General features: G+C 39.8%; 2 protein-coding genes, 1 long non-coding RNA gene and 1 pseudogene across 16 annotated transcripts in view; 1 reads left to right on the top strand and 3 right to left on the bottom strand.

Moving 5' to 3' along the window:
* Positions 1-25,941, bottom strand: part of TRAF5 (TNF receptor associated factor 5) — a 47,297-nt gene extending 21,356 nt beyond the window's left edge. For 2 of the 5 annotated variants that reach the window (XM_082400126.1, XM_082400130.1), the window contains exon 1: positions 11,047-11,165. In XM_082400126.1, coding sequence (XP_082256252.1) covers positions 11,047-11,054 — 8 coding nt within the window. In that variant the 5' untranslated portion in view covers positions 11,055-11,165. Of the gene's footprint in view, positions 1-9,803; positions 9,947-11,046; positions 11,166-25,516; positions 25,737-25,799 lie in introns of those variants that run through there. The other 3 variants (XM_082400128.1, XM_082400127.1, XM_082400129.1) reach the window with 3 other exon arrangements.
* An 11,716-nt stretch (positions 25,942-37,657) lies between these two features.
* Positions 37,658-87,974, bottom strand: RCOR3 (REST corepressor 3). Of its 8 annotated transcripts, none has more exons than XM_082400167.1 (12): positions 87,504-87,965; positions 87,054-87,110; positions 79,188-79,265; positions 76,500-76,552; positions 74,684-74,845; positions 73,572-73,696; positions 72,731-72,809; positions 62,727-62,945; positions 57,476-57,553; positions 49,490-49,547; positions 40,693-40,934; positions 37,658-40,233 (listed from the first exon to the last, which is right to left on the bottom strand). In XM_082400167.1, the coding sequence occupies exons 1-12, from the start codon at positions 87,670-87,672 to the stop codon at positions 39,889-39,891; spliced, it is 1,665 nt and encodes a 554-aa protein (XP_082256293.1). In that variant the 5' UTR covers positions 87,673-87,965; the 3' UTR covers positions 37,658-39,888. The 8 variants fall into 8 exon arrangements, 7 of the variants coding, with proteins under 7 accessions (XP_082256293.1, XP_082256294.1, XP_082256295.1 ...); XM_082400168.1 differs by having other exon boundaries at positions 87,507-87,963; XR_014246935.1 differs by lacking the exon at positions 37,658-40,233 and adding an exon at positions 41,167-41,299 and having other exon boundaries at positions 40,797-40,934; positions 87,504-87,971.
* LOC309632942 lies at positions 87,568-111,323 on the top strand. Of its 2 annotated transcripts, XR_014247161.1 has the most exons (4): positions 87,568-87,695; positions 97,254-97,434; positions 104,847-105,139; positions 105,580-111,323. It is a non-coding gene; the product is annotated as an uncharacterized lncRNA (long non-coding RNA). The 2 variants fall into 2 exon arrangements; XR_014247162.1 differs by lacking the exons at positions 104,847-105,139; positions 105,580-111,323 and adding an exon at positions 99,199-101,727.
* LOC309632821 (small ribosomal subunit protein uS7m pseudogene) lies at positions 97,718-99,205 on the bottom strand (annotated as a pseudogene). The gene has a single exon. The product of its transcript is annotated as a small ribosomal subunit protein uS7m pseudogene (transcript).
* Positions 111,324-144,179: the final 32,856 nt, after the last annotated feature.

The raw sequence follows: 144,179 nt of genomic DNA, 5'->3' as shown, positions 1-144,179 counted from the left end.
GAAAACTTCCCTAAGATGGGAAAGGAACTAGTCAATCAAGTCCAGGAAGCACAGAGAGTACATAAAGGATACACCCAAAGAGAAACATGCCGAGACATATTAACCAAACTATCAAAAATTAAATACAAAGAAAAAAATATTAAAAGTAGCAAGGGAAAAGCAACAAATAACATACAAGGGAATTCCCATAAGGTTAACAGCTGATCGTTCAGCAGAAACTGTGCAAGCCAGAAGGGAGTGGCAGGAAATATTTCAAGTAATGAAAGGGAAAAACCTACAACCAAGATTATGCTACCTAGCAAGGACCTCATTCAGATTTGATGGAGAAATTAAAATCTTTACAGACAAGCAAAAGTTAAGAGAATTCAGCACCACCAAACCAGCTTTACAACAAATGCTAAAGGAACTTCTCTAGGCAGGAAACACAAGAGAAGGAAAAGACCTACAAAAACAAAGCCAAAACAATTAAGAAAATGGTAGTAGGAACATACATATCTATAATCACCTTAAATGTAAATGGATTAAACACTCCAACCAAAAGACACAGACTGGCTGAATGGATACAAAAACAAGACCCATATATATGCTGTCTACAAGAGACCCACTTCAGACCTAGGGACACATACAGACTGAAAGTGAGGGCATGGAAAAAGATATTCCATGCAAAAGGAAAATCAAAAGAAAGCTGGAGTAGCATTTCTCATATCAGACAAAATAGACTTTAAAATAAAGACTATTACAGGAGACAAAGAAGGACAATACATAACGATCAAGGGATCAATCCAAGAAGAAGATATAACAATCGTAAATATTTATGCACCCAACATAGGAGCACCTCCATACGTAAGGCAAATGCTAACAGCCATAAAAGGGAAATCGACAGTAACACAATCATAGTAGGGGACTTTAACACCCCACTTTCACCAATGGACAGATCATCCAAAATGAAAATAAATAAGGAAACACAAGCTTTAAATGACACATTAAACAAGGTGGACTTAATTGATATTTATAGGCCATTCCATCCAAAAACAACAGAATACACTTTCTCCTCAAGTGCTCATGGAACATTCTCCAGGATAGACCATATCTTGGGTCACAAATCAAACCTTGGTAAATTTTTAAAAATTGAAATCGTATCAAGTATCATTTCCGACCACAATGCTATGAGACTAGGTATCAATTACAGGAAAAAAAAAACTGTAAAAAATACAAATACATGGAGGCTAAACAATACACTACTAAATAACCGAGAGATCACTGAAGAAATCAAAGAGGAAATCAAAAAATACCTAGAAACAAATGACTATGAATACAGAACAGCACAAAACCTATGGAAGGCAGCAAAAGCAGTTCTAAGAGGGAAGTTTATAGCAATACACTCCTACCTCAAGAAACAAGAAAAATCTCAAGTAAACAACCTAACCTTACACCTAAAGCAATTAAAGAAAGAAGAACAAAAAAACCCCAAAGTTAGCAGAAGGAAAGAAATCATAAAGATCAGATCAGAAATAAATGAAAAAGAAATGAAGGAAACAATAGCAAGGACCAATAAAACTAAAAGCTGGTTCTTTGAGAAGATAAACAAAATTGATAAACCATTAGCCAGACTCATCAAGAAAAAAAGGGAGAAGACTCAAACCAACAGAAGTAGAAATGAAAAAGGAGAAGTAACAACTGACACTGCAGAAATTCAAAGGATCATGAGAGATTACTACAAGCAACTATATGCCAATAAAATGGGCAACCTGGAAGAAATGGACAAATTCTTAGAAATGCACAACCTTCCGAGGCTGACCCAGGAAGAAAGAGAAAATATAAACAGACCAATCACAAGCACTGAAGTTGAAACTGTGATTAAAAATCTTCCAACAAACAGAAGTCCAGGACCAGATGGCTTCACAGGCAATTCTATCAAACATTTAGAGAAGAGCTAACACCTATCCTTCTCAAACTCTTCCAAAATATAGCAGAGGGAGGAACACTCCCAAACTCATTCTAGGAGGCCACCATCACCTGGATACCAAAACCAGACAAAGATGTCACAAAAAAAGAAAACTACCGGCCAGTATCACTGATGAACATAGATGCAAAAATCCTCAACAAAATACTAGCAAACAGAATCCAACAGCACACCAAAAGGATCAAACACCATGATCAAGTGGGGTTTATCCCAGGAATGCAAGGATTCTTCAATATACGCAAATCAATCAATGTGATACACCATATTAACAAACTGAAGGATAAAAACCATATGATAATCTCAATAGATGCAGAAAAAGCTTTCGACAAAATTCAACACCCACTTATGATAAAAACTCTGCAGAAAGTAGGCACAGAGGGAACTTACGTCAACATAATAAAGGCCATATATGACAAACCCACAGCCAACATCATTCTCAATGGTGGAAAACTGAAACCATTTGCTCTAAGATCAGGAACAAGACAAGGTTGCCCACTCTCACCACTATTATTCAGCATAGTTTTGGAAGTTTTAGCCACAGCAATCAGAGAAGAAAATGAAATAAAAGGAATCCAAACTGGAAAAGAAGAAATAAAGCTGTCACTGTTTGCAGATGACATGATACACTACATAGAGAATCCTAAAGATGCTACCAGAAAACTACTAGAGCTAATCAATGAATTTGGTAAGGTAGCAGGATACGAAATTAATGCACAGAAATCTGTTGCATTCCTATACACTAATGATGAAAAAATCTGAAAGAGAAATTAAAGAAACACTCCCATTTACCACTGCAACAAAAAGAATAAAATACCTAGGAATAAACCTACCTAAGGAGACAAAACGCCTGCATGCAGAAAACTATAGGACACTGATGAAAGAAATTAAAGATGATACAAAGAGAGGGAGAGATATACCATGCTCTTGGATTGGAAGAATCAACATTGTGAAAATGACTATACTACCCAAAGCAATCTACAGATTCAGTGCAATCCCTCTCAAACTACCAATGGCATTTTCCACAGAACTAGAACAAAAAATTTCACAATTTGTATGGAAACACAAAAGACCCCGAATAGCCAAAGCAATCTTGAGAAAGAAAAATGGAGCTGGAGGAATCAGGCTCCCTGACTTCAAACTATACTACAAAGCTACAGTAATCAAGACAGTATGGTACTGACACAAAAACAGAAATATAGATCAATGGAACAGGATAGAAAGCCCAGAGATAAACCCATGCACATATGGTCACCTTATTTTTGATAAAGGAGGCAAGAATATACAGTGGAGAAAAGACAGCCTCTTCAATAAGTGGTGGTGGGAAAACTGGACAGCTACATGTAAAACAATGAAATTAGAACACTCCCTAACACCATACACAAAAATAAACTCAAAATGGATTAAAGACCTAAATGTACGGTCAGACACTACAAAACTCTTAGAGGAAAATATAGGCAGAACACTCTATGACATAAATCACAGCAAGATCCCTTTTGACTCACCTCCTAGAGAAATGGAAATAAAAACAAAAATAAACAAATGGGAGCTAATGAAACTTAAAAGTTTTTGCACAGCAATGGAAACCATAAACAAGACGAAAAGACAACCCTCAGAATGGGAGAAAATATTGGCAAATGAAGCAACTGACAAAGGATTAATCTCCAAAATTTACAAGCAGCTCAGGCAGCTCAATATCAAAACAACAAACAACCCAATCCAGAAATGGGCAGAAAATCTAAATAGACATTTCTCCAAAGAAGATATACAAATTGCCAACAAACACACGAAAGGATGCTCAACATCACTAATCATTAGAGAAATGCAAATTGAAACTACAATGAGGTATCACCTCACACCAGTCAGAATGGCCATCATCAAAAAATCTACAAACAATAAATGTTGGAGAGGGTGTGGAGAAAAGGGAACCCTCTTGCACTGTTGGTGGGAATGTAAATTGATACAGCCACTATGGAGAATAGTATGGAGGTTCCTTAAAAGTCTAAAAACAGAACGACCATATGACCCAGCAATCCCACTACTGGGCATATACCCTGAGAAAACCATAATTCAAAAAGACACATGCACCCCAATGTTCATTGCAGCACTATTTACAATAACCATGATGTGGAAGCAACCTAAGTGTCCATCGACAGATGAATGGATAAAGAAGATGTGGCACATACATACAACGGAATCTTACTCAGCCATAAAAAGAAACGGAATTGAGTTATTTGTAGTGAGGTGGATGGACCTAGAGTCTGTCATACAGAGTGAAGTAAGTCAGAAAGAGAAAAACAAATACCGTATGCTAACACATACATATGGAATCTAAAAATAAACAAACAAACAAAAAAAAACGGTTCTGGAGAACCTAGGGGCAGGACAGGAAAAAAGATGCAGACGTAGACAATGGACTTGACGACACAGGGATGGGGAAGGGTAAGCTGGGACGAAGTGAGAGAGTAACACTGACGTATATACACTACCAAATGTAAAACAGATAGCTAGTGGGAAGCAGCTGCATAGCACAGGGAGATCAGCTCGGTGCTTTGCGACCACTTAGAGGGGTGGGATAAGGAGGGTGGGAGGGAGATGCAAGAGGGAGGGGATATGGGGATATACATATGCATATGGCTGATTCACTTTGTTATACAGCAGAAACTAACACAACATTGTAAAGCAATTATACTCCTATAAAAATGTTAAAAAAAAAATTTGAGGACTCCCAAAGAGTTTTTGCTTATGTCGGTTATATTTATTAATATTTACCATATTTGAGAGTAAAATTGAGGAATTAAAGAAAATATTTGTTTATTAATTCACTTTAAGATAATAATGAGCCAATTATATGTTAACATAAATAATATTTTTATGAAAAATAATCATTTTCCAAAAGAAAAAAGATTAGTGAGAAGAGTGGCTTTTTTTTTTTTTTTTTTTACATTTTTGCACATCTCTGTTTGGGCTTAAGAGAAGATAGCTGGATTCTCTTATCTACACTGCATTCAGTCTGTTGCATTATCACATGTCATGTAGCTTCTGGAAAACACCACTGTATACTCATTAAAGGAGAGTAAAGGTGGAAAATGACATCTTAGTATTCTTATGCCGATAGTTTTGCCCGTGCAGATCCCCTGAAAGGGTCTCAGGGAGCCCCAGGCAGTGGTGTGGTGGTAAATGCTTAACAGTCTGCTCTCCTTGGGGAAAAATTCCAAGTCAAAGTTGTCAATTCTGTGCCTGAACATACCTGAATGATGCAAGAGCCCATTAGCTGTAGGAAGCCCATGTCCCAGTAAGAGCTGCTCCAGCACCCCGGGGCCCCTGAAGCCCACTTTTGGGACCATTGGTCTATCAGGCTGCCCGGTGGCCTGCTCCTTGTCAGTCTTTGTACTGGCAGGCCCAGCATGTGACCCTCACAGATAGTCTCCTTGCTCCTGCTGGATGGCCAGTGGAGGACAGGACACCCCGGCCACACTCTCCCTACCACTGTGTGTCTTACCCGGCCCTGGTCAGCAGGCCTAAGTCATCCGCTGACCTTGTTCACTCTCCAGTGTTGTCTTGTCCAATATTTGTTTTTTATGCAATCGAGTTTTTAATCTCACTAGATACAAAAAAATAAGCACTTGGGCTTTGCTCTACAATATGGACTTGAGATGTTTCAGGGCGATGTTCTTATACAGAAACCGAGCAGGGAAGTTTCCCAGGGCAGGGTCTGTCTCCATCTTCTGAAGCTCCTTCAGGCCTGTGACTCAGCTCCAAAAATGGAATCAATGCACTGTGCTGGCTGACATTAGAGAGCCCCAATAATACAACTATAAAGGCTGACGTTTCTTTGTCTAACAAATATATTTCTCTAACCAATTCAACATTTCCAGCTGGTACTCTGTCATTCCCAGGCTGCTATTTAGTGGAAATAAGAGCTCCATTTTATTAAAATCTTTCCCCTCTGGGTTTAATAGCTTATGTAACAGGAACAGCAAAAGATTTCGGTTCTTATAAATAAGAAAAAAAAATCATCAAAATTACTATTAGAGCGTATATATCTCCTTACTGCAGTAAACTGTGTCTATTCCTGCCATTGATGGAATCATAATGGTCCTCTTGCTGAAGAGTTATTAACTCAAACCAAGAAAGACAAGAGAAGATCATATCCCATCTGCTACCTAAGAACTCTTATTGAGTTTCTTTTAAATGCCATTTTTAAGCTTCGTAAGTTGATGCATCTTTTCCCTGAGAATTTTCTAGAAATTCCAAAGAAAGGCTAGGATGTCACGATTTAAAATATTCCCTCCCTCCCTCCCTCCCTTCCTCCCTTCCCTCCTTCCTTCCTTCCTTTCCTCCTTTCTTCCTTTTTTTGAGAAGCTTTGTCATGTACTTTAATATCTGGTATATCTAGGCACTCAACCTGACCCCACTCTTCCCCTTTACTTAGATATTTCTTCTGACTCATTTTTGGGGAACACATAATACATAATCTAACATTCTGAAGCAGCATGAGTTTGGCTTTTCCTTACAATAAAAAGGACACACGTCTAGCAGAATTCAGTCTCGGGTTTAACCCAAAAAGAAGGAAGGTCCTTGTCTGTCTGTCCACACTACTTCCACAGTCTCCCAGCATCTTGTATAGATTAATGAAGGTTTGGAAAACTCAGGAATGCTTTTATGTATTATATTTCACCTCATAGCACATAAGCCCAGGAACTGTCTTCAGGGTTTTCAAGTTCTGATTCTTGAAAGTTCAAGATCAAATCCCAGAGTGAAAAGGGTACAGGGCCAGAGACCTGGGCTCAACTCCTGCTCTGCCCACCAGCTGTGACCCCGTGGGAAGACACTCCCACAGATCCCTTGTTTGTACATCCCTGCACACACTCAGCATGTACTTGTCCTGGGTTGGGTCCTGAGAATGCGGAGACCTGTGACAACACATCTGCCCTTGAGGGTCTCCAAGCAGAGCAGAGGAAATCAGACCCAGGAATAATATATGGCAATACCCTCCTGGCTAGTCCCCCCAAGAGAGATTTAAACAAGCTGCTGGAGCCCAGATGAGGGGTAGCTAATGCTTTCTGAGGTGTCTGTGCTGATTCCAGAGAGGAGAAAACATCTCCACTGGTCTTGAAGAAGGAGGAAGCATTTTCTAAATGAAGGAGATAAAACAATTTCCCAGAGGGTATCACAAAGTTCAGGAACAGTTAATGATCAACTGTAGCTGAAGTGGAATTAGGGGAACACGCCAGTCATCCGCCTGTTTGCTCTCAGATCCATCCTCTGCCCTGCCTCTGCCCTGGTCTGCATCATCAAGGGGGTTGGCCCCCCAAAACTGTGTTTCCAGGGTCCCCTGGCTTCTGGCTCCGTTCAGCCAATGAGAGACACTGGCAGAAGGCTGCAGGGTAGGAGGAAGGGAGGAGTAGACCATTCCTCCTTCATCCCTCAGTGTTAGGCAGCATCTCAACAGTGACCGGGCTCCTCCACGGCTTTAATCCCCACCAACGGCCCCTCTGTCTGTGGACTAGCTCCACCAGGCAGGTCCCTGGCTCCCAAGCTCTGGAAACACCATCTCCTCTCTTCGTCCCTTCCGCTCCAGGGAGGGTGGGCAGCTTCCCGCTATGAGTCATCTTGGAGTTGCCTCACTCCGAGTGTCCTGTTTGGCTTCCCGGTTTTGCCATCCCCTGTGCAACTAAATTCCCAGCTGGGAACACCTAGAAAGGTCTCTGTGAGATGTGTGTGTGGAAAGAGGGGAAGAGCACATTGTGAAGAGCCCTGAGTGTATGCTGGTCAGGAAGTCCAGTTTTCACTCCATGGTTTTCATCTCTTTAGGGATGACAGACATAAAGGACAGGCCGAGGTGGGGATTTGAGGGGAAGAAGCAACTAAAACAGACCAAAGGAGGAATGACGACGGCCCGATCTAAGGCAGGGGCAAAGAGAAGCTATGTTCGTGAGGCATTCTTGAGAGAAAATGCATAGATTCAGAAATGGGTTTGATGGAAGGGCCGAGTGAGAGGACATGGAGAATGACTCCCAGGTTCCAGTTTGGAGGGCTGAGTAAATGATGGCACCAATGGGAGAGGATGAAGGAGAGAAGAAAGTGCAGGATGCCGGTAGGAGACATATCCAGGCTGGAGTGCCTTAGGGACAGTCTTAGAGAAATGGGGGTGACTCAGACCAGCTGACATCTAACATCTCTTCCAGAATAAATTATATGATTCTGAGGAATGGCCACGTTTTCTTTGTGGTATCAATAATTGTTTTAACACTGCCCAAGGCGCTAATTTTTTTTTTTTTTTTTTTTTTTACTTTGCAAGTAATTTGGTTGTCATTTTAGTGATGACATTTGACATAACAGGTTTAGATCTATGTCAGGAACGTAAGGTCTAGAGAGATAAGGCATCCCAGAGAGACAGCAGCACATGAACTCCTGGAAGCTAGTACTGGGGTCTGCTGTCTGGTCCTTCCCCATCACACCCACTGCTACAGCACAGTCTCGTGTTTCTCCCTATTTGGGATTTAATCAGTGCTGCTTACCCCAAAGTAACTCCCATTCAGCCTGTGTGACCTTCCACCCACTACTAGGTCTGAGATCCCTACTGCTAATGACTGGATTTGACAGCAGTTCTTAGGGTCCAGGGGGTGTTGTTAAATGTACCTTGGTGCCTGGATGGGGGAGTCTGAGGACTGTGGGAGGGGCCTGCAGCCCTTCCCGAGGCCCCTTTGTAAGAAAGGGTACTGACAGTCAAGAGAGATTGCTTCCTTTGGGAGGTGAGACTTCCAGGGCCCGGGTGATAAGATGGGGGCACAAAGGCTGGCCAGGTGCCCCAGGGTGGTCCTTGAGCCAAGGGCAACAGATGGGTAACAACACACCAGCCCATGAAGCTGCCAGTTATAGGGTGGGCTGCCAGAAGGCAAACAGCCCATTTCTCAGTTCTGTTCAGGCCTCGCCAGGACCTTAAGAAGCCGACTCCCCGAGGCTCACATTTGGCAACAGGGGACAGGTGCAAATATGTTATTCCCCAAACCCACCCGAGACCCAGTGACAGGTCCTGGGCTTAAGTTAAAGGAGGGGAGATGGTGGTTAGTGATGAGGAAAAGTTGAAATGTGAAATCCCAAGATGCGGTGACTCAGGGAGATGCCCGAACCTGTGCCCTGGGCAGTGATCTAATAGAGAACAGCCTTGGCTTGTATGGCCAGATGCCCACCTGTTGAAGGACAGGCAGTTCCCTTTCTCAAAGTCACATCTGTTCCTTGAATTCTGAGATGCTGCTCTTCCAGGAAGAATGGTTACTACCAGAAAAATGAAAAACAAAACAACAACAACAAAAAAAAAGAAGAAGAAGAAGAAGAGGAGGAGGAGGAGGCAGTAAAAGAGGAAGAAGAAAAAGAAAAGCCCTTTATCTAGCACGTTGCCTCCACTGGCACAGAGAACGGAGATGCACCCGAAGTTGTTGCCAAAGCCTCTGTCTGCAATGGCCCAGAAAGCTCCTGAAGGTGAAACCCCTCAAGACGACTGCTGGCCTCTGCTCTCGCTCAACCTTCTCTTCCTCTCTGCTGTTCCCACAGCCTAACACAACAACACAACCACTGTGTGACCTCCAGGACAGGCTGCTTTTATTTTCATCAACCTTTAAGCATGCAGGTTAGACAAAGAGGAAGGGCCTTGGAGAAATGCAGGTGTAACGAGGTCACTTTCCATCAGGTCTAACGTGACGGGGAGACCATGCAGGAAGCAGGTGATCCCACCACAGCCAGATGTGACAACAGCCCCCCAAACCCAACTGTCCCATCCACACGATGGCTGGCTTTGGTGTCTGAGAGGCAGAAGGAGGGTGTCTTTTCTTTTCCTTACACTTTTGCAGAAGAGGGTTTTCTTGGACACGGGATGGAGAATGATGTGGGTATGGTTTTAATTCCTTTGAAGAGAAGTGTGATTTCTCGCCAAGTTGTCAGGAGACCTCTGGTTCCTCATTTTCCCGGGAGTGCAGCAAAGCACTGCTGGTGGAGAGAAGGGAGGGTCAGGGGCTGAAGGGCATTCCTGAGGCCCTCCTGACTCTGTGGCCGCTGCTGCTGTAACGTCAGTCTCGCTCAGGGAAGCCTTGAGGGGAACTCTCTCTCCTGCTTAGAACCATCCAGAGTCCGCCTGGCTCCAGGTGATGTTGCAGAAGACCTCCGAGATTTGCTCTCAGAAGTTAGAGCAGGAGGGAAATAATAAAGACTGCTGATCTTCCCATGCAAGAGCTTCCTCTATAAGAAGCTGTGACTCAAGTCAAAGCTGTGACCCTCCGCCTCAGCTCCACGCCCATGACAGTCCCCACTGCTGTCCGGGTTCGGCTCAGCAAGCTGCCCGAGCGTGGGGCTGTCCTCATTAGTCTTCAGACCTTCAGAGCCAGCCGAGGCCCGGCACAGAGCACTCCATCAACATTTGGTACAGAAGAAGGGAAATGTGGGATGAATGTAAGGCCTCAGTGGAAAAGGGCCGTTGGAAGGAGGGCCATGAAGACAACCTAGGACAAATCAGAATGAGGCAGACGGACGGCAAGGGGGCGATATGAAAAGATGTGAATGGAACCTAAGGGCTGGAACTGGATATGGGTCGCGATTACACTTACTGAGGCGACGTCCAGGCTCAGAGCCAGCGAGTTTATATGCACTGTCTCATTTTCATCCTGACAGCAACCCTACGATGTACACATTATTATTATCATCATCCCCAGTTTCTGAATGAAACATCTCCCAAGTTCACCTGTACTCTGCCCTTGAACAAGCTGGAGGCCCAAATCTTCTGGGTGTTGGGATAGGAGGTGAGGCCCCATGAAGGTAGTTTGGAAAAGCACAGTTACATTCATTTGATGATCTAAACTGTAACCACATAATCAGATTTGACAATTAGTCTCTCCTAAACTGTTGCCCTCTGGCCCTTTACGTGGCATTTGACACTTCCTTCTCAAAAGTCCCTGGGAGGACACGGTACGTTTTGGTTCTCCCGAGGCCCAGACCACACCTCCAGGCGGCTCCCCCCACAGGGCTCCCCTGAGGCTGGGTCAGCTCTCTTGCCACAGCTCCCACCCCCCTCATTTGAAAGGCTCCCTCACCGCTTCATCGAGGCACGGGGCTACCATCTCAGACTCCGTTCTCCCTCCCGTCTCCCTTCCTGATGGGCCTTTTCCTCCCACAGACAGGCTCTCAGAAAGTGATGGACATTCCAGCGACCCTGCAAGCGGAGTGACATGGGAGCTGGGATACACAGCCAACGGACAACAGTTCAGATTTAGCTTGGCACTCAGAATTATTTTTAAGCAAGGACTAAGTCAGGCCCCACCCTGCATGGCCTAAGGGTGCTCTAAGGAAAGGGAAGAGGCCGGAGACCATCCTAGGCAGGCTACAGAACAGATGTGCTAAGGAGGATCCCGAAACCTTGGCTTGACCTTTTGGTGACTTTTAGCTACCAAAGGCCAACATCATTGGAGCTGCGCCTCATCTTCCCACACGGCTCACACACACCTCCCATGGCGTTAGGTTCGTATCTCCAAAGCTGACCACAGATGTGTGACATACTGTCAACTGCCAACGGCCCCCAGAGCTCTGGGAGACTCTGTGGCTGGGGCATGAGTCGATGTCCTGGGAAAGGCAGATGGGCAATCCCCTCCTGACCAGCGGTGAGGCCAGCTCTGGCCCAGGCCTGGGGAGGAAGCACACGGGACCGAAGGCGACCCTCTCACCCCAGCCCTGGGGGGAGAAGCTTCCCGAGGTCCGTTACCCCAGGCACACCCCAGAGGGCCAGCCCACACATGGGCAGGCAGCCTAGAGTCCCCTCAGTTCAACTGCTGACGTCGGGCTACTGGGACTGATGGGCTTGATGAGGACGACAGAAGAGGGAAAGCAGGTGGGGAACCCAGGAAGGGGACCCAAGAGAAGCAGACAGAAGCTGAGGAGTGGCTTCCCCCAACAACTGAGCCAGTCAGCTGTGGAAGGACTTAAGGGATCAGCTAGCCAGAAGTTTCACAGTTTTTTTAAGAACAGTGAAACTTATCAAACCAAATCTCACGAAAAACCAAATCAATAAATAAAGGATTGTACAGAGAACCTGTCTGGTTAAGCAAGGCCTGTTGGGTTGCCTACAATCTACACCCCTCTGGCAGCTCTTTTGGGTAATTGTAGGGGTTCTACAGTTTGGTTTTTTCAAGTTAATAATATACGTACCAGTGCTTTGCGATTTGTACTTTCACATACAGCATCACACCCAGTCCTCACACTAACCCCATAGGAATATCGTGGTCATATTTCTGATGAAGTACTTGAGGCCCCAAGTTGTGAAGTACGTATGTCCCAAATTATACAGCTAACATGTGATGGAGCAGGAACTTGAATCTAGGCTTTCTGACTACAAATCCAGTACTCTTTACTCTGTGTCATGGCCAGAAGAAAAGGCACCGCAACCCAACTGGTACCAAAAGGGAGGTCTTGATGAGAGGCAGTACAGCCTGCTGGTTAGAGACCAGCTCTGGAACCACACCACTGGGGTTCAATCTTTTCTGTCATTCACTTACCTGTGTCACCTTTCTTCATCTGGAAAATAGGACAATAATAGCACCTGCCTCTAAGGCTCAGTTAATATTAAACGTATTAATCTACATAAATTACCAGCACACAGTGGCACAAAAATAAGTGCTTAATACTCATGCTTGTCCATTCTTCACTCCTGGCCAGCATTTATCCAGTGCCTGCTGCATGTAGAGGTCTGAACCTCATTCTATTGTGCGAAGGGGTGCAGTGGGACAGGACCCCAAGTTCCTGTTCCCAAGATGTTTTCAGTACAGTGGGGAGCATGTCTAGGCACAAAGCACAGCAACAGTTTCCGGAGTGCTTGGGTCCCTGGACGCTCTGCTAAGAATGTGCCCTGGAACATGATAAAAATGCTGGCTTGGACACCTCACCCCAGAGAAACAGACCTCTGCTTTGGGGTACTATTTGTTACAATAGTTTAGCGCGGCCTAATTAACGTTTCAGAATCAGGATCTCTCAGTGGTAGCTAGAAGTCTGCTTTTTTAATAAGTTCTCAGGTTCGATTCTGCAGCCCGTTACAGTGTGAGACGTGCCGAGCTAGACCACCGTGCCAGCTTTCGGGTCACCTTCTCCTTGCTGGCCGCTCCTCACTGCCCCACCTCTCGGGCACCTAGGCTGGTGCTGGACCTCTTCTCTCTTCCATCTACACTTGTGATCTTGGTGAGCCCATCTCGGCTCCTGCCTTGGATGCCATCTAAGGCTGACAATGCCCTGGTTCCTATCTGCAGCCTGGACCCCCATCCTGAACTCGAGTCATCCCGACTGCCTAGTCCGTGGCTCCATGTTTGTTCACTGAGCATCTCAAACTTAAGACATCCAGCCCCACCCAGCCTGCTCCTCCTACCGCCTTCCCCCACCTCAGTAAACCAGTGCCGCCAATCACCCTGGTGCTTGGACCAAGAATTCTGGAGTCATCCTTGGCCCCTCTCACTCTCCATCCCACAACACCAAATCCTATTGGCTCTTCCTCCACGCATATCTACCTACTTCTCTCTACTGTCAGCATAACCATCCCAGTCTAAGCCACCGTCATCTCCCCACTGGATAAAGCCCTCGTCTCATAGCTGGTCTCCTCCTCTGCCCCTGTCCCTTTACAGTCTATTCACAACCCAGCAGTCAGAGTGATCCTTTTACAAACAGAAGTCAGGTATGTCACTCCTCTGCTCCAAGGGCCCCATCTCACTCAGGGTAAAAGCCAGTGTCCTCAGAGTCCTGTGATCTGGCCTCCATCCTCTGTCCCCATTTCCCAGCGCTTTCCTCTGTTCACACACTCCAGTGACACCAGCCTCGCTTCTTCTTGACTAGTAGAAGAGCTTTCTGCGTGCTGCCCCCCTGCCTGGAATGCTCTTCTGCCTGACACCGGAATAGCTTCTTCCTCACTTCCGGTACCTGCTCAGGTGTCACCTCACAAGTGAGGGCTTCACCGACCCACGTGGAATAGCAACATCCCCGGCAGCCCCGCATCACCTGCTGCATTTTTCTCCAAAGCGCTTATCACCGTGTAGCTTGGTATATGCTTGCTTCTTTACTATCTTCCTGCCAGAATATAAGCTCCATGAGGGCAAGAACGTTTCTTCTGTTTCCTGAGGGAGCAGTACTTAGAACAGGGCATATGATAGGCACGCAGTAAGTACTCGTGGGAAGACTGAACAGCAGCCTTACAGTTTCTGCAGAAAGCAGGACAGGCTCTCTCCCACGGAGTGTGCTTCCCAGGGCCTAACACTTCATCTCAACCGATTCGGAGTCCTGAAATTCTACCGGTCACAGCTAGAGAAGGCAAAGCTGGCTAATGATGGCTGACTTGGGGGGGAGGGAGGCTAGTCAGTTTAAGGAGGGGGAGGGTCTAGCTATCCGGGGCTGGAAGAGTGGAGCCTGAACAGTGCTCCTTACTGCCACCCATGTGAACTAGCCCCTGGGTGAGGTGTCCCAGTGGGCAGCCAGGTGCCTGCGAAAGAGGGAAAATGCTGAGAAGGACTTTTTTCTTCTTTTGCCACAAAAACTTTTACTTAGAAAACAATCATGGAAGAAGTGTTCAAATAATTCAATCTAAGAAGGTGTGATAAGAGAGATGGAAAATGAAAATCATTAAACAATTGTCTAAAGGACTAAGGACAATAAAAAAGAATATCATAGAACTAAATCTACAATTATCATAGAACTAAAATCCTAGACAATATCAACATGGCGAGGCGTGGGGAAAGACCAAAGGGACAGAGCAGCACAAAGTATTTGTCTGATTAGAAAGAAAATAAAGATCTTGAGCCCCTCATTCTTGAGAAGGATTTTTTATTCAAAAAACAGGTACGGGGCCCTCAGCGAGGTGCCTCACAAGGTGCTAGAGATCTAAAATCACATTTGCTGGATTCCTTTTCCAGAGACTTCATCAGGTAACAGAGTTCTGGGCCAGTTTCCCTTTCAGCTCACTCTCTTGTTTTCAACATCTGTTTCACACCTTTCTCTTCTGCACAGACCTTGACCACACTCCCCGTCTCCCCGGGAAACCTCACTTCCTATTGCACAGAAAATAGAAGTTTTCAGACCAGAGATACCTCCACTTCCTGCCACCAGGACTGCATATCCGGCCCCCTGCGCAGGGGGCCCCCGCTCTGCCCTTCTTCCGCCCCCCCCCCGGGGCCCCCGCAGAGGTGGCCTCTGCACCAGGCCAAGCTCTCCACCTGTCCCAGCCTCCTGCCTCCTCAGGGGTTTTCTGACGGGAAGAGGCTGCTTATCCGTCAGCCTCCCCCTTTCAGCTGGCTCCTTCCATCAGCACTCACACAATCACGAATCTCTCCTGAGATGCAAGCAATCCCCCAAATTCTCGCTCTCGTATTTCTCTGAAGTTCGAGCTCTGCTTCCTCTCACAGCCAAACCTCCTGACTCATCCTTCCCCTCACACAGCGGAGTGACTATCTCCACCGGCCTCTCTTCAATCCAACGCTCAGCCCACTCCGGCCTGGCTCACACCCCACCAAGCCCCCTGCTCTCACCCAGGACCCAGGGGCTCCTGGGTCACTTAAGCCAATGGTCAATTCTCCATCTTCATCTTAAGTGCCTTCCCAGCAACATCTGATGTTAGAGACCCCGACCCCCATCCCGAACCCAAACACACACTTTAAAATATTTTTTCCCCTTTAGCTTCCCTGAAACCACACTGTCCTGGCATCAAAGACCATGTACGAACTAACGACCCCCAAGGTCTCTCTCCACTGCGTCTAGACCCACACATGTTACTGCCTTCCTAGTGTTTCCTTTTCAATGTCTCACAGGCACTCCAAAGCCACCACACCCAAAACGGAACCAACTTTCCCTCTCTCCAATGCTCCCTCTCGGTGAAGGGCCACTTTTTATCTTGCTGTTGCCACCAGACAACTGGTATCATTGCTGGTAGTACCCTCTCTCCTCCCTCACAACCAACCCCCGATTCAGGCCACATCCCCTCTCCCCTGGGCCTCTGCACCAGCCTCCTATTACTCGTCTCCCCTCCTATAGCTGGCCTCCCCTCACCTCCCCTCCTGTGGCTGGCCTCCCCTCACGTCCCCTCCTGTGGCTGGTCTCCCCTCACCTCCCCTCCTGTGGCTGGTCTCCCCTCACCTCCCCTCCTGTGGCTGGCCTCCCCGCCCCTCCCCTCCTGTGGCTGGCCTCCCCGCCCCTCCCCTCCTGTGGCTGGCCTCCCCTCACGTCCCCTCCTGTGGCTGGTCTCCCCGCCCCTCCCCTCCTGTGGTTGGTCTCCCCTCACCTCCCCTCCTGTGGCTGGTCTCCCCTCACCTCCCCTCCTGTGGCTGGCCTCCCCTCACCTCCCCTCCTGTGGCTGGCCTCCCCTCACCTCCCCTCCTGTGGCTGGTCTCCCCTCCCCTCCCCTCCTGTGGCTGGTCTCCCCTCACCTCCCCTCCTGTGGCTGGTCTCCCCTCACGTCCCCTCCTGTGGCTGGTCTCCCCTCACGTCCCCTCCTGTGGCTGGTCTCCCCTCACCTCCCCTCTTGTGGCTGGTCTCCCCGCCCCTCCCCTCCTGTGGCTGGTCTCCCCTCACCTCCCCTCCTGTGGCTGGCCTCCCCGCCCCTCCCCTCCTGTGGCTGGTCTCCCCTCACCTCCCCTCCTGTGGCTGGTCTCCCCTCACGTCCCCTCCTGTGGCTGGTCTCCCCTCACGTCCCCTCCTGTGGCTGGTCTCCCCTCACGTCCCCTCCTGTGGCTGGTCTCCCCTCACCTCCCCTCCTGTGGCTGGTCTCCCCTCACCTCCCCTCCTGTGGCTGGTCTCCCCTCACCTCCCCTCCTGTGGCTGGCCTCCCCTCCCCTCCCCTCCTGTGGCTGGTCTCCCCTCCCCTCCCCTCCTGTGGCTGGTCTCCCCTCACGTCCCCTCCTGTGGCTGGTCTCCCCTCACGTCCCCTCCTGTGGCTGGTCTCCCCTCACCTCCCCTCCTGTGGCTGGTCTCCCCTCACCTCCCCTCCTGTGGCTGGCCTCCCCGCCCCTCCCCTCCTGTGGCTGGCCTCCCCGCCCCTCCCCTCCTGTGGCTGGCCTCCCCGCCCCTCCCCTCCTGTGGCTGGTCTCCCCTCACGTCCCCTCTTGTGGCTGGTCTCCCCGCCCCTCCCCTCCTGTGGTTGGTCTCCCCTCACCTCCCCTCCTGTGGCTGGTCTCCCCTCACCTCCCCTCCTGTGGCTGGTCTCCCCTCACCTCCCCTCCTGTGGCTGGCCTCCCCTCACCTCCCCTCCTGTGGCTGGTCTCCCCTCACCTCCCCTCCTGTGGCTGGTCTCCCCTCACCTCCCCTCCTGTGGCTGGCCTCCCCTCACCTCCCCTCCTGTGGCTGGCCTCCCCTCACGTCCCCTCCTGTGGCTGGCCTCCCCTCACGTCCCCTCCTGTGGCTGGCCTCCCCTCCCCTCCCCTCCTGTGGCTGGTCTCCCCTCACCTCCCCTCCTGTGGCTGGTCTCCCCTCACCTCCCCTCCTGTGGCTGGTCTCCCCTCACGTCCCCTCCTGTGGCTGGTCTCCCCTCACCTCCCCTCTTGTGGCTGGTCTCCCCGCCCCTCCCCTCCTGTGGCTGGTCTCCCCTCACCTCCCCTCCTGTGGCTGGCCTCCCCGCCCCTCCCCTCCTGTGGCTGGTCTCCCCTCACCTCCCCTCCTGTGGCTGGTCTCCCCTCACGTCCCCTCCTGTGGCTGATCTCCCCTCACGTCCCCTCCTGTGGCTGGTCTCCCCTCACGTCCCCTCCTGTGGCTGGTCTCCCCTCACCTCCCCTCCTGTGGCTGGTCTCCCCTCACCTCCCCTCTTGTGGCTGGTCTCCCCTCACCTCCCCTCCTGTGGCTGGTCTCCCCTCACCCACTCACTCCCCCGAAGCATCCCTTACACAGCAGCCTGATTAGCCTCTGAAAAAGCCAAGGTGTTCTCACTCACACAGATTTTCCACAGCCTCCCGTTACTCTCACAGTTCCAAACCCTTAACTGAGCTACCATGGTCCCACCCACTTCTCCAGGTTATCTCCCTCCCCACCCCTTATTCTCCAGCCTCTCTGGCCTTTTTGCCATTCCTCACAGGAGAGGAGAACCTTCCTTCCTTCCAGGCTTCGCCCTAAGGCTGGTCTCCCTTTGCTCAAGCTGCTGTCTCTGCTGGAAACATCCTCTCCTCCCTCCCCCCACTTCTCAGGAAACTAAACTCGTCCAAGCCCAGCTTAAGCATCACTATTCAGCTAAGCTTTCACAGGCCTCCTCAGCCAGCTCAGCCCCTTCTTCCTCAGTACACACCCTATTATCACTCTGTACTTCTCCTTCATAGCACGTATGATTACATTCATTTTTAATGTAATTATCTGTCCAGTATTAGTCTGCATGAGCAAATAGAAAGCTGGGCTGGGACTGTGTCTTTTTCAAGGTGCTGGCACAGAGCCGCCACTCAAATATCTGAGTAAATGAATAGCTGCCACTTTGGGTGCCTACAGTGTGCTAGATACTGTGGCTAGATGCTTTCTACGGGTTGTTCCACTTACTCTGTACAGCAACCCAGTGAGGGATGGGTACTAGTTTCATTACTCATGTTCGTATTTTACAGATCGGGTCCTGAAGCTGAGGGAGATTGAAGAACGTGTTCACGGTGACGTAGCTGGCAATCGCTTGGTTGGGATTCAACCTCGGGCTTGTCTCCTATCAAAGCCACTTCACCACGCTTCCCTCCGTACTCCCCATGCTCACTCATGGCCCTAGACACAGTAGGTGATCCACCAAGGGGGACGGATGCCCACTACGCCATCTCACTTGATCCTCACAGTCACCCTTGAACTCTACAAACAAGAATTACAACTCTCCTTTTCCAAATGAGGAAAATAGAGTTTGAGGGATCCAAAGTGTCACCCGGCAGTAGGTGGCCATGTTGGGCTGGAACCCAGGTCTTCTGGCCCCTTATCTAGGGTGGTTCTCTCTATAGCATAACTATAGTTAGGCACTGAGGTGGGATTATGCAGGGAAGCTGTGCAGAAAAGGGTTAACATAGCAGGCCTGCATCTGCTACCCCTAGAAAGGTCTGCTTACAAGGATGGGCCTTGGCTGATGTCTGGGAAGGTGGATTTGGGGTGGGCTCTCACCACCCTGAGTTGCTCATTGTGCCTGAACTGTGCAAACAATGTGATTTAGGCTGAACATCTGTTTTGTTTTGTTTTGTTTTCTTCTGGAAGTCTGAGATTTCGGTGTATGCTAGGCAGAGGGTGTCTACATGAGCAGTCCTCAATAAAAATACTCGGCACTGAGTCTCTAATGAGCTTCCCCGATAGACAACATTTCACACGTGTCGTCACAGTTCAGTGCTGGACGAGTTAAGCACGTCCTATGTGAATTCACTGGGGGAGGACACTTGGAAGCTGGTGCCTGGTTTCCTCTGGACTTTGTCCCACGTGCCTTTTCCCTTTGCTGATTTTGCTTTGTATCCTTTCACCGTGATAAATCTTAGCCCTATGACTATATGCTGAATCCCGTGAGTCCTCCTAGCAAATCACTGAACCTGGGCATGGTCTTGGAGACCAGCCTTCCTAACGAGAAACAAATTTTGAGTTTTCTTTGAAAAGAGTGAGAGGGGCATGGATTAGTAGATTAAAACAGGAGGCATTCCAGGAAGGAGAAACGACGTGAAGAAAGTTAGGAATAGATGAGTCAGGTGTAGAAGGCCCTGCCGCTGTTCAACATGGCCTAAAAAGAGCTGACACTGAGAAAACTCAGCATTACAGTTATGAGGTGGAAGAGACAGGGGTTACAGAAGTCACACTTGTTAGAAAGACCTAGTGTCAGTGAACCACTGAAGTCATATATATGGAATTGTTAGCATCACGGAAAGATTGAAAGAATTTAGTGTCTGCCCGTCCAAAGCAAATACATGGCACCGGGCATTTTTGAGGAAGTCTATGGGAGTGCTATGGAGAGGTTGAAGCAACATCCCAAATTATTAGTTTTTTTTCATATAAACCACCCCAACGTCAATCTGCTCTAGAATAATCTACTTCCCATACATGAAGAACAACTGTTCATTCCTTCCTTTATCGCTTAGAAATGCCTTTGCGCATGGTTCCCTCCTCTCCCTCCGGGCTGCCCACCTTCCTCACTCCTCAGGAGGGCTTCCTGGAATGATCCCACCCAGTTGCTTAATCACTTCTTTTATTTATTCTGCATCTACTTAACACTCAAGCCTTCACTTCATAGTACATTAGTTTGCCTTGAACCCAGGGAAGCATGGGAAATTTTCCTAGGTTGTACCACAGATATCTGCCCAGCCTCTTCCTCAGAATTCCAACATCCTGAAGGCAGATGAGGGACTTCTGTGACCTGCTCAGCTTAACCCCACCCCCTGCCTCCATCCTCCGGCATCAAGGACTCCTCTAACGGAGGCTCAGAACATAGCCTGGCTGTTCCAAGCTATCCCCCTTCGGAAGGGAGCACAGAGAGGGCTCTGGCTGGCAGCTTTGCCCCAAGTCAACCTCACTCCTCATTCTGCTCTGACTTCACAGCTGGATCCCACTGAAGTAATGGCTCTGCTCCTGGTGACCAAGCCAGTGTCTGTATTTTGCTTCCTAAATCCATTTTATTTCTTCTGTGGGTCCCTGTGTTGCCTCCCTGCCAAGCACTATGATTCCTCCAAGGCTGCACTGCTCTGCCCACAAGTCCTTCTAAACGACTGGAAACCTGCCCCTGAAACCCACCCCCTGGGGCTGGGCCTCCTTTGCCTGATGCTGCCAGCCCCCTTCTCTGCCCTCTGCCTGCCAAGGGCTCGGCCCAACTTATCCCCACCATGCCCTGCCCCATCCCAGTTCACCAACTCTGGCCCCTGAGGTTGGCCTGGTCTAGAGATTGCAAAGGGACAGCAATAGGCTAGTTTAAATGATGGTCTACCCTGGTATGCGGCAGTTCTTGAGCTTGTCTGTTTTTAATTTAAATTTGAATGCCTTTAGGCTAGACACATATTTTCCACCTCCCCAGAGACCCCACAACTCCCTATGCTGTCAAACATCCGGAAGAAGAAAACCAGCTTTATTGAACCCGCCAGACACTAGGCTCTGTGTATATTTTGCCTTATTTAATCCTTCCAGCAACCCCAAGTGGGTGACATTACTATCTCTGTTTACTGGTGGGAATACAGAAGCTCATGGAAGTTGGGCGACTTGCCCAAATCATACAACTACAACCAGCAAGCCATAAATCCAGATTTGAACCCAAGCTTGCCAGATTCTGAAATCCATACTATTCCCACTACACCATTAGTGGAAGCAGTAGGTCTTGATTAGACTATGCATTAAGGAGTCCCCTCTGCAACAGTGTGGAAGAGAAAACAGAAGGGAAGGAAAGCGAGCGAATGGACAGTTCAGGTAGTACAGGAAAAAGTGGGGGGCAGACGGGAACTCAGGTAGCAGCCCTGGGAACAGACAGTAGATCGGGACCGGCTGGGGAGAGACAGGACAGAGGTGGCTAAGGGACAGCAATGATCTCTGCAAGGGTTAGGGAGAACGTGGAGGAAGAGGCGGCTTGGGACGAGTATCTAAGGGGCCCCTAAAACATCACGGTAAGGATTTTGTGTATCACAAATCAAACTGGCCAAGAAGAGAGCTGGGTGAGAGGTGGAGACTTGATCAGCCTTTCCTTAAGAGCGCTGGTTAACCTCGGGTGCGCAGGAGGGTTCCAGGGAGAGGAGCGTAGGAATGGCAAGCCAGCCCGAGGACACAGTGTTGGCCCCATTCTGGCACTTACAGGGCAGGAGGAGGACGAGAAGCTCGAGGTCAAGGAAGGAAACGTCAGTGGGGACGGTGTGGCCCCCTCCAAGGAGCTGAGCAACAGCTGCAGAGCAGGCTGGCGACTAAGGATTACCAAGCCCTGGAAGCCTGCAAAGGGTCATGTAAGCAGCAGGGCAGGTGCACGGTGCCGAGCGAGGAAGAGAGCACCGAGTGCAAGGGCCAGTGCTGGCTGCTCTTTCTAGGAGCTGGTCAGTGAAAGGGAGAGGAAACGTGGGGTCTTCTTGTTGAAGAGACTGAGCATGTGGTGGAGGGGAAGGAGTCAGTGGCCAGGGAGTTATGAAGGGAATCGTCTCCATCTCCATCTCCGAGGGAGGAGAGAGCTGCATCAGGGGTGTAGGTGGAGAAGGTGTCCTCCCGTTGGTCAGGAGAGCACCTTTTCCTTGAGAGAAAAAAAAGCTATAGGGGAAATTCCAGGGATGTTCTGAACTGGCAAGGAGGGAAGCTGATGGAGTGTGCGTCAAGAAACGAGGCATGAAGATCTGCTGGAAGTGAGATGGGTACCCCCTCCCACAAGCACCTATCTCCCCATGCCCGGGGGGGCGCTCAATGGGCTCCATCAGTAACCCCAGCGCCACAGAACCTGCACGGACACTTGGGTGCACACTGCTCTTGCTACAGCGCCGTCTAAGCCTGTACCACCGCTTGCCTCCAGGTAACAAGATGCAGAAAGCGCTCATCACTGTCACTGCAAATGGACTGTGAATTTTTCTATGAGGACCACTGAGTATTTTCACTTTTATTTCCCCTGGCCCTCCAGCCCACTTCCTCACAAGACAGGGCCTGCCGGGGACTCTAGGGGAAAAAAACCGCTGTGTGACCCTCCAAAAAGCTTTGCTCTGGGCAAAACAACAAACTCACTGGGGCTCGACCGTGGCCGCAGCAGCCCTGGGGATGACTTCTGCCCTGCAGCTTGCTCCCCTCTAACCCTGACACACACACACACACACACACACACACACACACACACACAGAGACCCACCCACCTACTACACTCTGCTGGGGTGATAGCTCCTGCCCCAGAGGAACGTCAGAAAAAGCCACCACCTGGACAGGAAAAGCTGTTCAGAGGCAGAGTCGACCACTGATCCCCTTCCCCTGGTCTGTTAGCTCTTATTAAAGATCCCAGATCAGTGACAGAGGCGTCAGGCAGCCTTTGATGCATGCCTTTCTGGTTCCCTCGCCCTCCTGCCCAGAATCCTGGCTTCCTCTAGCTAAAAAACTGTGAGAAGAGCACACGGATTGGAGTCTGAAGACTTGGGCTGGAGTCCTGGCCGGTCCCTACGTGCTGTGAGATCTTTCAAGTCACTTCTGAGGTCCGGCTGGCAGCCAAGTAAAGTGGAAGGAACAGCACCCATCTCTCCCTGCTCTCAGGGAGGCAGTGAGAAGTGCATCAGGTGAGACAGGCTATCTGTCAACTGGACGGTGCTATTCTGACTTCGGGGATTTAAGCAAGTCCTGCTGGCAGCTCAACCTGTCTCTCCAGAGCCTCACCCAGCACACGTTCCCCAGCCATCAGGCCCTGGCAGCTCAGAGCCCAAGGGAGACACGGCTCAAATGAATTCAAGGCCAACATTTGTTTAGGCCTCCTCTGTGCCAGATGCCAGAATACAAACAAGACCAGACACAGGTCTCGCCCTGAGTTGACTAACCGTGGGTGTCTGTTCATGCCGTGGCCAGGGCAGAGTCTGGAGGAGAACTTGCTCTGTGTTGCCGGGAACAGACCATACATGCATTATTAGAGTATGGGAGCCCTTGTTAACCCTCCTTGAGGGGGAGCTGGGCAGATGTAGCTCTCTGAGAAACCAGGGTGAAGGGCCTGGAGCAGAGGAACCGGAGTCCTTGGAGACGCAGGCCTGGCCCAGCAGTGGAGCCCAAAGGGTTATTTCACCCTCAGTGCTTCACCCACACCAACTGGGCCATGTGGAGGATAATCCTGCTTTGGCTTGAATCACAAGGGTATCGTGGAGAACAAAATGACAAGAGCAATGACAAAATGCTTTGAAAAGGAAAGAGCTTTATAAACAAGGCACTATTAGTTTTTCCTCAGGGTCCTCTCCAGTAAAGCTGAGATAATCACAGGAGGTCTGTTTGTCTAAATACTGACGAGCCTTTCCCGTGGCTAGCCTAATGGCACTGACTCAGAGGCACCCAGCTCCCTCACTCTGCAGTCATCTCCACTGAAATATCTCAGTCCCCACAGTTAGGACTTCCAGCGGACGGGACTCCATCTCCTTTCCATATTGTTTCCGCTACTCTGCCGCCCACAGCCAGCGGGTACTCAGGTGATGCTTGTGGACTGATGGAAACACTGCCCGTCTTTCTCCTTACCCCAGCCACAGACCTCTGCCCCGAGGACCTGAGAAAGTCACCACCTCCATCACCGCCCCTCTGGCAGGACTTCCAGAGTTTGGCTCAGATGGGAGGCTTTCTCCTGCCTATGTCTAGGACCCAGGGAGAGAGGTTCCAGCATCTGAGCACCAACCCATTCCACTGAGCTCAAAGCAAGAACAAAAACAAAACAAAAGCACCTTGATAAAGCTAGACATTTTCTACTTCCACCTCACATTCATCTTTTCTACAGCAATTTCTGTCTCTCCAGTTCAAATTAGAGTTGGAGGTGGGAGTGTTTAGATGATAAGGTTTTCACCCAAACCATCAACTGTGCTAACGCCCCTGTCTTCAGCTGTCTGTGTGTAAAGCAGAGCAGGCAGCTGCACTCTGGATTTGAGAGGTTCTAGCCCAGCCTTTCCCTGCCTAAAGTTATCTCACACACCCCCAGAACTGCTCTACTTCCAGAAGCACTTCAACCAATTTCTTTGTATTTTGTGTCTTCCTTTTAAAATGTAAATATCTCTGAAAGGAGGAATGCATTCCACTGACCCGACCACAGTTCTCACCCAGCACCTGTGTCCAATAAATATTTACTTAATCCCATTGGTTACTAGAGGCCTGTCCTCAAGGGACTCGGGTCAGAGCCCGGCGCTGTGGAAGGTTGGGTGCGCAGGGGGCAGTCTGGGTGGGAGCCGCGCCTCATTTCACCAACCCCACCGCGAGCCCAGAGCAACCCTGCCTGCCCCAGCGAGGTAACTGAGTTCTGATGAAAGTAAATCTGAAATAGCCAAATATGGAAACTCTGCAGGAGGGGGCAGAACCAGCCGAGAGAGTCGGAGGAGACGCCCAGTGGGGTTAGTGGCAACAGCGTGGCCCCAGTATTCACTGAAAATTCTCAGAACTGCCAAAACCCTGCAGAGCAGTAACGAGGGGGAGGCAATCTGGTTTCCACCAATTCTTTGTGTGTCCCTGGGTAACTCATTTCAACCTCTGTGAGTCTTGGTTTCCTGCAAGACCCCTCTGAGCTCCCCTTGGCTGGGGGTGAGGGTGGTTCTAAATGAGCACGCTCAATCGAACAGTTCTTGGAGGTTTCCATTCATGCCAACATTAAAGTTTCACTCTAGAATACTTTGGCTGGAAAGTCATGCAAACGTGGAAAGAGGGGGGACCTAAGGACATGGAGGGGGAGCCAGGGGTTTGCAGTGCGGGTATGCGAGGCACGCCTTAAGGTCCTCCCCCGCCTGCGCAGCCCGACCTGAACCTGGCCCCCCCAGTTCACACTCACGCCCTGGAGCCGCTCCCCGGCTCGGGACCCCCAGTCTCCGTCCTCGCCACACCCCTCCTCTGCTAAGAAAACCCGCTCCGGGCCCCGGAACCCAGGTGCCCCCCACGCCGCACCCACTCGCCCGCATCAAGGACCACCTGCTCCGCCGGCTTCCCGCGACCCCGGGTCCGGGCCCCGCCGCCTCCTTCCGCCCACCGCCCGCGCCCTCCCGGCGGCCGTCGGGGACTCGCCGGGCTCGAGTGGTACGGGCAGCCGGGCGCGGGGAGCCGGCTGGGGGGCTCCTGCCGCCGCGGCGCTTTCGTTTTCAAAGTAAATGGGACGAGCCGAAAAGCGCTCCTCGGTCCCCTCACTCCAGTCCTACAGCGTGGGGCTCAATCCCCGCGGCGCAGCCGCCCCGGGCGGCGACCGGGCGGGACTCACGTGTGGGTCGGCGGGCGGGGGTTCGGCCGGCTCCCGGCTGCAGGCGGGCGAGGACTCCAGGGCTGCGGCGGCGAGGCGGGGGCTCGGCTCTCAGCCCCGGAGCCCGACGCGCGGAGCCCCACCCCCGAGGAAGGAGGGCGGGCCTGGGGCGCTGCAGGGGCGGGGCCACGGGAGCTTGGGCGGTGAGGGGCGCAGGCCCCCGGGTCGGGAGGACGCGCAGGGAAGTGTTGGGCAGGACGGTGAGAGGCAGTTACCCAGCCCGTTAGAAACCTAACCTACCCTCACTAGAATCATGAGTACCTACAAATAAAAATCATCTCTGGTTTCCCTCAGGGACTTTTGAACTGTACACATCTTACCCTTCAGTCAGGGATAACCAGGCTCAGCCAATCCTTTCATATTTTGACCCATTAGCCAAGGTCTGAGACCTGGCTCAGGTCGGTCCCTCCCGACCTTCCTTCACAGCAGCACAAGTTTGCCAGCCCTCCTCCTTGCTGCTGGCCCAGCAATCCCTTAGAGTTGTAGAGCTTGCCGTTCCAAGGACTCCCCAGACATCTCCTTCGAGCTTCAAAACCTTGTGAAGTAGGCCTGGCCATCCCCATTTTACAGATGAGCCACCTGAGGTCCAGAGAAGTGACATGAAGTGATGACACCCAGCAAGTGCCATAGCTTCACCTTGCGTCCCGGTCTCCCTACTCCCCAGTACAGGGCTCTTTCTTACCCTACTGCTCTCCATGCGTATATGTTCTAAATGATATTTGTATTCTACATAAATCTCCTCTGTGAAGATTGATGGATCATAAGGATCATGGACTTTAGAATGAAAGGGACCAGAATTCCAATTCTAGCTCCTTCACTTTCAGCTAGGCAACCGTGGGAAAGTTACTTAACTGCCCGGGCTTCGATTACTCATCCGTAAAAGGGAAGAATAATAACAGGCACCACTCAGATAGGCACAGGAGCCAGGCAGGAAACACACAGGAGAGAGGTGAAAGTTGTCGTCTTGGGGACGGGGAGGGACACCGGCACACTAAAGACCACGTGTGGGGGTCTGGAGCCGCAGCCAGGCTCCGTGCCAGCCTGTCTTTATCTGGTCTCTTATTTTTCAGCGAGAGCCAGAAATCCAGATTCAAACCTTTTGGTTGGTAAGCAGATTAACCACCCCATGGGGAGATGGAGCCCGTGGGCACCTTCTCACATGGTTGCCTGCACTCACCTCCTTTCTCATTATCTACCGCCCATCCCCACGCTGCCCAGCATGCTGCAAATACAGCCCAACACTAAACAGCATGTTTTGTAGAGTTGTATTTCCTCTCACTGGCTAGAAACACAATGTCTTGTATGCATATATGCGGGTATGCTCGGGGCCCTGGTACTGTCATTGACTGTGCTTCAGTTGTCTCTCCCCATCCCTCTTCCCCGTCAACTGAATAAAGCAGCCAGTTTGTCCCAAGAGTGATATCCAAACTTAAAATATGATGAAATCAGATGCTGCTATAGACAGTGAATCTTTCAGTAGTGGGAAGTGGAGGCTGCACAACTCCAGGGCTAGGAGGCTAAGTGGGAAGGTAGAGGAATTTTAGATGGGTGATAGTTGGAACTCAAGGACATGTTGCTAGTTCCCCTTGTTGGTCACAGAATCCTCTGCAGGGTGTCTGGGAGAATAGAGAAAACAAACCCTGGGACCTAGCCCAGTCTGTTGAAGGAGACATTATCTCTTTCCTCAAGGACCTTGAAGATGGATGGGAAGGACAGGACATAAATATACATTAAATAATGTAAACAAACATTAAAATACTTGCAGATGATAGCTAACATTAAGTTTTATTATACACCAGGTACTGTGCTCAGTGCTTTACCCATATTTACCCATTTGATCATCAGCCCTATTTTATAGTCTGGAAAATTCATCTCTTGAACACTTTGCCCCAAATTGCAAAATTCTTAGTTTTGGAGAGGGGGGATTTGAACCTGGGGAGTCTGGTTCTTGCAGGCTCTTAGTCACTACGCCACCTTGCTCCTCAAAGAAATGGTTGGTGTGACTTCAAACAAAACAACTTTGAGAAGGAGATGAATTTTAGCAGTTTTAGTGTTCTCGAAATACTTGCAATGTTATAAACAATCCAGTTTTCAAGCTAAATTCCTCTAGAAAAATAAGGGCAGGATTGGACTATACACCAAATTTTTGCACAGAAGAAAAGGGCTAAACTTTTAATCTGTTTCTTCTAAACACCCTAAGATTACCCCCAGACTTCAGACATGGCTTTCAGCTGTTTAATTTGCTGGATAAATTGATAAGAATAAAAGATGGCAGCCTTGGCTGTCAATGGAATGATGGTGTTGACGGAGTGGGGAGGACGCCACCTACTGGAATAATAGATGGATGCATTGTCTTCGTTGGGCTGCCCTTTTGTGCAAAGACTGATCAATATTGTGGGTTAGTTAGAGCAGGATAAAAGGTCATATCTTCTATCACGGAGAGATCAGTGAGATCATATAAGGAGGAAAAATCCTCTCCTTGGGCCTTACATTGCACCTCTAAATTCAGTTGCAAGTTAAAATGGAAAGTCCTTGTCTGTAATGGAACGACACATGGAAAGTGTGATAACAGCAGCATACCCCTCCCAGGCAAAAAGCGAAACCTCAGGGTCCTGAGCACATAGAATGAGCACTTGCTCATTAAGTAGGTCCTGCCTTGAGACAATAAATGAATGAATGCCTGTGGATTTTCTGTATTTAACTTCTTGATCCAGTGGTACGTGGCTCCTTTGCTTTCATCAAATAACCTTTACCCCGCTCTGCTTGTCAGTGTGCTGACCACCACAGGAAGAGAGGCAGGGAGTGCTGGGGGAAAGCAGGCTTCTCCAAGGACTGATGTAATTTGTTTTAAAAAAACTCCTTTTCCGGACTTCCCTGGTGGCGCAGTGGTTAAGAATCCACCTGCCAATGCAGGGAACACGGGTTCGAGCCCTGGTCCCTTGTCCGGGAAGATCCCACATGCCCCGGAGCATGCGCCACATGCCCCGTGCGCCAAAACTACTGAGCCTGAGCTCTAGAGCCCGCGAGCCACAACTACTGAGGCTGCGTGCCGCAACTACTGAAGCCTGTGTGCCTAGAGCCTGTGCTCTACAACAAGAGAAGCCACCGCAATGAGAAGCCCGCGCACCACAACGAAGAGTAACCCCTGCTAGCCGCATCTAGAGAAAGCCCGCGCGCAGCAAAGAAGACCCAATGCAGCCAAAAATAAATAGATTTATTTTTTTTAAAAACTCCTTTTCCAAAGTCTTTTTCCAAAGGTACATCCGTTGTCTGGATGTCTCACAGTTTGTTTATTCATACACTTACAGAAGGACATCTTGGTTTTTTCCAGGTTTTGGCAATTATGAAGAAAACTGTTATAAAAATTTGTGTGCAGGTTTTGGCATGTACACACATCTAATATGTACATGCATCCAGCAGAAGCACTTTTAGCTTAGTAGCTCAAAAAAGACCCATGTTTCTTTTGTTCTACTTGATTCACTCTATTCTCATCTAGGCTCAGTGCCTATTTGAAGAAAACAGACTTATGCTGTACCTGTATTTTCTGTATTTGTTCCAGGGGGTCCCCCACTCAGTACACACACTCACCCATCCCGTTCTCTGTTCATGGTCTGATTATCTGATAGTCACTCTTTTTGTAGGAGAAATGAGATTTTTATTATTTTAAAATTAGGCCTGCTGTCTTCATTGTATGCTTGGCGAAATGTGGATTCTGTCCATTTTGACAGTTCCTTTAATAAGATTCACACATGCAAATTCCCATCAGTGCTTGGAAAGACATTTTAACATTAATTCTGCCTAGTCACTGTAAGACATTAAACTATAGATTTTAAGGTTGTTATTTAACCTTAGGAACCATGAAGTAAGATCAAGGGTTTGATGGGCATGATTTGGCTTTGTTAAACTTTGTAATAAGTTGATAACAAGGAAGACCTTTCTTTTTTTTCTTTTGGTATTTCTTCTTTTTGAGAATGGTGGCTAATCCATATGAAGAGATTTTAAACAACGCTCTTATACCTTGGTTAACCACATCTTCTGTTTCACAGAAAACAAGACAGAAGAATTAAGAAGGAAAGGCAGAAGCTCAGGAAGGGGTTAACATGGGGAAAATTGACAAAGTTCAAATGTCTTTGCTTCCAGCCACACCTCAGTATTCCATGACCTTGCCCCTCTGTCCTGAGAAATCCCATGTGATCTTCTGTGGGCACAATGGGGGCCTCTCATTATGGAAACACTGGGGTCCCTATTGCACATACTTTTGTTTCATACTTTTTCCTTTTTTAAACAACTTTACTGTTATACTTTCAATATCATTCACCCAATCAATGAATTTTAGTAAATGTATACAGTTTTTCAACCATAGCCATAATGAAATTTTAGAACAAATCCATCACCCCTTGTCCTTTTGCGGTCAATCCCCACTCCCAGCCCTGGACTCAGGCAAGAGCAGATCTGCTTCCTGTTTCTATAGTTTTGCATTTTCTGGAAAATTTATGTAAATAAACATGTACCACTTTGTGTCAACTGGCATAATGTTTCTGAGGTTGAACCATTTTGTTGCATATATCAGTAGTTTCCTCCTTTTAATTGCTGCATTGTATGCCATTGTATAGATACACTACATTTTGTTTATCCATTCACCAGCTGGTAGATATTTGGATTATTTCCAGCTTTGGGCTATTATAAATAATGCTGCTATGAATAAAAGAAAAATAAAGAATGCTGCTGTGAATATTTGAATACAAGTTTTTGTGTGGACATACATTTTCTTTCTCTTTAGGTAGACCTAGGAATAAAATAAATTCCTTTTATTTATAAAATAAATAAATTTATTCCAGGAAAATAAATTCCTTTTATTTATAAAATAAATAAAATTTATTCCAGGAATAAAATTACTGGGTTGTGTTGTACATGTACATTTAATCTGTTGGAGATTGCCAAACAGCTTTTCAAAGTGGCTTATCACTGTAGCATATTACGTTTCTACCGGCTATATGAGAGGGTTCTGGTTTCTTCACATCCTTGACAACGGTTGATATCATCAGTCTTTTTAATATTAGCCATTCTAGTGGGTGTTATACACACCTTGCTGTGGCTTTACTTTGCATTTCCCTTATGATTAATGATGTGACATCTTTCCATGTGCTCATTTGCCATTTGCATATCTTCTTTGACAAATGTCTTCAAATCTTCTGCCTATTTTTTTTTGTTCTCTTTTTATTGACTTGTAAGAGTTATTACTATTTAGTTCTAAGAGTTCATATACATTCTGGATACAAATCTTTTATCAGTTTTATGTTTTATAAATATTTTCTCTTGGTCAGTGACTTGCCTTTTTATTTTCTTAGTTGCATCCTTTGAAAAGATCTTTTAAAATCTTGATGAAATCTAATTTATTTTTTTCTATTATAGATCATGCTATTGGTTACATTGTTTCTCCTATATTTTCTTCTAAAACTTTATAGTTTTAGGTCATACATCTTGGTCTATAATCCATTACAAGTTAATTTTTGTGGGCGGTGTGAATTTTTTTTTTGACATCTTTACTGGAGTATAATTGCTTTACAATGTTGTATTAGTTTCTGCTTTATAACAAAGTGAATCAGCTATACATTTACATATATCCCCATATCTCCTCCCTCTTGCGTCTCCCTCCCACCCTCCCTATCCCAGCCCTCTAGGTGGTCACAAAACACTGAGCTGATCTCCCTGTGCTATGCAGCTGCTTCCCACTAGCTATGTATGTTACATTTGGTAGTGTATATATGTCCATGTGGGGGGTGTGAATTAAAGATCATCCTTTTTTTTTTTTTTTTTTCCCCATACAGATATTCTATCCTTTCTGCCATTGAATTACCCTGGCACTGTCATGGAAAATCAATTGACCATATATTTGTGAGTGTATTTCTGGACTCTATTCTGTTCCACTGATCTATGTGTCCATCCTTACACTGATATCACACTGTCTTCATTACTGCAACTTTATAACAAGTATGGAAATCACTTAGTGTAAGTCACTCAATTTTGTTCTTCTTTTTCAAAATTGTTTTGGTTAGTCTAAGTTCCGGGTTGGCACTTGTTTTTGTAAATAAAGTTTTATTGACATATAACCATGCCTGTTCATTATGTATTTTCTATGACTGTTTTTGAACTACATTGGTAGCGATGAATAGTTGCACAGGGACTGTGGAGACTGCAAAGCCTAAAATACTTACTGTCTTGGCCATTTAGAGAAACAATTTCCTGGCTCCTGGCCTAGGTCCTTGCAATACCATATAACTTGTGGAATTAGCTTGTCAATTTGTACAAAACAAGGCTAAGATTTTGATAGGGATTGGGTTTAACATATAAAGCAATTTGAGGGGAATTGCCATCTTAACAATATTGTCTTCCAATTCATGAATATTGTATGTCCCCTCATTTATTTAGGTCTTCTTTAATTTGTCTCAGCAGTATTTTATGTATTTCAGTGAACAGCTCTGTCACATTTTTGTTAAAATATATTGTTAAATATTTTATTCTTTTTGATACTACTGTGAGTAAAATTGTTTTCTTGATTCTATTTTCAGACCATTCATTGCTAGTATATAAAAATACAACTGATTTTATATTGATGTTGTATCCTGTGACCTTCTTGAACTCATTATTCTATAAGTGTTTGGAGGTTTAGTAGTATTTTTTACATGCAAGATCATGTCATCTACAAATAAAGACAATTTTTGTTCTGCCTTTCCCATGTGTAAGCCTTTATTTTTCTTGCCTTATTGAATTGGCTAGAACAACCAGTAAAATGTTGACTAGAAGTGATGAGAACAGGTATCCTTAGCTTGGTTCCAATCCTAGGGGAAAGCACTCAGTTAAGTGTAATATTACTTATAGGTTTCTTTTATCAGGTTGAGAAAGTTCCCTTATATTTCTAGTTTTCTGAGAGTTTTTATCAGGAATAGGTGTTGGATTCTGTCAAATGTCTTTTCTGTGTCTATTGTTATGATCATTTTCCTTTTCCCTTTATTTTATTAATATGATGTATTACAATGATTCTCAACTGAGGGGTTTGCTCCCTGAGGGACATTTGGTAATGGCTGGAGATATTTTTGATAAACTGGAGGTGGGGGAGAGGATGCTACTGGCATCTGGTGGATAAAGGCTGAGGATTCAGCTATACATCTTAAATGCACAACAAAGAATTATCTAGCCAAAAATGTCAATAGTGCTGAGGTTGTGAAGCTCTGGTATATTACATTAATTGATTTCTTTTGTTAAACCAAACTTGCATTCCTGGGATAAACACCACTGGGTTATGTTCTGCAGTCCTTTTACTGCTGAATTTTATTTGCTGATATCTGTTAAGGATTTTTGCATCTCTGTTCATTAGTCTGAAGTTTCTCTTTTTTTTTCCTCTTTTTTTGTCTTTATCTGGCTTCAAATCAGAGTAATAATGCTCTTATAGAATGAATAGGGAAGTGTTCCTTCCTCCTGTATTTTCTGAGTTCGTGTAGGCTTGGCGTTATTTCTTAAAGTGTTTGATAGAATTCACCAATAAAGCTATGTGGGCCAAGACTTTTTTATGTGTGAAGACATTTTTTTAAAATTTTATTTATTTAATTTATTTATTTTTGGCTGTGCTGGGTCTTCATTGCTGCACACGGGCTTTCTCTAGTTGTGGCGAGCAGGGGCTACTCTTTGTTGCAGTGCGTGGGCTTCTCATTGCGGTGGCTTCTCTGGTCGTGGAGCACGGCCTTTAGGCAAGCGGGCTTCAGTAGTTGTGGCTCACGGGATTAGTTGCTCCGCGGCACATGGGATCTTCCTGGACCAGGGCTCAAACCTATGTAGCCTGCATTGGCAGGTGGATTCTTAACCACTGCACCACGAGGGAAGCCCCTATGTGTGAAGACTTTTAATCACAAATTCAATTTCTTTACTTGATTCAGATTTTCTATTCTTTTTGAGACAGTTGTGGTAAGAATTTGTCCATTTTAAAAACATTTACAAATTTGTTGACGTAAAGTGTTCATAAGGTTCCTTTACAAATACTTTTAATTTCTGTAGGTTATGTAGTGATGATCCATCTTCCAGTCTAGATTTTGATAATTTGCACAATTTTTTTCTTGATCTAACAAATTTTCTAACTAACGAATTTTCTATTTTGTTGATCTTTTCAAGAAGCAACTACTGGTTTTGGGGATTTTTCTCTGTTGTTTTCCTGGTATCTATTTCATTTATTTTAATTATGATTTTATTTCCTCTCTTGTGTTTACTTTAAGTTATATTTACTCTTTTCTTTCTAGTTTTTTTTGTTTTTTTGTTTGTTTGTTTTTTAAAGGGTTATTTATTTATTTATTTATTTAGGGCTGTGTTGGGTCTTCGTTTATGTGTGAGGGCTTTCTCTAGTTGTGGCAGGCGGGGGCCACTCTTCATCGCGGTGCGCGGGCCTCTCACTATCGCGGCCTCTCTTGTTGCAGAGCACAGGCCCCAGACGCGCAGGCTCAGTAATTGTGGCTCACGGGCCCAGTTGCTCCGCGGCATGTGGGATCTTCCCAGACCAGGGCTCGAACCTGCGTCCCCTGCATTGACAGGCAGACTCTCAACCACTGCGCCACCAGGGAAGCCCCTAGTTTTTAAAGAAGAAAGTTTAGATGATTGATTTTATCTTCCTATATAATATAAACGTTTATAACTATCAACTTCCTTCTAGGCACAACTTTGCTACAGCCATTGGTTTTTTATATACTGTTTTTACTTATATTCAGTTCAAGATATTTTCTAATTTCTCTTGTGACTTATTTTCTGACCCATAACTTATTTAGAAATGAGTTGTTTAATTTCCAAATATTTGAGAATTTTCCATATTTCTGTTGCTGATTTCTAGTTCCATTGTACTTAGAGAACATATTCTGGGTAACTTGAACACTTTTCCATTTATTAAAACTTGTTTATGGCACAGAATATGGTCTATTCTTGGAAATATTTCATGTGCACATGAAATGAATGTTTACTCTGCTGTTGTTGGGTGGAATGATCTATAAATTTCAATTAGGTAAAAGTGGTTGATAGTGTTGTTCAGATCTTCTATATTCTTACTCATTTTGGGTTTTCATGTTCTATCAACTATTAAGAGATGGGTATTTAAGTCACTGACTTTAATGGAAGATTTGCCTATTTCTTCTTGCAGTTCTATCAGGGATCCTCTTGATGAATTGGCACCTTTATCATTATGCAGTGAACATCTCTATCTTTGACAATATTCCTTGCTTTGAAATCTTCGTCTGACATTAATACGGTCACTCCAACTTTCTTTTAATTGTGAAGATGGTATATATTTGTTCATTGTATTTGTTTCTATTGCTGCATAACAAATTACCTCAAAACTTAGCAGCTCAAAACAACTCTTTAATTCACAGTTTCTGTGGTGTTAAGAAATCTGGGCACAGCTTAGCTGAGTTCTCTGTCTCAAGGTCTCTCATAGTCTGCAATCAAGGTGTTGGCTGAGCTCTAGTCATCTCAAGGCCCAACTGGGGAAGGATCCACTTCCAAGCATACGTGGTTGTTGGCAGGATTCAGGTCCTGGCAGGTTGTTATTCGGAGTGCCTAAGTTTTCTGCTGGCTGTTGGCAGCGTGCTTGCCTCAGATCCTTGCCACATGGGCCTCTCCAACATGGCAGCTTGCTTCATCAAAGCATGCAAGCAGAGAAATCTACTAACAAGACAGAAGTCCCAGTCTTTTAGCCTAACCACAGAAATGACATTCCATCACCTTTGCTGTATTCTATTGGTCAGAAGCAAGTCCCTAAGTCCAGCCCACACACAATGGCATGAACACCAGGAAGCAGGAATCCTTGGAGGCTGCTCCGTATCTGCCTCGAATTTGAGGTTATTATGGGACCCTTTTGAGAATGTCAGTGTTTTCCTGCTCTTTTGCCTTCGCGGAGTTGGAGCTTCTTTAATTCTATGAGGTTTTTGTCATAAATCTGTCTCTATCTGCTGGAGGCACCTTCTCTGGCTTTCCAGCACTGCTAAGCATTATTTTTGTTTTTCTATTTCTTGTCATTTCACCAAACTTTGGGGTAGGAAGAAAAATAAATAAACTGAGGCACAGGGAGGTGAAGTAACTTTTCAGTGGAGTTGGAAGAGTCACCATGGTAGAGGGAGAACTTTTTATATATAAGTCAAGTGACAAGCCCCTCAACAATTCTGATTGTTTTCAAATTCTCTTTTGGAAAGGGCACAGCATGTGAACAAAAATGGTCTTGGGAATACAGGCCTTTTGAAGCCAAATCCTGCCAATTATGAAAGCTGCTCTGGGCAGTAAGCTAGATAGATACCTCAAGAGATAGATACCTTGTGTTGTGGTATTATTCAGGATCTTCTTAGTTATCGGTAATTGTACCTTATATATTTAAATAAAGTTAAATTATATAGAATAAAAATTTAACCTTTCTTAAAATAATCCAGAAAAAAAGATAATTCTATAAAGCATTCTGGAAGATTACCCTTCATGCCATTTACAGTGTGAAGACTGCTCCTAGATCTCTCCACTTCACTTTCCCAGCATCTTTTTCTGAGACTGCTCACCCAAATTCCAGCTTTACGATTGTAAAGTTTAAGTCACCACAATGCAAAGAAAGATCCGTTCCTTATCATTAGCCTACTTTAAATCTGGTAAAGACAATTTGCAAACATCTCAATCCAACATTAATTTCTGGTCTTCACCGTTTCTCCCTTAGGTGTTCTTCTGATAACAGAAGAAGGGAAGATAACACCACATGGCCTTTTAGACACAGTCACACATTTAGGAACATTCATCTTAATGTTTTACTCCCAAACTCCATTGTTATTAAAATTTATTGTTGCAGAACATTCCTTCACTAAGGCAGTTAAGCAAGACCTAAGTTGGGAGGAGTTACATGTGACCTATTTTTTTTTTCCTAAGAGAGGGCAGATAAGGTACCCCCACAAATGCATCAAAAAGTGAGGTACTTTCTTGTAGACATTTTATAATATAGCATGGTTTCTCAAACTTGATTCTTGGATTCTTTCTGTGTTCACTTACTCTGTAATCTTATGAATGATGTATCTATAATGAATGTCCAAATTAAAAAACTAATACGCATTTTCTTGTTTCCTATCATCAGAATGTATTCATAATTTATTTCAGGAAACCACAAAAAGAGAGATCCTTCTTTGAGTTCTAAGTCAGATTATTATTTTTGAGGAGACCCTGACACCCCAGTGTTAAGTGATCAGCAGTTATTAATATCCATGGATAATATTCTTTTGATAGCAGAAAGAAACATTAAAATACAACATATTTAATAACTAAACTTAGTACTTTAACCAACGTATTCGCAACATTCTTAGTATAGTTGAAAAACCTGACTGTCAGGTTTTTTTGTTCTCTACATCTATTCCTAAAAAGAATGTAGGCCTATATTAAGACAGAATTTGACGTTCTTTCACCTTTATTTTACATTATATTTTACTCACTTTATTATAAGATTATTAAGAAAAACTTTTGATCATAACCTACTTTTACCTCCATCGTATTACACTGGAATTAAATCATATAGAAAAAAATGTTTATCAATATCACCAGATGTATCAACAGCGTGATTTATTTTTAGTTACGTAATGAAAAAAATACTTGGGTGTAGATTTTTTTTTAAACTGATAAACTTGAAATTAATGAAATGGTCATTAAAAGATTTTCAGGTTTTGCTTTTTTTTTTTTTTTTTTATAAAAATCAGTATTTAGAATTTCACAGTGAAGAGGTCCTAAATTTCTCATACAACATGAAATTATATAAAAATAGAAGACATACACATCTTTAACTCTTTAATCCTTTGATTAAGCAGCAAGCATATCACTCTTCCAGGCCAAACACTGCTTCAACAAAAAAGAAAAATAATGACGTGCAAAATATTTACAAAATATGCAAAGCACACAATAAAGACATCTCACTATATACATGTGTCATATTACTAATGAAGCTAAGATTTTTCTACTGTGTGCTCTAGTGTACGTAGATCAAATTACAGCACATCCCTCAGATACAGCACCTTTGCCCATGGTTGGGATAGAACGGATTTTAAATGAATCACAATATACTTAACAGCTGGACAGATGCTGGTGCTGACCAACTTGACTCACATATCCCACACACTGTATACTGAAGGTCTACTGACAAGAGACAAGACAATAGAAGCTGTATAGTATGCACATATGCAAGACAATCTAAATACTTTAAAAAAATGCTTTAGATATTTTCCTTTAAGATATATAACTGTCCCCATGGCTATTAAAGTAAAAATAAGTATAAATTCTTGAATATTAGGAATTTTAAATCATGATGATCCAATGAGAGAGAAAGAACACATCCTGGAAAAAGTTTTAGATTATGCCAGAACTTAAGGTCCTTATGGAAAGAAGTGGTCTAAACTTCAAAATTAAAACTAATCAATGGATTTAAGTCAATAGCTCTTTAACACTTTAGAGCCAAAGGTAGGGACTACCCAATATTTGGGGAATATATGACATCTCGAAATATAAACTAGGGCCTTTGATGTTGACCATTTCGTGAAATAGTTCTAAATGTGAGAATGTGAATGTGCAAACATTTAGCTTAAGTTCCACTAGTATAGCAATCTAAGCGATCTGTCCCTTTGCACAGGTCATGATTCCAATATGAAATCATTGTTATCAAAAATATTAGTAATACAATCACTTGTAAAATATTCTTTGTAGGTGCTTAATGATTATGTGTTGAATTAAGAAGACTTGAAATTTTTTGTTTCTTTATAAAAGGGGTCTCAGCATTTTAAGTTAACAGCATAATTGTGACAATATACTGATATATCTTTGGATAACACAGAACAAATTCTTAAATATATTTTATGAAATAATGTTGATGATTTAACCCTAAACCAAACCCAGAAGTACAGGTCAGCTGCAAGGAATACACAAATGTATCCAAATAGCACAATAGAGATTTACCAAGAAAACATCCTTTATATTAAATACAGACCATATTAATAAGTCTGACGGCAATTTAAAGTTCAGAACCTAAACACAAAAAGGGTACTGTAAATAAATGCTTCCATAACCACTATCTCCACATAACTGACAAAATATAATTCTCTTCTAAAGTCCCCAATGTAGGCAACTACTAGTTAAAAGCAGATAGCACTTAGAAAGATTAAAAAAAAAAAACCAAAATTAACTCCATTTTCAAGGAATTAAAGACACTGTACTTGAACAGATTAAATCCTCATTTATATGTAAAATTATTACTCCGATCCTCTTACTACTGCAAGATGGCGAGTCAATGACCTTTAAGCAAGGACTTTGCGCTAGGACCCTAAACTGTGTGTTAAAGAGTTAGCAGGTTCAGTACATTCTTTGTGGGTTCATATAATTGCTTTGCAATTGATTAAATTGCTTTCTTTTAAAGGAATATATTTAAATTCCTTTAGGAAAAAAAGCAAGAGTTTTTGAAAAAAGGGATATGCAGCTATAATTTCTTAAATATGCATTAAATGAACATATGTCAAAATCTGAAACGCAGGCTATCTATTCTTGCACTCCTAACATAGGAAAATGTTAAAAATTAAATTAAAGAAAAAAGAGAAAAAGTCGAACATCCTTAACTTATGAAACTTAAGGAGTTTTCACAATTCCTAAGTCAGTATTCCTGTACTAAGAGCCTTGACTATGAAGAGGCAGGAATATAAAGATTCTCAATAAAATAAATACAGTAAAAACAAAACAAAAACCCTCGGTATATAGAATACTTAATCTCTTTTCCTTTAATGAGATCATGTCGCTGAATGTATACTCTAGAAAGGAGGCTAACTGTAGACTTTCTGTTGTATAACATTTCAGTTGCGTGAACTAAAAAATTTCTTAGGCATCTACTTATGCTAGCCCACTGCCACAGAACTAGTTCCCAGCCTCAGTATCTAGGAAGGATTATTCTTTCTTCTTTTGCATCAGTCAGATGAGCACTGGTATAATGATGGGGTGAAAAGTTACTGCAGCTCTGTCCAATTTAATCTTAGTGCAGTGAGGACTGTGAATCTGTCTGAATTCCGATAAGTGATGGTGGCTGTTGACCACCAACTGTGGACAACACTGGTCTTGGGTTTAGACGGGGTGGCATAGAATTAGCAGGGCGAATGAGAGGTGGTGGAGGCTGATTTAAAGTTGGCCGGGGCTGGATGAACCGAGCCTGCTGCTGGAGTGGAGGAGGCTGCCGGTGGAGAGCAGGGGCAGCAGGCAGTGTTGGACGAAGAAGTGGTGGAGGCTGGTTCAGAGTGGCAATGGGGGCTGTTGGTGTTGGAGTGGATGATGGGGCAGGAGGTGATGGACCCAGAGTCCGAGGAGCCTGTGGGGTCTGTGCCTAGAGGTGAAGAAACAGAAATACACGTATGAGATGACAATTCCTAATGAACTTAATACAATATAGTTTGGGCTGTCACAGGAAAAACAAAACAAAACAAAAACATAACACCAGTGTTTTTTGGAAGCACAAGCTTCTTTTATTTTAAACAAAACAAAACAAAAAACCAAAAACCGAAAAAGCAATGAAGCTACCAAACAGGCATCTTTATTAGTAAACAGCTTAACACTGGAAATAAAAATAAGACTATGAAAGAACAATACACTCTCCATTCTTCTAGGATCAGAACTTAGCATGTCATTATGACTTAAGAGTCACGAGAGATGCACCACTGAGTAAGTGTATTGTCAACCTTTCATGCTCATTTAGCTAGTCCTCTGACAAATTAACCTTACAGAACACCACACAAAATGGTGATTCCTCAACTCATATTAGCTCAAATTCCATACACAAACACACCTCCTCTTCTTCATCAGTGCTCTTCCCTGATGGCACATTAGAAGCACTTTTTGTCTCCTCCCCTAAAGTAGAAGCATCACCATTAGAAGCCTGGGTTCCTTGTTCTGCTTCCCACTCCTGCAATACCTCCTCTAAGTTAAACCGACGCCTGTAGTTTACAAAGAAGTTCTTCACTTGGCCAACAGTCTTGTTGCCAATTACATCTGCAATAGCTTGAAAATCTTTACCATATTTGCGGACACCTGGAAGGCAAAGTAAATAATACACCTGTGAAGGATCAGTAAGGAGAGCTGTGTGTACTATACATCATGCACACACACAAGATACCAGCAATGAAAATCCTTTCTGATAAACTCTGCTCATTTCTCAATTCTGAGATAGAGGCTAAGATATCAGGGTCACAGATGAAAACTATCAATTATGTCATTTCATCGAGCCAGCCACTTGCCTTCAACTGAACAATCAGAGACTTACCATTTTTTACATACTCAGTTATTTTCTCCAATCCTCTCTTGAACTCTCAAATACAGTCCATTTATTGTAAAGCATTGAATTCTTTGTTCCATCCTCAATTCCACATTCATTTATTTCCCTAGTAGCCAGTCACCTAAATTTGAGCAACACCGTTTGTAAACAAAACTGGATGGGAATGAACCATCTCTTTTATCCCCTCAATGGACTGAGTGAGTAGTCTTAGGGTTCCCCCATTAAGAAAAGCATTGTAATTTTGGTCTTAACACCAACTTCAACATAATTAATTGCCTATCTTACCAGGTACCAATGAATAGAAATGAGATAAGAATTTAAACATAAAAAGCAGGAGAATCATCACAATCTGATGGACAAAAAAAGGGGAAGCTATTTTTCAGAGTTTGTTGGATTTTAACTCATCTAACAGTTCTAAGGACTGTATATATGAAGGATTCCGAGATATGCTCTGTAGCCTAAAGAATCAGGGCATAATAGTGACTACTTGTAGATACTTGTGCTTATCATCACTACCTTAAATTTAAGAAGGATTGTACATTCAGTTATTAAAAAACCTAACTTCCATAAAATTATGGAAATTTTATTAAATGAAGGATAATATTTGATTTATGAACTTGAGATAGTCAATTATGCCACAGAGTTTAAAGTGAGTTTATATAATCAGATGGACAATAATTTGCTCTTAAGGGAATTCTAAAAGAAATTCACTGACTCATTCTAGGAAGAGATGCACTTAGCTCAAAGTATAAAAGCTGTCAAAATTTTTAGCTTACAATTTGATAACTGCTTTTTAAAATACCAGAAAACAGTAACTCATTAATTAGAGATGAGAAAGGAGGAAAAAAATATTGATGTCTATGATATTAAAGTCTGTAGTTTAACCTAAGTAGCCAGAAATACAAGGATTTAGATAAACTTAACATGTATACAATCACACATAAGAGAATAATGTAAGGACATTTTAATACCCCAGCAGAAATGCTAGACATATTCTTACTGATAGCTATTTGGGTGATACACCTATTACCTAAAGCACCAGCATGATATAACTCCTGTTTTTAAATTCTGTGCTTATTTTTTATTGAAAACTTGGGAATAAGTATCTCTTGCTACATTCAACTTGCTAGGCTTGACTCTATGGGGAGTTCCTTTCTCTTAGAGCATTTTGGGTAGGAGGCCTGACATTATTAAGCTATAACCATATCCCATTGTTAATACAGAATTTTGGGTTTATAAACTATGCTCATTTGCTCTGTTCTCAAAAGGAAAGACATATGCATGACAACAAAGTTATAATGATACTTAAACATTGCTTACAATATTTTATTTTATATTCATTTACAATATAAATGAATTTATATTCTCTTAAATACATGAGCTGATTTCCACTTTGAACTTCATAATTGAGTATAAATTCTAATGGTGACTAGGTTCTACCAAGGGTTTATCTGGCAATAAGAACCCAAGGTCATTTCATATGAAGAATTACTACTGCATACTCAAGTACTTCTCTACTACTTGTACTTTGGAAAACAGCAACTCAACTTGAGATGACTGCACTGAAAAACAAATACTAATTGGAAATCACACACAGTGTTCTACCAGTGTACTAATTTTCATAATGGATATTTAATTTACATTCTAGAAATGACCAATGCTACTGAATACGTGAGCTTAGAAATGAAAACCTTAAATAAATCTAGGATTAGATCTGCTATATTCTTAGCAAGAAGTCACATTAAGAGTAACTCTGACTCCAAGTCTGACAATAATTACAACCCTCCGAACACCCATTTGTTTAGCAAAATATACTCTAAAACCTACCACTAAGCTGTCCCCAAGTCTAACTCCACTATATAACTGTCCCCTCTTCTTCTGACTCTATTTTTTTTGGTCTTCCACTTTATTTTCTCTTGCTCGATGGACTTCGCCTTGTCACTAATATTGTTGCATTTCCAGAATTGCATGCCCCCAAACCAAAACTACTTCCTATAGGAACTTTAGTTTACCCAGACACTTTGGATTTTCTTCAGGTCACCTAGGTTCTGAGTCACCTAGGTAAGTTTATCATTAACTTGTGTATGCTAGTCTCGTATCAACTACTTTGCAAAGTCTTAAGGCTCAGACCACACTGTAGACTTCTGTAGTCTGGCTAAGGAGCTCAATCACGTCCTGAGGGTAAGTGGGTCCAGATATTAATGTCTTTAACCTGCAGGGTGGCTGGGCCGGGTCTGGAAGAGCTCGAGCTCCTGGGCAGTCTCCTCTGGACAGACAACAGCCTCATCTGCCTGCCTCAGTGTGCTATGAAAATTTTCATAGTTTTCTCTGTGTGCCATGATGTGAAAAAGGTTGGAAAGTACTATGGAATACAAAGTACCACCAGCATTACTACAACGCAGAGTACAGAGGAAGTGCTCAGGAAATACGATTGATTTTTCTTCTCCATAGGGCTTCATTCTCTTATTCTTCCCAAGCTACAAGTCACATATGGCTGACTTCTTTATCACTTTCACATTCCCAGTGACATTGCACATTTTGGCTAGAAGGTGGAATTCTTAAGCTCTGTACTATGGCTGATAACTAGTCAAACTCTAGTGAAACACCAACTGAAGACTTAATGGGACTGACTCCTTCCGATGAATCCCCAGGTAGGCTTCTGTAGGTCAGCCTAGCAAGGTAGCGGTGCTGAGCAACCATCTTTAACAACCTATGATATCAGAGTTACTTTGTTACAACTCGTAGCTGGGGAAAGGGTCCATTCTTTTCCCACAGTTTATAAAAAACGAGGTCCATCATATCTCATATTATATCCCTCATAAGAGTTGGTGCTAGAATGACTTAGGAAGTTCTTACTACAAAACTTGAAATTTCTCCTTCATTTTCATCATTAAATACTGCAGGTATGAGAATTTTGCTATGCTTTAAAATATGTTCACCTTGACAAAAATTCTAGGCACACACAAACACATAAAATGGGAATGCTAATATTAATGACCTTGAAAACCCTAATCTGTATTCTAATGAAGGATCAACTTCTCATGAATTTCTTCAATAAACAGATTTTTATGGTCTGAATTATATCCCATATCACAGGCTGAATCAATAAAGTAATACTGTGAGACAATAAGATAGCACAACTATTCCTAACTAGTAACTCTATTTCCTTATGTGAAATACTATCTCTATCACTTTTGATTGACAATTCACTAAAGGTATCAAAAAGTAAACAAGTTAAATCATCTAATCACTCATTATCTCATTATGAAATAACAAATAAATGTAGAACACTTTTTAAATCTCTCTAAAACAAAACAAAAAAAAGATTAAATCTCTCTCACTCCTCCTGAAGATATAAAAGGCTTAGGTCCATCTGAACCACGGTTTTAAATTAAACTTGTGACCTTTAGGGCAAGAGGTCAGTTTTCAAAGGTGAGTGGGAAAAAACTTGAGAGAACCCCAGAAGAGGGAAATTAAATATTTCCCAGGGAGAGGAAAAAATTGTTTTCAGTAAAATTGCTAAATTTCATTTCAAAGTTACAGTGAAACAACATGGCTTCTACACTAGCAGATGAAACCGTATAATCTTTATAATATATACTTTTAAAGTTTTGTTTGGGAATTAACATAAAAATATTACTCATTAGGATATTGTGTTATCATTATTTTATTTTCCAACCAGTGTTCTATATTACCCAACCAAAAAACAATTCGTATTTTTAGAGCTTTGGGTAGTAAAATAGTAAGTTCAGGAGCATTTGTAATATGGTGTTTCCCAACTCTGAACGTGGTATTTAGACTTTTTTTTACTTTGACAGAAAGGATATCATAAATCTGCTTTTGGTATGTTTAAAAAGTTATTTTTAAAATCTTATTTTGGACTATAAAAAAAACCCACAAAGCCAACATTACAGTGACAAGCTACTTCTAGATATAGGTAATGAAAATTTGGGGGATATTTTTTTCCCTGCTTCTTGCACAAATGTCTTAAAGTGAGCATGTACTTGGTATAATTGGAAAATATTAATTTTCAAAAATCTATTTTTGAAGTAAGAACACAGTGACATCTAGAAACTCCAGGGATATGGTTCTTTCCTATCAATAAGAGGTTAATTTTAAACTCAAACCATTCAGGAACATGCATTTCTTTTCACCTCCTGTAAATCTTGTCAAGAATTCCTAGTAAAGAAGGTAAAAAAGATATCAACAGCAGTGGGACAATGATTGGTGCATCTGGGCGACGGCTAAAAGTCAAAATCATATATTGTCTTTCCAATGTCTAGCCTTTCTCTTCTGAAGCTTCCCATCTTCTTGCTACAAGTTAAATTCCATCCCCAAAATGCTGGGAATTTTGAATCATTAATTATCTGAAGCAAGTGCATCAGAGGGTTGACAATTATACTTTTGGGTCTCCATTCTTGTGATATCAGTTATAACAGAAAAAACTCTCTAATGCAAACAGATAACTTTTAGATGGAAAAGTATGAATCTATCTCCACCTCCTTTTGATCATTCATGTACTGAGGATCATGTAAGGATCGTTACAATCCTTATGCCTTAATCAACAGCCAAATCTCTTTTCCCCCCCTACTTTAGGGACCATTCTAGCTTTTTTTAAAGTAGGAGATAAAATTAGAAAGAAGACAATTTCTAGACTTGCAACTTCATTGCTCCTAAAAAGGAATGAATGTATAAACTATAGGGAGAGAAGGTAAAATTCAACTGTAAGCATAACTCACTTGAACATAGTTCTGTTATTTCCTGTTTTATACGAGAAGGCAAGTAATATAAAAAAAAAAAAAAACTAAAAATTAAAGTTGATGCCTTGATAAAATTAGAAAAATTTTTTGTTGTTTACCCTAATATAGCACAAATATTGTAGTTGGGAAGCATATTTTTTTGTTTGTTTTTGTTTTTTAGTTTTTTACCACTAATGACTATGAAATGAATACATTTAAGAGGAGACATAAAATAAAAATGTCAAACATTGTATACCATGCTTCTGCTCCTATACACTTTAAAGAGCAGATGTTTTGCGCTATCATTTAAATGTATTGTTACTTTTTGAAAACAGATAATAATTGTTCCATTTTACATGAAAAAAAATACACCTAGAATCTAATTCTTTTCTTAATTCTTGCTTAATAAGGAATGTTTATCATATGAATATCAAGATTGATTTTAGGATAATTTCTAAAAGCACCATAGATTAGAAAAAAAAATTTATATATATGACATAAGCTACAAACAGGGGTATTTCACCATTAACACAAATATGTGAAGACTATAACTGGCCTTACTGTTAACTAATTTGTTATAATAGAAATTTTAGATACTCAAAGCTGAAACAGATTACAGAAATTGTAGAAATACCATTCTTGGTAAGTATTTTAAGAGGATTAAATTAAATTAAAGCAGCATTTATAATATCCCACTTGGGGACTCTCAAAGAATGCTATTGAAGTTATAACATAGTTAGAAGTAAAATCAACATAATAAAGTGATAGATTATATAAGTAAAAGCAGACATTCCTATCTGGTCTGAGCATGATTTTCCCCCCTTCCAAATAAGGGAGAAAGAAGGGGAAATGGCTTATTTATTTATTTAAATATTTGTTGTTAAAATAATATTTATTTACAATTTAAATGGCTAGTACTTAGTTAACAACAATATGAGCAGATGGAAGTGGGAAATATATATTTAAGCCCTAGGAAATGATCTTAATATACTTATTTGGTTTTCAGAATTACAACAAAAAGTTTATTTAATAGTAGAGTTAAAAAAAAAAAATAGAGTTATAAATCTCACTAGTGACACTAGAGTCAACATTTCTCTTTCTAGGTCACTGTAATGGTCAACTACGAGCAAGATAAAATAAAGCATTTAACAAATGAATGTCAAATCAGAATCTCTATGTAAAATGTCTTGAATAGAAAGTTCTATATAAATTAAAACATGTTAATATCAAAACATAAATGATTTGAAACTGAAGTGACCAGAAGAATAATATCATATAAAGGCTTATCATAAATAAAGATTAAAAAGAAGAAGAAAAAACCAAAAACAATTGCCTGCTAAGATAAGTACTTCTGGATTACACATGTTAAAATAAAAAGTTCAATTATGTACCTTAACCACACTGAGACTCAGGTACAGGTGACATTACTATACGATTATACTGTTTATAAGACACACTTTTGAGTATTATATAAATACATGGGCACATGAAGCAAAGATGGCACTTTTTAATTCTCCCTAAAATAACTATTTTGGACACAAATAGCTTAGCTTTGTTTTATTGTAAATAACAAAAACAAAAACAAACAAAAAAACCCCAAAACAAAACCAAAAAAACCTAAAAACTCAAAGTGAAAATAAAAATTTCACACACAGAGTCAAAATAAATATTTAAATAAAAACGAAGACATTAACATACTAAGAGAGTGCTTTCAAAATCCTAAGAACATGAATCTTTCCATACAAATTGCTCCATTAGTGTAATTTATTTAAGGATTACTTTTCAAACGTGCATAAAAATATGACACTGAATATCCCTCAGGAGAGAGGAAATGTTTGATTATTTCTATAAATACTCCATTCTTGTAATATTTATAAGCTGAAATAGTGTCCACATATATAGCTCAACTCCATATGTAAATCTTTCCATTGTCCTTCTCTTGAACGCAGCTTTTCATAATACCCAACCCAGCCATAAGATTCAGTGGACCCTACCACTTAAAGGAGTACTGTAGAACAATATCAAATCCTGATTCTGTACATATAGAGAAAGATTAACCCAGACTTCCTAGCCTATTCTCTTAAGAAAACCCTTTCACTGGGATAATTTCTTATATGAAGAGTACAGGATTAGTATACTAACCTTTAAGCAATGAAATACTGGAAGACGGGGTTAAATTCTATAGGCTACTCTGATGAAGGGAAACAGGCTTTACATCAGTCAAACCAATGCCTACTCAAATAACTATGTTAGAGCCATAAGACATAATTCTAAATAAATATGAGACAGCCATTGAAAATACTAATTTTTTAATCAAAAATTTAAATTGTCAGTTTTTAGTTTTAAAACAGCTATTATTGAACATTATAAACTAATTAAACTTTGTTCTGACTCATTCAGAAACTTAATTCTACAATTACAGATGTGCTCAATGCACATCCAGCACCCTGCCTCCATCGAATCAAGTATTTCTATTTATGAAATGACTGTATACCAAAGGGAAGGCTGACATTATCCTGCTGGCACCCTCCTGTGACATTTTCAAATCACACTGGGTGAGTAATTCTTACTCTAATTCTAACTGCAGAGTCATCTATTAATCAATCTTTAACTACATTATTCTCATATCCGAATGATACTTGCACAACATTTTTGAGTTAAATATTTTCTCTATGTTTGAATACTTGGAACTATTTTTAAAGATATATGTTTCACTGGGGCCCAACTCTCTTATAGTAGTTAACCTAGACAAAAAGCTATTAGTACTCAATACAGAGGGCTCAGCCAGGAAGAAACAAATTGTAAACCAAACTTAAATCACACAATCAGTCCTGCAGATAGTTCATCTTGAAAGGGAAAAAAATCTACAACACTGAATTAAAACATACAATATGCCCTTCTTTAAGTAATTCAAATACAAGAAAATCCAAGTTTATAGTGCTTCCAATTTGCCCATGGGTATTCATATTACAAAAAGTTTTCTGCCATACAATTCAACAAAGCATTCTTATAAATAGTGCATTTAAAATTGTATGTGTATATATATATATATCTTAAGCCTCTCTTTTGTATAAATAGATATATTTAAAGTCAGGTTTTGAAGCATTCAGTGGCATATCTCTTAAGTAAATTATGGTACACTGAAAGTAAAGCATATCATTAATATTTTCAGTACCTGACATTTATCAAATACAGAGTAATCAGGGAAACCAGAAACATAAATTAGTCTATGCTTTAAATAATGAGTTATTGACTGATACAGTAAGAATGAACCCAACTGCAGGAATACTGAAGCAGAGGCACGGAGAGACCAAGACTTGTTCAAGCTTGTCATCACCATCATTTATTTAGTGCTGAGAATGCATTACATGCTGTTCAGGACCCAAAATGCACACAGGCTCAGTATGTCACATCCACAAGTACAAAACAGAATTCATGGTCACCAGGACTTTGTGGTGAACACAAGACCCCTTTCTTGATCCATTTCTAAAGGAAGGGAAGAACTATGGTAGTCACCTTTCACGACAAGTTAAATAATTATTAACAACAGTAACTGCTTATCTTTAATATACCTTGCACTGCTAGAAGCTGCTCCTCTGTGGTCCAACGGGCATTAATTTTCTGATTTGACTACAAAATTAAAGAGAAGTTTCCTAATGAGGATATGAAGACAGACATTTTTCCAAAGTGCTTATTTTTTTTAAACTTTTCACCAAATCACAGACAAGAGATTACTAAAACTCTGATTTATGAGGATTTCATTTTTATAAGAATTAAAAAATATATTCTGAATTACCTTTTACCAACACTAAAAGATAATGAAAGGGAAATGTACCATTTTGGGAGAATGAACAAGATTCGCACTTATACGCTAGGCAGAGATATCAAAACTGAGAAAATCTATTAATCGCCCATTTTCCAACTACAATGGTCCTATCATACGTTGCAGATGTTAATTTTAGCCTAGTTTTAAACATTTAAGAGACTTCGTTTTCTTCAGAGAAGGATCTGTGACTCTAAAGTTTCTTCTCTTCATATTTAGACTATACCTATCCTTACTCCATCAAAAACAGTGTTACATAAATTAACATAAAACTGTAGATCAGGCCTATGCCCTAAAATACTTCTTTAAATTTCTAAAGCAGAGAGTGACCCACTATAAGAATAGATTTTCCCCCCAAGACCTCCTACATTCTTTCCAGTATTTTTGTTTAAAAAATTTCTAAGTTTAAGATTTTTACTATGGCAGCATTACAATATCAATTAAACACCTAACCAAATTTCACTAGTGTATACCCACTGCTGAGTAATCAAGAACCTCTGGCAGTAGATGGAGGGACAGAAATAAGTATGCCAGCCTACAGAGGTTTGCAGTAGAAACTGCCCAGATAAAGTGACCAATGTAATACACGCACATGCTGGACAAAACAGTAAGAAAGGCTTCCTCTGAGAAGGGGTGTTTAGGTCTTATCTCACTTGTAGTCTTAGAAATAAGTGTTTCCACAGTACACAGCGGTTCTGGGTAACACCAACTTTCTCACCATGAGTGAAGAGGTACAAGCAAGCATTTGGAAGAAAGAATGAAACAAAGATTCAAAAAAAAAATTAGGAGAGAAGAAAGAAAAAAGTAAAAAAAAAAACACCTATAGTAAAGGAGGAAAAAACCTAAAACACAAAGCACTGAATTCCAGATGATGAGATTATAAAGGGATAGCAAGGCAGGCCAGGCAAAGCCTGGATAAGCCTCCAGATTAGGATACTGGTGATAAGGTAAAGGAATAACAGTAAACAGGCAAAGAGAAAGAGGGGAAATAGGACATACAGAAGCAGTAGTAAGGGTGAACCAAGGCTTAAAAAGTGAAAAGAAAAAGGAGATGACAGAGGAAAAACTAGCAATTAATCCCCCAAGAGGAGTAACAAGAATGAAGTAGGAGCTAATATTTGAGTTAATACCCAGGCAATCTGTTGCTACCGTGGCTGTGACAGGTAGACAGAAGAGGCCCTTGGTACCCAAGGATAACTGGTACTGGAACCTATTTAAAACAGGTCCAAATATTTCAGAGTAAATGGTTAAAAAATAAAGGGTTGATTGTAACTTGATCTGAAATATGAAACTAAAACTTAGGAAAATTAGTTCATTAAAAAATAGTCACTGATTCCACTTACATGCTTTAATTTTATTTTTTGGCATACGTCTTCTGACTATACAATGGTATAACATTCTCTAGCTTTGCAATTTACAACATGAGCGTAGCATATAGGCCATTTTTGTTTTGAAGACTTCAACAAATTTCTCTTAATTCTTTGTAACCCCTCTTAATTATTTGTTACTCAAATTATTCTTTTTTAAAGTGCTTGTCTCAGTCACCATCCTCTTTTTTTCCACTGTTAATTCTGCTAGATACCCGTTTGTCAACAATTTTGCAAGCAATTAAAGTCATTCTCGTGTACTTTCATAGACTTCATGAAGTTTCACAACTTTTGCAAGGCTTACAATTTCATTTTGTATTTGCATTGTATTAGCAAGAGAGTAACAGAGAAGGATGTTGCTGTGATGGATGGGAAGGATAACAGCTAGAGTTAATTAGGGAGAATTGGTGAGTAGAGCCTCATTTTATAGGTGCTCAATTCATTAGTGAATATTTTCTTATTTGGCAACTTTTGCTTCTCCATGTATCCCTTAGATTAACGAACATTTGGATACTGAGGATCTCTTGTAATACTACATTGCAAGTTGTTCTTAGGATTAAAGTTAGGATATATGTAGAACATCTAGCACAGTGCCTTAGCAGCAGAAATTGATCAATCGATGTTTGTTAAACCTGAAAGGCATAAACTGGAGGAAAAGGTGTCATTAGTGAAAAGGGAACAAAAGGTGAAAGAGAAATAACAAGCACTATGAAGACTTATTTTCAGTTTACAAGCATATCAGGAGATGGGATGAAGATGAATAACTATTATTAAAATTAAAAAGTACAGAGTATACTGGGGATTCAAAGATGAGAGGGAAAAGTCAAAATGATTAGAATAGGGAAAAAGGGAAGTTGAAGGGACTGGAGTCTGAGATGGGTTTAAGAATAGGAGAAGTTTCTGAAAGGCAAAAATGAGGAGAAGGCATACCATGACAGGGAACAAGAGGATTTTTGCCAGGAAGAAGTGATAAATAAGCCTGGAAGGTTGGTGATACTTAACTAAACCAAAATACGGTAAGGACCACTTTTGGAAGTGCCATAAAAACCAAGGTTGATGAGTTCATACTAGATTTAATAAGCAACTGTGCTGGGCGGGGGGGTGGGGGGGTTAAGGAGCAAGGGGAGAAAGGTAGGATTTTGAGCAGAATAAGACTTTGAGCCTAGAAAGCTGGGAGAAGGGTGATGATGTTAAGGATTTAGGATTTGGGAGATGTGGGAAGGCAAGGCTAAGATGAGGAATTTAACTTGGGATACACTGAAAAAAGGTATTAGGCAGGAGGCTAAAATAGAGTCATCGATTCAAACTTTTTTTTTAAGTGTCTGGAAAATGTTTATGAGGGAAAACAATGGAGTCATCTTACTAAAACCAGCCTGTGAATTGTTTTAAGTTTTTTTTTTTTTTCCTCCTAAAATTACTCTTGAAATGTTCTTACAAAGGTAGCCACGGAGATAGGCACAGTCTCTCAAAAAGTCCACATAGCCAATTATTCCTCCAGCATTGGAATGTGCCACTAGTTTCTCAGTTAAATCCCAGATGAAGCCTGTGGCTCAAATTTAGGATAGTACTGAATGAAAAATATAAATACTTATTTAAATACTAGAATATCGTTCAGTTCAAGGAAATGTTCAGGAGGCATATGGAAGCTAAACTGACTGAAGGAATGGTGGATTCACAGTTTCCAGCTCATAACTGCTCACTCTGGGGCATATACTCAATAAATGGAGTTTAGGCAGAATTGCCAGTACTAGTGCATTTGCTATTACTAAACGTATTCTCTCTTTTTTATCTGGCTGATAGCTATGGTTGAATTTATGTCATTTAAAGGTACATATGATATGACTTTAATATAGCAAAGTGATGAGACTGTATATTTCCAAACAGAAGAGAAATGCATTCTGAGGATACAAATTTGGAGAATGTCTTTATTTATGTAGAGAAAGAAAAATTACAGCTGAGAAGGGAAAATAATAGTTATAAAAGAGAACATAACCTCTCAAAAGTTAGAGGAAGAAGGAGGTCATCACTATGTGAAGGGCTCAGAAAAAGGTAAGGGAAATGAGTTAGAGCTGTGGAATTTGGTCATTAGCACAAATATTAATCTTTAAGAAGATGCGTCAGTGGAAAAATGCAGAGAGGGAGTTGAAACTGTATGGAATTTAAAAGTCTGTATGTTACAAAATGGAAACAGTGGAAGAAAGGGAACACTATAGGAGAAAGAGAATCAACATTTAAAAAATACATAAGATTCCTTTAAGTTACTGATTTTTATATTTTAGACCCAAGAAACTTTGGTAGAGATTTGTTTAACTTAAGGAAAGGACAACTAGACTATATCTAGGAATCTAAAACTGTGTGGTAGTTATGGTGAGCTGTGAGGTACCACTGAGAATATTCTTTTGCAGCAAACCCCAGTCTGAAATATTGTTGTTTTAAAAATAATAAAATATTAATATAAAACAATCCAGTATATAATAGTAACGATAATAATGTAGAAGGCCCCAAAGAGCCTTCTAGAACAATCTATGACATCCTTAGTGAATTCAGCATCTTTACTACATCCTTCCCCTGCTAAACTGTCTTCACATCTTTCCCATTTTTGTCAGGAGTAGATTCATACTACCTCTGACTTGGAAGAGTTAGAAAAGGTCACCGCTACTCAATGTTGAAAATTCCATCCAACATCCATAATGAAAGGATGTCACACACCTATCCATGAAAATACCCACAGACTGGGAAACTTCTAGCTTCAAAAGGCACTCCTTTTTCAGTTTCTTCCTTCCTAGATTCATTAATCTCCTTGCTCCCCACTCACCTCCTCCCACAACAAATCAAAGCATAACCAAACATAACACCACTCCCCACAACACTCTCACATACTTTCCAGGAGATACAGTATCCTCTACTTTGCAATGTTCTCTAGATTTATCACTTGCTGTCCATTCCTACAACTAATACCTGACACTACCCAGTACCCATTTACCATTTACTTTATCACTCACATGCTTGGTATTTTAGCAGCTCTAAAGTTTCTAGTGTATCTTGTAAAACACTGCCAGGATACCTTTCCCAAAATAAAAAGTTTGCATTACATCCTTCCTAAATTGAAGAAGCTATAGGGCCTTTCCATTTGACTTAATTTAAAAGGAAAACTTCTCTTCCTAGCTTTCACAAAGACTTTTTGTTTTCACAGTGGTCTTGCCCACTGACCTCTATCACAAAGAAGTCCCTGTTAAACTCAACCTTATTAACATCTCTCATACACCCTGTGCATTCATCCTCTGCAACCAAGTTTGCCTTCCCAAGTAGACAATATGCTTCTTGAGAAAACATTGTTTTATACTTCCACTGAATTCTCAATAGTAATTAGCACAATAATGAGCACATAATAAGTGCTCAGGGAATATCCAGTGCTTTTATTTTTCCCCACTGTATTTATATTTTGAATGCACTGCTCAACACCAAACCATTGTTCACGTTATTCCCTTCACCTGCCCTTTTTGTACGTGCAAAACTCCTACTCATCCTTCAAACTTCAGCTGAAACTTCCCCCTCTAGGAAGTCCTCTCTGATTACCCTAGCTGGAATGAATAATAGCCACTTGTTTTCCTAAGATCTTTACTGATAAATCTATAACTTTAATCAGTTTGTCTTATAATATCTAGACTATAAATTCTTCTTCTAAAAAGTAGATGGAAAAAGTCTATCCTTCCTTCTTTTTAGGTGTCGCCTCTTCCCCCCACACACAGTGCCTAATGCAGTGCCTTACATGAAACAGGTGATCATAAATACTTAGGGAAGTGAATGGACTTTCTTCACCAATATTTTCCCTAAATGAGTGAAAATAACAAATACAACCAAATGAATAAGTAAAGCATCTTAGTAACTGTTTATTTCCAGTTGAGTTACATAATTTAGTAGCCTATGGTTTAAAAGGTTAATAAAATTCTTTTATTAGGTATTAGGGAGAAATTTTTTAGGTTAGGTACCAGCTAACCTAAAGGTAAGGGGATAGATTACATGATTTTTCAAGGTCTTTACTATGACTGTTAATCTATGTTTTGAAATATATCTATTCAGGTTGCTCTCCCCTGTAAAGCAATAGGAACAATATGATAAATATAAATATATCCTAGGCATTTTCTAGATGATAAAACATATATACATTTTTCAAGTCATGTGAGTTCAAAATCAACCTCAAAGTAATATACAAACTTCAGTGTATGGATTGTAGTGTGTTAAGATTTTGATTGTTTCATTTTGATCATTATTTTTACAATAAACCAAGAGATGTAATAAATGATAACTTCTAAACCAGTAACTGCATTTATTTTTTTTTTTAATATTTTTTAAGATTTTTTTTTTTATGTGGACCATTTTTAAAGTCTTTATTGCATTTGTTACAATATTGCTTCTGTTTTATGTTTTTTGGCCACGAGGCATGTGGGATCTTAGCTCCCCGACCAGGGATCGAACTTGCACTCCCTGCATTGGAAGGTGAAGTCTTAACCACTGGACCGCCAGGGAAGTCCCCCAATAACTGCATTTAAATGTGAGAATCTAATATACACTTTTACTATTATATGAAAACTTCCAAAAGTAAGAGGCAGCATTAATCTAGGACAGCATGGCATTAAACTGGACTCTAAGGATCTGAAATATAGCCAGAGTTTCACTATTTACTAGATGTGTGATCTTGATCATGTCAGTTAATCTCTCTGAGGCCCAACTTCCTCATGTAAAATAACAGCATTTACTTCATCTACTTCTTTGGACTTATGTGATCATCAAAAGAAGCAGCATATAGGAAAGTTATAAATGCTATTGTACTTTCACATCTTGCTTTATATAATGTTAATGAATGAGACTATTCTGCAATTTTCTGGAAAATTTGAGATTAGAATTTTATTTCCTTGAAAATTTGGTAGACTTTTTCTGTAAAGTTGTCTTGGCCTGCTGTTTTCTTCTGAGAAAAAATGTTAATTGTTCCTTCAATTATTTAATGGTTATAAATTATTCAGTTTTCTTTCTTTTTAAGACACTTTTGGTAAGCCATATTTTCCTAGGAATTTCTAAGTTTTGTTTAAGTTTTCAAACTTATTGGCATAAAGTTCTTCAAGATATTCCCATAATGTTTTCAACATCTGCTATACTTTTTAATTTAATTTTTAAATTATAAACTCATAGGCATTTTAAGTTTTTTGCTTTTATGCATTTTATAATGCATAATTAAATATTAAATTAATTCCATAACAAAATTTAATTTTTTGTCGCAATAATATAACATAAAATAGAGCAGTATTCTTTGTATTACACTATCTTTATTTAAATATCACTAGAATATTTGTCAGTTTACCTGGGGGTTTGGAATGAGATATTAGTCTATGTATATTTCATTCTTTTCCACTGCCTGACCTTCTTGAAAGAGACTATTCAAAACAAACAAAAACAACTTCCTTCATAATGATTCTTCCTTTCTGAAAGATTCTAATGAGTAAGATGGCATATGAAGTACTACTCTTCTGCCTCCCCCCATCCCCTCATACATATTTCCTTTGTAGATATTTCAGTCAACCTGTGATTTGGGGGAAAAAAACATCCCATTAAGACCAAGTAGGATTATTTGATTATTACATACATAGAAAAGCAAGTCCAGGATATGAAGCATAACACAGGAGTCTTAAAAAAGAGAGAGAAAAGAGAAAAGACTTTATAATAGAAGCTTCTGTAAAAATATTTGATTGGATTTTATGAGCATTTAAGTACACCCTTAGTCATCACAAATATAAAAAACATATTAAATTTTAGCTGAAGTACAAGTAAGACTTGAGAAAATGGTCAATCTATATCTTGTTTTTAGATTTCATATTTTCCGGGATATAAGTACAAGAATGTAAATCCACCTACTAAAATCCTAATTGGAAACCTGAGCCAAAATCCAAATACACGAAATTAAAGAAAAATTTTGTTAAAACGAGCTCCTTTTCTTGTGATCTTTTCTTCCTGTTACCAATTTACACAGGTAGGAAAGGGCTTTGAACAAACACTGCTCTAGACCTAAAAATGCCCTGGCTTGTTCATTAATGACCTTCTAGTTTCACATGCACTGGGCCTATTAGTATCACTATTTTCCCTAATTACTTTGCTTGATAGGAAGTGCTAAGGACAGGAACGAAATGATTTAATGTAAATCATTAGCCAAGTCTCAAGAGAGTAACTATCTAAATGACAAAATAGAGACATAATAAATTATCCATATTATAAAACCTTCAAAGTATTAACACGTAACCAAAATAGTAGTTGAACACTGGATAACTCAAAGAACAAGGTTTCACTGTACTTAGCACATGTACTCTTCAATAACATACCTCAGGAGGTTTGAATTCTTCAATTCCACCTTCCATTTTCTGTTTAAGTGCACTGTTTACTTGCTTAGCATTCTGAACCTTCAACAAAATAACCCAAAATATGAATCAGATCATCTACTTAGGTGAATTTTTGAGTATTCAATAAGTGAAAAGGATATATATCATCACCCTGTTAAATTGAAGTTCGTGAGGATAGGACACTTATCACACTTAGGGTGTGATACAACACTCATTCAAGTAATATACACATCAACTATATACATATCTAACAGACTCATAAATCATAGTGTTTGAATATCTGTAACAATGTCTCTTATAATCCAAGACAACTGGTATATATAGGGATTAAATTCCACCAATATTTCTCACTACCATAATGCTTTGACCAAATAACAATTATTCTAATAAGAATAATAATGATGACAGTGGATAATATTTATTAGGTGTTTATTATGTTAAGCATCATTGTCAGTGCATCATACGTAATAAATCACTTAATTCTCATAACTACTCTGTGAAGTAAGTACAATCAGTTCTGTTATAACCTGACATACGCATTCTCAAAAGCCACTGTACTATGCAAAACTGCACAATAAAAACCACAGGGCTTATGCGGAAAAGGAGCTTGGGACAGAACACTTAAAAACTTCATCAGTGACATGTAAGATAGACACCTAATAAAAATGATAGCATAGTTTTTATACACTCTAAATAGTAAAGAAATTCACAGGTGTTACAATAAAGATGATACTTTACCTTAAACGGTTGCTTACGTAAGTGGGTGTCAAAATAACTGCAATTTGTGAGTCATTGGGAAGTGGTAGAAGAAGGGTTATTTGAAAAAAGATAAAAAGTTTTAACACCAGATGTGGATGTGGATGGCACATAACACACAGTGAATTGAGGTAGCTGGTATACATCTGAAGTGTGTGGGCATGTACTCAGCAAGATGTAGTTCTTCCCTAACAAAAATCACATGTAAGCAAAGGCAAAAGTCACATTATGTTCAAACTGTTCCCTAGTATATCAACTGTGTTGGAAAAAAATCATGTTTTCAAAACAAGCATTATAGCAGAACTGACTCTATTTCTATTGTAACAATTTAATGATGAGGAAGGTAAGGTACAGAGAAATTAAGAAACTCCCAAGGCTATAGAAATAGGAGGTAGAACCTGATTTTGAACCATGCCAAGTTTTAAACTACTATTCCACTAGCAATTTTGTTAATCTCTACCTAGAATATTAAGGGTTAGGATTTTTTGTTTGTTCATTTGTTTAGTTTTTTTCTATTCTTGTTTTTCCAGTATGGACAATCTGATATTTACAAAGTGATGTGCAAAATTTTTTTTCACCTAAGATCTTAAAAACAAAGCTAAAATGTATAAATCTAGGTTGGTTCAAATGCGGTTAATTGATCAGCCACGTTAGATAGATATACAGAGATAAAATGTGAAGTCTCAGTTTTTAGGGATTTCATAGATTAGTGGGGAGATAAATAAATATAAAAGTATGATAAGTGCTAAAACACCTCACCTAATCTTGGAGAGAGAAAGAAGAGAGTGTGTTTGCATGTGTTAGCAGGTGTGGATCATGGGGAAGATTAGGGAAAGTTTTCCAGAGGAGATGACACCTAAATTGAGTTGTTTTTTTTTTTTTTAAACATCTTTATTGGAGTATAATTGCTTTACAATGGTGTGTTAGTTTCTGCTTTATAACAAAGTGAATCAGTTATACATATACATATGTTCCCATATCTCTTCCCTCTTGCATCTCCCTCCCTCCCACCCTCCCTATCCCAACCCTCTAGGTGGTCACAAAGCACCAAGCTGATCTCCCTGTGCTATGCGGCTGCTTCCCACTAGCTATCTATTTTACATTTGGTAGTGTATATATGTCTATGCCACTCTCTCACCCTGTCACATCTTACCCCTCCCCCTCCCCATATCCTCAAGTCCATTCTCTGGTAGGTCTGTGTCTTTATTCCCGTCTTGCCACTAGGTTCTTCATGACCTTTATTTTCCCTTAGATTCCATATATATGTGTTAGCATACTGTATTTGGTTTTAATGGATTAATAACAATGAAGCAGGTAGACAAGATTGTGGGGAAGGAATGTCTTCCAGGAAGAATAGCATTAGAAAGACACGACAGCCCTAAAGCAGCGGCAAGCAGTTAGGCTGGGGCCAGACCAAAGAATTTGAATCTTGCCTAAAGATTGAAGGAAACCTTAAGCAAGGGAGCAACATAACCATATTTCACTTTTATAATGATAATTCCAGTAGTAATCTGGAGAATAGAATGGGGTGAAGAAGATAGAAGTTAATGTAACAATCCGAATGAGAAACGTTGAGGACTTCGATTTAAACAGTAGAAATGAAGGGGTGGCAGTGGCTGTGGTGCACAGAGACGGGTTAAGGAATAACTTGGAAACAAAATTAAGATGTCTTTGTAAACAACTGATTGTGGAGAATTAGGGAGGAGGAGGAATCAAGGATAACTCTTTGGTCACTGGTTTGAGTAACTGAGTGTACGTGGTGCTATTCAACCAGACAGGGAATGCAAAAAGAGGAACAGATAACTAGTGGGCACGGAAGAATTCAGTCTGGACACTGCTTATGAGATGCGTCTGGGATATAAAAGTGGTAGAATTTGCAAATCCAAGAGTGCAAATCTTTACTATGTTACACATCAAACGAATATCCAAGAAAGGAACTTAAAGCTTTAAAAAAGTTCCTTTATAAAAATCAATAGGACTTCCCTCGTGGCGCAGTGGTTGAGAATCTGCCTGCCAATGCAGGGGACATGGGTTCGAGCCCTGGTCTGGGAAGATCCCACATGCTGCAGTGCAACTAAGCCCGTGCGCCACAATCACTGAGCCTGCGCTCTAGAGCCCGCGAGCCACAACTACTGAGCCCACGTGCCGCATCTACTGAAGCCCGCGCGCCTAGAGCCCATGCTCCGCAACAAGAGAAGCCACCGCAGTGAGAAGCTCGCGCACCACAATGAAGAGTAGCCCCCGCTCGCGGCAACTAGAGAAAGTCTGCGTGCAGCAACGAAGACCCAACACAGCCAAAAATAATAAATAAATTAAAAAAATAAATTAATTAAAAAAATCAATAAAAATAGTCTTAAGTGAGGTAGTAGTGAAGTAGTAGTGTTGAGGATTAAGTATAATTACAGGTGACTGAGTACATTTTATTCCTTCATTACTTAAGAAAATTCTGAGCACTTTAAAAATATCACAGGCAAAGTGTTTCAGAAGTTCTCTAAAGAGAAGGAGTGCTGTGGGTTGGAAGATGGGATTCTTGCACACAAGTATGTTTCGACTAAAGGCAAAGCATTCAATCAAATATATACTTTATATATACTTGAGAGTCCAGGGTCATATAAGTCAAAACAAAGGAATTCTAAGAAGGAAGAAGTGGTTGCCAAAAGAGGTAAGAACCAAGAAGAGGGCATTAGACCTGGCAACTTGTTCATAAACAGTCTTAAGATAGCTTTTTCAGTGGCAGAACTGGGATGGGATGTAGGGCAGAAATTAGATTGGGAAGCCTCTGAGAATAAGTGGTAAGAAAGCAGAGTAAGCTAATGTGGTAGATATTTATTCAGGAAGTTTGCTGGAGAAGAAAAGAGAAATATAAAAGCAGTTTGGGTGAGTAACCAGGGTCAAGGGATAGAGAAATCTGAATGTTTGGTATAGAGAAAAACTATCTTGGTCCATACTACCCTGTTGCAAGGTTCTTACATTATATGTGAAGTGGTATAATATTAACTCTAAGGATGCATATTGTAATATCTAAGCAAGGATGACACTGTAAGCTAAGGATGCATATTATAACCCCTAGAGCAACTACTGAAAAAAAAAAACGAAGAGATAGAGCTGAAAAACGTAAATATGACCCTGTTATACTTCTTTTAAATCCTTCAGTGGTTTCCTAACTCATGATGAATTTTAAATTTCTTAACATGACCTTCCTATAAATTCCTGTCTCCCTCTGCTGTAACCTGCTAAAGGCAAGTGGAAATTAATGAAGAGCTTTAAGATGAGTCATCTGGATTATACCAGAATTTTAAAAGGATAACACTGATAACAATGCGTAACATAGAGCTGAAGAGAGATGGACAGCAAGGAGAATCAACAAGACAGGGATTGTCAGATAAGAGGTGATAAGGGCCTGAACAAGGGTAGTAGGGATGAGATTAAACATCAGGGGATTGATTTAAAGGAAATTTCAGAGATGAAACTCACATAACTTACCACTTATGTCTGTGTGTGTTGGGGGAGTGATAAAGGCAAGGGATGAGTCAAAGATGATTCAGATGTTTCAACAGACAAGGAACACAGAAAGAAATCTTTTGGGGGTGAGATGAGATGTCTAGCTCGTAGCTGGAAATGTAGCTATAGAGCTTGGGAGAAAAGCCACAGCTTGAGAAGTAGACTCAGAAGTCACTGGCAAATAGTGTAAGGCTGGTTAATTTAGAGCAAGAAAGTACAGACTTAGAAGAGTACCTAAAACAACAAGAGAAACAAACAAATAAATAAATAAAGGAAAACATGACTGAGAAAGACCGGAGACCTAATAACAACCATTAATTGAGTACATATTATGTGCAAGGCAGTAATGTTTTAAGCACTTACCATATACTATCTTGTTTAATTCCTCCCAAGCAAAATATTATTATCCTCATTTTGAGATGGTAAACTGAAGTTGAGAGAAGTTAAACAAGCTCCTCTATGGTTGCGCAGGAAGTAGACAGTGTAGCTAGGGTTAGAACTTAGGAGCACTGACTCTAAAACCTAACTTAACCACTACCTGATTATGATAATGATACTTTTAAATAATACTGCTGCTATGACTACTGGTGATAATGATGATAATGAAGAGGGCAGCCATTATTCACTGAGCATTCAAAACGTGCCAAACACTGCTGAGCAATCTACATGTATTATCTCAAATAATTCCCAATAACCTGTGAAAGAAGTATGATTATTATGCCCAATTTTACAAATAAAAAATTGAAGCTTATAGAGACTTTATTTCCCAACATCATAAAGCTAACAGGTAGCAATGCTGGGATTCAAATCTAGAAAGACAGAGGCGTCTTATAACTTGAAAACAAGGTAAATAAAAAAACAAAACTTATGTAAATAGGTGGCTGAGAAAATCTGCAAAAATACTTGAGTTTACTGAGATAAAAGTATATAAGCAAAATAGATAGAATCATCAAAAAATATGATTTTTATAAAATACCTGACGTTTTAAAGAGATCAACTCCATGTCCAGTTGCCTCAGGATGGTGTTGGCTGCATTGGGGCTACAGGAAACAGCTACCACATCTTCCTGGGTTAAATACATGCCCTTAGGTGGACGGCACTTAGAACGCTGAGAATGATGGCGGTGTTGTAAACTCTGATATTCTCTCCTCCCAAGTCCAATCTTGCTTGTTTGGACAGGTTGGTCAGTATTACCCTGGAAGAATAAAGACAGAATAATAGGTCATTTGGTTTTTACAAATGTATAAACTGAAAACAGTCTATTACTAATAGAAGTATCTGTTACACTAAGTACACCTACAAAATGCTTCTAACCAATTATATTACATACGAGTCCAAATGCACACACACACAGCAACTCATCAATTAGGGGGAAATGCGCATATAACATAATGTATCTTTGATTAATCCACTCAATAAAATGTTTGGTTTCTATGCCCAGAGGACTATGAACAAATGAAAAAATAAGGTGGACTCTAAACTATTTCTGTTTGCTTCAAGATTTCAAGATGGGATATATTTTCCCTCAGCAATAAAGGGGGGAGGGGGAAGCTATAACTTATTAAGTGCAAAGTTTTAAAGAAAGTAAAAAAAGGGGCAAATTAGGAATCATGACAAGTGGCAAATTAGACAACTGGTAAAAAAGAGATAACATTTCATTCTCACTTTAGAGTTGCTGAAAGAGAACTATGCCTTGTAAAAATTAAAAAGGGCACAGGATTATTTTAATCCTAACAACATTTCTAAACTACAAGTCTATTTATCTGCGAATAAAATAAAGTTCAAATTTGCATTTTGGAAGAGGTTAGAAAAGTTCTAACAATGATCACCATGAACTCTTAAGGAGGATTTCATTATTACTTGCAATATTCTTAAACTGTGATGTAAAAATACAATGTTATTCTGTGCTTCTGAGACAGGAATCCATTAGAAACTTGTGTCCATTAGGCTGAAGGCTATTTCACTGAAGAGACTTAATAATCCAATTCTTTAGAAAAGAAACTCCAAGAAAAGTCACAAAATAATTGTATAGTGAAGTATAATCCACTTTGTTGCTTAAAACTCAACTCAAAGCAACACATGGCAGATTTGATTTTCAGGGAGACTCCTCCCAGTATAGCACTTCTAAAATTGCTAGATCAAGTATTTTTTTTTTAAATAAATCTATTTATTTTTGGCTGCATTGGGTTTTCGTTGCTGCGTGCGGGCTTTCTGTAGTTACGGTGAGCAGGGGCTACTCTTTGTTGCGGTGCGTGGGCTTCTCATTGTGGTGGCTTCTCTTGTTACGGAGCACGGGCTCTAGGCACGAGGGCTTCAGTAGTTGTGGTGCATGGGCTCAGTACTTATGGCTCATGGGCTCTAGAGCGCAGGCTCAGCAGTTGTGGTGCATGGGCTTAGTTGCTCTGTGGCATGTGGGATCTTCCTGGACCAGGGCTCGAACCCGTGTCCCATGCATTGGCAGATGGATATTTAACCACTGTGCTACCAGGGAAGTCCCTAGATCAAATATATTTTTTAAATCTTTTAAATTCATTTCTGAGCTGGCAGAGAGGTAAGGAAATCCCTCAGAGACCAGAAATGATGAGAGGGCAGGAATCCAGAGGGATAAGCAAGGATGCAGGAGCTGACATTTGCCTAGGCTTCAATGGACAACAGGTGCCGGGCACAGAAGTTAAAGCCAGAACTCTGGAAGGGGACTCTATCATTGTGCAAAGTAGGAAAAGTGCTCCTGCCCTGCAGAGGGAGAGGATGATTAAAGAAAGTCATGCCTACTTCATCTTTGGCCGAAAGGAAAGGAAAGAAACCAAAAAGTCTTCCCTAAGAATCCCTAACCACAGGCCTATATCCAGGCAGGTTTGGGGCCTACATTTATAGGAACTGTCTGGCCTGAAAAACCCCAAATCGAAAATTTACTTTGAAGTGCCTCAGGTTGGTAGGGCCTTCAGACAGTTAGCAGAAGTAAAGGCAAACTATCCTCAGAAGAATGCACTGTAAAACCAGGTCTCAAAAATTTTCAACAAATATGTTCCAAGGAAAATGAGCTCACAACCAGAAACTGCCAAACAAGCCTCATGAGTGAAACACAGCAGAAAGCAAACAATAGAATTATATCTGCAGGGCTTCCCTGGTGGCGCAGTGGTTGAGAATCTGCCTGCCAATGCAGGGGACACGGGTTCGAGCCCTGGTCTGGGAAGATCCCACATGCCGCGGAGCGACTAGGCCCATGAGCCACAATTGCTGAGCCTGTGCGTCTGGAGCCTGTGCTCCGCAACAAGAGAGGCCGCAATAATGAGAGGCCCGCGCACCGCGATGAAGAGTGGCCCCCACTTGCCGCAACTAGAGAAAGCCCTCGCACATAAACGAAGACCCAACACAGCCATAAATAAATAAATAAATAAATAAATTTTAAAAAAAAAGAATTATATCTGCAAAGATGACAAATATTACAATAAAGAGAATACAATAAATGTGTTATATGTGTATAAAGAAATAAAAGAACTGAAAATATGGAATATTCTTATAAGAAATGAGTCTATCAAAACTGACCAAGCAGATATGCAAAAGAACCAAATACAACACTTAGAAATAAAAAATATTATAAATAAGCTTACAAACTCAATGGATGGGTTACTTAGCCCATCAGACAGAGCTCAAAAGAAAATTAGTGACTTCAAATGCACATATGAGAAAAATGCCCAAAACATAGTACAGAAGTATGGAAAGACAAAAGGATGGAAAATATGAGTGGTTAAGAGACATGTGAAAAGTCCATTACATTTCTAAAAGAATTCCCAAAAGAAAGAATAGAGAGAATGAGGGAGAATCTATATTCAAAGAGACAACAAATGAGAATTTTACAGAACTGAAGACAGGATTCAGAAAGTACAAATGAATCCGAAGCAAGTTTAAAAAAAGAAATCCATACCCAGATACATTAAAATGAAACTACAGAACACTAAAGACAAAGAAGAGATCATAAAAGCAGACAAAGAGAAAAGCTAAATTACCTCCAAAGGAGTGGTAACTAGCCTGACAGCAGACTTCTCTAAAGCAATGACAGAAATCAGAAAGCAGTAGAATAATATCTTCAAAGAATATCCGTCAACCTAGGAGTCTAACCCCAGCAAAATTAAGTGTTCAAGAACAAGGAAGGACATTTTGGATGTTCCAAAACTGACTGTGTTTATAATCAATAGACTCTCACTAAATTAACCTGTAAAAGACACACTTAAGAAAAAAGAAAAATTATTTTCAAAGAAAGTTCTAAGATTCAAGAAAGAATGGTGAGCAAAATTAATTTTAAGCATGTGGGTAAATCTAAACTAACCCCGACTATGTGTTTAATATGAGATACTTCAAAAAATAAGATGTAACTAAAACTTGGCAAAAATAGCATATAAATCAAGAGGATAGTGGTTGAAGTCAAAGCAGCCTAAGGGTCTTATATTAATCAGAATCCCATTAAAAACACCAATATTAGGCTTTAAGTTAAATATGCAGGATAAAATTTCCAGAATACACAGTAAGAATAGAAATATAGAACCATTCCAAACTAGTAGACAGTTAAAAAAAAAAAAAATCAAACAAGAGATGGATTCTTAATCCAAAAAGAAGGCCATAAAGGAGGGGAAAGAAAACCAGAAAAAGCAAGTCAAATAGAAGGTAAAAATAAGAAAGAACAAAAATACAAATATCAATGATCATGACTGGTATATAGGAGCTAAACTCTGTAGATAAAATATAAAATCCAACCTATATGCTCCTGTAAGACACATACTTAAAATGTGAGGACATAGAAATGTTGAAAGTAAGTAATAAAGATATACCAGGCAAACACTTAACAAAAGAAAGGTGATAGAGTTATATCAGACAAAATAATCTTGAAAAGTAGAAGACATCAAAAGAGATGAAAGGGTCATTACATATTGATAAAAGGTTCAATTCAACAAGATAAAACAATTTCTATGCACCTAATAATAACAGCTTCAAAATATAAAAAGTATTATTTCTCAATAATCCATCAGATAAGCACATAAACACCAACAAAAACAACCATAGCAAGTAGGCAAGCAGTAACAGAATATTGATTTCAAGCATATAACTGACAAACTTCAATTAAGACACATAAAAAACCTGTAACCAATAATTAGAGTATGTATTACTCTCAAGCACACAGGGAAAAACATTTATGAAAATTTGACATTCTAGACTTGGAGGTTTTAAAACATATCCTCAAATTCCTCAACATTCCAACCACTGAGAAGTGGGACTCTCTCCCATTCTCCTTGATTCTGGACCAACTTTAGTAACTCACTTATAACCAACAGAATGCAGTAAATTTGGGGATGATTACTTTGGAGGAAACCAGCCATGGTCAGAAACCAAATTACTAAGGGACCACCAGGCTAGAGAGGAATGCTAGCTAACAGCTAGTATATCAACTACCAGTCATGTGAGCAAGTCAAAAACCTTTAATAACATCCTACTTGATGTTGAAACATAAAAATCATTCTCTCTAAAGTCAGGAATAAGATAAAAATATTTGCTATCATAACTTCATTCAACATTATACTGGTGATTCTAACCAGTTCAGTAAGGGAAGAAATAAAAGGTATTATAAGGACTGAAAAGAAATAAAACTGCTATTATTTTCAGATAATATAAACCTCTATATAGGAAATGCAAACTAATCTATAAACAATTAAAGATTTCATTTCTCTCCAGTTTATATGTAGATTCAACGGAACATCAAGTAGCACTTTCTTACTTTGAAGTTTGAGAGCAAAAGTCCAAAAATAGCCAAGGACTTTCACTTTTAGAAGCACTACCAAGTAATGGGACTCATCCTAGCAGCTATCAAGACTTATTATAAAGTTATAGTAATTAAGACATTGTGTGACTGACAAGGGATATATAACTGACAAGAGAAGCAGACGAGAGAGCCATACATATAGAGAAACCTCATCTATGATGAAGCTGACATGGCAGACCAGTTGAAAGAAATGAACTCACTTCCATATTAGAAAACAAATAAATAAAAACGGGTCTCTATCTCACAACATAAACAAAACCTAATTACTGAAAGATCAAGGACTTAACTGTAAAAAACAAAACTTTAAAATTTAAAGAAAAAAATATAGAAGAATATTGAAGTTTGAATATTTACATGCTTTTGATGAAATAGCTGTTCATCAAAGCATGTAAAGAGAGTAAAAAAAGATAAACTAGGAACTGCTAAACGATCTCTGCAACATATTTAACCAAAGAATTAGTATCCAGAATATATAAGGAATTCATTAAGAAAAAAAAATTTTATACATTGTCTTTAAGAAAAGACAAAACCAAACCAATAGATAAAAAACAAACACAAATAAGCATTAAAAAAAGACACAATAATGGACAACAAACAGATGGAAAAATAATCAGCCTTATTAGTAATCTCATGAACGAATTGAGAACACAATGAGATACCATTTCAGGTTATCAGATTTCTAACAGCTTGAAAGTCTTACCACATAAAGTATTGGCAAGGAAATGGATAATGAGTACTCTCATAGCTCAACAGAAGTACATCAAATGTAAAAAATGATTTGCCATTACCTAGGAAAGTTAAACACGGTTACACCCTAAAATAGCGTAATTCCACTCCAAACAATCCTAGGGTATTATTACTCACTAAGTCACTGCTGGCATTTTGGTGGAACAATCTGTGCTGTGCATTTGAGGAGAGCTGGCATCCCTTTCCCATTATATGCCAGTGGTGCCCATCAACCAAAAACACGTCCATAATTTTTAAGTGCCCTTTATGTGGGTAATACTAAACCTAGCTGAGAACCACTGTCCCAAAGGAACTCTTATATATATGTATCCAGGATATGTTCTTATCAGTATTGTTCATAATAATAAAAAGCTAGAAATGATGTCCATTAATTAGAGAGTGGATAAGTTGTGGCATATGCATACAACGGAAAACTATAATACAGCAATGAAAATGAACTGCAAAAACATGTTGGACAGCAACAAAAAAATGCAGGTAGCTGAACACATACTATATGATTCCATTTAAGTCAAGTCTGAAATGTACAAAACTAAATGTGAGTTGCTCAGAGATACATAACTTTGTGATAAAACTATAAAAAAGGGAGTGAATAATTGATAAATTTCAGGATAGAGGTTCCCACTGGAAAGAAGGGAGGGGTGCAATAAAGAAAACATACACAAAAGACTTCCGTTTCTTGAGCTCAGTCATGGACACGCTGGCGTTTGTTTTATTATTATTCTTTAAATTGTACAGTCTATGGTATGTATAGTTCATAATTTTTAAAAGTCAAAAATAAAAACCTTTCCATATAATGTGTCAACAACATGCAGAAGCAGCTATAAAGATGTGTGTTAAAGGCAATGATATAGTATCATTCCCTGCGTGGTGTCCCTATCATCTGTGAAAGAACAGAGAAATGAATGAAGCTGCTGACAAACAGTGCCAGTCTCGCACCACAACCTTGCAGTATGTTTTTAACACTTTTTAACTTTTACTCCCCTCACTATATTTGCTAACAGGATGAGATCACAGGCAAACAAAAGACCATATGTGTAAGTACCATCTCTCATAGTTGGAAAAAACAGTATTCCACATACATACATTTCCTACATAACTAAACCCAAATCCCTAATCTCTCATATTTGTACAGTAATTAAGAATTCATAACATATATTCTCATCTGTGAAAATTAATTTGACTGAAAGCCTACTATCAACCAGGCCCTGTAGTTAAGACACAATTCTTGCTCTTTAAGAGCTTACCACCCAGGGATAGGTAGGCAGGTGAGGGGAAACCAGATGTAAACAAGTACCACTTAGCTCAATGAGTACTGCAATGGATTTAAAGAAAACTAAGGAGGTGGTCAATTCAACATAAGGCACAGGAGAGTTCATAGACAAGCTACATGTTGCAGAGTTATGAGGAATTTGCCTGGCAGATTTGAGAAGAAAGGGAATTCTAGAAAAAAAATGGACCAACAAAGAACAAAAGCTGGGAGAACTAAAACACTTACCTGAAACTCTCTTAGTAATGCGAAATAAGTGGGGTGGGGCAGGGAATGCCTAACTAGAAAGACTGTTTTATCCTATGGACAAAGCCATGGAAGGGTTGCAAACAGTAAATTTGGTTTTAAAAAGATTGCTTTGGCAGCAGGGTGAAGAATGGACTTGGAAGGTGTGGTGCAGAGTCTGGAGGCATGGAGATAAGGTAAATTAAGATAGAAAATGTCAGTAATTCAGGGAAGAGATGAGAACCTAAAAATAAGGCAGTCACCTAGAAGACCAAAGAGAGAAGAACAAAATTTACAGTTATTTGAGAGAGAGAATTAAAAATGGTAATGACAAAATGAACAGAGTAATTGAGAAAAAGAAGTCAGTAAAACTGAGACACAATGGTTAAAAAGGTATACAGGAATCATAGAATGGTGTTACAAAACTCAGAAAGAGATTTTCAGAAGAAGGGAGGGGTCAATAACTTGAAATAATACAGGAAGCACAAGGAGAGTACACTGAGAAACCAGTCCCTGGATGTGGCAGTTAGAAGGTCACTGCTGACCTATCAGCAGTTTCAGTGAAGTAAAGGGACAGAAGTCTGACTGAAGCAAACTCAAGAGTGAAGTAATGCTAAGGAGGATAATTCTTTCTAGACTGGTTGAGAGATAGTCATGCTTTTAAATGAAAGACTGGAGCTTACTTCTGGGCTGCAATGAAAAGGTTGAAAGTATGGCAAACAGAAGGTCCTAGAGGCAATATGAAGGGATAAGATAGGTCAAACAAGCAGTGAAATTATACAGAACAAGGGGAGGGACCTATCTTACTGTGAGAGAGAGCCATTCAGCTCAGACTGTTCATTCAGTAATTTCATGTTACTGGATTTGTGACATTTTAAAAATCTGATCCTATCAAGTACCAGCAAGGAAGTGCACAATGAGTACTATGTAAAGTGCTAGGGGATACCAGGTGTTCCAGTGTTACTGAGGCCCTGACTTCAAAGAGTTCACAGCTTAGTGGGCAAAATACAATAATTTTAATATAACATCCTAAGTGTAAATATACTCAGATAAAAAGGGTAGTATGGCAGCACAGAGTTAGGGGAAGGGCTGGAATTTAAGGGCGTTCCTGCTTGATATTTTCTCCATGGAGGAGAAAGTGAAGTTATGTGCTAAGTTTTTTGAGGGGAGTGGAGAGGTGGTAGGTGATGTGTAGAAAAGGATGAATGTTCAAATAGTTGCTTACATAATAAATTTTATTCAACATTTATTACGTACTGGGTACTGTAATAAGTGCTTTTATACGTATTACCTCTTTGATTGTCAGAACAAACCTTTTAATTTTACCAATGGAAAAAACTGAAAATTACAGGTTAAAAACTGAGAGGTAATAAGGGCTACACTGAGATTGGAAACTATTTTTTGTAAGTAGCAACAATGTACATGATCGTGCAATTTTCTCCTGCTACACCAGACCAAGAATAGCAACTGATCCAGCATTGTGGGTTTATAGGGTTAGAGAAAGAATAGCAGAAGGGTGAGAGAAATGGGGAGTCAAAGATACTGGGAAGAGAGCAACTTAAGTAATTGGTCATTTGGTCTACGGTTTAGGGAAAAAAGGAGACTTGGAAAAGAAATGAAGGAATCAAGGAATTTGAGAACATTTAGCAGTAGTAAGAAAATCAGTAAAATATCAAGTTAAGAGTAGGATTTATTAAATTTCATTGATGAAAGATGACAAGGGTCAGAATGGGCCATGGCATTGAGTTCCTTAAGAGGAGGAATGGGAGTCATTAAATTGGCTGAAGTCAGATTCTCCAATTTTCAATGTTATTTTCACTATTCCACAGCTGCCAATACATCACAAGCCTTTACCCGTCAACATTTGGTCTATTTTTTTTACAATTATGTAATTCCTTGCCTTAATAAATGAGCATGCATATCAATTTAAAACTTTTCTTTTTAATGATTTTAAGTCATCATTATTATCATTAAATTGAGGAATATGAGTGCTCTTCTAGTTGGGGATTCTTCCATCTCTTCCTTTGATGCAGCTTTCGATTTTCACTGCTATCAGTATACCTGGTACTAATTAATAATTTGTTATAACATGGAATAAACTAAATGTTTTCCAAGAATATTCTACACCTAATATTGTATTACCTGAGGGTGGTTCTACTTCTTTTCTATGGATTAAAGAATAGGCATCACGGGGAGTTCCCTGGTGGCTTGGTGGTTAGGATTCCGGGTTTTCACTGCTGTGGCCTGAGTTCAATCCCTTGTCAGGAAAGTGAGATACCATAAGCTACTTGGGGCAGCCAGAAATAAAAAAAAAAAAAAAAAAAAAAAGAATAGGCATGGGGACTTCCCCGGTGGCACAGTGGTTAAGAATCCGTCTGCCAATGCAGGGGACATGGGTTCGAGCCCTGGTCCGGGAAGATCCCACAAGCCACGGAGCAACTAAGCCCGTGCACCACAACTATTGAGCCTGTGCTCTACAGCCCTCGAGCCACAACTACTGAAGCCCGTGAGCCTAGAGCCCGTGCTCTGCAACAAGAGAAGCCACTGCGATGAGAAGCCCGCACACAGCAATGAAGAGGAGCCCCTGCTCGCCGCAACTTGAGAAAGCCTGAGCGCAGCAACAAAGACCCAATGCAGCCATAAATAAATAAATAAATAAATAAATAAATTTATTAAAAAAAAAAAAAAAGAATAGGCAGCGTGGCAGGGCTTTCATGCTTCGGAGTGGATGAGATAACCCCAAAATTACTTAAATCACTGGCTAATTGGAGTTCTAGATGCTACCGTTTTTCCAAAAACCTCCAATTAACATTGAAATTTACTACCTTTTAACCCATTATATAAAAATGTTTTTCTTAATATGAAGTACTATTCGTTTTTTGGAGTGGATTTGTAGAACAATTATAAGCACCCTAATGATTATCATTACCTCTTTCTTGGCTTCTTTTTTGGGATCATAATCACTATCGTTTCCATCCATTGGGTGTGTTTCTTCCACCTCATCATCACTGAAAAAAACCAAAGATTAATAAACTTAATTCACTTCCTTTTATTCTATTCCAGTGCTCTCATCAAACTGCAATATACCTGGCTAATAATTTTACTAAATATTCCCCAGGAGGTGTCCTTGGGAAGACGAGCTTTTATAGTTTAGATTTCTGTAGTGTTTAGAAACATTTACCCTTTTAAGTATATAGAATCATTTAAGCAAACATTTCTAGCTAAAAAACAGAGACCCAATAGGAAAGATATTTAGAAAGAAATATCATTTGGGAAAAAGAACACATTTATTAATTTGATATAATACTTATTTTCCAACTGGAGAACTGAAATAATAAGTATTATATCAAATTAATAAATGTGTTCCAAGTGGAGAACTGAAAAAAGGATCTTTTATACTACTAGAAAGATACAGCTACAATAATGCGGACCTCAGTTACTCAGATAACTGTGGAAAGACCACCTTCCAGAGAATATATTTCTTAATATATTCTAAATATATGTATTGAATACATCAGTACTGAAAGGAAGCATTTGTGATTAGTGAAATACAACGCACATATAACTCAGTTGCAAGGTTTGCTGGCTATGATTAACAGTTAAAGAGTTGAAGAGAGTTCTTACTATTAAGATTTCTGATTATTCAGTTCTTCTCATCAGAGCAGAAACATGAATGTAAGGATAAGAAGCATTTACACTGTATTGTGATAATTGTTCTGCCTTAGGAAATACAAGCAATACCTGTAACTACATAAGGGCATTCAACCCACCTGTCACCCTGATTATGTCTATTGGCTAGTTTACGAGCCTGGCGATCCATCAAGCTTGTCCTAGATCGAGTTTTTTTCCAGGAATAGTAATATTTCACAAGGCTAGCAATTGTCTTATCTGGAAGCTTGAAAAAAAAATCATGTTAATATCAAGCAAGTTTACTCATAAACTCTGATTAACAGAATGAATAATATTTCTATTATTCTTTGATACTTAGCAAACAAAAGCATAGACAAAAAATATTTTCCCAGGTACCTTTATGAATTATAGAGCTAAAAAATGCAGCTATAGTCATAGCACCCCACCATACCTATGTCACTCACATTTCTAAATAAATATTCCTATTTATTCTGAGCAGGGAAAGGAGAGATAAAATTAAAATGATAAATGATGCAAACAGACTTAAGCTACAAAATAAAGTCTTGGGTATTAAAATGACTAATGATCATGTACTGCTTTGTCATACTGGCAAACAATGACACACACTCCCAATTAAAAATGCTCTCTTTGATTATGGAAGACACTTAGATATATCTGCAACCATTATCTAATTTCCATTTTAGATATATCTGCAACCATTATCTAATTTCCATTCATTCAAGTTAAAAGAGTTTAATGTAGCAACTTCTCAGATTTATATTATTTTGACACAATACTAGAAATTTAACAACTAGAAATAGCTTTTCTTTAAAAAAAAAAAAGCAACAGCACCTGAACAATGTTGAAATAATACAGAATTTCTAAAAATTGGTTTTCATATCCAAAGGAATATAAATTTGAAAATAAAATCCTAATGTTGGAAAAATGAAACATTTAAAAATAAAATTGAAATTATGATTTTTTTCTGAAATGACAAACGTATTTAATAACTCTATTAAACGTATACTTAAGTCATAATAAATGTTAATTTATTACAATGAAATGGCACATAATGATCATGCATTAGAATAGTAGAAAATAAAACTGTATGTAAATATACTTATTTCAAAATGTTTTTAAAAATTGAAATTAGATTGGAAAACTTTTTTGTATTTAATAATTAGGAAGTGTTTAACAATAGAATAAGTTTATCACTCAGGTATGAATCACAGTAAGAGCAAAATTACCATACCATTTGCTGAATCCTGTGAAAGCTCTTCCCATGAAAACTAAAGGCTTGTTCAAATAGGACTTTATCTTCCACTGTCCACTCATCCGGAAAGGGAGTGAAATTAGGGAGATCAGCCAGGGACTTCTCAATGTTATGTTTATGCCAGAACAACATGCCAAGTGCCTTTGAAGAGAAATCATTCCCCTTTGGTTTTAATGGACTTATGTTCCATCACACTTAAGAGAGTTAAACACAAATTAGGTTAAAATCTTAAGCCTATGACTTCAACTGAAGATACACTCACAGTTTGGGGCTTTTAATCAGGGGTGCCCAGGTAGCAGACCTCATTTATTTATTTCTTTTAATCAGGGCCTCAGAACAGTAAATGTTCTTACATACCATATTTGCTGTAGAATCTAGAAAAAGTGAGCTGAGGAGAGTGGCTATAATTACTAAAGCAGGTTTGTAGGCTCATATGAAGACTTTCACTCACATTTATTCATTTGTCAATGTGTATTGAAAAATATGTTAAAAGGAAAAATAACCTGTAAGTCAATACTTAAATGAGACTATCAATTATAACACAAAACTAGAAGTGCTCAGTCAAGACTCAGTGGAGAAATATTTATGTTTTAACCTGTTAGAAGTGTATCATGGGCTAAATACTTCTAAGAAGTAAGAGTACCTCAACTGCAACTTTAACAATATTTTACCACATATATCATATATTTTTTAATGTTCTTTATTATCATAATATACACAAAGAATTATTATGAGGCATATTAATAACTTCAATGACTTTATTACTAAATCATAGGAAAGCCTGAAATGGATAATTTCTAACAATTCAACAACTTTCCCTTCTGTTGTAAGTAAGCGGTAGGCCTTTATCTTTACTGTAAGGTACAGAGTATCATTTAGGGGATAAAGATTTATTTTTTAAGAAGAGATACAGCAACTTTTTAAATAGTGAGTTTTTAATTTCTGTACTTTGGTAATACTCCTTGAAAATGAACATGAGAATGAACACATGTATAGTCACATTTTGAAGGATTAACCTTCTCAAACAAATATTAAAAAGAAAGCCAAGGCTTAAAAACAAAATACGTAATCAAAGTCTGCAAAATCCACAGAATAGTTGACTACACTTAGATAAATATCTCAGTTTCACTGAAATGACTTTCTATTATTTAATCATGTTACTAACTATAAAGTTAGCTCTTAATAATCCAGGTTACAGAAAATTCACTTACTTTATATTAATTCTGATAAAGGTTGATTTTGTACTTAGTCGAAATGAAATTTAAGAATTTCTATTTCACTTTCACTTTTCCATGTTCTCCATTCCCTTATTACTAGGGATAATGAACCATATGCCATATATATCTCCTTTTAAAGTTATCTAATCTTTTTTTTAAAGCCCTTTGTGAATTATTTCCTTCAAAATCTAAAAATCTTAAGTATTTCTTTAAATAAAAAGTTTAACTTTTAGGTCTTTTAGGTTAAAAAGTCAAAGGGAATTACCTCTACTTAAAAAAATGTTCCCTTTTTCTTGAGCATCTCTAGAGTAATCCTGAAGGCTTTCAGATACTTTAAGAACTCAAAACAGATAAGAAACAGAGGTATCGAGAGAAAAATGTTCAAGGCCTTGAGATAAATAATGTTTATAAAAGCAAAATCCTTGATGATGAAAGGTCAGACTTTGCTAGGACTTCTGTAGTATCTATAAAGGTGGTTGAACTTATGCACTTTCTTAAGACAGAAACTATCATGAGATGTTCTTTGGATTTGATAAATACTGAGGCAAACCTTAATATTAGAATATTTCTCTACATACCTGTTCCACATTGTAGCCATGTTTCTCCTTTGCAATTGCAATATATTCATCCACTGTAATGAAACAATGTTATATAATTAATTATTCTCATTTACTTCATTTGCCCAGGTTGACTTTTTTTTTTTTTTTTAACAAAGCAAAGTTTAAAAACAATTACACTCTAGGGGTAAAAAAATAGCCAAAGTCTTTTTCCATGAAATACTATAAAAAAGACTTTCACTTCTATGACCAGGATCAGAAGTTCACTTGGTTTAAAATTTTACTTAGTATGAGTTATCTCTGTGACCATACAGCATCTACTTATTAAATTCACTGACATTACTAAAATTATTTTTGTATTAAAAAAAAGACCAATCTGTGGTTAGCCAATAAAGCCTAATTACAGTATAAAATATTAGGTAACTTCTATTGCAGTCTTTATTTGAAGAGACTTAATTATTTAAGACCCCATCTCATGTTTAGAGTTTTCCCAAAGCTTTTACCTTCCCGTTTCTGATTACTGTATAAAGGATGGTTTATCTATAGTTTTGCCAGCTATACATAATAACAATTTAAATATGCTTCAGAATCCCTAAAATTTTCTTCAGCTCTTCCTGCTAGCTATACAAAAGATGTTTGACTATTCCATTTTTCTTCATCCTCAATTATTGTAATCAAGCCAGTAGAGGTGTTTAAATAAGCACAGTTTCTATGATGATATATATACTGGCTATTTCAAGGCTTCATTGCTAAGAAATCTGCCACTTCACATTCAGCAGGACTCAGTTTTACGTTAAGTCCTTCTTGATCCTATATAATATATATATATATAAATAAATAAATTCTTTAAGCACATTTTTGAGAAGCAGTGGTTGAGAATTCTGATCGTAGAACAGCTGGTCTACCTGGACTTGGTTCCCAGCCCTGTCACTTGTTTTTGGACTTTAGGCAATTAACTTGACCTTTTTGTACCTCAGTTTCCTCACTATAAATAGTGATAAAAATAGTACTATATTTAGTACTATTCCTCCTAGGATTAAATGAGCTAATATACGTAAAGTGCTTGAAACAGCATCTGGCCCATTTTAAGTACTTTCTAAGAGTTTGCTGTTATTAATAGTACAGCACAGTTTAATATATAAATATGCTATTATAACAATAATGCTGTTAGATTAACAACTAATTTTTATGGATGTTATTATATCTCCCTAAGACTGGAAGCTTTTGATGAAGAAAATCCAAATATTATATTCTATTTAGAACCCATAGTACTTAAACATATGACAGGTCTAAACACATGCTGATTAACAAAAATGTCTTATAGTCCTATAAATAGAAGGCTGAACAATACCAATCACCCTGTGATTCTCAACCCTGGCTATGCATTAGAATCAGTAGGGGAGCTTTAAAAAAGTAAGTCCTGGTTCCACCCCCAAGATTTCTGATTTAATCAGTTTGAGGTAGAGGCCAGACATCAATAGAATTTTTTTTAAAGTTCCCCTAAGTGATTCCAAAGCACAGCCAGGGATGAAAGTCACTGCCCTGTACCTTCAGTTGGATATTCCACATGGACACACCACTACCAGGACATGTTGGCTTTCTGAATTTTGTTTTCCATTTTGCTAAGAAATGCACCATTGTATAAAACAGTGCTAAAACAGCAAAAACCAATGACACCCTAATGCTCAGTTTGTGACTGAAAACCTCTGCCTATAATGAAGATTGAACCAAAAAACCTGATCGTCTCTTTCAGGTTTCTCAGTACACAGAATGTACAATTTTGTGTTTTCTGTTAAGAATACCTCAAGGGCATATAATTCCTACTTTACCAGCTAGACTTTTTGCTGGTATTCTGAAGCTCTTAAATAGGAAGAATTCTCAGGTATGCAGAATAATACCCCGTTTTCAATTTTTAGTTCTCTTACTGCATCAATAAGTATGACTAGACTTACTATGCACATGATACATAGGACATCATTAATTTTCATGAAACTAAATAAACCATCATGGGACATCTTTAAGATTTAGTAAATATTTTTAAAAGACAAGCTTATTTTACAGCCACTAGAATAGCTGTTCAGTGGTTTTTGTTTGTTTGTTTTAATAAATCAAATGATAACTGAATGGAGGGGTGGGGATCTTAGTTTTGTTACCTGCACGTTTCCTATATCTGATGTGCCGCAAAGGATCAGGTCCGCTACATCACATTGAAGTCTAAAGCCACACCATGATTCAAGAAGTGCATGGTCAATGATCCAGAAGGTCTCCGTCCAGAAATGGAGAGCACAAAGATGACCTGATTGATGGCTGCTGAAGTCAGTTCTTTCCCCTTTCCTCTTTAAAATGGTAATGATAGTGGGCTCTTGGAAGTTTGAAGGCATTTCTTTACAGCTTCATATACTGAGGAATAGCCTGTGCAGATGTCTACATAGTAACTCCCTCCCCTGCTTGAGGATTTAAGCAGCAATGCCATCAGATCCTAGGTTTTTTCAGTCTTCCTGGGCCTGACACAAATTGGAATGATCAACCCACTATCTTTCAAAAGGAAAAACATTCTAACATAACAAGCTCCATCAAAAAAACAAAACAAAACAAAGACAAACTGATTTCTTATGAGAATCTAAGAGACCCAAAAACAAATATAAGTTGCATTTTGAATTGGTTGATAGATTCCCTATTGACATAAACATTCAATTTCAGAAAACTTACATTTGGCATCTGGGATACTGTGATATGGAGACCATACAAGCATTCCTCCATTGTCTTTATCGGTGTACTTTGTAGCACCTGGGGAAAAAATTAATTATTTTGAATACGATGAACTTTACATTCAAAATAAGTATAAACAAAGTAAGTTTTATTTCTATTTTAGTACAGTACCTGCAAAAGAGGACAAAGAAACAAAGTACAGGAAAACAAAGGAAGGAAAACAGATATACACTAAATATAGTAAATATACCATTTATAGATACGAACGAAATTTCACAAACACTGAAGCTTACCCTCTTTAAATTAAAAAGAAAGACTTTATTAAGTACATTTTATATCCCTACTTCTTAACGGGTAGTAAATCTGATTTAACCTTCTATACGTTACTTAGGAGTCATTAAAAACTCTGGCTTTAAAACTAGAGCGAATACCTCAGGTGATGAGTTAATTGTTTTGCCCATATCTAAATGGGCCAAGATTATTGTAATTTTTAAATACCTGTATCTGCTTTTTATGTTTTTTATTTAATCTTGTTCTCCTTGCTAGGAGTCTGCCAGTTATTCCTTTTTAGGGTTAATTTCATTTATTACTTTTTATATTTATAAAAGTTTGTACTCTGTGTAAGAGGATAACAAAGTCAAACCATGGAAAAGTTAATAATGCTATTTCTCCTTAATGTAATCTGAGAGTCTACCTCTAATCTAGAAGCATACTATTGCTGTTTCTAATTTATTTCTAATCTGTTATAATCTAAAAAGTCAGAAAAATCAAGCTCTATTGAAACTGCATGTAAATTAAGAATAGACAGAATGCACGAAAGGCCTGACACAGCTATCCCAGAGCCAAGTCCATGCCAGTAGGTTCTGTCTTTAAATACTCGATGGTCCTTTTCTGGCTTCTTCCTAATTCTTAGGTGCATTCAAGTCAATTAAAACTATGAGCTGTTGATAGCCACCAGCAACTAATGACTAGAATTCCAAAATTACTTACAGAAAACATTAATACAATTCTAAGGCTAAACTGTAATCATTTATAAAGTTATAAGCTATTCAGAATAAGGAACATTCATTTCCAGGGGTAAAAGTAACTACTATTATACTCCCAACTAGAGACTTTATCTATCAAGCAATAATTTAATGTCATTCAGCCGTTCTTTATTTTTGGAGAATCATAACACATCACTACTGTATATTCAATCAACAAATTTTAGTTAGAGAATGACACACTGTTAGTGCAATATGAAGCTAAAATTGTTAAGTTATGTACGTTTTACTATAAGGAAAAATTAGGTACGGAGAAAAAAGAATTGAGAGAATACTATAAAAGTATTAGAAAAAGCATAATTACAAAATAAAGCTAAAAGCAAAACATATTGCATTTTGTCATAACTATCTTTAATAAGAGAGGATAAAAATAGGAGCTGAGAATTTAAGAAAATGCAAGTTAGAAGTACATTATCTAAAATTTATATTCAATAAAAATAAATTTTAAGCTGTCTTTAAAAAAATTCTTTAAAAAATATTAAGATATATATTTAATTTTTAACCACATAAAATAAAAACACAAAAGCAAAATAGCTAAACCACTCAGTGGAAATAAAACAGACATCTAAGTTGATCAGAAGCCTTTATTTAATTAATAAAATCTATTGCTGTTTCTAGTGAGTATCCTAAACATCAATCCTTTAATATGGGACTGATTCTTTTTCACTATGGATTGTGACAGTAAGATAATTTAAATACTACTTAACAGAACATGGAATGCAACAAAGAAAAGGCTTCCATTAAGTCTCAAGTCTTAATAGCATACATGCTTAATATTTAGACATATTTCCTTGCATCTGATTCTTGTATTACAGAAAGTCTGAATTAAAATATTTTCATTAAATATCTCTTCTTAAACAGATATAAACTATTTTGGTTTTTTTTGTATTCTCGCCCATGAAGAACAATAGTTAAGTTTCCTCAAAAATTCTTAGCACTGTAATTAAGGGCCCGATCTTCTGACACAAACTGGCATCCAAACTGTGGGGACTAACAGCTCTTCTAATATGGGTGTATGGGTGTGTATGTCTGGAGTATAGAGAATGCCTAATTAGGCATTTCACAATGTTCTTTCCCTGACTCTTGAATTGGACTCCACCATTTTCATTCATATATGTGTCCCACTAGGACCAAAAGATGACTGATGTTTATAGGAAATGAGAGATATCTTAGCATAATGGTTAAGAGTGTAACCACTTACAGAGCCAGACTCCAGGTTTGCATCCCAGCTCTGCCACTTCCTAGCTTTGTCACCTTGAGCAAATTTACTTAATCTGTCCGTGCGTTAGTTTAACCCATCTTAAAAAATAGGGATAATGAGAGCACCTTCTTCACAGAGTTGTTCAAAAATGAAGTGAATTCATATATGTAAAGTACCTGGCATGTGGTAAGCACTATCTAAGACTTATGATTACTACTATATGCTTACTGAAGACAGTTCTTTAAGTCCCCTTCTTTCTGTACGCTGGAAAGGCTTCTTCTTACCTTATCAATCAAATAAAAATACAAATGTATAAAATCTCATGGGGCTCTAACTCAAACGGCTGATGACCTCTCTTACCAACCCTTTGAAAATGAAACTGAATAGCTGAAATGACTTTTTTGTTTTACTGACAACTCAGATCTGATTCCTCTCCTATAAAATAGGAGAAAGTAACTTGCATTATTAAAAACAATTTACCTCTCAGGATGACTTGCATTCAGTAAAGCTTTACCCTTTCCATCATAAAAGTTGAAGTAAACCAAAATATTTAAAGGACATAAACCCAATTTTTATTTTGCTTTTATCTAAAACAGTGTTTAAGATTATACCTCAAAACTGTCTGATATTCAGAAATAATACCGAGAATCCAATTTGACTCAGCAACAAAATAACCAAGGCCTTAGAAGTAGCCTAGCTTCTGAATGGATCAAAAATAAACAAACCAAAACTTAGACAGCAAGCAACCACAATTTTAAAAGACTATAGTAGCTCAACAGTTATGAAAATAAAATTATTGAGCAATCAGTTTTTTAAAGTATTAAATGAAACAAAAGTTCAAGCCTTCTGAAAACTTTTAGATCTCCTTAACTGCAGTTGGTAAAATACATTTATGAGACCAATTTGGGGAAAACCAACAACAAAAGTATAATTTTGATTAGGATTTCTATACCAATAGCAAGTTTCAAAGTAAGTACAAAAATATAAATCTTCTATTTCTTTTAAGATTTCCTTTAAGACATTCCAACTAAGGATTTTGATGGAAATTGTGGAACAAATATTCTATATAAAGAACTTAAATATTGAGATCAGTAAGACACTACAAATATTTTTTAAATATACTTAATTCACCAATTTCAAACTGAGGTAAACAAAGACATTCCAAGAGGTACACAAGCATGAGTAAGTTTTCTGGGAATCAGTTTTCAGAACTTCAAACTTCCCTGTGTTTTCTTCCCCAAGACAATCTGCCTGAGAACTCACCTGCAGTCTAAGCTGTACACTTATTCTACTTCTGACTTCCTTCTTCACAAACACCCTTCCCTCACTTTAAAAAAAAAAAAAAAAGGCAGGTCTCTCACCCATCCCAAATCTTACAAGAGTACACTGCCTAAAATTTAAAAACCTCTATGATGTCAAATGAACATCAGCAAAGCTCTCTTTTACTCAAGGCACCATGACTATTACAGTTTTAATTAATTACACATTAATTATAATAACTCAAGCCAGAAGAGATTTAACACTTAGAACCTTTTGTTCACAAGAATACATACTATGATGGTAGATAAATTGGATAGGTGATCAATAATGCACTTCCAAGCACAAAAATGTATTACAAAATTCTGTGAGGAAAATGCACAGAAATGATTTCAAAAACAAAAGGAACAATGTTAGGAGCCTGTTCATATATTTTATAAAATAGATACTACCACATTACTATCATATTTACATTTAATTGGATGCATTTCAAATAAGTATATAACAACTTTATTTCAAAGTGTTAACATTTTCAGTACAATGGAGATTACATTTTTCAACTAATAAACTCAGTGACAAATAACAGATGTCAACTTAAAAATATGGGAATCTGTTTTTTCAAATTTCTTCTACAAGTATGCAGGCAAAATATTTTGAATGCCACTGCTTTATATACATTAATTTTTACTTAATCTTGTCATATAGTTAATAGTGTCTCCCTTTTACAAATGAGAAAACTGAGGCTTGGATATATCAGGTACCCAGTTCATCCAAGGTCACTACGCCATAGTGGCTAAAAGGCATACGATAAGAGGTAAGACTCTTAATCACCACACAAAACTGCTCCTCATGATGTAAGCATAGTCAGTAGGCACTAAATAAAAGTTGGGGAGGCCTAGCAAAGAATCAAAAGGAAAAGAGTCACCTAAAAAAGAATCAAAAATCCACTTAGTAAATTTTTATAACAGCATTCTTAGCAATGGTCCATCAATTAACATAAACTGTTCCTAATCTCCTAACTTCAGTAATTCCAATTTAAATCTCAGTTCTTCTCATATTTTCTAAAATACTCATATTAATAATTCATTCTTTCTGTCCTTAATTTCTATCGTCTCCTCCAATAAAAATATCCTCCACAAAAAAATCCTCTTTTAGTTTTCCTACATTCTGATCATCATAATCTTGATACCTCAGGAATTTTTCTTCCAAATGACTTGGATGGCTACGGGTGGGCAATCTTCATGAAGATAGATTGAGTGGTTTATGAGACTAAAGATAAGAGTACGAAGAAGGGAAAAGGAGAGGAGCTGACCATTTCTCAATTTCTATCATTAATTAATAAACATCTTTTCCTCTTTATCTCTTCCAAAGAAATATGTTTAAGTTCTCACCCAATGATATTGATTGATGTGGGGTAAAAACTTCACACACCACCACAACACTTAGAATAAGATAGAGCAGTGGTACTATGTTGAATGGCATACAGGCTCAAAATTTCCTTGTAAAAGGTGTCTAATAATTGATAATCTACATTTGCTTGACAAGATTTGCCTATAACAACTATAGAAAAGCCCACCTAAGTTTAAATGATAACTGGTTTTAGTTGTGTCCTTGGGTTCAATATTCTGCAGATTATTAAGGAGAAAATGAATACAGGCATACCTCATTTTATTGTGCTTCACAGATATGTCGATCAAGTCTATCAGCACCATTTTTCCAATAGCATTTGCTCATTTCATGTCTGTGTCACATTTTGGTAATTCTTGCAATATTTCAAACTTTTTCATTATTATTACATTGTTATGGTGATCTGCAATCTTGGATGTTACTATTGCAGTAAATGGTTAGAATTTTTTAGCAATAAAGTACTTTTTAATTAAGGTATGTACATTGCATTTTTTTTTTTTTTTTTTTTTTTAAACATCTTTATTGAAGTATAATTGCCTTACAATGGTGTGTACATTGCATTTTTAGACCTAATGCTATTGAACACTTTTATATGCACTGGGAAAACTATAATTCGTGTAACTTGCTTCATTGTGACATTTGCTTTATTGCAATGGTCTAGAATTAAACCTGCAATTATCTCTGAGGCATACCTGTAGATGAATTTAAAGAATATCATATTTGTCCTTATTCTAATAAAAAGTATCAACTATAGTCTGAGTAAATTATTGAGAATATAACTTTAAAAATTGTAATATTTGTGATTTTTCCCTCAAATATTCTACTTAGACAAAATATGATAATGTAAATTGGATAATACAAATAGTGGCCATGTGAAACCACATAAAAAGTATTCTGTACTTTCAATGAATTACTTTTCAAACTTTGAAATTTGTTCTAGTATTTGCTTGCTTGAAATTTTTTCCAAAAGTTGCTACAGTGATCAGGCCATGGCATGCATAAATTTGGTCTAGCATGAAGTCTGGGTCTTAAATACAACATCCTTAATCAACTTGTGTATAGTTGTCTATGAAATATAAACCTATCTAATGGGGCAAAAAGATAGGTATGCTTATTATGCTGCTGAGTTCTAATTTGGAAATAAGTTTATTCCAGAAAAAGCAGTATACCAATGAAAGCCCCAAATCAGAAAGGAATAAATGTATGCAGAATCATTCTTCACAATTATGAAATTTAATCTTCACTGAGTAACTGCCATTTGCCCACTCACACAACCTTGGCAAGAATTCCCCGAAGTATTTTTATTTCCATTTTACAGCTAGAGAAACTGAGGTTTACGGAGGGCCAGTGACTTGCTCAGGGTACAAAAATAAGAGATGAGTGATTAATTCAGTCTGTCTTAAGCCAGAGCAAGCACTTTCCAAATGTCAAGCTAAAACCTGAGGCAGAGCACTGTAATGTGAAAGTGCCATTCACCTACTCGCTACATTAATAAAGAAAATTAGTTTCACAACATTTAAAATTATTTGAAGCCCTCCAGCACACACAGTGATAGCTTTTGAATAAAATGTATCAAAGCCACGTCATTTAGAAGGCAGCTTTTGAATAAAATGTATCAAAGCCATGTCATTTAGAAGGCAACTCTGATCTAGTGAGCACTTTTGTATCATTGTTTTTACCTGTTGAAAAATAGCCTGCGCTGACAATCCTTTTAACACACATTATTTTACCCTCTCCCTTGGGACAAGAAAAGCTGTCTAAACCCTAAAAATCTTTAAATGGTTGGTAAATATCACTTTGCATTGCAGTAATGGGCAGGAGAGGAATGAAAATACCCATCGAGACCCTATAATCAAATAAACATGCTATTTCCCCCCAAGAAATACAAGTAACCCCTATTAATATCTAATATAGAATTCAAGAGTCTGACAGAGACACAACATTACTATAAGCGGGCAATGGGCAAAAACTAAGTACAAGAAGCGGGGGTGTGGGGTGGGGAAGCCCCTTCAAAGTCTGCCCAAAGCCTGAACTGAAGAGGGTCTGTGGTGGGCTGGGGGGAGAAGGAAATACGCTCCACTCCGAGAGGCTCCAACAAGGGCGCCTCCATATGCGGAACTCTCGCCCAATCCCCGTCCAGGCTGAAATCCCGTGACCGCCAGAGAGCCTGTTTGGAGAAAAGTAGACAGGGAGCCCGCAAGCTGGGTTGGCAGAGGACGCTGGAACCTGGCTGCTAGGGGAGAAAATGTCTCCTTGGCAGCTGCAGTCACTGTCCTGTGGTCTGACTTCCCAGGGCTGGCTCTGGAGCGAGGTGTGCCTCTGGCTTCTCCCCACCCTCTTCCCCCAATCCCATTCGCTCCGCGGCTCCTACACTCCGCAAAGCTGTCGCCACCAAAGCTACACCACCTAGCCAAAAAGAAAGAAAAAAGAAAATCCCGTGTGTGCGCGGGTCGGGCAGGGCTCGCCCTCGGCTTCGGCCGGTGACAGCAGCCCGGGGATCGCCGCCCTAGCAGAGCGCGGGCCTCCGCTCCCGGGGGCCGGTGGTGTGGCAACTGACATTTGCATGGTTCTTCCACACACAGCCCGCACACCCTCTCCTCCAGCTCTCGGCCCCGCAGCCGCTCCACCCCCGGCCTCCGACCCCTGAATCCGCCGAGGGGCCGTCTTCCTCCGTTCACCCCGGGCTCAAGCGGTAGAAAGGTGATGCCACTAGCGGGCAAGTGGCCTCCAAAGGAACCATGTTAACCTTGCAATGCACACATCTGCCCACACGCCCTGTGTCACAGCCCTGCCAAGCGTGACAGCCTCCCCGCCAAAGATGCCTGCCCATCCCAGCCCCGCATCTCCTCCCAACCGCACACCCGGACCCCAACCCCACCCGCCCGCCCTCTACCCCTTCCACCCTAAACCAATCCCAGAAAAGGGGAGACAGGATTTTGCTTAAGCAAACAGATCTACCTGGATCAAATTCAGGGATCCGAGCTTGGTATTCAGCTCCGACTCTCATCCCAACATCTGCAAAGCAAGGTCAAAACAGAAAAAAAGAGAAAGGCGTGGGGGCAGAAAAAGAAAGAAAAAAGAAAAAAGGAAGAGACACTTAATAAAATATGAAAATTGCTGAAGGGAGGAAAGAAGCGGCGGGTGGATGGGAAGATATTAACTCCGGGCACTCCGGGAGATGGCAGCGGATGGGGGCGGGGAGCTGGGGGGGGGGCGAGGGCGGAGGATTGGGCGAGGGCGGAGGGACGGGGTCGCGGCGGGTGCTGCTGCACTGCACCGGGAGTTCGAGGCTACCGCAGCGCCCGGGCTCCGAGGGGAGAGAGGGCGGGAGCGCGGCGAGGGGAGGGGGCTGGGGGAGGGGAGGAGGGAGGGGGGCAGGCGGGCTGGCTGGGAGGAGTTCGAGGCTACCACCGTGCTCGTCGTCGCTGCTGCAGCCGCTCTCGGGCTCCGAGAAGTGCAGCCCGCCGTTGGTGGACGAGGCGCCGCTGCCACCGCCGCCCGCCGGGCTCTTGGCGCTGCCGTTGGCCGATCGGTTCTTCCCCAGTAACTCGGGCCCTTTCTCCATCATGCCGGGCATGGTAGAAGAGGGGAGGGGGAAAGGTGAGGAGAAGAGGTAGGCGTCAGGGTGAAGGGGGAGATGGCTTACGAGCGCGGGCGGGAGGGAGAGGAGGAGGAGGAGGAGGAGGCGGCGGTGGCGGCGGAGGAGGAGGAGGGTGTTAATATGGAGCCGCCATAACCGCCCCGGTCCGGCAGTAGCGCAGTCGCCTCACAACAACCCGCCCCGGCCCCGCCTCTCTCCCCTCCTCCTCCGCCCGCCGGCCGCCCCGCGCAGTCCCCGGCGCCCCTCTCGGCCGCGCCGAGCTCTACGGCGCCGCCGGTATCACTCCGCCCCGCAGGGAGGTTCCGGCCTCCGGGCGGGGGAGGGCAGGAGGGGCGCCGGGGAAGAGGGGGAGGGGAGGGGAAGTCCCGCTCGCCGACGGACCGGGCAACCCCAACCGAGCGCTAATAAAGTCGCCGCAGAGGCGCGGCCGCCTCTCGGGCTTCCTTTCTAGGGGGCGCTCCGGAGCGCGGGCGGAGGCGCACGCGAGGCATCCGGACTCTTTGCCCTCTCTGGGCGGAAGGAACGCTGCCGGCCTGAGAAAGGGCCCGGTGCGACCCTAGGCGGCCGAGTTCTGGGTGCGGCCCCCCCTTTTTTCTAGAGGGTTGCGCGGCGAGATGTCAGGGCAGACCTCGGCGGGAGCGCGGCCCTCTTGAGATGCTGCGGAGGACCGGCTGCCCAGTTTCAGGGCTTCTCCAACAGCGTCGAGCTAGGGTCGCGCGCTTGCCCGCGGTGGAGTCGGGCGGAGTAACAGGGAGGTCTTCGGTCCCGAGGCCCAGGTGGCCGGAGAAGTAGGCTCGGTCCCAACCATCCAGACGCTGCAGTTCTGTTTCTGATCCTCAGAACTGGGGCCTGATTCCCTGGAGAGACTGAGGCTTCCGAGATGAGTTCCCAGTGCCGAGCAATACAGCTGTATATTTCTGAAAGGTGGTTGTTTTTGTTGGGTTTTTTTGGTAACCTTTTCCCTCCGTTTTCCTTCTCTTACTTTTTTTTTTTGTCTTTGCTATTTAATTAGGGGAGTGGGTGCTGTCAGTTGTGAAATAAAATTAGGACAGGGTCCTTGCCCAGTTGGCGCTTTCTCAGTGCGCTGACCTGCGGTCGAGCCTTGGAGCAGAACTCTGGAGAGGGCGGAGGCCCGGAGTGGAGGTGAGGCCAGAGCTGCAGCCTGGCAGAGTTTCCAGCCTGGCAGGCGATGCGCTCTGTAATGCTTTCCTGCATTTCATTAGGCAGGAGTAGGAACTGCATTTTTCGTTCACCAGATTTGAGGACGTCTGCTCTGCGCCAGGCTGCCTGGCATTGGGGGCTACTTAGGATTTTCTTCCTTTTTTTATTTTTTTGAGGTTTTTGTTTTTTTTAATTTTGCTCACCAGTAAGTAGAAGTGAGAACTTGTTGTGAACATCTAGTATGCAGATGTATGCAGAGTGGTATTTGAGGTCCACAGTAAGATATTCTTCAAACACTTAAAAATAAAGATTGTCCTGGAAGATTTCTATAGTAGGTCAATGCAGAATGGATCAAACCAAAAATAAGCCTCTCTGGCCAGAAAATAGTTCACTGAAAGAAACAACATCCCTAAAGCAGAATGTCTAAATCAGGAATTGAGCCAAGAAAAGCCTGGGAAGTAAGTATTTGACAGCGTCTCAGTCTAAAGGGGAAGGTCTCCTGAGCAGGTACAAAACCTATCTGGTTTTGGTAGTGGAGGTAATTTCGTCTCTATCAAAACCTGATATGATGCCATTAAATATTTGAATCATAAAACTAAACCTTTTATTCCTTTTCTTACCAAATACAGTTCTGAATATTATTTTAATTCCCATATAATTTTTCTACAAGGAGAGAATGTCTTCGCCGAATGAAATGAATAGTCGTTTCCCTTGACAGTTACATTTTTCATTGTGAATTAACACATTGGTATTTTGGTTTTCATACACAAGTTCTAATGATCATGATTCAGCATCTGTGGTCATGTAACACAAAGGCCAGACCCTGAACTGAGTGAATTCACAAAGATAAATGTCACTCTGAGGCTGCTTGGCCAGCCAGCTTTCTGACACCCCAACTTTGCAACACCTTCCAGCCACTTTTCTGCAGAAAGGAATTTTTGTATATAGATCAGGACCAAAACATTGTGAAGGTTTGGGGACTTCTGTAACTTCTATTTATTAGTAAAACCCTTAAAGTGAGAAGATTTCACGATTTTCTTGAGTACAGCAAAGAAGGCAGAGCAGGGAAGACTGCATTCTACTCGGATGAAGAAGGGGTCTTGGGGTATGGCATTTTAAAAAAAGGAAGGGAAGCAAGTTTCTGTTTTGCCCCTGAAGAAAAGGGTTCTGAAGAATAATAATAGGCCTCAAAATGGTATCCCAACAGTGAACAAGGACAGTATAGAAAGAGAAAAGTTCTAAGAAAATTTGGGGGATGTCTATAAGGGGTTAGAGGAAGAAAAGAATCCGGACAAGGAAGAAGCAAGCATTAAAAAGGGTTAATAAGCAATGTCTGGGTTAATAATGTCTAAGGATGCAGAGTCATGAGAGGGGTTTAAGAAAAGTCCTTTGGATTTGTTAACTAGAAGGATGTTGATTATTTTGTTTGGCTGCTTTTTTACTGTATTAAAATTTTTTAACATTATTTTCATTATATTATAAGTTTGGAACAGACAGTACATTTTCATAGTTACAAAATCAAAATGTATAAGAATTTATAATTCACTATTGTGCTAGACCTCCCAGCGACTGTAAAAAGGCAAGGTAAAAATATATAAGGATTAGAAAGAAATACATAAACCTGTTATTTGGAGAAAGGGTGATAGTCTCTATAAAATTATAATAATTTATAAACCATTTAGTATTAATAATGAATTTAGCAAGTCGATACAGTCAGTATGTAAAGATCAGTTATATTTTATGTACCAGCACTAAACAATTAGAAAATGAATTTTTTAAAAAGTGATACCATATACGAATGCACCAAAACTATTGAATACCTAGTGTATTCATTTCCTGTGGCAGCTGTAGCAAATTACCACAAACTTGGTAGCTTAAAATGAATTCATCTTCTCACAGTTCTAGAAACCGAAAGTCTGAAATCAAGGTGTCAGCAGGGCCACGCTCCCTCCAGAGGCTTTAGGGGAGAATCTGCTCCTTGCCTTTTCCAGTTTCTCCTGTCTGCTGGCCTTCCTTGGCTTGAGGCCACAATCACTCCAACCTCTGCCTCCATCTTCACATTGCCTTCTCCTCTGTGTGTGTCTTGAATTTCCCTTTTTCTTTATTATGTAAAGACCCTACTGGCATTTACGGCCCATCTGTATAGTCCAGGATTATCTCCTGTCTCAAGATCCTTAATCATATCTGTAAAGATGCTTTTTCCAAATAAAACATTTTACAGTTTCTGGGGATTAAGACGTAATGTCTTTGGGGCACCATCCCACCCACTGCACCTAGGAATAAATTTTAATGAAAGAGGTACAAGAACTCTGTACTGAAAATTGTGTTATTGAGAGAAATCAGAGAAGACCCAAGTAGCTGGACAGATATTCTATGCTCATGGATCAGAAGACTTAATATTGTAAAAGTGTCAGTTCTCCCAAATGATCTGTAGGTTCAGTCTAATCCCTACTAGAATCCCAGCAGATTTTGTGTGTGTGTGTCTGTGTGTGTCTGTGTAAATTGACAAGCTGACCCTAAAATGTATATGGAAAGTCAGAAAATCAAGAACAGCCAAGATAATCTGGAAGAACAAAGTTGGGGGATTTATACTACCAGATGTTAGAAAGTAGACCAATGGACCTGAATAGGGTTCCCAAACAGATGCTTATGTGAACATTTTACTTATGCAAAAGTTCTAAATAGATTGTGGACCTAAATGTAAAAGATAAAATAATAGTGCCTCTAGAAAACACTTATGAATATATATAGCAGCCTATACATGCTTAGAGGATGGGGTGTCAGACTCTGAGATGAAAGGGAGACTTTATCTCTTGTGTGTTCTGTTCACGGTTGGACTCTTTTGCCATGTGTATGTATTACTGTTTCGAGGAAATAAATGTTTAAAGAATCAATAGACAAAACACAGGTAAATATAGTTAAAAAACAATATTAAGACAATGTAACAAAGTAAACAAAGTAATGTTACAGTTATTAGAAGCTGGGAAGTAGAATGGAAGAGGAAAGATGGAAAGGCGATAGGGGTTTTATCCTCATTTTACAAAAGGAAAAAAATTTAAGCATGGTGATGATTGTGGGCTACACCTTGATTCGCCAACTACAATAGGCACACAGGAAGGACCTCCACAGAGGTCCTGTTTTATTCATTTCCAGGTTCATAATGAGTGTCCTTATGACACCACTTTTGCTGAAGAGTTTATTGATTTGCTCTTTGGTTCTCCTTTATTTTTACTTTAGAAGTGCCTGTCTTAGAATAAGTTTAACTCCAAGACAGAGTCAGGCAGCATGGCCAGGAGACTACCCACCACTAAGCCACTCATGTTGGACCAAGTCTGGTGGGGACAGTCCAAACATGTTTTCAACAGGAAGAAGGAGCTGTGTGTTTTTGTATTGGTTTTGTTTTTTAGAGCCACTGATCCCCAGGTGGGGTGGGGGGAAATCATACCTTAAGAGCTGCAAGGAACTTTAGAGGTCTTATAACCCACTTTCTCTTCACCCCCTGGAATATTTACCATTTCTGAAGCTCGTCTTACAGCCTCCATTTAAACAGATACAGAGATAGGTAACTGCATCACAAAGTAGATCATTTCATTTTTTTAAAGATGTCTAGGTCTTAGAAAATATCTTTTTTTTTTTTTGGCACCCAAAGTTCAACTACATATAAGAAAAACCCCAAATAACAGTGTCTTAAACAAAATGAAAATTTATTTCTTTTCATGTAAAAGATATCCAGAAGTTGAAAGTCCTAGGCTGAAATGACAACTGCCATGAAGGTGTCAGGCACCCAGGCTCCTTCTCTCCTACCCCTCCTCCATTCCTGGAGTGTCACTTTTGCCCTTATGATCCAAAGTGGCTGCTAGAGGGCAGTCATCACGATCACACTCCTCACAGCAGGATAGAGGAAGAAATGCAGGAGGGCACACCCCTTCTCTTTAAGGAGATTTTCTGGAAGTACCGTATACCATTTATGCTGATATATCAATGTTCAGAACTTAGTCACATGGCCCACTAACCTCAAAGGAGGCTGGGAAATGTCAAAGTGCTCTGCTAAGAATCAGGGCTCTGTAGCTAAGGATGAAGGGAAAAATGAGTACTGAAAGGCAGCTAGCAAGCTGTGTCACATGGGTCCTTTAAATATTTGAAAACAGCAATCATGTCCCACTTCAGCTTCTCTTTTAGGGTAAACATCATCATTCTCTGACAAATCTACAGTGATACTGTTTTCAGACCCTTCACCTTTTCAACTGTCCTATTAACGTGCTCTAGTTTGTGTTGAATACTTAGAATAAGCCATCCCCCACGACAGTGTGAGATCTAATTGGTACAAAATCAATTGGAAATATTTTGACCCCTTTTCTTTGCACCATATTTTTATTAAGCCATCCTAAAATTAGCTTTCTTGGCAACAACTGCACATGGTTACTAAATCTGGAATCAACTGCATCCTCCAGGCTTTTACATTTGTTAGTGTTTTGCCTGGTCTCTCCCCACTTAGACTCCAGTAGATTTTTTATTTTCCTTCCCCCCCCCTCCCCTCCCTCCTCAGTAAATGAGTTTAAATGTATTGCCATTTAATTTCACCTGGCTTGTTTTAGCTTACCTGAAACTTTTGAGAACTTTTTGAATTCTGACTTTCTTACCCAACATACTAAATGACTTGGCTGTGGGCATTTCTACCTGTGATAAATGAAATTTACCTTTAAGGTCAGGAACAGTGTCTTAATTTATATTCTCAGCATTGGGTACAATGCCTATGCATAGTAGATGTTTGTTTAAGGAATGAATTATGCAGTTAGACATAAAGAGCATTTTCTGGAAGAATTGTTTTTTTAAGTTCTGGAATTGTTTATGAAAGGAGACTATGAAATCTCCCTGTCTTTAAAAATAATATAGACTTTTATCTGGGAGAATTATATTTAAATGTGTATACAGTCTTTTAAAAGTAGGCAGGTGATTTAAACAATTTTGCTAAACTTCTAAATCATACAAATATGATTTTATAATGATTTGTTTGGCTAAATTTTTTTTAAAAAGAAAGAAAAAGACTAGACAGTGAAAAGTTTAAAGTTACATTTTAATTCTGCCCCTGCTACAGAATATACCAACTCATTCGTTTCTTTCCCTTGGCTTCACAAATCATAAAAGAAAATTCACAAATCAACTTTTCTTGCTTAAAAAAGGTGTTTGCAAGAATATTCATTAGGGACTTCCCTGGTGGTGCAGTGGTTAAGAATCCACCTGCCAATGCAGGGGACATGGGTTCTAGCCCTGGTCTGGGAAGATCCCACATGCCGCAAAGCAACTAAGCACGCGAGCCACAACTACTGAGCCCACGTGCCACAACTATGAAAGCCCACGTGCCTACAGCCCATGCTCTGCAACAAGAGAAGCTACTGCAACGAAGAGTAGCCCCTGCTCGCCGCAACTAGAGAAAGCCCACGCGCAGCAATGAAGACCCAACGCAGCCAAAAAAACAAAACAAAACGAATATTCATTAAAATCAGTCTGTAGGGAACTATAGAATCCAAATTGTGAGGTAATCTGAAGATCCGGGGATAAGATTAGATGCGTCAACCTCGGAAACGGATGCAAACTAACATTAAATTGACTTGTGAAAGTAACTTGAAAATGTTTCAGAAACATGCTGCTCATGAGATTAGGGGCTCCTAAAATAAATTCTGGGAGATTGGAGATAGTAATCTAAATATAATGTATAGAATAATGTATAAATTTGGCACTTAGACATTGACAAAAACACAGTCATTGGCACATAGTAAATATTCAGAAGTTAATTATTATTATTATTATTATTAAATATAGAGATTAGAAGTAAAATCAAAGCTTCTCCAGAACTGACCAAGGAGATGGCACCCCAAATATATACAATGGTCCCTTATTTGGATAGAAATATTCCTAGAGATAACAATACAAAGAAAGAGGTTCCCTAAAGAATCTTAATTTATCAGGATATAAACAGGATTTTAAAAAAGTAACTGTTAAAAAGTCCCCCTTTCCCTCTGGATACAGGGTTTCTTAGCTACATCTTGATCTAATTCCATTACTTTCGGTTATCAGAGTAATGCGGTTCTATTTAACATAGGCCAAATTTGTGGGGTTTGCAGTGGGTATGGGACCCTCCCCCCGTCATCCCCCAGCCCTTTGAAGTGGGTCCAGGGAAGAAGAAGAATGGAGGCAGATTGTCTTCTTACTTCACTATTCTTAGTGTGGTAACCTTCACTCTGTCATTACTGCTGCTTCTCTAACACTCGCTGGTTATGGCAGTTCCAAATTCTGGGGGTGTTTTTGTTGGTCTTCAAAAGGCCTTTACCGGGGTAGGGGGCTGGGGGGGTGTTGGGATGAACTGGGAGATTGGGATTGACATATATACACTAATATGTATAAAATAGATAACTAATAAGAACCTGCTGTTTAAAAAATAAATAAAATTCAAAAATAAAAAATAAAATAAATCCCCCTCCCCACAAAAAAAGGCCTTTACCTCCTCCACGATCCCTCAGCCCTTACTGTGGGTGACTCACCCCACAGGTCTTACTGCTGTAACCCTCACCTGGTGGGCAGCCCTCTTAAATGGAGTACTGAAAACATGGTAAATATAAAATTCATAATAATGGGAGTTATTAATTGAGACAGTTATTAGAAATTATTACTTCTCATTACTTCTGAGCCATGAATTGCATTTTGAAACTAAAGTGTTTTAATTATAAGATATTTAAGCCTCTGTGAAGCATCCAACATTTTATAGTTTGAGATGTAATGATAATGGGTAGGATGAATTAAATTGTGAAGAAAAATCCTACCTTTGTTTCCAACATTTAATTTTATATATGATTTAAGCTAAGAATACTGCAAGGAGATGGATTATAAACAATGAATATATGCCAGTGTGAAAACCAGAACTTAATACTATTAATAAATACTATTGTATTAGAACTTGAGAAAAGCTTCTCAAAGAAAAAGCAACAGGAAACAGTCAATTTTAGGGACCTCAGCATATAAAATAAAGGCTTGTTGCTATTAAGTCTCTGTCTCTTTCTGCCCCACCCCCCACCCCTCATTTCTCATCTCTCAGCTCTATTTTCTGTTTACCTTCATTCTTTATTACTGCAAGCAGCCACTCCCAGACAGGAACTTCCTTTAAGTTCATTAAATAGCAAGGAATGCAGGAGAAACATGGTATTTTTCTAGACCAGTGGCTTTCAAACCTTTGTTACCCACTGCAATACACATTATATTGTCAACCCAATACAGACATATAAATGTGTATCAATCAGCTATTTCTTTGTAATAAAGCAGCCAGAACATCTTAGGGATATACAAGAGCAAGCGTTTCTTTCACTCAGTTGTGTGTTGGTTAGGGTCAGCTGATCTATGCTGGACTCAGCTGGGTGTCACGGCTGATCTTGGTAGGGCTTGCTCATGGGTCTGTGGGTTGGTGGGTGGTTAGCTGATATAAACTGATCCTGGCTGGTGGGGTCTAGCTTGGGTGGTTCTGCCCCATGCGTCTCTCATCCTATTATTGATACTCGTGGACTAGCCTGAGCATATTTTTCTTATGGAAATGGCGGAGGTGCAAAATAGTAAGCCCAGTTGCACAAATATTCTTCAAACCTTTGATCATGTCACATCTAACATTCCACTGGCTAAAGCAAGTCAATGGCAAGCCCTAAGTCAAGGACAGAAAAATATACTCACGGAGATAAGGGGAATGAATATTTTTAAACAATAACCTATCAAAAATATATAAATATAACTGAACCAAAAGTTCCATAAAACAATTCTTAGGAAGTAGTTTGGGTCAAGAACTGTAGTTTGAAAAACAGTTTTCCAGAGGGATGTTGATTCAAACATACGTGATCTATGTCTTAGAAGTGTAATCTGAACACGTAACTGAGTTAATTCTGACAATTCTCTCTCCAGCCTCACTTGACCGGGGTAGGATGTTGGTGTGGGGATATAGTGAGATTTGCATTATTGTCACTCCGGTCAGTATTACTCCATGTGTAGTCCACAAACAAGCTAGTCCACTGATGGGTGCCGGTCCACAAACTGTTCATTACTAGACCGTAACCATAGTGAGGTAAGGTGCCAGAATATAAACGAACACACTGTTTATTTCATTGAGAAAGTCTTACTTAAAAAAAAAAAAAAATGCTGAATGAAACTGCGTGCTTATTGGTGTAGTTGCTTTACACTTTGATGAAACTTCCTTATCTCAATCTCTGATCAGTAACAGACAGTTCACAGACCAGCATTACCCAAGGAAGACCCAGAATCTTCTAAACAGGAATCTCCATGAAATAGTTATCTTGTGTATCTGAGACAAAGAAGGGATATTTTGGAAAAGTAGATTCTTAAGCATTTCATAAATATTGTAGGGGAAGAAACCAGTAATGAGAAAGGAGCTGAAGAAACAAGAGCAGAGAGAGATTAACTGATGGAGCAAGACTTTGAAGAATGAAGGAGCAACAAGGACAAGGTGGCTGGATTGGTCTTGACCAAGAGGCAGTACACTTCATCCTCTGAGACTAGAGAAAGCTAAAAAAGAGATACTTGGAGGTAAGTCTGTAGGAGAGGGTGCTGGACATTTGGGGTACTTCATACCTGAAGGTGTCATTCTTGTCTATGAATTAAGGGTCAAGGTCATCTGCTGAGATGGCATCTTGTTACTGCCATTTTGGAATTGGGATTTGAATTAAACTCAATTGATTTAAAATCCTAGTAAGGATTTTGTTCCACTTTATTCTATTTATAAACATTCATTTTCCTCTTTAACCTAAAGGTTTTTTTTTTTCTCACAACCTATGCATTTTAAATAAATTTCTTTTTTTTTTTTTTCACATCAGAAACTGCTTTTTATACATTTTGTACAAGGACCACTTTGGAACCGAGCATGTTTCCTCCAGTTGGTTTTAATGGATGGCAATACCACATCACATGCTACACTAGCTCAGGATGAGAATTTTCTAATAAACTTTTTCTGATACTAAAGCTGCTTCCTTTCATATCACCCAAAGATCCACCCCAATCTGAAGGAAGAGAAGGGCTGGATGAGCCCTAAGTTTCTTGGGGGAAATCCAAGTTGATACGTCCCCTCTTTGCAAGGAGATGGGGCAGGGAGAGCGAGTTCTAGCCCCCAAAGAAAGGACTAACAATCAGTAAACATGCTGCTCCATCTTTCTTATGAGGCCCGCCTGCCCTTGAAAGGGAAGTATACGCTTAACCCACAGGTGTTCTGCAACATGGCGGTGGCTCACGCCATTTCTTGCAGCAGAGCGCGCTGGGCTCCTCCCAGCTCCTCCGCCCGCGCCTTACCACCAGCGGTAGTGGGCCCGCGCGCGGTTAGCCTCGGCCACCCTGTGCGTGTCGTGCTTTCTATTTATCACAGGGCCCCGCTTGTGAAAAGCCTCCAGCAGTTCCCGAGACAGCTCCTCCGGCATCAGCATCCGCCGGAGCTTCTTCTCCCTACACGCAGTAACCATCCACTTCATGGCCAGGAAGTGGCGACGCTGGTCGGCTAGCGGCACAGGGACCTGATAGAAACGGCCACCCTTGAGCATGGGTACCAGCCCAATCACAGGCTCACAGTTTTTCAGTGCTTGGTGGAAGATGGTGTAAGGGTTGCGTGCAGTGGTTGCCTGTTCTTCTGCAGAAGCAGCGTGGTACTTCTCAAACTGCTTCCTTTTCACAGCTTCCGGAGTCTACGTCATGAGGGATCTGGCCAGTATTTTGTTTCCTCCTTTCATCATCATGTTGGTGAATTTGCTGATCACTGGGTCTTCAAACACAGAGCTTGTTTTCGTCGCTGAAGCAGCTTTGATACCCCGAGTCTTCCTGAGCTCCCGCTCATACTTTTCCTCCTCAGTCACCTCAGCCGAGGGCTTGCGGTAATATTCCTTGTCAATCTGGGGGTCCTGGTATTCAGGACCATAGCGGCTCCCCCTCACCTGGGTCAGCCCTGGAAGCCGCAGGACGACACTCCGCACGCCCAGCAGAAAGCCCGACCACCCTCGTGCAGCCTTCAGCGCGGCGGCAGCCATCTTGGCTGGCCAATAAATTTCTTTTCCTCAATATTTTGTTATGAGAATTAGCAAACATACAGAAATGTAGAAAGAATTATACAGGGAGAATTAATTTACCTACCACCTGGATTCTACAATTTATTTTTATGTTATGTCAATTTCTGTTTGAGGCCAATTTGGAAATAGAATGGTTATTATTTTGTTTACCGAAGTTAGTAAATACTAGTGAAGACTTTGGGAAGGGAATCATTTCTAATTCAACAGGTCAAGTATGAATGTTCTTGGCTTCTGTTTTGATCAGGGTTCTTCAGAGAAGATGGATCCATCTATCATCTATCTATCTATCTATCTATTTATCCATCTAGCTATCGTATGTATATTGGCTCCTGTGATTATGGAGGCTGGAAAGTCCCAAGATCTGCAGGGTGAGTTGGCAAGCTGGAGACCCAGGCGGGCAGATGGTGTAGTTCTAGTCCAAAGAGCCAATGATTCAGCTCAAGTCTGAAGGCAGGAAAAATGCTGATGTCCCAGTTCAAAGCCCATCAAACAGTAGGAATTCTCTCACTTGGAAGAGGTTCAGCGCTTTTGTTCTATTCAGGTCTTCAACTGATTGGATGAGACCCACCCACATTGGGGAGAACAATCTGCTCTACTCAGGCTAAGGATTTAAGTGTTAATCTCATCCAAAAACACCTTCACAGAAACACCCAAAGTAATGTTTGACCAAGTATCTGGGCACCCTGTGGACCGGTCAAGTTGACACATGAAATTAACCGTCACAGCCTCTTTATGCTATGTATACTTAGGAGAACAGTATTCATCCCCAACCTACCTCTCAGGTTGCCCCTTCCCCACCCTCCCAGAGGAAAAATCATTGTAACACTCTTGTTTCTGGAAGATATGGCATATTTACTTTGTAAGTTTTGTGAACCCACCACTGAATATCCTTAGGGGTTTAACACCTCACTGTGAATAATACTATTTTAAACAAGTCTTATGTAATTGTATATTTTTTTCTCTACAAACACATATAAAACTATTTCCAATTTCTGTGGAGTGGACTAAAATATAAATATACATGCAATTATTTTAACCAACCAAATGTTTTAAATTTTTAACTATTATAAAGCAAAAGCTGTGTTTTAAGGTGTTACATTGTTAGGTTTTCAGACTAACTCAGTCTTCATATTTTTCTTCCTATTTATTAATAAACCAGAAATGGCTTTCCTGGTTCTTAAATATTTTTCTACTTTTTCACAATTTCTTAGTTTGAAGGAGCATGTAAGTCACAAACTACATTCAGTGAATCTAGAGGCTTTAAAATTCATTCCTTCATTATTCCACGAACATTTATCCATCATAATTTTGAGGTATTTGGAACACAAAGATGAAAAATGCATAGTCCATGACCTTAAGGGGCTCATAATCTTGAATTGTAATCTTGCCCCTCACCCTCCACTTGGGGTTTGTCTGCTGGCTCCATGGTGAAGAACACTGTGGAAACCCACCATGGTGCTCATGTTTATGCAACCCAGAAGTAGTGGGGCTCACACCCTTGGGGGGACCTTTGAGCAATGGGGTATGGGATTTGACTGAAGAATATTACCCCCCTTTTATCCCTAATTGATTGTCCTGAGATGCATTTCAGGGGACTCCTTGGTAGTCCCACTGGATCCCACAGCCAGTCACCCATAGTGATGGCCAACTTGATGACGCATCGTTGCATCAGTTTTCCATCTTCCCTGCCTCTATCCCCCATCCCTTGCTCCTGCTCCCTAGTTCACATTCCTCAATAAAGAACTAGACTTCAGGGCTTCCCTGGTGGTGCAGTGGTTAAGAATCCGCCTGCCAATGCAGGAGACACGGGTTTATGCCCTGTTCCGGGAAGATCCCACATGCCGCGGAGCAACTAAGCCCGTGTGCCACAACTGCTGAGCCTGCACTCTAGAGCCCGCAAGCCACAACTACTGAGCCCACGTGCTGCAACTACTGAAGCCCGCACGCCTTGAGCCCGTGCTCCACAGCAAGAGAAGCCACTGCAGTGAGAAGCCCGCGCACCGCAACGAAGAGTAGCTCCCACTTGCCGCAACTAGAGAAAGCCTGCATGTAGCAACGAAGACCCAACGCAGTGAAAATAAATAAATAAATAAAATAAATAAAGAAATAGAAAAAAAAAAGGAATGTAGACTTCAGCCTTTGTTTCAGGCTCTGCTTTCTGAGGAAGTAGGCTAAGATTCTACCTTTCTTCTTTTCAGCCTCTTTCTTTAATTCTTTCCCCTGAAAATCCTACCAACCTTTTGGTAAACCAAGGAGGGGCACGACTCCCTGGATTCATCCTTCTTGCCTCATTTGTACAATTCTATAAATTTCTGTCATTCGATCTGAAGTTGTGCCCTGTGGTTTTAGAGGCTGGTCAGGGATGCTAAAGTCCCACAGATTTTTTTTTTGACATGTAGCAGTGGGGAGATTTGACACACCTGCTCTCATAGTGGGTCCAAGACAGATGTAGGACTTCTGGGTTGGGTCCTCTCTTTGATGTACCTATCCGTGTAAATTGCAGAACTGTTGTTCTATTACTGTACCTGATGACACAAACGTGAAAACACCATTGCGCAGGCAGCTTCTAAAATGGTTCCTGGTGATCTGTGCTCCAGATACTCACTCCATTGTATATTCCCTTCCCCTTGGGTGTGAGTAGAACCCAGTGACTTGACTCTAATAAATAGAATAGAGCAAACATGATGGGTTGTCGCTACTGAGATTAGGTTATAAAAGACTGACTCCCATCCTGTTCACACTTTCCCTTTGGGTCTTCCCACTTGTCTCTCTGATGAAGCCAGCTGCCATGTTGTGAGATACCCTGTAGAGAAGACCACATGGTAAGAAACTGAGGGAAGCCAACGGCCAATAGTCAGCAAAGAACTGAGACCTTCAGCCCAACAGCTCGTGACAAACTAAATCCTGCCAACAATCATGTGAGTGAGCTTGGAAGCACATTCTTCCTCAGCTCATCCTTGCGATTACTACAGCCTCGGGCAACACCTTAACAGCAGCCCTGTGAGAGATCCTGACCCAGAGGACCCAGCTAACCCATGCTCTGATTCCTGACCCATGTGAACTGTGAGATAATACATGTTATATTAAATAATATATTGCTTAAAACAAACATTAATTCTCTGGAACGGTTAAATCTAAAGCCTTAAAGAAGAAGGGCATGTTTGGGACTTGAGATAGGCTACATGAGATTTGAAGTGGGCTGCCTTCCACAGCCCACTCGTCTTGGAATCAATTAGTTATTTTAAATTGTAGAATATTTAATTCCTTTTATACTTTCTCTTTGGGCCTTCAGATGATATGGGAGCTGTCAGGATTCCTATCTTAGTTAAAGAGACCACGAAAATAATGGTTTTAAGTAGTTTCTTTCAAAAAGAAGAAGACTCATCCTATTTTTATGGTTGTGTGACCACCTCTTCCTCTCTTTATTTTTTTATTTATTTACTTATTTAATATTTTGGCTGCGTTGGGTCTTCGTTGATGCATGCAGGCTCTCTCTAGTTGCGGTGAGTAGGGGCTACTCTTCCTTGCGGTGCGCGGGCTTCTCATTGCGGTGGCTTCTCTTGTTGTGGAGCACAGGCTCTAGGTGTGTGGGCTTCAGTAGTTGTGGCACGCAGCCTCAGTAGTTGTGGCACATGGGCTTAGATGCTCCGCAGCATGTGGGATCTACCTGGACCAGAGCTCGAACTTGTGTCCCCTGCATTGGCAGGCAGATTCTTAACCACTGTGCCACCAGGGAAACCCACCTCTTCCTCTCTTTAAAGCATTCATTCATTTATTCAGCAAATGTTAATTGAGAACCTACTACAGTGTGCACCACTTCCTCTGCCTGAGGTTGGGGTTACAAGGATCAACTGGACCTGGTCTTATTTTTAAATTATTATTATTGGAGTAAAATTGCTTTACAATGTTGTGTTAGCTTCTGCTGTACAATGAAGTGAATCAACTACATGTATACCTATATCCCCTCCCTCTTGGACCTCCCTCCCACCACCCCCATCCCACCCATCTAGGTCATCACAGAGCACCGAGCACAAAGCACCGTTGCTACATGCAGGCTTTTCCCTGTGCTATATGGTAGGTTCCCACTAACTATCTATTTTACACATGGTAGTGTATTTATGTCAAACCTAGTCTCCAAATTTGTCCCACCCACCCCTTTTCCCCCCAGGTCCACATGTCCATTCCCTACGTCTACATCTCTATTCCTGCCCTACAAATAGGTTCATCTATACCATTTTTCTAAATTCCACATATACACGTTAATATACGATATTTGTTTTTCTCTTTCTGACTTACTTCACTCTGTATGACAGACTCTAGGTCCATCCACATCTCCACAAATGACCCAGTTTTGTTCCTTTGCATAGCTGAGTAATATTCCATTGCATATATGTACCACATCTTCTTTATCCATTCATCTATCGTTGGGCATTTAGGTTGTTTCCATGTCCTGGCTATTGTAAATAGTCCTGCAATGAACATTGGGGTACATGTGTCCTTTTGAATTACGGTTTTCTCATGGTATATGCCCAGGAGTGGGATTGCTGGGTCATATGGTAGTTCTATTTTTAGTTTTTTAAGGAACCTCCATACTGTTCTCCATAGTGGCTGTATCAATTTACATTCCCACCAACAGTGCAAAAGGGTTCACTTTTCTCCACACCCTCTCCAGCATTTATTGTTTGTAGATTTTTTGATGATGGCCATTCTGACCTGTGTGAGGTGTTACCTCATTGTAGTTTTGATTTGCATTTCTCTAATAATTAGTGATGTTGAGCATCTTTTCATTTACCTCTTGGCCATCTGTATGTCTTCTTTGGTGAAATGTCTGTTTAGGTCTTCTGCCCATTTTTTAATTGGGTTGTGTGTTTTTTTGATATTGAGCTGCATGAGCTGTTTGTATATTTTGGAGATTAATCCTTTGTCCGTTGCTTCATTTGCAAATATTTTCTCCCATTCTGAGGGTTGTCTTTTCATCTTATTTATGTTTTCCTTTGCTGTGCAAAAGCTTTTAAGTTTCATTAGGTCCCATTTGTTTATTTTTGTTTTTATTTTCATTACTCTAGGAGGTGGGTCAAAAAAGATCTTGCTGTGGTTTATGTCAAAGAGTGTTTTTCCTGTCTGGTCTTACATTTAGGTCTTTAATCCATTTGGAGTTTATTTTTGTGCATGGTGTTAGGGAGTGTTCTAATTTCATTCTTTTACATGTAGCTGTCCAGTTTTCCCAGCACCACTTATTGAAGAGGCTGTCTTTTCTCCATTGTATGTTCTTGCCTCCTTTGTTATAAATTAGGTGACCATATGTGTGTGGGTTTATCTCTGGGCTTTCTATCCTGTACCATTGATCTATATTTCTGTTTTTGTGCCAGTACCATACTGTCTTGATTACTGTAGCTTTGTAGTATAGTCTGAAGTCAGGGAGCCTGATTCCTCCAACTCTGTTTTTCTTTCTCAAGATTGCTTTGTAGACCTGGTCTCTAGAGATGGAGTCTGCAAGTGCACAAGACCGTTAAATACAGGGGTGAGGGCCACACTAGGATGAGCTTCAGTAGCTATGGAAACATGGAGGGGGGACCCTATAAGACTTTCTGTAGGACCTGATTTCTGAATTGAGTCCTGAAGAACAAGCAGTAGACAGCCAGATGGAGTAAATAGAAGGGAGTCTCGGGCAAGAGAGGAACAGCACGTGCAAAGGCCCGGAACCTCCATCTTTGGGTTATTCTAGTCCATCTTTTCTGTGTTTTTAATGTCTCTCTTTCCATTTGGCCCCTTTTCCATGTCTTATAAACACGTTAATGTTTCTTATATTCAAAAGCAATGCGAAAAATAATCCCTCCCTCAACATTGTGGCCTCCTCAGGCTACTGTTCTATCTTCCTCTTTCTCAATGTAGGCATGCTCCTTGAAAGAATATAGGACCTACCTCAAGTCCCTTACCTCCCATTCCATCTTTAACCTGAGGACACAGGAGACCTTCATGGGAAAGAGGGGAGGGTTACAAGGAAAAGAACAAATGGTAATTCTGGAAGGTGAAGGATAATGGGAAGACAAGAATTCACCCTGTATGTGTTCAAATGAAAGTTCTGAGAACTTTGGTAATGAACAAAGAAGGAAGACTTTTGAATAACTTTCCAGATGTGTTCCAGGCAATTGTGATAAAGAAAGGGGATTTTGTTGAAGTTTTAAGTAATTATTTCTCCTTGGGGATTTTCTTCAGAGGGTATAGTAAAGATTTGAATTTCTATTTTAATTACTTCAGGTTGCTGGATTTGTGATTCTTTTAATGCTGGGACTGAACCGCACATCTGCCTTGTATTATGTGGATTATATTTCACTTTTAAGCAAGTAAATGCAATATCGGTTTTTAAAAATTTTTTTAGTGTTTCATATACTATGATATTTTAAGGTACCAGAAGATCAGTATTTTTTGTTGGAATAAAACCATTATTCTAAAAATTTCTGAAATTTGAATCATTACATATTAAACTGGATTACAATTTCTAATCAAACTGTTTCACTTGTTTAGATAAAATTCTTCACTGTCTCCATAATTCTTAAGAGGAAGAATTAATGACAATTGAAAGGAAAATCTCCTATTGGAAGAATAATACTTATTTGTGTTCCAGGAACTTCTGAACAAATAGAATATGAAAATGCCAGTATTGAAATTAACGCAAGAAACTCTCTGCATGGAATCCCACTATGAAACTGAAGAAGCCAAAAGGGAAATGTAATATCTCTTTTGAAAGAATTAGAACAACAGCTTGCTGTCAACAAAAAGATCACAACCCATGGAAAAGATAGCTATTAAAAATATGTCATCAAAGTCAACAAGAGAGAGACAGAGAGAGACAGAGACAAAGATCATTTGGAGATGGAGTAAAAAGAAAATATCTGGAGTTAGCTAATAACCAATATGTCCTCTTCCAACTAGTGTAGAATTAGAAAGCGCTTTCTCAGCAACTGGAAAAATGTGCACAAAAATAAGTTCACTATCTAATAAAAACCAATTGTCACTTAAAGAAACATCTTTCTTAAAAAAAAAAGATATCATATTTCATCTTCTATTTTTCATGATTACATTTTCTTTATTTCATGTAGTGTGTATATTAGTTTGTAACACTTCATTTGTTTTACCTGCCAACCACTGATATTGGTAATGATTTATATTTAATGTTTAAATTTTTGTAATTTTTCATTTTACTTAATGTATGATTTTAAAATTTAAACTGCATTAAATACCTAGTCTTACATTTTAATTTATGAATTAAAAAGCTTCAAAACAGAAATACTAGTATGTTAGTTATTATTTGAATCAGATATCCCAGTTCTGCTATTATTCATGTTCTCTGGTATTGCAATGATTTTTTTAAAGATGCAGTTCTCTCATAAGTTCATCTCTGATTCCACCCCAGGGAAACTATGGGTTTTACTCCCCTGAGTAGATTGTGCAGATACGTTGATAATAACCACAATACTTCATTTAAATGATGTATTTATCTGCTTCCCTCTATTGTGTCACAAAATCCTTGAATATTTATAAAACAGGAAGTAATTTTCTTAATTACAATGGGGAAATACTCTTTTCAGGCTTGTTGAGTGTTTGTTTAGTATGGGGAAGGACCTGAAAGCTGCACCAGCTCTGGACATTACAACAAAATTGAGTTGTGGACATTCCCTGGGACAGACTGGGCTTCCCAAAGGTACAGCCAGTCAGCTAACTCTGCCTTATTTTCCCTTAACTTCAACCATGTCTAAAACTGAGGAGGACCATCTGTGCTATGTAATAAAAATTATAGTCTTTATGCCACAATGATAATTTTGAAACTTAATATATTCGAAGTCTATACTTATAAATATAATTTTAAAATGTGTTTAAATCTCATTTAAAAAGGAAAAACTCATTTTGATTATTTTCTTATTATCTAACCTGTTTGGTAAATAGCTTAGTCATGATCAAAATAAGATAATGTATATGGAAGCAACATGTAAATTGTAAAATGCTGCACAAAAGATTCTAAGAGCCATGGTTAAAGACAGGAAACATCCTCTTCTCTTCCCCAGAGGGAATCATCCTAAATGTGTTAATTTTTCTTAATAGATTTTCATTTCCAACCACACAAACTCTTGATACTGGTTTTTGAAACCCCATTAAATTACAGGCAGAAATATAGCCCTACACTGATCCTTTAGATCAAACTTTTCCTCATACCAGGCCGGACACAATTCCTAGGCCTGCCTCAGGCTGCCCGACGCCTGACTTAGGATTCTAGTTTTTAGAGAGGTAGGGCATTCTTTGCTCATTTGCATTTTCTTCATTGTAGTGTTAGGCTCAAACGTGAAACCTTTCTCTGTAACTTTTCTTTGAAAGCACCAACAAAGTTAGCTTCAAAATTATTTTATTTTTTTAAACATTTTTTCTTATAAAGTGTTTTTTAAATTAATTAATTAATTAATTTTAATTTATTTATTTTTTGGCTGCATTGGGTCTTTGTTGCTGCGAGTAGGCTTTCTCTAGTTGTGGTGAGCAGGGGCTACCCTTTGTTACGGTGCACGGGCTTCCCATTGCAGCGGCTTCTCTTGTTGTGGAGCACAGCTCTAGGCACACAGGTTTCAGTAGTTGCAGCATGCGGGCTCAGTAGTTGCAGCACGTGGGCCCTAGAGCACATGGGCTTCAGTAGTTGTGACATGTGGGCTCAGTAGTTGTGGCTCACGGACTCTAGAGTGCAGGCTCAGTAGTTGTGGCGCATCGGCTTAATTGCTCTGCAGCATGTGGGATCTTCCCAGACCAGGGATCGAAGCTGTGTCCCCTGCATTGGCCAGATGCATTCTTAACCACTGCGCCACCAGGGAAGTCCCCAAAATTATTTTAAATATTAGAGACTATTAACCCTTTCATCTCACCACCAAGAAAAATATGGCAAGATTTAACTTTGGGAAAAGCTACATTTCCTTCCTGTGAATGACTGCCTTACTACTCACCAGCAAAAATTATTTGCAGTTCTCAGAAGTCCACTATCTACAGACTTCTAAGTAGCTTCTTTATAGTTGGATCTTAAAGAGGTTATGTCATCCTTAGTTAGTTACTTCAAAATTCATTTGCTATAGCAGATGCTACTAAATAGGCATCATTATTGCATGCAATCTTGGAGCATCTCACTTAATAGTGATTTATTCTTAATCCACTCACTCTCACTACACCATCTTTGAGAATAATACCATTTATCTGAATAATGAACAGTTGAAGGGAATAGCATTCATGTGAATAATAACTGAATAAAGAACGGCTGAAGGTGAGTTTTTACTTTTGCATCATGCTAAATATTGGAGAGGGAGTCTAAGCTGATCACTTGAGCTCTATATAAATGACAGAACAATTCAAATACGTATTGATTAAATCCCTTGCTTAAAGTTTTTCTGTAATAAATATGGATTGTACTATATACTGTTCATTTAATAGCAAATATTTATTGAATGCTTACTATGTGCCAGGTACTGTGCTTATTGAATAGTATATATCCCTGTTCTTGTGGAGCTTACATTTTAGAAAGGGGAGCCAATGAACAATAAACAAATTAAAAAACATATGCAAAATACTATATATAGGGTATATATATTATATGTATATATATTAGAATGTATAATATTGTATAGTATATGGTGATGTATTATGTTATATTAGAAGATGATATATGCTGCAGAAAAAAAAATTTTAAGTAGGGCATAAGGGGCATTGAGAGTTCAGGAAGTGAACAGTTTGCAATTTTAAATAGGATGGTCACTGTGGGTCTAGAGATTTCATTGAATTTGAGAAAATTTGAAGAAGTCAGCCATAAAGATACCAGGGAAAGGGGCTTCCCTGGTGGCTCAGTAGTTGTCTGCCTGCCAATGCAGGGGACACGGGTTCGAGCCCTGGTCCGGGAGGATCCCACGTGCAGCAGAGCAACTAAGCCCGTGTGTCACAACTACTGAGCCTGCACTCTAGAGCCTGCGAGCCGCAACTACAGAGCCCTCATGCCACAACTACTGAAGCCTGTGTGCCTAGAGCCTGTGCTCCGCACAAGAGAAGCCACCACAATGAGAAGCCCCCGCTCACAGCAACTAGAGAAAGCCCGTGGGCAGCAACAAAGACCAAACGCAGCCAAAAAAAAAAAAAAAAAAAAACAGGGAAAGAACATTCCTGGTAGAGGAAACAGCCTGTGGAAAGGCCCTAAGATGATCACAAGCCTGGCATTTTCAAGGCAAAGCAAGGGAGCCAGGATGGTTTTTGAGTGGAGAGTGAGAGGCAGATAATAGGAGAGGAGCTCAAAGAATAGGATGAGGAGCAGTGGTGGCGGTGAAACAAGATCCTAGAGACATGTGGGTGTTTTTGATAAGGAGTTTGTCCTTTTTACTCTGAGTGAAATGGGGAAGCATTGGAGGGTTTTGATCGGAGGAGTGATGTTATCAGGCTTATGTTCTAAAGGGGCCACAGTGGCTTCTATGTTGAGCATAGACTGTAAGGCCTACAGGAAGCTCCTGCAGTGATCCAGGGAAAAGCTGATGGTGGCTCAGACCAGGATGGCAGCAGTGGAGGTGGTAAGAAACCGTTGGATGCTGAATATGTTTTGAAGACAGAGCCAACATGATTGGCTGATGGATTGGTTGGGGGACATGACAGAGGCAGCAGAATCAAAAATAACTCCAAAGTGTTTATCTGAGCAAGTGGAAACATGAAGATATTATCAATTGAGATTGGGGAGGCTAGAGGTGGAGCAGGTTTGGGGAAGAAAATTCAAGAGTTCAGTTTTGTTCTTACTGGGTTTGAGATATGTTAGATATTCAAGTTGAGATGTGGAGCAGGCTGTTAGGCGTACAAGTCTGGAGAGATGGCTAGTCTGGGTATATAAAGCTGAGAGGAGGACATGCATGTAATTTGCAGGGCTCAATGCAAAATGAAAGGGAGAGCCCCTTGTTAAACAATTACTAAGAATTTTCAAGATCTTGACAGCAGAGCATTAACTGAGTGTGGGGTCCTCCTGAGGGGGGCACAGGCTGCACATCCATGGAACTGGCCTTGTTTGGGAGTCATGGGCATATACATGATATTTAAAACCGTGAGATTGGATGAGAGCATCAGAGGAATGAACATGATGGCGAAGAGGACCAGACACTGACACCTGGGGCATGCTGGAATGAAGAGAGTCAAGGGAAGAGGAGGAGCCAGCCAAGGAAACTGAGAGGTAGGAGGAAAACAGGGAAGTATCCTGTCATGGAAGCCAAGTAAGAAGATGAGGCGAGGGTAACCGACTGCATCAGATGCTGCTGGGTGGTTAAACAATGTGAGAACGGGGAACTGACAACTGGATTTAGCAATTTCTAAACTTTCAGCAACAATACATATTAATTTTTTTATATGAACCTAGGCAAAACTACAGAGGGAGTATTCTGAACCACAAAATTGTAATTATTGAAAACAATTTCTTGATATTACATGGCAACAGACATTGGGCCATATTCCACATTTATAAAAAGTCCCCCGAAGTAGAGCACATTCCTACGGTCACTGTTATATGAGTAAATTCATTTGGTAGACTTTGGGCATATAAAATAATAATACATTTTAAATGAGGTCAGAAGTTTTTCCAATTTGGGGGGGTGGGGAGAGTAACTTTCTTGGCCGATATCAAGTGCTTATAAGGCCCTGATAACATGTCTTAAAATAATATTTTATTAAAAATTTTAGATTCCTCAAAAAGAGAAATTGCTTTTGAAATACTAATTACATCCCCTTTCCTAGTTTCTATTGCATTTGTGTCATCATATTATCTCAAGAAGTGTTGGTAAGAGGCTGTTATGGAAGGTCTTTGAGATATCAAGTGCTTATAAGGCCCTGATAACGTGTCTTAAAATAATATTTTATTCAAAATTTTAGATTCCTCAAAAAGATAAATTGCTTTTGAAATACTAATTACACCCCCTTTCCCAGTTTCTATTGCATTTGTCATCATATTATCTCAAGAAGTGTTGGTAAGAGGCTGTTATGGAAGGTCTTTGAAACAAGAAGAAAAGTCTTCCCAACCTTGAACTTAAAATAAAGTATCAAATCTGCAGGCATACAGGGAGTTGTTCAAGAACAAAGCTTTACCTGTTGCTTGTTCTTATGCATTTTATTGCACTGCACGCTAAGACTAAAGAAAAGAAGATTTAACAAGCTTCTGACTTTGGATTAAAACTCTTTTTCAGAGTTTTTCATAAAAACATTTTATGGGACTTCCCTGGTGGCGCAGTGGTTAAGAATCTGCCTGCCGATGCAGGGGACACGGGTTCGTGCCCTGGTCCGGGAAAATCCCACAAGCTGCAGAGCAACTAAGCCCGTGCGCCACACCTACTGAGCCTGAGCCTGCGCTCTAGAGCCCACGAACCACAACTACTGAAGCCTGCGCGCCTAGAGCCCGTGCTCCGCAACAAGAGAAGCCACCGCAATGAGAAGGCTGCGCACCACAACGAAGAGTAGCCCCCGCTCACCGCAACTAGAGAAAGCCCGCGCGCAGCAGCAAAGACCTAACGCAGCCAAAAAATAAATAAGTTAAAAAAAATTTATTTTTATAACCCAGAGAGCTAAGTAAGGCTTTTGTTTTGTTTTGCCTTGTTTTGTGTTAATTAGTGAGCCGGTCTTTGAAAATGTTCTTCCCAAAACCTAAAGTTTTGCTGACTGCTTACAGATTTTGATATATTTCTGTGGTTAACAGGATACCACCCTAGGGGGCACCACAGAAGTGGTAAGTTTGCCCCTCGAAAATCATTCTGTTTTTGCACTGAAAATAGAATTTGCCTTTATCGATAGAAGAAATTCACATTTCAAAAAGCAAAGGAAATTGTGCAAAGGACCTCTACCACATCCAGACCCAAGTTATATATAGTCTATCACCTTCAGTGACATCTTTGCCAATTATCCTGAATCTGCAGGGAAATTCTTCTATATGGACGTTTTAAGCACCATGAGGAATGCATGATTAATTTTTAGAGATAAGCAGTCTAGAATACAAGAACTATAGGTTATACGTCCAAAGTATCTTTTTCTGAAGGTCTGAGACTGTGGTCATTGGGATTAACAAACCTGAGTAAACAGATAAGAGAACTGTTGTTGGAGTGATAGGAGCTCAAGCTGCGTGAGGTGTGCTCAAAGCCCAGGGTGCTAGATGGTGGCCTGGAAATGCGACCCCCAAGCCAGGTAAACCAGGTGCCTGTCATCCTAAAAGAGGCTGTCAGAATTAAATTCACCTCGCTGCTTATCCCTGTTTTCATTAATCAGTGCCTAACTTTCTTGTCCTTGACACAGTCTTAAACATTATCTCCTTCTTCTCCCCAAATCATTTCACTGCATCTTTAGGAACTCCTAGTCCACAAATCAAACAAACTACCATTACTTAAGCTACAGCTAGGAACTTATCTCCAAGTCTTCCCCTAACTAAAACCTGGCTTCCCCCTGGAGATACCTTTCTCCGTGGACATTTCCCGTAGTGGCTATTCTTACAGCCAGCTGTAGAGGAAGACATTTTATCAGCCCATGAATGGGACCTCTGCCTTCCTGTAGGTATTCACAGGTCTCTTCTTCCTTTTCCGATTCTCTTAGCATGCATAACCTAACCCTGCTCAGCACCATCTTTGAGGCTCTACCAGCCCCCCAGAGGGCATGTGTTCTTCTTTTTGTATTGGGTGCCAAGAGGCACGCAGCTCTTGGTGGGTACATTTAATAGGTAAAGGTTTTTTAAAAATTAATTAATTAATTAATTAATTTATGTATTTGGCTGCCCCAGGTCTTAGTTGTGGCATGCGATCTTCATTGCTGCATGCAGGATCTTCGTTGCGGCATGCAGGATCTTTAGCTGTGGCATGCGGGATCTTTAGTTGCGGCATGCAAACTCTTAGTTGCGGCATGTGGGATCTAGTTCCCTGACCAGGGATGGAACTCTGGCCCCCTGCATTGGGAGCACGGAGTCCTAGCCAGTGGACTACCAGGGAAGTCCCTTTAATAGGTAAAGTTTAGAATGAGTTTAATAGTAAAAGTTCATGTTTTGATCTCCACATCACCTTTAATTTTTTGACAATATAAATTTCTTCTTTATATTAAACTTTTTGAGTATATAGAAGAAAACAACCAATTACAAATTTTGCCTTTTTGTATGCTAATCAACTATCTTATGGATTTTTTGGGGGGAGGGGGTCTCTATTATTCACCTGGAGTTATTCAAGTACTTTCTAAAGTACTATTCAGTGAAACCAAATACATTTATTGGTAGATTTAGACTATCTTTTCTAAGTTTTGCTCCCTAAATCAATCTTGAACCCCTTCAAGTTGTCACACTTCCATGCTGATGTGACAGTTACCTAAAGAAGCATTCTCAAGTGCTTGGAGGGATTCTGATCAATGCTTTCTCTGAAACCTGGTAAAAGTATTCTACTTCTCATGCAGCAAAGACATATTATTATTGTTTCTAATATTTCTGAAAGATTACTTTAATGGAGGCTGCCTATTCTCACATTTCCATAGGGAAGGGCCCTGGGGCAGTCAACCTTATGCTAGTGCCATATTGTAGACCATTACTTTTCTATCCTTATGTGACAATACTTCTTTCTTTGGAATTCTTACTATCTGATTTCCCTCATTGCTGAACTCTTTATATCTTCAGGTTACTGTCCTCATTCAGTGAAGACTTTGGCTTCTGCCTCATAGCATTTTCACCCCAACATCTGCCAACATCCTAGGTGCTCTATCCAACATCAAAGCCTCAAAGATCTTTGACAGCTTTGGCCCCATTAACCCACCTCTACACTTTATTTTTGCAAATTACTTGCCACTTGAAATGGTCCCCCATTAATCACAGTTGTAGGAGAGAAGGAAAGTGAGTAGACTGAAACTTTGGTGGGCCCCAATGAACCACGCTACTCTTTACACCCTTGTGTATCTCCTTGCCTTGAATCTGAACTGACCGGGTGACTGGCACGGAACTGATGCTGTTGGTTTCAGTCCTAAAGCTTACAAAGTCCTGAAAGTTTCTGCTTTTGCACTCTTGGGGAAGCCATATGCCATCCTGTAAGTAGCCCAAACTACCCTCTTGGAGAGGCCATATGGAGGAGAATCAATGCCCTGGGTAACAGCCCCAGCTCAGCTAACAGCCAACACCAACTTGCCATTCATGTGAGTGGTATTATTTTGGACCTTCCAGCACCCAACACTGCAGGAGACACCAAAGAAGTAACATAACTGCCTAGTCAGCTCATAGATTGTGAGAAACAATAATTTGTTACTGTTTTAAGTCTCCAGTTTGGAGGAGTGGTTTGTTATGCAGCACTAGATAATAGAAACACAAAGTATCTTCTTTCCTCACATTCTCATTTTGGGCCAGAAAGGGGAAACGTATATCACCTTTCTACCACTCCCTTAGGTGTAACTCCCCAAGCGTAGTTCATATAATTGAGAAGAATTTTACTGTAGTGGGTTGAATAGCTTCCCTCCCCTAGATTCGTGTCCACCTGAAATCTTAGAATGTGACCTTATTTGAATAGGGTAATTAGTTAATGATCTTGAGATGAAATCTTCCTGGATTTAGACTGGATTCTAAATCCAGTGATTAGGGACTTCCCTGGCAGTCCAGTGGTTAGGACTCCATGCTTTCACAGCAGGGGGCCCAGGTTCAATCCTTTGTTGGGGAACTAAGATCCCACAAGCCTCTTGGCACAGCCAAAAAAAAAAAAAAAAAAAGGAAAGAAAAAACAAAGATATAAATCCAATGATTAGTATCTTTGTAAAAGAGAGGAAAGGGAGATATGGACACACAGAGACACAGCGGAGAAGGCAATGTGAAGATGGAGACAGAGATGAGAGATGGGCCATTATGTATAATTTAAGCTTATAGGCAACATCCCTTTAGTGATTAACTTGTAATAAAATACAAAAGGTTCTTCCCTACTACATATGTCCATCCATGTTGCTGCAAATGGCACTATTTCATTCTTTTTTTATGGCTTAGTATTCTACTGTATATATGTACCACATCTTCTTTATCCATTTATCTGTTGATGGACATTTATGTTGCTTCCATGTCTTGGCTATTGTGAATAGCGCTGCTATGAACATAGGGGTGCATATATCTTTTTGAATTATAGTTTTGTCTGGACATATGCCCAGGAGAGGGATTGCTGGATCATATGGCAACTCTATTTAGTTTTTTGAGGAATCTCCATACTGCTTTCCATAGTGGCTACACAAATTTACATTCCCACCAAGAGTGTAGGAGGGTTCTCTTTTCTCCACACCCTCTCCAGAATTTGTTTTTATCATGTCTATTTCAATACCAATATCGATATAGAAAGAATTTCAATCTAAAATGGAGCTAGAGGATATAAAATGGAAAGTCTCACTCATGTGCCTTCAGAAAAACAAAACTTAAGGAATGAAAAATGGATTTCCTGATGTACTGAAAACTGAAAATGTTGGAATTTTCTTAAATGATAGGGAGTTAATCAGGGGTTATGTCATATCAACTTTGGAAGGTTTTTGCTTATGGTTTCCAGAGGTATGAATGGGAAATGACCCAGGTTGAGTTGGTCTTGCCAAATGAGCTGAAGTGAGCTTTGTTTGTATGACTGGACTGGTTTTGTCTGCTTGAATTTTCAAAGCTGGTCTCTCTTTGTTTCGATTTTAACAGACTCCAACAGAACTCTCCCCTCTTTACATTCCCTTCCCATAAATACAGCCTACCCCAAACCCTCAGCGGACTCATCTGTAGCTTGCTCTAGTTTGTGTGTCCTGAATTGCAGTTTCTCTGCTATTCCCAAATAAAGTCATCTCTTTGAGCTTACCTCAGTTTACCTCTTTATTTAGGTCGACAAGTAAATTCAGTGAGCATCTAAGATTATATTCTTCCTCTCTTGTTCTACCACCTTCAGAATTCATTTTCACATTTACTCTCCAGACTTTTGCCAGCATAAATTAGCAAAATCTTGCAATTATTGAGAACTGTAATCCTTCTCTTCTTGTTTTAAATTTGTAATTATCAAACAACAAAGTCCTACTGTATAACACAGGGAACTATATTCAATATCTTGAGATAAACCATAATGGAAAAGAATATTTAAATATATATATACATGTATAAAATACATATATATGTATCCATATATATTAATCACTTTGCTGTACAGCAGAAATTAATACATTGTAAATTAACTATATTTTAATAAGAAAAATTGTAATCATCTCTCAGGGGATTTCTGGCATTGCCAGATATTGCCTGATGCTAACTCAGCATCATCCCTGCCCTTCTAAGGGTTCCCTTATATTTCAGAATCTGAAAACTATGTTTCCCAGAATCCCTTGCCAGCAGAGTTATGGTTTTGATTTTTCCAATAAGAGTTATTCATGCTAGATTTTGGAAGGTGGAAGACAACGGAAATCATTATTACTCAGCCTCAACAAGCAGGCATGTGGTCTTCAGCAGACATTAAATGTGAGATTTTGCAGTGACTCCTGGGCTTTCTACTGAGAACCATCTGTTTTGGTGCAATAGGCTATTGAGATCATTAGTGGTAGTTTCCTTCAATTTTCTGATTTCCAAAGATAACTGATGACTTTCCCTGTCTATTGCCCTCTTTGGTGCTTTCAAAAGTTTTGTAAACACCTAATTCCTTTCACTAAATACCCTCCTGCCTGAAATGCCTAGAGAGGTTTCTGTTTCCTGACTATAGACTGATAGACTATGGTCTGACTCTAGTTATTGACAGCTATTTAGGTATGGTCACCATTCAATCAGAGGAGATGCTAAGCTAATCAAAATAGATTCCAGTTATGAGCAACCAGTATAGCTTCACTGGTGGTACTAGCTGAGTTTCAGCTCTAGTTATGAAACTGGAGCAATGAGATATGTATATGAGAAAGGCATGAAGGACATTCAGACAAGGTCTTCACTGTTAAAACAACAGCCTCATCTGATAGATAAGATGTAGCTGCATTGACTAGAGTAGTATAATAAGAAATATATGTGGTCTTTGTCCCCAGCAAAAACATTTGAAATTTCCTGAATGATAGAAATGTCTTTTGTCATTCATTAGCTGTCTCTTTTGAGTGTGCCTGAGTTTATGCTAATGAGATGACTTAGGGTGGGGTCCCTAGAGAGCCTTGAGATAGGGCTGGTCACCAGAAACACCAAGTGATTAGAGGGTTGGAACTTTTAGACCCACCCACTGACCTCTGGGAAGAGGAAGAGAAGGGCAGCTGTAGATTAAGCTCTATAAAACTCTTCAACAATAAGAGTTAATGAGCTTCTGGGCTGGTAAACACTTGGAGATGGGGGGAGAGTGGTGTGCCAAGAGAGCATGGAAGCTCTGTGCCCCTTTCCACCTACTTGCCTTATGCATCTCTTTCATCTGGCTGTTACTGAGTTATATCCTTTTATAATAAAACTGGTAATCTGGTAAGTGAAATGTTTCTCTGAGTTCTGTGAGTTGCTCTAATAAATCATTCAAAGCTAAAGAGGGGATTGTGGGAAGTTCTCATGTATAAAAAATATTTATTAATATATTTCCTTCCACTATTTCTTTCTGGGCTCATTTTCATTTTACAAAGATCCTTTAGTTGTTTTTTCACAAAGAACTTATTACTACTGAACTTTCATAATCCTTTTATGACTGAAAATGCTTTCACTTTACACTTATTCTTGAAAAATAGTGTGGTAAACTCTGTTTCTCCTTCACATCTATTTTTGTCATCAATACCATGTATTTTAACTCTACATGTATTTTACATATATTTTAACCTCAACAAGATATTACCATTGTTTAAACAGTCAAAATTCATTTACTTTTAACTATATATCTATGCGTTCATCTTTTTTTTTTGTTTTGTTTTTACTTTTTTAAAGTTTTATTTATGTATTTTTGGCTGCGTTGGGTCTTCATTGCTGTGTGCAGGTCTTTCTCTAGTTGTGATGAGCAGGGGTTACACTTTGTTGAGGTGCGTAGGCTTCTCATTGTGGTGGCTTCTCTTTTTGCAGAGCAAAGGCTCTAGGGTATGCAGGTTTCAGTAGTTGTGGCGCATGGGCTTCAGTAGTTGTGGTGCACGGGCTTAGTTGCTCCACGGCATGTGGGATCTTCCCAGACCAGGGATCGAACCCATGTCCCCTGCATTGTCAGGCAGATTCATAACCACTGAGCCACCAGGGAAGTCCTTCATCTGTTTTTATATCTTGTGTTACTGAGCTTCAACCAGGGATGATTTTCCTTTGCCTGGAAAATTTTTTGGTATTTCTTCTGGTGTAGGTCAACTGACATTAAATTCCCAAAAGTTTTTGTGTGTCTGAAAATGTCTTTATTTTACCCTCACTTTTAAAAGGATATTTTAACTGGATATAACTTTCTAGCTTGGCTGTTATTCTCCTTCAGATTTTATTCCATTGTTTTCTGGCTTCCATATTTTCTTTTGAAGAGTCAGCCATCAGTTTTGTTTTTACACCTTTAAAATTATGCATCTCCCTCTCTTCTGCTGCTGCTTTTAAGACTTTTTCTTTTTTCTTTAACTCTTAACAGTTTTACTATGATGTGTCTAGCTATGATTTTCTTTATATTTGCTTTTCTTGAGGATTTTAGAGCTTTTCAAATCTGTGGCTTATTGTCTTTCACCAATTTTGGAAAATTCTCAGACAGTATCTCTTCAAACATGATTTTTGCTCCTTCTCTTTCTCCTCTCACTTTGGGACTACATATGTTGATTTTCTATCATGTCTTACAAGTCTGTTTTATAATTTTCTTTGTTTTCCAATCTTTTTATCTCTTTTTTAATCTGTATAGTTTCTTCTGTCCTATTTTTCAGTTCACTAGTGATCTCTACGGTTGTGTCTAATTTGTTGTTAATCCTATATATTGAGTATTTATTTCTGAAATTTTATTCTTAATTTCTAAGATTGCTACTTGATTTACTTTTATATATCTCAGATCTCTAATGAAATTCTCCATACTTCCATCTATTTTCTGCATCAGTCCCTTTATAGTCTTGGACATATTAATTGAGTTATTTTAAATTATATTTCTAATAACTGTGAAATTTGGGTCTTCTGAGTATCTATTTCTACTTTCTGTTTTTGTTTTGTTTTCCAGTCATTCAGCCCAGTACACTTTTGGTTGACTGATAGACATTGTGTATGAAACTATTTAGAGGCACTGGATGATGTTATCTTCCTCCAAAGAGGATTACATTTTCTTTTTGCCCTCATTTAACTAGCACAGTTTACATTAATTCCCATTAGGCTTTGAGATAGTTGGAGTCTGGATTTAAACCTTTGTGAGGAATGATATATTACTGTTGTTGTCTTTAACCTAGGGAATAGTCATTCAGAGGTCTTGGCTTGAAAACTGGCAGATTGTCTAGGATTCCTTCTCCATTTCAGGCTCTGAACTCCTGTTTTTGTATGTTGAGCTTCAAGAAACTGCCCAAATCTCCATTTACCCTTTAAACACCTTAACCACTGTGAGGTGTTTTTTATTTTTCTTTTTACTGCAACTGTTCCTCTTCCTTCCCCCATTATCTAGAGACTTAGGATTCAGAATATTCCTTGAGGCAAAATCCTTGCAGAATGTCATACTCATTTCTCTATGATTACCTTCTCTATGGGATCCTGGCTGTTCAAGTCTTAGCTACTCCACTTGTCTGAATTCCAACTTTGGTCTTTCCATCCCCATGTGACTGTTAAAAGCTCTTGGGCACTGCTCTTTGCTGTGCCTCTATCTCCTAGCTATAAAATGGAAGAGGCCTTCAGAGGAAAAACTGGTGGAGGACGTCATTTATTCCAGTTTGTTTCCCTTTCCTCAATGATCTTGACTTCTTGGGCCTGGCTACCTTGGTTGCTCTTCAATGTCTTCAAATAACTGACTTATTTTTGTGTTTTACCTATGTTTATAGTTGTTCTTGATGGGAGTGTTAGGTTGAGAAGAGCTTCTCTTAAAAATCTTAACTTTAGACTTAAAAACTGGAAGTCTAAAGCCTATGAAGCCTTTTAATGTTAAAAGAATCATACCATTTCCAATTACTACTTATTAGACTCTTATAGATTTTTAGTATCTTCTGTTACACCAAATAGCAGATGGCTTTCAAAGTTGTTCTCTCCTTGTGATATAATCATATAACTATTCATTATGTATCTATCTATCTCTTCTATTACATCTATCCCAACAGAAGAGTCTTTGAATAGCAACAAAACAAAAGGGGCCAAATACGTTAGCTGAGAGGGAGAAATACAGTTCTTTCTTAAGTAAATCATGATGAATCAAATCCTTGCCTTTTTCCCATTTAGAATCAGGGTAGTGGCCTATAGTAGTGCATTTTTGTTCTTGAAATAACTTTCTCTGGTCCTACTTTCTATAGCCCTCAGGTAGTAGCTTATCATAGTAGTGACTTTCCAAAAGGCAATTGATACATCTTTGCATTTGCCACTAGACTATATTCATCATAATTTTAAACTCTTTTGGTGATTTGACATCCATATGGTTATCCACGATTCCTCAACTGAATGCCTGTCTTGTTTCAGGCACTGAGCATACAAATGGTGAATAGACACATGGCTGTTCTAGTCTGTGATAAAAATGACATGCCTCAGGGGTCTGAGACAGGTAGAACTTAACCACTCTTTTTCTTGAATACTGCCATGCTGTTGCACTGTCTTGAGTTATAGTTGATCTGTTTTCTCCATCACTGATGCTTTTGAAACTGTGAGGTTTGTAGGGCTGTTTCCACATTGCATGCTGTTATTCTCTTTTTGGTGGTGATAATGTTTTTTTTTCTTTCTTGTTGCATCTCTCTTCTCCATGGTAACTTCTTGAAGCTGCCAGAATGATGTAACTTTTTTTCTTTTCTTTTTTGTTCAGTCACTTCTGCATGGTTGCCAATGGAAACCAGATAAGTAAGTATTAAGTGTAATATTAATTTAAATATTCTGTGTCTGGATAGAGATAAAGTGCATGACTTTTATGACATCTATTTCAAACTAGCTTCAGGCACTTTCTGCATTTACTTTAAGCCTTTTGTCAGGCTCACAGGTGTTCCAGAGTGGGGGTTCCTGGAAGTCAAAGTACCAGATAAATAGGGTGATATGTATGGAGAGAAAGTCCAGACAATGTAGCTGGGGAGATTGTGGGGGAAAGACAAGCACTATGGCATATTTTAGACGGTCCTAATTGAAAAAAAATACTATAATATGAATGAATAAGGACAGACCTAAGGGTAATTTTTTAACTCATTCTTGGAAGCTTCTGCTTTTAGTTCCCAAGTGGTAAAGAACTAGTGGAAAACAAAGGCCACTCACTGGATAAAGTCAGCAAACTTCATCCTGTTCAACTTTTCTCTTCATGAGCTGATCAGTCCACTTTCAGCTTCCTAAATTCCCACTGACCTTAATTCTGTAGTTTTGATCTGCTCTTTCACATTGTGACAGTTATCAACTAGTTTCTTCTCCAAACCCACCATTCTGTTCTCTGCTTTGTGTTCTTGGACCCTGCAAACTACAGTTTTTGCTTTACCAGCTGACCCACTCCACCTTAGGCTTTGATAATAGGGGATGCTAGAGGAAAGCTATAAGTCTGGAGGAAAAAGAAACTTCCTCCTTCCTGTTTACGATCATTGTCACCAAGCAGTGATTCTTCACCTTAAAAGTGACAGCCCTACGAGCAGTCCTTGCTTCCCTTAATGATTATCTTTGTGAAAACTTAGCTTCCATGTTTGCCTTTTCAGTTTCCTACAAATGACTAACAACTGTTTAAGTTAAATTCTCTCTGTTGAATAACTTGTATAGTTTCTCTCTTTTGAATTGGACCCTGACGGATGCATATGTGCCATCTTTTTTCTTCCATAAGAAGTACCATAGGTTTATGGCACACTAAAGGTATATGGAAGATGGCCAATATTCATATCAATGGGGCTCCATACCTCCTGGATTCCAGGTGAGGAGCATATACAGTTACATAAAGCTTTCCTTATCAGACAGGAACAAGGTAGTATATAATCACTGATTTCTAAAGCATGGAAATTTCTCATAATAAATTCAGCCCAACACAGAAAACTGATGACAGCATGGGGAATGAGGTTTGTTACAACCCACTGAGCTTTCTTTTTTGGTTCTTGAAGATAATGGAGTGCTCCAAATGGATGAGGCTTGGAAACTCAGCTGAAGTCAGCTGCAGTTCTGGCTTTCACAGTAGCTTATACTTAGCACTTGTCATAATGTGTTATTAAATAATAATTTGAGTAATTTTAAAATGTTTATTTATCCAACTGGGCTGCTTCTTAAGGGCAGAGACTATGTCTGTTTTGTTCCTTTCCATATTTCAAATTCATAGCACAGTGGCTGGCAGAAAGGTGGTCAAAAAATATTTGTCAAATGGGAAGCAGAAGGAAAAAAGATAAAGGTCTAAAGCCCACAGGAGACATATTGTACAACATGTTCCTTTTTGAGAGTCACTAACTTGTCCATATGCCTAGGACATCATTTTTCTGTAAACTTCCTCGCCTATTGTTTAAGGATATCACCAACCATGGATAGAATTTAGGGAGTGAGTTGGTATGTATTGGTTGTCATTCTACTTCTTTTTCCTAGTAATCTTTTATAAAAGAGGACAATAAGTTTTCTGGTCCCTGAAAAATAGTAGGCCTGAAAACCTTTCTGCTAAAAACATCTAGAAATACTGGATAACAGCTAACAAGCATGGTTTTAAATACATTTCTGTGTTGGGCCTTGATTTTTTATCTACTCTGATAAATCCTCTCCCCTTCCCCCTTTTTGAAGTGTTTAGTCCATTAACATTTAATGTAATGATTGATATGGTTTAAGTATGGTGTTTTATTATTTATTTTCTATTTGTCTCCTCTGTTTTGTTTGTTTGTTTTGCTATTTCCTCACTTTCAACCCTCTTTGAATTATTTGAATAATTTTTTGAATTCTATCTTTATTTATCTACTAGCTTTTTAACTATATTTTTTTGCATTAATTTCTAGCTGTTCACTCCAGAAGTTATAATACATAGCATTAGCTTTTCACGGTCTGTTTGGATTTAATGTATCATGTCACAAACACAAAAAAATATATAAATTTCCATTTGTATAGTTCCATTTAACCATCTATCTGCTGTTCCTTTATGCTCTGGTTGTCATGTGTATTACATCCATACATGTTATAAACCCCAAAAGATAATGCTATAATTTTTGCTTTAAACAATCATGTTTATTTTAAATAAATTATAGGAAAAATAGACGTATATATTTATCGGGTATTTACCATTCCTGATAGTCCTAACTCATTCCTGAAAATCTAAGCTTTCCTTTGGTGTCATTTCTCTTCAGTCTGATGAAATCCCTTTAGCATTTCTTCTTTAGTGCACATCTGGTGGTAGTGAAATCTCTTAGTTTAACTTTACTTGGAAATATTTTTAGTTTTCTTTAATTCTCATAGGAGATTTTTGTTAGATACAGCAAGGTAAATCGATAGTTTCATTCTTTAAGCACTTGAAAAATATTGCTCACTGTTTTCTGGTCCCCATATTTTCTGGAAAAGTCCAAAATCATTGAATACTTTTCCTCTTGTGTGTAATGTATTGGGTTTTTTTTGTGTTTTTTTTTTCCTGGCTGTTTTCAGAATCTCCTCTTTATCTTTGGTTTCAGCAGTGCATTGGTTACCTATTGCTGTGTAGCAAATTATTTCAAAACTTACCAGCTAAAACAGTACACACTTATTATCTCACAGTTTCTATGGGTCAGGAATCCAGAATTTGGGCACAACTTTCTGAGTCTCTCACACATTTCAGTCTTCTCAGGTTTGACTGTGAGGAACCTGCACATAGTTCACTCATGTGATTTTTGCCAACGTTCTGTTCCTTATGGGCTGTTGGTCAGATGACTCAGTTTCTCATGAACTATTGTCCAGAGGCTTCCCTCAATTCTTTGCCACATGGTCCTCTCCATAGAGCACCTCACAACATGGCAGCTTGTCTCATGAAAGCAAGCAAGCAAGAGGGAGAGAGAGAGAGTGAAAGACAGAGACAGAGAGACACAGAGAGAGAGTGCTACCAATAGTTATAATTTTTGTTACCTAATCATGGAAGCGACATCCCATAGCTTTGCTGTATTCTATTCATCAAAAGCAAGTCACAAGATTCAGCTCATACTCATGGATTACACAAAGGAATAAATACAAGGAGGTTGGGGTCATTGGGAACCATGTCAGAAACTACCACAAGCAGTTAGGCTATGATATGTCTAGACATGATTTTCTTTGTGTTTATCCTGACTGGGATTTGCTAAGCTTCTTGAATCTGTAAATGTATGTCTTTCACCAAATTTGCGAAGTTTGTTGTCATCATTTCTTCACAGTTTTTCCTATCCCACCCTCTCTCGTGTCTCTTTTTGAAATTCCAGTTGCCTGTATGTCAGACCTTTTGGTTTTATCCCTCAGATTCCTAAGGCTCTGTTAATTTTTTGATAATTTTCCCTCTGTTTTCAGATTGGATATTTTCTAGTGATCTAACTTGAAATTAACCGACTCTTTCTATTCTCATCTTTGTTCCACTATTAAGTCCACCCAGTGAATTTTTTAATTGCAGATATTATATTTTTCAGTTCTAAGATTCCCATTCAAAATATGCAACAATGCTATAACCCTTACTAGGCATTCTTCCTAATTTTTTAGTATAATAGTAGCCTCAAAAGATAGAAGTCATCAGACCTCCCACAACCTCTGGAAAGACTGCTGCTTAGAAGATATTCAACAAATGTTTGCTGATTTGAATTTAATTGTAACAAAGCAAGTGAAAGCAACATCAAGCCATAGAAAGCCCAGCAAGGAAGCAAGAAACAAAAGGTAACATTATTGACTAGTTTTGGGAAGTCAGGCACACTAATAAGTTTGATTAGTGGAGTACAAAAAAGGAGTGTATGTATGTCTTAACTCACAGACAAGGAAGGTTTTAAATTTGTGTGGCAGACAGACTGTAAGGTCACTCCATGACCTCTGTCTCCTGGTGTTCACACCTTTGTGTAATCCCTTCCCCTTGAGTGTAGACAAGATTTATGACTTGCTTCTAACCAATAAAATATGACAAACGTCATGGGATGCCATTCCTGTGACTATGGTAGGTTAAGTAAGAATCCGTGTTGCTAGCAGATTCACTTACAAGCTCTTTTTGCTGGCTTGATGAAGTAAATGGCAATGTTGGGGAAACCTACTTGGCAAGAAGCTACAGGTGGCCTCCAGCCTCCAGCCAGTAAGAATCTGGGCTCTTATAGCCACAACACACTGAATTCTGCCAACAGTTCGAATGAGCTTTAAAGCCGATTTTCCACCAGTTGAGCTTCCAGATGAGAACACAGCCCAGCTAACCCCTTGATTACTGCCTTGCAGAGGACCCAGATAAGCCATTCCTAGACTCCTGACCCACAGAAACTGTGAAATAATAATGTATGTTACTTTAAGCCACTCAGTTTGTGGTAATCTGTTAGGCAGCAATAGAAAATTAATACAATCTACATTGTTACAGAATTTTGCTACCTTTTATTTTGTTGATATTGAGTTTCCTAACTGGTTTTCACACTTAGTATGCTGCTTGAGTTTTTGAAAATGAAATATTTTGAGAGCAGCAGTTTTATAGTGTAATCGCAGGAAAAATAGGACTCTGGGGAACCCACAAGGAAAGCATTTTTTAAAATTAATTAATTAATTTATTTTTGGCTGTGTTGGGTCTTCGTTTCTGTGCAAGGGCTTTCTCTAGTTGCGGCAAGCGGGGGCCACTCTTCATCGCGGTGTGCGGGCCTCTCACTGTCGCGGCCTCTCTTGTTGTGGAGCACAGGCTCCAGACGCACAGGCTCAGTAATTGTGGCTCACGGGCCTAGTTGCTCCGCGGCATGTGGGATTTTCCCGGACCAGGGCTCGAACCCATGTCCCCTGAATTGGCAGGCAGATTCTCAACCACTGTGCTCCCAGGGAAGCCCCGGAAAGCATTTTTTAAAATGATCTGGTGTCAGAAATTCCACTCTTGAGAATTTGTCCATAGAAACAAATTTTTAATAGCTATTGGCAAATTACTCTCCAGAAAGAGTATAATGGAAATGTTATAATTCACATTTCCACAACAGTGTATAAGTACCCTTTTTCCTATGTCCCTGTAACAAATTACTCCTATCCATCTGTTTTAGTTTTCTAGGGCTGCCATAACAAGGCCACAGAGACTGGATGGCTTAACAACTGACATTTATTTTCTTACATTTCTGAAGGCTAGAAGTCTGAGATCAAGGTCTTCGACAGGATTGGCTTCTTCTGAGGCTTCCCTCCTTGGCTCGTGGATGGCTGTCTTCCTCATATGTTTTCACATGGTCTCTACTCTGTGTATTTATATCCAAATTTCCTCTTTATATAAGGATACCAGTCATATTGGATTAGGGCCCACTCCAATGACCTCATTTTAACTAAATTACCTCTTTATTAAAGACCCTATATCCAAATACAGTCAGTTACATTCTGAGGTACTGAGGGTTAGGACTTCAACATACGAATTTTGGGGAAGAGACACAGTTCAGCCCATAACACCATCCCGTAACACCATCCTTTATGGCTCAGCTTAAATGTCACTTCCCCAGGGAAGCACTTCCTGACTCTGGAAGAAGTTTGCATCCCTCTGTTTTATACACACACACACACATACATAAATGTTCCTACACTTCTCCTTCATGACATATCATAGTTGTAATATTATCTCATTTTTGTAAAACAAACCATGATATTCTCCTTTATATAAAGTTTGTATATTTGTGTATAATAATATGAAAATGGAGAAAGGTATAGAAAGATACAATCTAGACTGGTAACATCGGTTACATGGGGACTAGAGGGGAGGGTCCAGTAAGAAGAGTGGGAGAGATATAGTAAGCAAGCAAACCAAAAAAACCCCCTAAATCAACAACAAAACCTGAAAAAATATGATGTCCATGTATGCATGGATAATATTATACAATTTATTATTTAAAAAAATTTTTTTTCATTGCCTATCTATTGTTGTATGGACAAAAAATTGCAAACTCTAAGTGACATTGGAATAAACATTTCTTTATCTTCTATATCTGTGGCTTAGCTGGGCTGGCAGGGAAGACATCACTCAATGTGGCTCTCACCCTCTTCCTGGGATCAGCAGGAAGGCTGGGACAGGCTCTTCACTCAAGAGGTCAAGAGGAGATATGAGAGGCATCTTTGGGCCTCGGCTTGACACTGGCACATTGTCACTTATTGGCCAAAGAGAGTGACAAAGCCAAGGGATGAGGAAGTGTACTCTAAGCCTAGACTTGGGAATAGGAGAGGGAGATAATAATTCTGAGCTAATCTACAAATGTAAATATAAATATATATTTAGAGTTATGCATTTCTATGTGTACATAAAGAGTTTTATGAAAGGCTAGACCTCAAATTAATAGGAGTTTTGTGAACATGGTAGATTTTGAAATCATTTTTACTTTTTAAAAAATTTATTTATTTATTTATTTTTGGCTGTGTTGGGTCTTTGTTGCTGCGCACGGGCTTTCTCTAGTTGCGGTGAGCAGGGGCTACTCTTTGTTGTGGTGTGCAGGCTTCTCATTGCTGTGGCTTCTCTTGTTGCAGAGCATGGGCTCTAGGCATGTGGGCTTCAGTAGTTGTGGCACGTGGGCTCAGTAGTTTTGGCTCATGGGCTTAGATGCTCCGCAGCATGTGGGATCTTCCCAGACCAGGGCTCGAACCCATGTCCCCTGCAGTGGCAGGTGGATTCTTAACCATTGCACCACAAGGGAAGTCCCCTACATTTTGTTTTTTTTACTTATGTGTTGTTTAAATTTTTGCCATCCATACACTTTTGTATAATCTTACCATAACAATAAAGATATTTTATTGGGGGATAAAAGTAATTTTTTCAGATGAGGGTATAGTGGGGAGAGGGAAGAGCAGTGTAAGCAGAGAAAGCCCTCCAGATTCAGGCCAGCTTGACACACAGCCATGAATCTATAAATAACTTAAGCAAAATATTTTCTGTCATCATGCAAAACCACTGAGTTGAGTCATGTAGATACTCAACTATAACTTGGTATATTATCATCCTAACTTAATTTGATAATTACTTTATACTTTATAAGAAAATACACTAAAGCAGTGGATCCCCAGAACCTAACTGATCTCTAATCCCTCAGGGAGATTTTCAAATTAAATAAATTTCAAAGCCTTATTGCTCACTCAAGTCCATGACATGGGGCTTAGAAATCAGCATTTTTGCCCAGCTCCCAGATAATTTTTATGATTACTCACATTTGGAAACCCTTGGATAAAGCTAATTTTGTAGAGTTTTTCCTGCATGCCCTCTTCCACACAGATGAAAAAAGCAAGGAAGAAACTAATGACCATAATTTGGGGGGATAGGGGAGATGGAAATGCTGAGAATGCTTGGATATGCAGGAAGGGAACTCCATCAGAGAGAAAGAGGAGGAAAACCAAGGAAGATGCAGCTCCTCTGACAAGCTTGTCAAGTTTGTCTCAATGCGGAGAAGCAAAACCAAACTGACAGACACTTAACAATCTGGACCAGTTTTCAAAAGTTCTTTGTATTACAGCCAAAGGAATTTGAAGTTTACAGCCATCCAAGGTAAAGTAATTTCCTCCTCGTATTTCACATGGGTAAAATGTGCTGAGAAAAGTAAATCTAGACTAAAAGTACAAGAATACATATTTTTGTCCTCTTGCCCTTCTTAAGGGCTGAAAAATTCCATTTCTACCCATTGCATCTTAAACATCTCACTTGCTCACTTTTGGATGGAGTCTTATACTCCAGGCTATAAAAGATAAACACAAAGTCCTGTCAGGTACAAAGATCCCAATTTTTAGCCACAAATTTGACCAATTTGTCCCTTGTGTCAATAATTAAGAGGGCCAGGAAAAGAGTGCAGAACAAATAAAAATGTGATTAGAATTACAAAAGAAAACACAAGTCACCAAACTCAGACTAGGGTCTGGTTCTACTGAAATGTGCTGACTCTGGTCTGGGGGAAATGCCACTCTACTGTGGCTAGACCCAGGGAGTTCAAACATGGCCCCTTCTCTCCCTCAACTTTTCCATCCATTATTCTTCCCTAACATCTGCCATTCACCACTATATTAAACGTGGTGATGTCGTCATAAAAACAAAAGCAAAACAAAACTTCCAGTTCTCCTAGAGATATACCATAAAATACTCAAGGTTAAAAGCACTGCCTTCCCTTCTCAAGGGGCAGAACCTTAACCACATGAATATCACTTCTCTTTAGGTTGTTTTGGAGAATATTTTTTGTAGACCAAATTTACTTAGTAATTTTATAAAAACAGCTACACACTCACTTCCAATTTGAACTAGCGAAGTGTTTTTAAAATCCTTTAAGTTTATTTGAAGTGTAGTTAAATATAGTGCTCCAATTCAATAAATGTGTGCAATTTGTTTTCAGATTTCAATTGTTTCAGTTTTGTTCCAGTGTCAGGCTAGGCTGCCACAATTAAAACAGTCTTAGAAATAAAAGGATGAGTCCTGTTAAATAAATATTTTTGTGTTATATTTTGTCTCACTGAGAGAAGAGTTTTTTCCTTCTGATAAAGGGAGAGCAGGTTGGGAGGTGCCATGTCAATGATGTTTATGAGTTAAAAAGTTGTTAATATAGCTTATCATCTGATGCTTTGAAATGGGGGTGGGGAAAGGAAGCAGAATGCTTTAGGTGATTATTTTAACAATATGTTAAGCCATACTCTTATTCCAATTTCCAAGATAGTGACCCAGAAAGAGATAAAGGAAGGAAAGGAAAGATTCATCCAAAGAACGATTTTGGAATGTTTGAAAACTGGGTCAGATGGCAGCATTCCTCCCATTGCTCTTCCTAAATTCAAGTCCTCGAATGCATCTTGTTTCTCAAACAAACAGAGTTTATTTTGCCTTAAGGCAAGTCCTAGGAATTTATTTTTTTAAATGCTAAGAACTTAACCAAAACTTCAACCAAAATAGCAAAGCGATTCAGATTGTTTTCATTGTTTTAAGGGGACCAATGATAGTGTTAGGGACTGAATGTCTGTCTCTCCAAAATATTTAATGTGATGGTATTTGGAGGTGGTGTCTTTGAGAAGTAATTGAGTTTACATGAGATCATGTGAGAGGGACCTGCATGGTGGGATTAGTATCTTTATAAGAAGAGGGAGAGACACTAGAGTTCTTTTTCTCTCCCCCATAAGAGCAAGAAGATAGCCATCTACAAGCAGGAAGAGAGTCCTCACCAGAAACTGAATCTGCCCGCACCTTGATCTTGGACTTGCAACCTCCAGAACTCTGAGAAACAAATGTCTGTTGTTTAAGTCACCAAGTCTATGGTATTTTGTTATAACAGCCTGAGCTGATTAATATAGATAGGTTTAAGAGAGTAGTAGTCATGGGATATATAGGACAATCTTAAAAGTAAGTGATAGGACATGTAGCCGGAGCATAACAGAAATAACGGTAGAATAGGTACAAGTTAATCAGCTGGTCTTGTGAAAACGAGACTTAAAAGGACTATATAGGACTTCTACTTCCAACCATTACTGAAATAATTAGTCTTGAATTTCCTATCCTACCTACAATAAGAAAACCAGGCAACACATATGTTTTTAAGATATTTCTTTATTTTTGGTTTTCACCAGTTTGATTCTGATATGCTAACTAGCTGTGGTTTTCATTGTATTTATCCCGCTTGAGGTTTGTTGAGCTTACTGGATCTGCTAGTTAACATGTTCCACCAAATTTGGGAAATTTTCAGCTATTATTCATCATATATTTTTCCTATCCCATCCTCTCTCTTCTCTTACTCTGGGACTCCAATTACATTGTCCCATAGGGTTTTGAAATGCTTCATTCTTTTTTCTCGTTGTTCTTCATATTGGATAATTTCTTTTGATCTTTTTAGAGTTCCCTGATTCTTTCTACTGCCATCTCAAATGTGATGTTGAGTCCATCCAGTAAACTTTCCATTTCTATCATTCTACTCTTTATTTCTATTTGTTCTTAAAAAAAAATAATTTCCACATGTCTGTTGAGATTCTCTATCTGTTCACACATCAAGACCATATTTTCCTTTAATTTTTGAACACGTTTTAAAAAACATCTTTATTGCAGTATAATTGCTTCACAATGTTGTTTTAGTTTCTGCTGTATAACAAAGTGAATCAGCTCTATGTATACATATATCTCCGTATCTCCTCCCTCTTGCGTCTCCCTCCCACCTTCCCTATGCCACCACTCTAGGTGGTCACAAAGCACCGAGCTAATCTCCCTGTGCTATGCGGCTGCTTCCCACTAGCTATCTGTTTATATTTGGTAGTGTATATATGTCCATGCCACTCTCTCACTTCGTCCCAGCTTACCCTTTCCACTCCCCATGTCCTCAAGTCCATTCTCTACGTCTGCGTCTTTATTCCTGTCCTGCCCCTAGGTTCTTCAGAACCTTTTTTTTTTTAAATTCCATATATATGTGTTTGCACACGGTATTTGTTTTTCTTTCTGACTTACTCCACTCCGTATGGCAGACTCTAGGTCCATCCACCTCACTACAAATAACTCAATTTCATTTCTTTTTATGGCTGAGAAATATTCCATTGTATATATGTGCCACATCTCCTTTATCCATTCATCTGTCAATGGACACTTAGGTTGTTTCCATGTCCTGGCTATTGTAAATAGTCCTGCAATGAACATTGGGGTACATGTGTCCTTTTGAATTACGGTTTTCTCATGGTATATGCCCAGGAGTGGGATTGCTGGGTCATATGGTAGTTCTATTTTTAGTTTTTTAAGGAACCTCCATACTGTTCTCCATAGTGGCTGTATCAATTTACATTCCCACCAACAGTGCAAGAGGGTTCCCTTTTCTCCACACCCTCTCCAGCATTTATTGTTTCTAGACTTTTTGATGATGGCCATTCTGACCGGTGTGAGATGATACCTCATTGTAGTTTTGATTTGCATTTCTCTAATGATTAGTGATGTTGACCATCCTTTTTTTTTTTTAAACATCTTTATTGAAGTATAATTGCTTTACAATGGTGTGTTAGTTTCTGCTTTATAACAAAGTGAATCAGTTATACATATACATATGTTCCCATATCTCTTCCCTCTTGCATCTCCCTCCCTCCCACCCTCCCTATCCCACCCCTCTAGGTGGTCACAAAGCACCGAGCAGATATCCCTGTGCTATGCGGCTGCTTCCCACTAGCTATCTATTTTACATTTGGTAGTGTATATATGTCCATGACACTCTCTCACCCTGTCACATCTTACCTCTCCCCCTCCCCATATCCTCAAGTCCATTCTCTAGTAGGTCTGTGTCTTTATTCCCGTCTTGCCACTAGGTTCTTCATGACCTTTTTTTTTTTTTCCCTTAGATTCCATATATATGTGTTAGCGTACTGTATTTGTTTTTCTCTTTCTGACTTACTTCACTCTGTATGACAGACTCTAACTCCATCCACCTCATTACAAATACCTCCATTTCATTTCTTTTCATGGCTGAGTAATATTCCATTGTATATATGTGCCACATCTTCTTTATCCATTCATCCGATGATGGACACTTAGGTTGCTTCCATGTCCTGGTTATTGTAAATAGAGCTGCAATGAACATTGTGGTACATGACTCTTTTTGAATTATGGTTTTCTCAGGGTATATGCCCAGTAGTGGGATTGCTGGGTCATATGGTAGTTCTATTTTTCGTTTTTTAAGGAACCTCCATACTGTTCTCCATAGTGGCTGTATCAATTTACATTCCCACCAACAGTGCAAGAGGGTTCCCTTTTCTCCACACCCTCTCCAGCATTTATTGTTTCTAGACTTTTTGATGATGGCCATTCTGACCGGTGTGAGATGATACCTCATTGTAGTTTTGATTTGCATTTCTCTAATGATTAATGATGTTGAGCATTCTTTCATGTGTCTATTGGCAATCTGTATATCTTCTTTGGAGAAATGTCTATTTAGGTCTTCTACCCATTTTTGGATTGGGTTGTTTTTTTTTTGTTATTGAGCTGCATGAGCTGCTTGTAAATTTTGGAGATTAATCCTTTGTCAGTTGCTTCATTTGCAAGTATTTTCTCCCATTCTGAGGGTTGTCTTTTCATCTTGTTTATGGTTTCCTTTGCTGTGCAAAAGCTTTTAAGTTTCATCAGGTCCCATTTGTTTATTTGTGTTTTTATTTCCATTTCTCTAGGAGCTGGGTCAAAAAGGATCTTGCTGTGATTTATGTCATAGAGTGTTCTGCCTATGTTTTCCTCTAAGAGTTTGAGAGTGTCTGGCCTTACACTTAGGTCTTTAATCCATTTTGAGTTTATTTTTGTGTATGGTGTCAGGGAGTGCTCTAATTTCATACTTTTACATGTACCTGTCCAATTTTCCCAGCACCACTTATTGAAGAGGCTGTCTTTTCTCCACTGTATATGTTTGCCTCCTTTATCAAAGATAAGGTGACCATATGTGCGTGGGTTTATCTCTGGGCTTTCTATCCTGTTCCATTGATCTATATTTCTGTTTTTGTGCCAGTACCAAACTGTCTTAATTACTGTAGCTTTGTAATATAGTCTGAAGTCAGGGAGCCTGATTCCTCCAGCTCCATTTTTCATTCTCAAGATTGCTTTGGCTATTGGGGTCTTTTGTGTTTCCATACAAATTGTAAAATTTTTTGTTCTAGTTCTGTGAAAAATGCCATTGGTAGTTTGATAGGGATTGCATTGAATCTGTAGATTGCTTTGGGTAGTATAGTCATTTTCACAATGTTGATTCTTCCAATCCAAGAACATGGTATATCTCTCCATCTATTTGTATCATCTTTAATTTCTTTCATCAGTGTCCTATAATTTTCTGCATACAGGTCTTTTGTCTCCTTAGGTAGGTTTATTCCTAGATATTTTATTCTTTTTGTTGCGATGGTAAGTGGGAGTGTTTTCTTAATTTCACTTACCGATTTTTCATCCTTAGTATATAGGAATACAAGAGATTTCTGTACATTAATTTTGTATCCTGCTACTTTACCAAATTCATTGATTAGCTCTAGTAGTTTTCTGGTAGAGTCTTTAGGATTCTCTATGTATACTATCATGTCAGCTGCAAACAGTGACAGCTTTACTTCTTCTTTTCTGATTTGGATTCCTTTTATTTCTTTTTCTTCTCTGATTGCTGTGGCTAAAACTTCCAAAACTATGTTGAATAATTGTGGTGAGAGTGGGCAACCTTGTCTTGTTCCTGATCTTAGTGGAAATGGTTTCAGTTTTTCACCATTGAGAATGATGTTGGCTGTGGGTTTGTCATATATGGCCTTTATTATGTTGAGGAAAGTTCTCTCTATGCCTACTTTCTGCAGGGCTTTTATCATAAATGGGTGTGGAATTTTGTCAAAAGCTTTCTCTGCATCTATTGAGATGATCATATGGTTTTCCTCCTTCAATTTGTTAATATGATGTATCACGTTGACTGATTTGCATATATTGAAGAATTCTTGCATTCCTGGAATAAACCCCACTTGATCATGGTGTATAATCCTTTTAATGTGCTGTTGGATTCTGTTTGCTAGTATTTTGTTGAGGATTTTTGCATCTATGTTCATCAGTGATATTGGCCTGTAGTTTTCTTTCTTTGTGACATCTTTGTCTGGTTTTGGTATCAGGGTGATGGTGGCCTCGTAGAATGAGTTGGGGAGTGTTCCTCCCTCTGCAATATTTTGGAAGAGTTTGAGAAGGATAGGTGTTAGCTCTTCTCTAAATGTTTGATAGAATTCGCCTGTGAAGCCATCTGGTCCTGGGCTTTTGTTTGTTGGAAGATTTTTAATCACAGTTTCAATTTGAGTGCTTGTGATTGGTCTGTTCATATTTTCTATTTCTTCCTGGTTGAGTCTCGGCAGTTTGTGCATTTCTAAGAATCTGTCCATTTCTTCCAGGTTGTCCATTTTATTGGCATAGCGTTGCTTGTAGTAATCTCTCATGATCGTTTGTATTTCTGCAGTGTCAGTGGTTACTTCTCCTTTTTCATTTCTAATTCTATTGATTTGAGTCTTCTCCCTTTTTCTCTTGATGAGTCTGGCTAACGGTTTATCAATTTTGTTTATCTTCTCAAAGAACCAGCTTTTAGTTTCATTGATTTTTGCTATTGTTTCCTTCATTTCTTTTTCATTTATTTCTGATCTGATCTTTATGATTTCTTTCCTTCTGCTAGCTTTGGGGTTTTTTTGTTCTTCTTTCTCTAATTGCTTTACGTGCAAGGTTAGGTTCTTTATTTGAGATGTTTCCTGTTTCTTGATGTAGGCTTGTATTGCTATAAACTTCCTTCTTAAAACTGCTTTTGCTGCATCCCATAGGTTTTGGGTCGTCGTGTCTCCATTGGCATTTGTTTCTAGGTATTTTTTGATTTCCCCTTTGATTTCTTCAGTGATCACTTCGTTATTAAGTAGTGTATTGTGTAGCCTCCATGTGTTTGTATTTTTTACAGATCTTTTCCTGTATTTGATATCTAGTCTCATAGCGTTGTGGTCAGAAAAGATACTTGATACGATTTCAATTTTCTTAAATTTACCAAGGCTTGATTTGTGACCCAAGATATGATCTATCCTGGAGAATGTTCCATGAGCACTTGAGAAAAATGTGTATTCTGTTGTTTTTGGGTGGAATGCCTTAAAAATATCAATTAAGTCCATCTTGTTTAATGTATCATTTAAAGCTTGTGTTTCCTTATTTATTTTCATTTTGGATGATCTGTCCATTGGTGAAAGTGGGGTGTTGAAGTCCCCTACTATGATTGTGTTGCTGTCGATTTCCCCTTTTATGGCTGTTAATATTTGCCTTATGTATTGAGGTGCTCCTATGATGGGTGCATAAATATTTACAATTGTTATACCTTCCTCTTGGATCGATCCCTTGATCATTATATAGTGTCCTTCTTTGTCTCCTGTAATAGTCTTTATTTTAAAGTCTATTTTGTCTGATATGAGAATTGCTACTCCAGCTTTCTTTTGATTTCCATTTGCATAGAATATCTTTTTCCATCCCCTCACTTTCAGTCTGTATGTGTCTCTAGGTCTGAAGTGGGTCTCTTGTAGACAGCATATATATGGGTCTTGTTTTTGTTTCCATTCAGCCAGTCTGTGTCTTTTGGTTGGAGCATTTAATCCATTAACATTTAAGGAATTATTGATATGTATGTTCCTATTCCCATTTTCTTAAATATTTTGGGTTTGTTATTGTAGGTGTTTTCCTTCTCTTGTGTTTCTTGCCTAGAGAAGTTCCTTTAGCATTTATTGTAAAGCTGGTTTGGTGGTGCTGAACTCTCTCAGCTTTTGCTTGTCTGTAAAGGTTTTAATTTCTCCATCAACTCTGAATGAGATCCTTTCTGGGTAGAGTAACCTTGGTTGTAGGTTTTTCTCCTTCATCACTTTAAGTATATCCTGCCACTCCCTTCTGGCTTGCAGAGTTTCTGCTGAAAGATCAGCTGTTAACCTTATGGGGATGCCCTTGTGTGTTATTTGTCGTTTTTCCCTTGCTGCTTTTAATATGTTTTCTTTATATTGAATTTTTGATAGTTTGATTAATATGTGTCTTGGCGTGTTTCTCCTTGGATTTATCCTGTATGGGACTCTCTGTGCTTCCAGGACTTGATTAACTATTTCCTTTCCCATATTAGGGAAGTTTTCAACTATAATCTCTTCAAATATTTTCTCAGTCCCTTTCTTTTTCTCTTCTTCTACTGGGACCCCTATAATTCGAATGTTGGTGCGTTTAATGTTGTCCCAGAGGTCTCTGAGACTGTCCTCAATTCTTTTCATTCTTTTTTCTTTATTCTGCTCTGCAGTAGTTATATCCACTATTTTATCTTCCAGGTCACTTATCCGTTCTCTGCCTCAGTTATTCTGCTATTGATCCCATCTAGAATATTTTTAATTTCATTTATTGTGTTTTTCATCGTTGCTTGGTTCCTCTTTAGTTCTTCTACGTCCTTGTTAAATGTTTCTTGCATTTTGTCTATTCTATTTCCAAAATTTTGGATCATCTTTACTATCATTATTCTGAATTCTTTTTCAGGTAGACTGCCTATTTCCTCTTCATTTGTTACGTCTGGCGTGTTTTGACCCTGCTCCTTCACCTGCTGTGTGTTTTTTTGTCTTCTCATTTTGCTTATCTTACTGTGTTTGGGGTTTCGTTTTCACAGGCTGCAGGTTTGTAGTTCCCATTGCTTTTGGTATCTGTCCCCAGTGGCTGAGGTTGGTTCAGTGGGTTGTGTAGGTTTCCTGGTGGAGGGGACTAGTGCCTGTGTTCTGGTGGATGAGGCTGGATCTTGTCTTTCTGGTGGGCACGTCCACGTCTGGTGGTGTGTTTTGGGGTGTCTGTGGCCTTATTATGATTTTAGGCAGCCTCTCTGCTAATGGATGGGGCTGTGTTCCTGTCTTGCTAGTTGTTTGGCATAGGATGTCCAGCACTGTAGCTTGCTGGTCGTTGAGTGAAGCTGGGTCTTGATGTTGAGATGGAGAAATCTGAGAGATTTTCGCCGTTTGGCATTACGTGGAGCTGGGAGGTCTCTTGTGGACCGGTGTCCTGAAGTTGGCTCTCCCACCTTAGAGGCACAGCCCAGATGCCTGGCTGGAGCACCAAGAGCCTTTCATCCACACGGCTCAGAATAAAAGGGAGAAAAAATAGAAAGAAAGAAAGAAAGAGGATAAAATAAAATAAAATAAAGCTATTGTAATAAAAAATAAGGAAAAAAATTATTAAGAATAAATTTATTAAGAAATTTTTTTTAATTTTGAAAAATACATTTATTAATTTTTTATAATAAAAAATAAGAAAAAATTATTAAGAAAAAATTTATTAAGAAAATTTTTTTTTATTTTTTAAAATAAACAATATGAAAATACTTATTAAAAATTTTTTTTTAATTTTTAAAAATAGAAAATAAGGAAAAAATTATTAAGAAAACATTTATTAGGAAAAAAATTTTTTTTTAAGTAAAAAAAAAACCAAAAAAAAACCCAAAAAACGGACGGACCTAACCCTAGGACTAATGGTGAAAGCAAGGCTATACAGACAAAAATCTCACCCAGAAGCATACACATATACACTCACAAAAAAAGGAAAAGGGGAAACATTAATATATCCTGCTCCCAAAGTCCACCTCCTGAATTTGGGATGATTCGTTGTCTATTCAGGTATTCAACAGATACAGGCACATCAAGTTGTTAGTGGAGCTTTAATCCGCTGCTTCTGAGGCTGCTGGGAGATATTTCCCTTTCTCTTCTTTGTTCGTACAGCTCCCGGGGTTCAGCTTTGGATTTGGACCCACCTCTGCATGTAGGTCGCCTGAGGGCGTCTGTTCCCCGCCCAGACAGAACGGGGTTAAAGGAGCAGCTGATTCGGGGGCTCTGGCTCACTCAGGCCGGGGGGAGGGAGGGGTACGGATGCGGGGCGAGCCCGCGGCGGCAGAGGCCGGTGTGACATTGCAGCAGCCTGAGGCACACCGTGCATTCTCCCGGGGAAGTTGTCCCCGGATCACGGGACCCTGGCAGTGGTGGGCTGCACTGGCTCCCGGGAGGGGCGGTGTGGAGAGTGACCTGTGCTTGCACACAGGCTTCTTGGTGGGGGCAGCAGCAGCCTTAGCTTCTCATGCCTGTCTCTGGGGTCCGCGCTGATAGCCGCGGCTCGCGCCCGTCTCTGGAGTTCATTTAGGCGGTGCTCTGAATCCCCTCTCCTTGCGCGCCGCAAAACAAAGAGGCAAGAAAAAGTCTCTTGCCTCTTCGGCAGCTGCAGACTTTTTCCTGGGCTCCCTCCCGGCTAGCTGTGGTGCGTTAACCCCTTCAAGCTGTGTTCACGCCGCCAACCCCAGTCCTCTCCCTGGGATCTGACCTCCGAAGCCTGAGCCTCAGCTCCCAGCTCCTGCCCGCCCCGGCAGGTGAGCAGACAAGCCTCTTGGGCTGGTGAGTGCTGGTCAGCACTGATCCTCTGTGCGGGAATCTCTCCGCTTTGCCCTCCGCATCTCTGTGGCTGCGCTCTCCTCCGTGGCTCCGAAGCTTCCCCCCTCCGCCACCCGCAGTCTCCACCCGCAAAGGGGCTTCCTAGTGTGTGGAAACCTTTCCTCCTTCACAGCTCCCTCCCACTGGTGTAGGTCCCGTCCCTATTATTTTGTCTGTGTTATTTCTTTTTTCTTTTGCCCTACCCAAGTACGTGGTGAGTTTCTTGCCTTTTGGGAGGTCTGACGTCTTCTTCCAGCGTTCAGTGGGTGTTCTGTAGGAGCAGTTCCACGTGTAGATGTATTTCTACTGTATATGTGGGAAGGAAGGTGATCTCCGCATCTTACTCTTCCGCCATCTTACCCAGACCCTGAGCATCCTTTCATGTGTTTGTTGGCAATCTGTATGTCTTCTTTGGAGAAATGTCTATTTAGGTCTTCTGCCCATTTTTGGGTAGGGTTGTTTGTTTTCTTGATATTGAGCTGCATGAGCTGCTTGTACATTTTGGAGATAAATCCTTTGTCAGTTGCTTCCTTTGCAAATATTTTCTCCCATTTTGAGGGTTGTCTTTTCATCTTGTTTATGTTTTACTTTGCTGTGCAAAAGTTTTAAAGTTTCATTAGGTCCCATTTGCTTATTTTTGTTTTTATTTCCATTTCTCTCAGAGGTGGGCCAAAAGGGATCTTGCTGTGATTTACATCATAGAGTGTTCTGCCTATGTTTTCCTCTATGAGTTTTATAGTGTCTGGGTTACATTTAGGTCTCTAATCCATTTTAAGTTTATTTTTGTGTACGGTGTTAAGGAGTGTTCTAATTTCATTCTTTCACATGTAGCTGTCCAGTTTTCCCAGCACCACTTATTGAAGAGGCTGTCTTTTCTCCACTGTATATTCTTGCCTCTTTTATCAAAAATAAGGTGACCATAGGTGTATGGGTTTACCTCTGGGCTTTCAATCCTGTTCCATTAATCTATGTTTCTGTTTTTGTGCCAGTACCATACTGTCTTGATTACTATAGCTTTGTAGTATAGTCTGAAGTTGGGGAGTCTGATTCCTCCAGCTGTTTTTCTTTGTCAAGATTGCTTTGGCTATTTGGGATCTTTTGTGTTTCCATACAAATCGTAAAATTTTCTGTTCTAGTTCTTTGAAAAATGCCATTGGTAATTTGATAGGGATTGCATTGAATCTGTAGTTTGCTTTGGGTAGTATAGTCATTTTCAAAATATTGATTCTTCCAATCCAGGAACATGGTATATCTCTCCATCTGTTTGAGTCGTCTTTGATTTCTTTCATCAGTATCTTATAGTTTTCTGCACACAGGTCTTTTGTCTCCTTAGGGAGGTTTATTCCTAGGTATTTTATTATTTTTGTTGCAATGGTAAATGGGATTGTTTCCTTAATTTCTCTTTCTGCTCTTTCATTGTTAGTGTATAGGAATGCAAGAGATTTCTGTGTATTAATTTTGTATCTGCAACTTTACTAAATTCGTTGATTAGCTCTAGTAGTTATCTGGTAGCATCTTTAGGATTTTCTATGTATAGTATCATGTCATCTGCATACCATGACGACTTTACATCTTCTTTTCCAATTTGTATTCCTTTTATTTCTTTTTCTTCTCTGATTGCCGTGGCTAGGACTTCCAAAACTATGTTGAATAATAGTGGTGAGAGTGGACACCCTTGTCTAGTTCCTGATCCTAGAGGAAATGTTTTCAGTTTTTCACCATTGAAAACAATGTTTGCTGTGGGTTTGTCATATATGGCCTTTATTATGTTGAGGTGAGTTCCCTCTATGCCTACTTTCTGGAGGGTTTTTAATCATAAATGGGTGTTGAATTTTGTCAAAACCTTCTTCTGCATCTATTGAGATAATCATATGGTTTTTCTCCTTCAATGTGTTAATATGGTGTATCACATTGATTGATTTTTGTATATTGAAGAATCTTTGCATCCCTGGGATAAACCCCACTTGATCATGGTGTATGATCCTTTTAATGTGCTGTTGGATTCTGTTTCCTAGTATTTTGTTGAGGATTTTTTGCATTTATGTTCATTAGTGATTTTGGCCTGTAGTTTTCTTTTTTTATTATTTATTTATTTATTTATTTATGGCTGTATTGGGTCTTCATTGTTGTACACGGGCTTTCTCTAGTTTTGACGAGTGGGGGCTACTCTTCGTTATGGTGCATGGCTTCTCATTGCAGTGGCTTCTCTTGTTGTGGAGCACAGGCTGTAGGCACGCAGGCTTCAGTAGTTGTAGCACGTGGGCTCAGTAGTTGTGGCTCATGGACTTAGTTGCTCCGTGGCCTGTGGGATCTTCCCCGACCTGGGCTCAAACCCATGTCCCCTGCATTGGCAGGTGGATTCTTAACCACTGTGCCACCAGGGAAGCCCTGGGTTTTTTGTTGTTGTTCCTTCTTCTTTCTCTAATTGCATTAGTTGTAAGGTTAAGTTGTTTATTTGAGATTTTTCTTGTTTCTTGAGGCAGGATTTTATAGCTATAAACTTCCTTCTTAGAACTGCTTTTGCTGCCTCCCATAGGTTTTGGGTCATTGTGTTTTCATTGTCATTTGTTTCTAGGTATCTTTTGATTTCCTCAGTGATCTCTTGGTTATTTAGTAGCATATTGTTTAGCGTCCATGTGTTTGTATTTTTTACAGTTTTTTTCTGTAATTGATATCTAGTCTATAGTGTTGTGGTCAGAAAAGGTACTTGATACAATTTCAATTTTTTTTTAATGTACCAAAGCTTGATTTGTGACCTAAGATATGATCTATCCTGGAAATGTTCCATGAGCATTCTGAGAAGAAAGTGTATTCTGTTGTTTTTGGATGGAATGTCCTATAAATATCAATTAAATCCATCTTGTTTAATGTGTCATTTAAAGCTTGTGTTTCCTTATTTATTTTTATTTTGGATGGTCTGTCTATTGGTGAAAGTGGGACGTTAAAGTCCCCTACTATTATTGTGTTACTGTTGATTTCCCCTTTTATGGTTGTTAGCATTTGCCTTATGTATTGAGGTGCTCCTATGTTGGGTGCATAAATATTTACAATTGTTATATCTTCTTCTTGAATTGATTCCTTGATCATTATGTAGTGTCCTTCTTTGTCTCTTGTAATAGTCTTTATTTTAAAGTCTATTTTGTCTGAGAGTTGCTACCGCAGCTTTCTTTTGATTTCCATTTGCATGCAATATTTTTTTCCATCCCCTCACTTTCAGTCTGTATGTGTCCCTAGGTCTGAAGTGGGTTGCTTGTAGACAGCATATATACTGGTCTTGTTTTTGTGTCCATACAGCCAGTCTATATCTTTTGGTTGGAGCATTTAATCCATTTACATTTAAGGTAATTATTGATATGTATGTTCCTATTACCATTTTCTTAACTGTTTTGGATTTGTTATTGTAGGTCTTTTCCTTCTCTTGTGTTTCCTGCTTAGAGAAGTCCCTTTAGCATTTGTTGTAAAGCTGGTTTGGTGGTGCTGAATTCTCTTAGCTTTTGCTTGTCTGTAAAGTTTTTAATTTCTCCATTGAATCTGAATGAGATCCTTGCTGGGTAGAGTAATCTTCTTTGTAGGTTTTCGCCTTTCATCACTTTAAATATTTCCTGCCACTCCCTTCTGGCTTGCAGAGTTTCTGCTGAAAGGTCAGCTGTTAACCTTATGGGGATTCCCTTGTATGTTATTTGTTGCTTTTCCCTTGCTGCTTTTAATATTTTTCCTTTGTATTTAATTTGTGGTAGTTTGATTAATATGTGTCTTGGCATGTTTCTCCTTGGGTTTATCTTGTATGGGACTCTCTGCACTTCGTGTACTTGGTTGACTATTTCCTTTCCCATATTAGGGAAGTTTTCAACTATAATCTCTTCAAATATTTTCTCAGAGCCTTTCATTTTCTCTTCCTCTTCTGGGACCCCTATAATTCGAATGTTGCTGTGTTTAATGTTGTCCCAGAGGTCTCTGAGACTGTCCTCAGTTCTTTTCATTCTTTTTTCTTCATTCTGCTTTGCAGTAGTTATTTCCACTATTTTATCTTCCAGGTCACTTATCCATTCTTCTGCCTCAGTTATTCTGCTACTGATTCCTTCTAGAGAATTTTTAATTTCATTTATTGTGTTGTTTGTCATTGTTTGCACTTTAGTTCTTCTAGGTCCTTGTTAAATGTTTCTTATATTTTTTCCATTCTATTTCCAAGATTTTGGATCATCTTTACTATCATTACTCCGAATTCTTTTTCAGGTAGGCTGCCTATTTCCTCTTCATTTGTTTGGTCTGGTGGGTTTTTACTTTGCTCCTTCATCTGCTGCTTATTTCTCTGTCTTCTCATTTTGCTTAACTTACTGTGTTTGGGGTCTCCTTTTCTCAGGCTGCAGGTTCGTAGCTCCTGTGGTTTTTGGTGTCTACCCCCAGTGGGTGAAGTTGTTCAGTGGGTTGTGTAGGCTTCCTGGTGGAGGGGACTGACTGGTGCCTGTGTTCTGGTGGATGAGACTGGATCTTGTCTTTCTGGGTGGCAGGACCATGTCCGGTGGTGTGTTTTGGGGTGTCTGTGAACTTATTATGATTTTGTGCAGCCTCTCTGCTAATGCATGGGGTTGTGTTCATGTCTTGTTAGTTGTTTGGCATGGGGTGTCCAGCACTGGAGCTTGCTTGTCGTTGAGTGAAGCTGGGTCTTAGCGTTGAGATGGAGATCTCTGGGAGAGCTCTCAACAATTGATATTACGTGGGGCCAGGAGGTCTTTGGTGGACCAATCTCTTGAACACGGCTCTCCCACCTCAGAGGCTCAGGCCTGACACCCGGCCGGAGCACCACAGCCACATGGTTCAGAAGAAAAGGGAGAAAAGAAAGAAAGAAAAATAAAATAAAATAAAGTTATTAAAATAAAAAAAATTATTAAAATAAAAAAATTTAAAAAGTAATAAAAAAAAGAGGAGAGCAACCAAACCAATAAACAAACCCACCAATGATAACAAGCGCTACAAACTAAACTAAGATAAACATATAACTCAGAAACCAGTCAGTCGCATACAGCAAACCCCAATTCTACAGTTGCTCCCAAAGTCTACCTCCTCAATTTTGGGATGATTCATTGTCTATTCAGGTATTCCACAGACGCAGTGTACATCAAGTTGATTGTGGAGATTTAATCCACTGCTCCTGGGGTTCAGCTTTGGATTTGGCC

The sequence above is a fragment of the Balaenoptera borealis genome, assembly GCF_965194805.1.
Source record: "Balaenoptera borealis genome assembly, chromosome: 1".
In the NCBI taxonomy this organism is placed as follows: domain Eukaryota; kingdom Metazoa; phylum Chordata; class Mammalia; order Artiodactyla; family Balaenopteridae; genus Balaenoptera; species Balaenoptera borealis.
The sequence above is the reverse complement of the archived record's forward strand: the minus strand, read 5'-3'. Positions and strand labels throughout refer to the sequence as shown.

What these genes read in the sequence shown, in the direction of transcription:
- RCOR3 (XM_082400167.1), bottom strand. Translation starts at nt 87,672, where the DNA reads ATGCCCGGCATGATGGAGAAAGGGCCCGAGTTACTGGGGAAGAACCGA. An exon ending in AGACATAATCAGGGTGACAG is followed by an intron (nt 72,810 to 73,571) that starts GTGGGTTGAATG and finishes GGTTTTTTTCAG; the next exon opens with TGATGATGAGGTGGAAGAAA. An exon ending in GCAGCTTCTAGCAGTGCAAG is followed by an intron (nt 40,935 to 49,489) that starts GTATATTAAAGA and finishes TTTGCCTTCCAG; the next exon opens with GTGTCCGCAAATATGGTAAA.